Raw genomic sequence first — 144,179 nt, forward strand, 5'->3', positions numbered from 1 at the left:
CCATTCCATTCCATTCCATTCCATTCCATTCCATTCCATTCCATTCCATTCCATTCCATTCCATTCCATTCCATTCTACTCGGGTTTATTCCGTTCCATTCCATTCCTTTCCATTCCTTTCCATTCCATTCCATTCCATTCCATTCCATTCCATTCCATTCCGTTCTACTCGGGTTGATTCCGTTCTATTCCATTCCATTCCATTCCATTCCATTCCATTCCACTGAATTCCATTCCATTCCATTCCATTCCGTTCCATTCCACTCCATTCCATTACGTTGTTCTCGGGTTGATTCCATTCCATTCCATTCCATTCTATTTCATTCCATTCCATTCCAATCCAATCCATTCCATTCCATTCCGTTCTATTCCATTGAATTCCATTCCATTCCATTCCATTCCATTCCATTCCATTCCATTCCATTCCATTCCATTCCACTCCATTTGATTCCATTCGATTCCATTCGATTCCATTCCATTCCACTCCATTCCATTAAATACCAATCCATTCCATTTTACTCGGGTTGATCATTCCGTTCCATTCCATTCCATTCCGTTCCATTCCATTCCATTCCATTCTTTCCGTTCCATTCCATTCCATTCCAGTCGGGTTCATTCCATTCCATTCCATTCCATTCCATTCCATTCCATTCCATTCCGTTCTACTCCGGTTGGTTTCCATTCCATTCCTTTCCATTCCACTCCATTCCATTCCATTCCATTCCATTCCATTCCAATCCATTCCATTCCAATCCATTCCATTCCATTCGATTCCATTCCATTCCATTCCATTCCATTCCATTCCATTCCATTCCATTCCATTCCATTCCATTCCCTTCTACTCGTGTTGATTCCATTGAGTTCCGTTCCGTTCCGTTCCGTCCCGTCCCGTCCTGTCCCGTCCCGTCCCGTCCCGTCCCGTCCCGTGCCGTTGTATTCGGGTTTATTCCATTCCATTCCGTTCCGTTCCCTTCCGTTCCGTTCCATTCCGTTCCACGCGGGTTGATTCAATTCCATTCTATTCTATTCCATTCCATTCCATTCCATTCCATTCTACTCGGTTTGATTCCATGCCGTTCCGTTCTGTTCCATTCCGTCCCATCGCGAACCGTCAAGTCCCGTCCCGTCCCGTCCCATCCCGTTCCGTTCTGCTCGGGTTGATTCCGTTCCATTCCGTTCTTTTCCTTTCTGTTCCGTTTCATTCCGTTCCATGCGGGTTGATTCAATTCCATTCTATTACATTGAATTCCATTCCATTCCATTCCATTCCATTCTACTCGGATTGATTCCATTCCATTCCATTCTATTCCAGCCCAACACAATCCATTCCATTCTACTCGGGTTGATTCCATTCCACTCATTCCATTCCATTCCATTCCATTCCACTCCATTCCATTCCATTCCATTCCATTCCATTCCATTCAATTCCATTCCAATCCATTACATTCTACTCGGGTTGATTCCATTCCATTCCACTACATTCCATTCCATTCCATTCCATTCTATTCCATTCGATTCCATTCCATTCCATTCCATTCCATTCCATTCCACACCATTCTATTCCATTCCATTCCATTCCATTCCATTCCATTCCATTCCATTCCATTCCATTCCATTCCATTACAATCCATTCCATTCTACTCGGGTTGATTCCATTCCATTCCATTCCATTCCATTCCATTCCATTCCATTCCATTCGATTCCATTCTATTCCATTGTATTCCATTCCATTCCATTCCATTCCATTCCATTCCATTCCATTCCATTCCATTCCATTCCATTCCATTACATTACATTCCATTGCATTCCATTCCATTCCATTGTGTTCTACTCGTGTTGATTCCATTCTATTCCATTCCATTCCATTCCATTCCATTCCATTCCATAGAATTCCATTCCATTCCATTCCATTCCATTCCATTCCATTCCATTACGTTGTTCTCGGGTTGATTCCATTCCATTCCATTCCATTCCATTCCAATCGAATCCATTCTACTCGGGTTGATTTCTTTCCATTCCATTCCACTCCATTCCATTCCAATCCATTCCATTCTACGTGGGTTGATTCCATTCCATTCCATTCCATTCAATTTCATTCCATTCCATTCCATTCCATTCCATTCCATTCCATTCCATTCCATTCGATTACATTCCATTCCATGCCATTCCATTCCATTCCATTCCATTGCATTCCATTCCAATCCAATCCATTCTACTCGGATTGATTCCATTCCATTCCATTCCATTCCATTCAGTTCAATTCCATTCCATTCCATTCCATTTCATTCGATTCCATTCCTCTCCATTCCATTCCATTCCATTCCATTCCATTAAATTCCATTCCGTTCTACTCGGGTTGATTCCATTCTCTTCTAGTCCATTCCATTCGATTCCATTCTACTCCATTCGATTCCATTCCATTCCGTTCCATTCCATTCCATTCCATTCCATTCGATTCCATTCCATTCCTTTCCATTCCATTCCATTTCATTCCATTGCATTCCATTCCATTCCATTCCATTCCATTCCATTCCATTCCATTCCATTCCATTCCGTTCTACTCGGGTTGATTCCTTTCCATTCCATTCCATTCCATTCCATTCCATTCCATTCCATTGCATTCCCTTCCATTCCATTCGATTCCATTCAGTTCAATTCCATTCCATTCCTTTCCATTCCATTCCATTCCATTCCATTCCATTCCACTCCATTCCATTCCATTCCATTCCATTCCATTCCATTCCATTCCATTCCATTCCGTTCTACTCGAGTTGATTCCATTCTCTTCCTGTCCATTCCATTCGATTCCATTCGACTCCATTCGATTCCATTCCATTCCTTTCCATTCCATTCCGTTCCATTCCATTCCATTCCAATCCATTCCATTCCATTCCATTCCATTCCATTCCATTCTATTCCATTCCATTCCATTCCATTCCATTCTACTCGGGTTGATTCCATTCCATTCCATTCCATTCCGTTCTACTCGGGTTGATACCATTCCATTCCATTCCATTCCATTCCATTCCATTCCATTCCAATCCATTCCATTCCATTCGATTCCATTCCATTCCATTCCATTCCATTCCATTCCATTCCATTCCATTCCATTCCATTCCATTCCATTCCCTTCTACTCGTGTTGATTCCATTGAGTTCCATTCCGTTCCGTTCCGTCCCGTCCCGTCCTGTCCCGTCCCGTCCCGTCCCGTCCCGTCCCGTGCCGTTGTATTCGGGTTGATTCCATTCCATTCCGTTCCGTTCCCTTCCGTTCCGTTCCATTCCGTTCCACGCGGGTTGATTCAATTCCATTCTATTCTATTCCATTCCATTCCATTCCATTCCATTCCATTTCATTCCATTCTACTCGGTTTGATTCCATGCCGTTCCGTTCTGTTCCATTCCGTCCCATCGCGAACCGTCAAGTCCCGTCCCGTCCCGTCCCATCCCGTTCCGTTCTGCTCGGGTTGATTCCGTTCCATTCCGTTCTTTTCCTTTCTGTTCCGTTCCATTCCGTTCCTTGCGGGTGGATTCAATTCCATTCTATTACATTGAATTCCATTCCATTCCATTCCATTCCATTCTACTCGGATTGATTCCATTCCATTCCATTCTATTCCAGCCCAACACAATCCATTCCATTCTACTCGGGTTGATTCCATTCCACTCATTCCATTCCATTCCATTCCATTCCACTCCATTCCATTCCATTCCATTCCATTCCATTCCATTCCATTCCATTCAATTCCATTCCAATCCATTACATTCTACTCGGGTTGATTCCATTCCATTCCACTACATTCCATTCCATTCCATTCCATTCTATTCCATTCGAATCCATTCCATTCCATTCCATTCCATTCCACACCATTCCATTCCATTCCATTCCATTCCATTCCATTCCATTCCATTCCATTCCATTCCATTCCATTACAATCCATTCCATTCTACTCGGGTTGATTCCATTCCATTCCATTCCATTCCATTCCATTCCATTCCATTCCATTCCATTCTATTCCATTGTATTCCATTCCATTCCATTCCATTCCATTCCATTCCATTCCATTCCATTCCATTCCAATCCATTCGATTCCATTCCATTCCATTCCATTTCATTCCATTCCATTCCATTCCATTCCATTACGTTTTTCTCGGGTTGATTCCATTCCATTCCATTCCATTCCATTCCATTCCAATCGAATCCATTCTACTCGGGTTGATTTCTTTCCATTCCATTCCACTCCATTCCATTCCAATCCATTCCATTCTACTTGGGTTGATTCCATTCCATTCCATTCCATTCAATTTCATTCCATTCCATTCCATTCCATTCCATTCCATTCCATTCCATTCCATTCCATTCGATTACATTCCATTCCATGCCATTCCATTCCATTCCATTCCATTCCATTCCATTCCATTCCAATCCAATCCATTCTACTCGGATTGATTCCATTCCATTCCATTCCATTCCATTCAGTTCAATTCCATTCCATTCCATTCCATTCCATTCCATTCCATTTCATTCGATTCCATTCCTCTCCATTCCATTCCATTCCATTCCATTCCATTCCATTCCATTCCGTTCTACTCGGGTTGATTCCATTCTCTTCTAGTCCATTCCATTCGATTCCATTCTACTCCATTCGATTCCATTCCATTCCGTTCCATTCCATTCCATTCCATTCCATTCCATTCCATTCCATTCGATTCCATTCGATTCCATTCGATTCCATTCCATTCCATTCCATTCCATTCCTTTCCATTCCATTCGATTCCATTCCATTCCATTCCATTCCATTCCATTCCATTCCATTCCATTCTACTCGGGTTGATTCCATTCCATTCCATTCCATTCCATTCCATTCCATTCCATTCCATTTGATTCCATTCGATTCCATTCCATTCCATTCCATTCCATTCCATTCCATTCCATTCCATTCCTTTCTATTCCATTGAATTCCATTCCATTCAATTCCATTCCATTCTACTCGGGTTGATTCCATTCCATTCCATTCCAATCCATTCCATTCCATTCCATTCCATTCGATTCCATTCGATTCCATTCCATTCCATTCCATTCCATTCCATTCCATTCCATTCCATTCCATTCCATTCCATTCCATTCCATTCCATTCCATTCCATTCCATTCCATTCCATTCCTTTCCATTCCATTCAATTCCATTCGATTCCATTCCATTCCATTCCATTCCATTCCATTCCATTCTACTCGGGTTGATTCCATTCCATTCCATTCCATTCCATTCCATTCCATTCCATTCGATTCCATTCGATTCCGTTCGATTCCATTCCATTCCATTCCATTCCATTCCATTCCATTCCATTCCATTCCATTCCTTTCTATTCCATTGAATACCATTCCATTCCATTCCTTTCCATTCTACTCGGGTTGATTCCATTCCATTCCATTCCATTCCATTCCATTCCATTCCATTCCATTCCATTCCATTCCATTCCATTCCTTTCTATTCCATTGAATTCCATTCCATTCAATTCCATTCCATTCCATTCCATTCCATTCCATTCCATTCCATTCCATTCCATTCCGTTCTACTCGGGTTGATTCCATTCCATTCCATTCCATTCCATTCCATTCCATTCCATTCCATTCCATTCCATTCCATTCCATTCCATTCTATTCCATTGTATTCCATTCCATTTCATTCCATTCCATTCCATTCCATTCCATTCCATTCCATTCCATTCCATTCCATTCCATTCGATTCCATTCCATTCCATTCCATTTCATTCCATTCCATTCCATTCCATTCCATTCCATTCCATTCCATTCCATTACGTTGTTCTCGGGTTGATTCCATTCCATTCCATTCCATTCCATTCCATTCCAATCGAACCCATTCTACTCGGGTTGATTTCTTTCCATTCCATTCCACTCCATTCCATTCCAATCCATTCCATTCTACTTGGGTTGATTCCATTCCATTCCATTCCATTCAATTTCATTCCATTCCATTCCATTCCATTCCATTCCATTCCATTCCATTCCATTCCATTCGATTACATTCCATTCCATGCCATTCCATTCCATTCCATTACATTCCATTCCATTCCATTCCAATCCAATCCATTCTACTCGGATTGATTCCATTCCATTCCATTCCATTCCATTCAGTTCAATTCCATTCCATTCCATTCCATTCCATTCCATTTCATTCGATTCCATTCCTCTCCATTCCATTCCATTCCATTCCATTCCATTCCATTCCATTCCATTCCATTCCGTTCTACTCGGGTTGATTCCATTCTCTTCTAGTCCATTCCATTCGATTCCATTCTACTCCATTCGATTCCATTCCATTCCGTTCCATTCCATTCCATTCCATTCCATTCCATTCCATTCCATTCCATTCGATTCCATTCCATTCCATTCCATTCCATTCCATTCCATTCCATTCCATTCCTTTCCATTCCATTCGATTCCATTCGATTCCATTCCATTCCATTCCATTCCATTCCATTCCATTCTACTCGGGTTGATTCCATTCCATTCCATTCCATTCCATTCCATTCCATTCGATTCCATTTGATTCCATTCGATTCCATTCCATTCCATTCCATTCCATTCCATTCCATTCCATTCCATTCCTTTCTATTCCATTGAATTCCATTCCATTCAATTCCATTCCATTCTACTCGGGTTGATTCCATTCCATTCCATTCCAATCTATTCCATTCCATTCGATTCCATTCGATTCCATTCCATTCCATTCCATTCCATTCCATTCTATTCCATTCCATTCCATTCCTTTCCATTCCATTCAATTCCATTCGATTCCATTCCATTCCATTCCATTCCATTCCATTCCATTCCATTCTACTCGGGTTGATTCCATTCCATTCCATTCCATTCCATTCCATTCCATTCGATTCCATTCGATTCCATTCGATTCCATTCGATTCCATTCCATTCCATTCCATTCCATTCCATTCCATTCCATTCCATTCCATTCCATTCCTTTCTATTCCATTGAATTCCATTCCATTCCATTCCTTTCCATTCTACTCGGGTTGATTCCATTCCATTCCATTCCATTCCATTCCATTCCATTCCATTCCATTCCATTCCATTCGATTCCATTCCATTCCATTCCATTCCATTCCATTCCATTCCATTCCTTTCTATTCCATAGAATTCCATTCCATTCAATTCCATTCCATTCCATTCCATTCCACTCCATTCCATTCCATTCCGTTCTACTCGGGTTGATTCCATTCCATTCCATTCCATTCCATTCCATTCCATTCCAATCCATTCCATTCAATTCCATTCCATTCCATTCCATTCAATTCCATTCGAATCCATTCCATTCTACTCGGGTTGATTCCATTCCATTCCATTCCATTCCATTCCATTCCATTCCATTCCGTTCTATTAAATTCCAATCCATTCCTTTCCATTCAATTCTATTCCATTGAATTCCATTCCATTCCATTCTATTCCATTCCATTCCATTCCATTCCATTCCATACCATTCCATTCTACTCGTGTTTATTCCATTCCATTCCATTCCTTTCCATTCCATTCCATTCCATTCCATTCCATTCGATTCCATTCCATTCCATTCCATTCCATTAAATTCCACTCCATTCCATTCCATTCCGTTCTACTCGGGTTTATTCCATTCTATTCCATTCCACTCCATTCCATTCCATTGCATTCCATTGAATTCCGTTCCATTCCTTTCCATTCCATTCCATTCCATTCCACTCCATTCAATTACGTTGTTCTCGGGTTGATTCCATTCCATTCCATTCCATTCCATTCCATTCCATTCCATTCCATTCCATTCCATTCCATTCCATTCCATTCCATTCTACTCGGGTTGATTCCATTCCATTCCATTCCATTCCATTCCATTCCATTCCATTCCATTCCATTCCATTCCATTCCATTCGATTCCATTCGATTCCATTCCATTCCATTCCATTCCATTCTATTCCATTCCATTCCGTTCCATTCCATTCCATTCCTTTCTATTCCATTGAATTCCATTCCATTCCATTCCATTCCATTCCATTCCATTCCATTCCATTCCATTCCATTCCATTCCATTCCATTCCATTCCATTCCATTCCATTCCATTCCGTTCTACTCGGGTTGATTCCATTCCATTCCATTCCATTCCATTCCATTCCATTCCATTCCATTCCATTCCATTCCATTCCATTCCATTCCATTCCAATCCATTCCATTCTACTCTTGTTGATTCCATTCCATTCCATTCCATTCCATTCCATTCGATTCCGTTCTATTAAATTCCATTCCATTCCTTTCCATTCCATTCTATTCCATTGAATTCCATTCCATTCCATTCTATTCCATTCCATTCAATTCCTTTCCATTCCATTCCGTTCTACTCGGGTTTATTCCATTCTATTCCATTCCATTCCATTCCATTCCATTCTACTCGGGTTTATTCCATTCCATTCCATTCCTTTTCATTCCATTCCATTCCATTCCATTCCATTCGATTCCATTCCATTCCATTCCATTCCATTCCATTCCATTCCATTCCATTCCGTTCTACTCGGGTTTATTCCATTCTATTCCATTCCATTCCATTCCATTCCATTCCATTCCATTCCCTTCCATTGAATTCCGTTCCATTCCATTCCATTCCATTCCATTCCATTCCATTCCACTCCATTCCATTACGTTGTTCTCGGGTTGATTCCATTCCATTCCATTCCATTCCATTCCATTCCATTCCATTTCATTCCATTCCATTCCAGTCCAATCCATTCCATTCCATTCCGTTCTATTCCATTGAATTCCATTCCATTCCATTCCATTCTATTCCATTCCATTCCAATCCATTCAATTCCATTCCACTCCATTAGATTCCATTCCTTTCGATTCCATTCGATTCCATTCGATTCCATTCCATTCCACTCCATTCCATTCCATTCCAATCCATTCCATTTTACTCGGGTTGATCATTCCGTTCCATTCCATTCCATTCCGTTCCATTCCATTCCATTCCATTCTTTCCGTTCCATTCCATTCCGTTCCAGTCGGGTTCATTCCATTCCATTCCATTCCATTCCATTCCATTCCATTCCATTCCATTCCATTCCACTCCATTCCATTCCACTCCATTCCATTCCATTCCACTCCATTCCATTCCACTCCATTCCATTCCCTTCTACTCGTGATGATTCCATTGAGTTCCGTTCCGTTCCTTTCCGTCCCGTCCCATCCTGTCCCGTCCCGTCGCGTCCCGTCCCGTGCCGTTGTGTTCGGGTTGATTCCATTCCATTCCGTTCCGTTCCCTTCCGTTCCGTTCCATTCCGTTCCACGCGGGTTGATTCAATTCCATTCTATTCTATTCCATTCCATTCCATTCCATTCCATTCCATTCCACTCGGGTTGATTCCATGCCGTTCCGTTCTGTTCCATTCCGTCCCATCGCGAACCGTCAAGTCCCGTCCCGTCCCATCCCATCCCGTTCCGTTCTGCTCGGGTTAATTCCGTTCCATTCCGTTCTTTTCCTTTCCGTTCCGTTCCATTCCGTTCCATGCGGGTTGATTCAATTCCATTCTATTACATTTAATTCCATTCCATTCCATTCCATTCCATTCTATTCGGATTGATTCCATTCCATTCCATTCTATTCCAGCCCAACACAATCCATTCCATTCTACTCGGGTTGATTCCATTCCATTCATTCCATTCCATTCCATTCCATTCCATTCAATTCCATTCCAATCCATTCCATTCTACTCGGGTTGATTCCATTCCATTCCACTACATTCCATTCCATTCCATTCCATTCTATTCCATTCGATTCCATTCCATTCCATTCCATTCCATTCCATTCCATTCCATTCCATTCCATTCCGTTCTACTCGTTTTGATTCCATTCTATTCCATTCCATTCCATTCCATTCCATGCCACTCCATTCCATTCCATTCCATTCCATTCCATTCCATTCCATTCCATTCCATTCCATTCCATTCCATTCCGTTCTACTCGGGTTGATTCCATTCCATTCCATTCCATTCCATTCCATTCCATTCCATTCCATTCCATTCCATTCCATTCCATTCCATTCCATTCAATTCCATTCCAATCCATTCCATTCTACTCTTGTTGATTCCATTCCATTCCATTCCATTCCATTCCATTCGATTCCGTTCTATTAAATTCCATTCCATTCCTTTCCATTCCATTCTATTCCATTGAATTCCATTCCATTCCATTCTATTCCATTCCATTCAATTCCTTTCCATTCCATTCCGTTCTACTCGGGTTTATTCCATTCTATTCCATTCCATTCCATTCCATTCCATTCTACTCGGGTTTATTCCATTCCATTCCATTCCTTTTCATTCCATTCCATTCCATTCCATTCCATTCGATTCCATTCCATTCCATTCCATTCCATTCCATTCCATTCCATTCCATTCCATTCCATTCCGTTCTACTCGGGTTTATTCCATTCTATTCCATTCCATTCCATTCCATTCCATTCCATTCCATTCCCTTCCATTGAATTCCGTTCCATTCCATTCCATTCCATTCCATTCCATTCCATTCCACTCCATTCCATTACGTTGTTCTCGGGTTGATTCCATTCCATTCCATTCCATTCCATTCCATTCCATTTCATTCCATTCCATTCCAGTCCAATCCATTCCATTCCATTCCGTTCTATTCCATTGAATTCCATTCCATTCCATTCCATTCCATTCCATTCCATTCCAATCCATTCAATTCCATTCCACTCCATTAGATTCCATTCCTTTCGATTCCATTCGATTCCATTCGATTCCATTCCATTCCACTCCATTCCATTCCATTCCAATCCATTCCATTTTACTCGGGTTGATCATTCCGTTCCATTCCATTCCATTCCGTTCCATTCCATTCCATTCCATTCTTTCCGTTCCATTCCATTCCGTTCCAGTCGGGTTCATTCCATTCCATTCCATTCCATTCCATTCCATTCCATTCCATTCCATTCCACTCCATTCCATTCCACTCCATTCCATTCCATTCCACTCCATTCCATTCCACTCCATTCCATTCCCTTCTACTCGTGATGATTCCATTGAGTTCCGTTCCGTTCCTTTCCGTCCCGTCCCATCCTGTCCCGTCCCGTCGCGTCCCGTCCCGTGCCGTTGTGTTCGGGTTGATTCCATTCCATTCCGTTCCGTTCCCTTCCGTTCCGTTCCATTCCGTTCCACGCGGGTTGATTCAATTCCATTCTATTCTATTCCATTCCATTCCATTCCATTCCATTCCATTCCACTCGGGTTGATTCCATGCCGTTCCGTTCTGTTCCATTCCGTCCCATCGCGAACCGTCAAGTCCCGTCCCGTCCCATCCCATCCCGTTCCGTTCTGCTCGGGTTAATTCCGTTCCATTCCGTTCTTTTCCTTTCCGTTCCGTTCCATTCCGTTCCATGCGGGTTGATTCAATTCCATTCTATTACATTTAATTCCATTCCATTCCATTCCATTCCATTCTATTCGGATTGATTCCATTCCATTCCATTCTATTCCAGCCCAACACAATCCATTCCATTCTACTCGGGTTGATTCCATTCCATTCATTCCATTCCATTCCATTCCATTCCATTCAATTCCATTCCAATCCATTCCATTCTACTCGGGTTGATTCCATTCCATTCCACTACATTCCATTCCATTCCATTCCATTCTATTCCATTCGATTCCATTCCATTCCATTCCATTCCATTCCATTCCATTCCATTCCATTCCATTCCGTTCTACTCGTTTTGATTCCATTCTATTCCATTCCATTCCATTCCATTCCATGCCACTCCATTCCATTCCATTCCATTCTATTCCATTCCATTCGATTCCATTCCATTCCATTCCATTACAATCCATTCCATTCTACTAGGGTTGATTCCATTCCATTCCATTCCATTCCATTCCATTCCATTCCATTCCATTCCATTCCATTCGATTCCATTCCATTCCATTGTATTCCATTCCATTCCATTCCATTCCATTCCATTCCATTCCATTCCATTCCATTCCATTCCATTCCACTCCATTCCGTTTTACTCGGGTTGATTCCATTCCATTCCATTCCATTCCATTCCATTCCATTCCATTCCACTCCATTTGATTCCATTCGATTCCATTCGATTCCATTCCATTCCACTCCATTCCATTAAATACCAATCCATTCCATTTTACTCGGGTTGATCATTCCGTTCCATTCCATTCCATTCCGTTCCATTCCATTCCATTCCATTCTTTCCGTTCCATTCCATTCCATTCCAGTCGGGTTCATTCCATTCCATTCCATTCCATTCCATTCCATTCCATTCCATTCCATTCCGTTCTACTCCGGTTGGTTTCCATTCCATTCCTTTCCATTCCACTCCATTCCATTCCATTCCATTCCATTCCATTCCATTCCATTCCATTCCAATCCATTCCATTCCATTCGATTCCATTCCATTCCATTCCATTCCATTCCATTCCATTCCATTCCATTCCATTCCATTCCATTCCCTTCTACTCGTGTTGATTCCATTGAGTTCCGTTCCGTTCCGTTCCGTCCCGTCCCGTCCTGTCCCGTCCCGTCCCGTCCCGTCCCGTCCCGTGCCGTTGTATTCGGGTTTATTCCATTCCATTCCGTTCCGTTCCCTTCCGTTCCGTTCCATTCCGTTCCACGCGGGTTGATTCAATTCCATTCTATTCTATTCCATTCCATTCCATTCCATTCCATTCCATTCCTTTCTATTCCATTGAATTCCATTCCATTCAATTCCATTCCATTCTACTCGGGTTGATTCCATTCCATTCCATTCCAATCCATTCCATTCCATTCGATTCCATTCGATTCCATTCCATTCCATTCCATTCCATTCCATTCCATTCCATTCCATTCCATTCCATTCCTTTCCATTCCATTCAATTCCATTCGATTCCATTCCATTCCATTCCATTCCATTCCATTCCATTCTACTCGGGTTGATTCCATTCCATTTCATTCCATTCCATTCCATTCCATTCCATTCGATTCCATTCGATTCCATTCCATTCCATTCCATTCCATTCCATTCCATTCCATTCCATTCCATTCCTTTCTATTCCATTGAATTCCATTCCATTCCATTCCTTTCCATTCTACTCGGGTTGACTCCATTCCATTCCATTCCATTCCATTCCATTCCATTCCATTCCATTCCATTCCATTCCATTCCATTCCATTCCATTCCATTCCTTTCTATTCCATTGAATTCCATTCCATTCAATTCCATTCCATTCCATTCCATTCCATTCCATTCCATTCCATTCCGTTCTACTCGGGTTGATTCCATTCCATTCCATTCCATTCCATTCCATTCCATTCCAATCCATTCCATTCAATTCCATTCCATTCCATTCCATTCAATTCCATTCGAATCCATTCCATTCTACTCGGGTTGATTCCATTCCATTCCATTCCATTCCATTCCATTCCATTCCATTCCATTCCGTTCTATTAAATTCCAATCCATTCCTTTCCATTCAATTCTATTCCATTGAATTCCATTCCATTCCATTCTATTCCATTCCATTCCATTCCATTCCATTCCATACCATTCCATTCTACTCGGGTTTATTCCATTCCATTCCATTCCTTTCCATTCCATTCCATTCCATTCCATTCCATTCGATTCCATTCCATTCCATTCCATTCCATTCCATTCCATTCCATTCCATTCCATTCCGTTCTACTCGGGTTTATTCCATTCCATTCCATTCCATTCCATTCCATTCCATTCCATTCCATTCCATTCCATTCCATTCCATTCGATTCCATTCGATTCCATTCCATTCCATTCCATTCCATTCTATTCCATTCCATTCCATTCCATTCCATTCCATTCCTTTCTATTCCATTGAATTCCATTCCATTCCATTCCATTCCATTCCATTCCATTCCATTCCATTCCATTCCATTCCGTTCTACTCGGGTTGATTCCATTCCATTGCATTCCATTCCATTCCATTCCATTCCATTCCATTCCATTCCATTCCATTCAATTCCATTCCAATCCATTCCATTCTACTCTTGTTGATTCCATTCCATTCCATTCCATTCCATTCCATTCCATTCCATTCGATTCCGTTCTATTAAATTCCATTCCATTCCTTTCCATTCCATTCTATTCCATTGAATTCCATTCCATTCCATTCTATTCAATTCTTTCAATTCCTTTCCATTCCATTCCGTTCTACTCGGGTTTATTCCATTCTATTCCATTCCATTCCATTCCATTCCATTCTACTCGGGTTTATTCCATTCCATTCCATTCCTTTTCATTCCATTCCATTCCATTCCATTCCATTCGATTCCATTCCATTCCATTCCATTCCATTCCATTCCATTCCATTCCATTCCATTCCATTCCATTCCGTTCTACTCGGGTTTATTCCATTCTATTCCATTCCATTCCATTCCATTCCATTCCATTCCATTCCCTTCCATTGAATTCCGTTCCATTCCATTCCATTCCATTCCATTCCATTCCACTCCATTCCATTACGTTGTTCTCGGGTTGATTCCATTCCATTCCATTCCATTCCATTCCATTCCATTTCATTCCATTCCATTCCAGTCCAATCCATTCCATTCCATTCCGTTCTATTCCATTGAATTCCATTCCATTCCATTCCATTCCATTCCATTCCATTCCATTCCAATCCATTCAATTCCATTCCACTCCATTAGATTCCATTCCTTTCGATTCCATTCGATTCCATTCGATTCCATTCCATTCCACTCCATTCCATTCCATTCCAATCCATTCCATTTTACTCGGGTTGATCATTCCGTTCCATTCCATTCCATTCCGTTCCATTCTTTTCCATTCCATTCTTTCCGTTCCATTCCATTCCATTCCAGTCGGGTTCATTCCATTCCATTCCATTCCATTCCATTCCATTCCATTCCATTCCATTCCATTCCACTCCATTCCATTCCACTCCATTCCATTCCCTTCTACTCGTGATGATTCCATTGAGTTCCGTTCCGTTCCTTTCCGTCCCGTCCCATCCTGTCCCGTCCCGTCGCGTCCCGTCCCGTGCCGTTGTATTCGGGTTGATTCCATTCCATTCCGTTCCGTTCCCTTCCGTTCCGTTCCATTCCGTTCCACGCGGGTTGATTCAATTCCATTCTATTCTATTCCATTCCATTCCATTCCATTCCATTCCATTCCACTCGGGTTGATTCCATGCCGTTCCGTTCTGTTCCATTCCGTCCCATCGCGAACTGTCAAGTCCCGTCCCGTCCCATCCCATCCCGTTCCGTTCTGCTCGGGTTGATTCCGTTCCATTCCGTTCTTTTCCTTTCCGTTCCGTTCCATTCCGTTCCATGCGGGTTGATTCAATTCCATTCTATTACATTTAATTCCATTCCATTCCATTCCATTCCATTCTACTCGGATTGATTCCATTCCATTCCATTCTATTCCAGCCCAACACAATCCATTCCATTCTACTCGGGTTGATTCCATTCCATTCATTCCATTCCATTCCATTCAATTCCATTCCAATCCATTCCATTCTACTCGGGTTGATTCCATTCCATTCCACTACATTCCATTCCATTCCATTCCATTCTATTCCATTCGATTCCATTCCATTCCATTCCATTCCATTCCATTCCATTCCATTCCATTCCGTTCTACTCGTTTTGATTCCATTCTATTCCATTCCATTCCATTCCATTCCATGCCACTCCATTCCATTCCATTCCATTCTATTCCATTCCATTCGATTCCATTCCATTCCATTCCATTACAATCCATTCCATTCTACTAGGGTTGATTCCATTCCATTCCATTCCATTCCATTCCATTCCATTCCATTCCATTCCATTCGATTCCATTCTATTCCATTGTATTCCATTCCATTCCATTCCATTCCATTCCATTCCATTCCATTCCATTCCATTCCACTCCATTCCGTTTTACTCGGGTTGATTCCATTCCATTCCATTCCATTCCATTCCATTCCATTCCATTCCATTCCATTCCATTCCATTCCATTCCATTCCAATCCATTCCATTCTACTCGGGTTGATTCCATTCCATTCCATTCCATTCCATTCCATTCCATTCCATTCGATTCCATTCGATTAAATTCCATTCCATTCCTATCCATTCCGTTCTATTCCATTGAATTCCATTCCATTCCATTCCATTCCATTCCATTCCATTCCATTCCATTCCATTCCATTCCATTCCATTCCATTCTACTCGGGTTTATTCCGTTCCATTCCATTCCTTTCCATTCCTTTCCATTCCATTCCATTCCATTCCATTCCATTCCATTCCATTCCATTCCGTTCTACTCGGGTTGATTCCATTCTATTCCATTCCATTCCATTCCATTCCATTCCATTCCACTGAATTCCATTCCATTCCATTCCATTCCATTCCATTCCACTCCATTCCATTACGTTGTTCTCGGGTTGATTCCATTCCATTCCATTCCATTCTATTTCATTCCATTCCATTCCAATCCAATCCATTCCATTCCATTCCGTTCTATTCCATTGAATTCCATTCCATTCCATTCCATTCCATTCCATTCCATTCCATTCCATTCCATTCCATTCCATTCCATTCCATTCCATTCCATTCCATTCCACTCCATTCGATTCCATTCGATTCCATTCGATTCCATTCCATTCCACTCCATTCCATTAAATACCAATCCATTCCATTTTACTCGGGTTGATCATTCCGTTCCATTCCATTCCATTCCGTTCCATTCCATTCCATTCCATTCTTTCCGTTCCATTCCATTCCATTCCAGTCGGGTTCATTCCATTCCATTCCATTCCATTCCATTCCATTCCATTCCATTCCGTTCTACTCCGGTTGGTTTCCATTCCATTCCTTTCCATTCCACTCCATTCCATTCCATTCCATTCCATTCCATTCCATTCCATTCCATTCCATTCCAATCCATTCCATTCCATTCGATTCCATTCCATTCCATTCCATTCCATTCCATTCCATTCCATTCCATTCCATTCCATTCCCTTCTACTCGTGTTGATTCCATTGAGTTCCGTTCCGTTCCGTTCCGTCCCGTCCCGTCCTGTCCCGTCCCGTCCCGTCCCGTCCCGTCCCGTGCCGTTGTATTCGGGTTTATTCCATTCCATTCCGTTCCGTTCCCTTCCGTTCCGTTCCATTCCGTTCCACGCGGGTTGATTCAATTCCATTCTATTCTATTCCATTCCATTCAATTCCATTCCATTCCATTCTACTCGGTTTGATTCCATGCCGTTCCGTTCTGTTCCATTCCGTCCCATCGCGAACCGTCAAGTCCCGTCCCGTCCCGTCCCATCCCGTTCCGTTCTGCTCGGGTTTATTCCGTTCCATTCCGTTCTTTTCCTTTCTGTTCCGTTTCATTCCGTTCCATGCGGGTTGATTCAATTCCATTCTATTACATTGAATTCCATTCCATTCCATTCCATTCCATTCTACTCGGATTGATTCCATTCCATTCCATTCTATTCCAGCCCAACACAATCCATTCCATTCTACTCGGGTTGATTCCATTCCACTCATTCCATTCCATTCCATTCCATTCCACTCCATTCCATTCCATTCCATTCCATTCCATTCCATTCCATTCAATTCCATTCCAATCCATTACATTCTACTCGGGTTGATTCCATTCCATTCCACTACATTCCATTCCATTCCATTCCATTCTATTCCATTCGATTCCATTCCATTCCATTCCATTCCATTCCACACCATTCTATTCCATTCCATTCCATTCCATTCCATTCCATTCCCTTCCATTCCATTACAATCCATTCCATTCTACTCGGGTTGATTCCATTCCATTCCATTCCATTCCATTCCATTCCATTCCATTCCATTCGATTCCATTCTATTCCATTGTATTCCATTCCATTCCATTCCATTCCATTCCATTCCATTCCATTCCATTCCATTCCATTCCATTCCATTCCATTACATTCCATTGCATTCCATTCCATTCCATTGTGTTCTACTCGTGTTGATTCCATTCTATTCCATTCCATTCCATTCCAATCCATTCCATTCCATAGAATTCCATTCCATTCCATTCCATTCCATTCCATTCCATTACGTTGTTCTCGGGTTGATTCCATTCCATTCCATTCCATTCCATTCCATTCCATTCCAATCGAATCCATTCTACTCGGGTTGATTTCTTTCCATTCCATTCCACTCCATTCCATTCCAATCCATTCCATTCTACTTGGGTTGATTCCATTCCATTCCATTCCATTCCATTCCATTTGATTACATTCCATTCCATGCCATTCCATTCCATTCCATTCGATTGCATTCCATTCCAATCCAATCCATTCTACTCGGATTGATTCCATTCCATTCCATTCCATTCCATTCAGTTCAATTCCATTCCATTCCATTCCATTCCATTCCATTCCATTCCATTCCATTCCATTCCATTCCGTTCTACTCGGGTTGATTCCATTCTCTTCTAGTCCATTCCATTCGATTCCATTCTACTCCATTCGATTCCATTCCATTCCGTTCCATTCCATTCCATTCCATTCCATTCCATTCCATTCCATTTAATTCCATTCGATTCCATTCCATTCCATTCCATTCCATTCCATTCCATTCTACTCGGGTTGATTCCATTCCATTCCATTCCATTCCATTCCATTCCATTCCACTCCATTCGATTCCATTTGATTCCATTCGATTCCATTCCATTCCATTCCATTCCATTCCATTCCTTTCTATTCCATTGAATTCCATTCCATTCAATTCCATTCCATTCTACTCGGGTTGATTCCATTCCATTCCATTCCAATCCATTCCATTCCATTCCATTCCATTCGATTCCATTCGATTCCATTCCATTCCATTCCATTCCATTCCATTCCTTTCCATTCCATTCAATACCATTCGATTCCATTCCATTCCATTACATTCTACTCGGGTTGATTCCATTCCATTCCATTCCATTCCATTCCATTCCATTCCATTCTATTCCATTCGATTCCATTCCATTCCATTCCATTCCATTCCATTCCATTCCATTCCATTCGATTACATTCCATTCCATGCCATTCCATTCCATTCCATTCCATTGCATTCCATTCCAATCCAATCCATTCTACTCGGATTGATTCCATTGCATTTCATTCCATTCCATTCAGTTCAATTCCATTCCATTCCATTCCATTCCATTCCATTTCATTCGATTCCATTCCTCTCCATTCCATTCCATTCCATTCCATTCCATTCCATTCCATTCCGTTCTACTCGGGTTGATTCCATTCTCTTCTAGTCCATTCCATTCGATTCCATTCTACTCCATTCGATTCCATTCCATTCCGTTCCATTCCATTCCATTCCATTCCATTCCATTCCATTCCATTCCAATCCATTCCATTCCATTCCATTCCATTCCATTCCATTCCATTCCATTCCATTCCATTCCATTCCTTTCCATTCCATTTGATTCCATTCGATTCCATTCCATTCCATTCCATTCCATTCCATTCCATTCTACTCGGGTTGATTCCATTCCATTCCATTCCATTCCATTCCATTCCATTCCATTCCATTCCATTCCACTCCATTCGATTCCATTTGATTCCATTCGATTCCATTCCATTCCATTCCATTCCATTCCATTCCATTCCATTCCATTCCATTCCATTCCTTTCTATTCCATTGAATTCCATTCCATTCAATTCCATTCCATTCTACTCGGGTTGATTCCATTCCATTCCATTCCAATCCATTCCATTCCATTCCATTCCATTCGATTCCATTCGATTCCATTCCATTCCATTCCATTCCATTCCATTCCTTTCCATTCCATTCAATACCATTCGATTCCATTCCATTCGATTCCATTCCATTCCATTACATTCTACTCGGGTTGATTCCATTCCATTCCATTCCATTCCATTCCATTCCATTCCATTCGATTCCATTCGATTCCATTCGATTCCATTCCATTCCATTCCATTCTATTCCATTCCATTCCATTCCATTCCATTCCTTTCTATTCCATTGAATTCCATTCCATTCCATTCCTTTCCATTCTACTCGGGTTGATTCCATTCCATTCCATTCCATTCCATTCCATTCCATTCCATTCCATTCCATTCCATTCCATTCGATTCCATTCCATTCCATTCCATTCAATTCCATTCCATTCCATTCCATTCCATTCCTTTCTATTCCATTGAATTCCATTCCATTCCATTCCATTCCATTCCATTCCATTCCATTCCATTCCATTCCATTCCATTCCATTCCATTCCATTCCATTCCGTTCTACTCGGGTTGATTCCATTCCATTCCATTCCATTCCATTCCATTTCATTCCATTCCATTCCAGTCCAATCCATTCCATTCCATTCCGTTCTACTCCATTGAATTCCATTCCATTCCATTCCATTCCATTCCATTCCATTCCATTCCATTCCAATCCATTCAATTCCATTCCACTCCATTAGATTCCATTCCTTTCGATTCCATTCGATTCCATTCCATTCCACTCAATTCCATTCCATTCCAATCCATTCCATTTTACTCGGGTTGATCATTCCGTTCCATTCCATTCCATTCCGTTCCATTCCATTCCATTCCATTCTTTCCGTTCCATTCCATTCCATTCCAGTCGGGTTCATTCCATTCCATTCCATTCCATTCCGTTCCATTCCATTCCACTCCATTCCATTCCATTCCATTCCATTCCCTTCTACTCGTGTTGATTCCATTGAGTTCCGTTCCGTTCCTTTCCGTCCCGTCCCGTCCTGTCCCGTCCCGTCGCGTCCCGTCCCGTGCCGTTGTATTCGGGTTGATTCCATTCCATTCCGTTCCGTTCCCTTCCGTTCCGTTCCATTCCGTTCCACGCGGGTTGATTCAATTCCATTCTATTCTATTCCATTCCATTCCATTCCATTCCATTCCATTCCATTCCATTCCATTCCACTCGGGTTGATTCCATGCCGTTCCGTTCTGTTCCATTCCGTCCCATCGCGAACCGTCAAGTCCCGTCCCGTCCCATCCCTTCCCGTTCCGTTCTGCTCGGGTTGATTCCGTTCCATTCCTTTCTTTTCCTTTCCGTTCTGTACCATTCCGTTCCATGCGGGTTGATTCAATTCCATTCTATTACATTGAATTCCATTCCATTCCATTCCATTCTACTCGGATTGATTCCATTCCATTCCATTCTATTCCAGCCCAACACAATCCATTCCATTCTACTCGGGTTGATTCCATTCCATTCATTCCATTCCATTCCATTCCATTCCATTCAATTCCATTCCAATCCATTCCATTCTACTCGGGTTGATTCCATTCCATTCCACTACATTCCATTCCATTCCATTCCATTCTATTCCATTCGATTCCATTCCATTCCATTCCATTCCATTCCATTCCATTCCATTCCATTCCATTCCGTTCTACTCGTTTTGATTCCATTCTATTCCATTCCATTCCATTCCATTCCATTCCACTCCATTCCATTCCATTCCATTCCATTCCATTCCATTCCATTCGATTCCATTCCATTCCATTCCATTACAATCCATTCCATTCTACTAGGGTTGATTCCATTCCATTCCATTCCATTCCATTCCATTCCATTCCATTCCATTCCATTCCATTCGATTCCATTCCATTCCATTGTATTCCATTCCATTCCATTCCATTCCATTCCATTCCATTCCATTCCATTCCATTCCATTCCATTTTACTCGGGTTGATTCAATTCCGTTCCATTCCATTCCATTCCATTCCATTCCATTCCATTCCATTCCATTCCATTCCATTCCATTCCATTCCATTCTACTCGGGTTTATTCCATTCCATTCCATTCCTTTCCATTCCATTGCATTCCATTCCAATCCAATCCATTCCATTCCATTCCGTTCTATTCCATTGAATTCCATTTCATTCCATTCCATTCCATTCCATTCCATTCCATTCCATTCCATTCCACTCCATTAGATTCCATTCGATTCCATTCGATTCCATTCCATTCCACTCCATTCCATTCCATTCCAATCCATTCCATTTTACTCGGGTTGATCATTCCGTTCCATTCCATTCCATTCCGTTCCATTCCATTCCATTCCATTCCATTCTTTCCGTTCCATTCCATTCTATTCCAGTCGGGTTCATTCCATTCCATTCCATTCCATTCCGTTCTACTAGGTTTGGTTTCCATTCCATTCCTTTCCATTCCACTACATTCCATTCCATTCCATTCCATTCCATTCCATTCCATTCCATTCCATTCCATTCCATTCCATTCCATTCCATTCCATTCCATTCCATTCCATTCCATTCCATTCCCTTCTACTCGTGTTGATTCCATTGAGTTCCGTTCCGTTCCGTTCCGTCCCGTCCCGTCCTGTCCCGTCCCGTCCCGTCCCGTCCCGTCCCGTGCCGTTGTATTCGGGTTGATTCCATTCCATTCCGTTCCGTTCCCTTCCGTTCCGTTCCATTCCGTTCCACGCGGGTTGATTCAATTCCATTCTATTCTATTCCATTCCATTCCATTCCATTCCATTCCATTCTACTCGTTTTGATTCCATGCCGTTCCGTTCTGTTCCATTCCGTCCCATCGCGAACCGTCAAGTCCCGTCCCGTCCCGTCCCATCCCATTCCGTTCTGCTCAGGTTGATTCCGTTCCATTCCGTTCTTTTCCTTTCCGTTCCGTTCCATTCCGTTCCATGCGGGTTGATTCAATTCCATTCTATTACATTGAATTCCATTCCATTCCATTGCATTCCATTCTACTCGGATTGATTCCATTCCATTCCATTCTATTCCAGCCCAACACAATCCATTCCATTCTACTCGGGTTGATTCCATTCCATTCATTCCATTCCATTCCATTCCATTCCACTCCATTCCATTCCATTCCATTCCATTCCATTCCATTCAATTCCATTCCAATCCATTACATTCTACTCGGGTTGATTCCATTCCATTCCACTACATTCCATTCCATTCCATTCCATTCTATTCCATTCGATTCCATTCCATTCCATTCCATTCCATTCCACACCATTCCATTCCATTCCATTCCATTCCATTCCATTCCATTCCATTCCATTCCATTCCATTCCATTCCATTCCATTCCATTACAATCCATTCCATTCTACTCGGGTTGATTCCATTCCATTCCTTTCCATTCCATTCCATTCCATTCCATTCGATTCCATTCTATTCCATTGTATTCCATTGTATTCCATTCCATTCCATTCCATTCCATTCCATTCCATTCCATTCCATTCCATTCCATTCCATTCCATTCCATTCCATTCCATTCCATTCCATTCCATTACATTACATTCCATTGCATTCCATTCCATTCCATTGTGTTCTACTCGTGTTGATTCCATTCTATTCCATTCCATTCCATTCCATTCCATTGAATTCCATTCCATTCCATTCCATTCCATTCCATTCCATTCCATTCCATTACGTTGTTCTCGGGTTGATTCCATTCCATTCCATTCCATTCCATTCCATTCCATTCCATTCCATTCCATTCCAATCGAATCCATTCTACTCGGGTTGATTTCTTTCCATTCCATTCCACTCCATTCCATTCCAATCCATTCCATTCTACTTGGGTTGATTCCATTCCATTCCATTCCATTCAATTTCATTCCATTCCATTCCATTCCATTCCATTCCATTCCATTCCATTCGATTACATTCCATTCCATGCCATTCCATTCCATTCCATTCCATTCCATTCCATTCCATTCCATTCCATTCCAATCCATTCTACTCGGATTGATTCCATTCCATTCCATTCCATTCCATTCCATTCCATTCCATTCCAATCCATTCCATAATACTTGGGTTGATTCCATTCCATTGCATTCCATTCCATTCCATTCCCTTCCATTCCATTCCATTCCTTTCGATTCCTTTCCATTCCATTCCATTCCATTGGAATCCATTCCATTCTACTCGGGTTGATTCCATTCCATTTCATTCCATTGCATTCCATTCCATTCCATTCCATTCCATTCCATTCCATTCCATTCCATTCCATTCCATTCCATTCCGTTCTACTCGGGTTGATTCCATTCCATTCCATTCCATTCCATTCCATTCCATTCCATTCCATTGCATTCCCTTCCATTCCATTCGATTCCATTCAGTTCAATTCCATTCCATTCCATTCCATTCCATTCCATTCCATTCCATTCCATTCCATTTCTCTCCATTCCATTCCATTCCATTCCATTCCATTCCATTCCATTCCATTCCATTCCGTTCTACTCGAGTTGATTCCATTCTCTTCCTGTCCATTCCATTTGATTCCATTCGACTCCATTCGATTCCATTCCATTCCTTTCCATTCCATTCCGTTCCATTCCATTCCATTCCAATCCATTCCATTCCATTCCATTCCATTACATTCCATTCCATTCTATTCCATTCCATTCCATTCCATTCCATTCTACTCGGGTTGATTCCATTCCATTCCATTCCATTCCATTCCATTCCATTCCATTCCATTCCATTCCATTCCATTCAATTCCATTCCATTCCGTTCTACTCGGGTTGATACCATTCCATTCCATTCCATTCCATTCCATTCCATTCCATTCCAATCCATTCCATTCCATTCGATTCCATTCCATTCCATTCCATTCCATTCCATTCCATTCCATTCCATTCCATTCCATTCCATTTCATTCCCTTCTACTCGTGTTGATTCCATTGAGTTCCGTTCCGTTCCTTTCCGTCCCGTCCCGTCCTGTCCCGTCCCGTCCCGTCCCGTCCCGTCCCGTGACGTTGTATTCGGGTTGATTCCATTCCATTCCGTTCCGTTCCCTTCCGTTCCGTTCCGTCCTGTCCCGTCCCGTCCCGTCCCGTCCCGTCCCGTGCCGTTGTATTCGGGTTTATTCCATTCCATTCCGTTCCGTTCCCTTCCGTTCCGTTCCATTCCGTTCCACGCGGGTTGATTCAATTCCATTCTATTCTATTCCATTCAATTCCATTCCATTCCATTCCATTCCATTCCATTCTACTCGGTTTGATTCCATGCCGTTCCGTTCTGTTCCATTCCGTCCCATCGCGAACCGTCAAGTCCCGTCCCGTCCCGTCCCATCCCGTTCCGTTCTGCTCGGGTTGATTCCGTTCCATTCCGTTCTTTTCCTTTCTGTTCCGTTCCATTCCGTTCCTTGCGGGTTGATTCAATTCCATTCTATTACATTGAATTCCATTCCATTCCATTCCATTCCATTCTACTCGGATTGATTCCATTCCATTCCATTCTATTCCAGCCCAACACAATCCATTCCATTCTACTCGGTTTGATTCCATTCCACTCATTCCATTGCATTCCATTCCATTCCATTCCATTCAATTCCATTCCAATCCATTACATTCTACTCGGGTTGATTCCATTCCATTCCACTACATTCCATTCCATTCCATTCCATTCTATTCCATTCGATTCCATTCCATTCCATTCCATTCCATTCCACACCATTCCATTCCATTCCATTCCATTCCATTCCATTCCATTCCATTCCATTCCATTCCATTCCATTACAATCCATTCCATTCTACTCGGGTTGATTCCATTCCATTCCATTCCATTCCATTCCATTCCATTCCATTCGATTCCATTCTATTCCATTGTAATCCATTCCATTTCATTCCATTCCATTCCATTCCATTCCATTCCATTCCATTCCATTCCATTCGATTCCATTCCATTCCATTCCATTCCATTACATTCCATTCCATTGCATTCCATTCCATTCCATTGTGTTCTACTCGTGTTGATTCCATTCTATTCCATTCCATTCCATTCCATTCCATTCCATTGAATTCCATTCCATTCCATTCCATTCCATTCCATTCCATTACGTTGTTCTCGGGTTGATTCCATTCCATTCCATTCCATTCCATTCCATTCCAATCGAATCCATTCTACTCGGGTTGATTTCTTTCCATTCCATTCCACTCCATTCCATTCCAATCCATTCCATTCTACTTGGGTTGATTCCATTCCATTCCATTCCATTCAATTTCATTCCATTCCATTCCATTCCATTCCATTCCATTCCATTCCATTCCATTCCATTCCATTCGATTACATTCCATTCCATGCCATTCCATTCCATTCCATTCCATTCCATTCCATTCCATTCCAATCCAATCCATTCTACTCGGATTGATTCCATTCCATTCCATTCCATTCCATTCAGTTCAATTCCATTCCATTCCATTTCATTCCATTCCATTCCATTCCATTCCATTCCATTCCGTTCTACTCGGGTTGATTCCATTCTCTTCTAGTCCATTCCATTCGATTCCATTCTACTCCATTCGATTCCATTCCATTCCGTTCCATTCCATTCCATTCCATTCCATTCCATTCCATTCCATTCCATTCGATTCCATTCGATTCCATTCCATTCCATTCCATTCCATTCCATTCCATTCCATTCCTTTCCATTCCATTCGATTCCATTCGATTCCATTCCATTCCATTCCATTCCATTCCATTCCATTCCATTCTACTCGGGTTAATTCCATTCCATTCCATTCCATTCCATTCCATTCCATTCGATTCCATTTGATTCCATTCGATTCCATTCCATTCCGTTCCATTCCATTCCATTCCATTCCATTCCATTCCTTTCTATTCCATTGAATTCCATTCCATTCAATTCCATTCCATTCTACTCGGGTTGATTCCATTCCATTCCATTCCAATCCATTCCATTCCATTCCATTCCATTCGATTCCATTCGATTCCATTCCATTCCATTCCATTCCATTCCATTCCATTCCATTCCATTCCATTCGATTCCATTCCATTCCATTCCATTCCATTCCATTCCATTCTACTCGGGTTGATTCCATTCCATTCCATTCCATTCCATTCCATTCCATTCCATTCGATTCCATTCGATTCCATTCGATTCCATTCCATTCCATTCCATTCCATTCCATTCCATTCCATTCCATTCCTTTCTATTCCATTGAATTCCATTCCATTCCATTCCTTTCCATTCTACTCGGGTTGATTCCATTCCATTCCATTGCATTCCATTCCATTCCATTCCATTCCATTCCATTCCATTCCATTCCATTCCTTTCTATTCCATTGAATTCCATTCCATTCAATTCCATTGCATTCCATTCCATTCCATTCCATTCCATTCCATTCCATTCCGTTCTACTCGGGTTGATTCCATTCCATTCCATTCCATTCCATTCCATTCCATTCCAATCCATTCCATTCCATTCCATTCCATTCCATTCCATTCCATTCCATTCCATTCAATTCCATTCAATTCCATTCGAATCCATTCCATTCTACTCGGGTTGATTCCATTCCATTCCATTCCATTCCATTCCATTCGATTCCGTTCTATTAAATTCCAATCCATTCCTTTCCATTCCATTCTATTCCATTGAATTCCATTCCATTCCATTCTATTCCATTCCATTCCATTCCATTCCATTCCATACCATTCCATTCTACTCGGGTTTATTCCATTCCATTCCATTCCTTTCCATTCCATTCCATTCCATTCCATTCCATTCGATTCCATTCCATTCCATTCCATTCCATTCCATTCCATTCCATTCCATTCCATTCCATTCCATTCCATTCCGTTCTACTCGGGTTTATTCCATTCTATTCCATTCCACTCCATTCCATTCCATTCCATTCCATTGAATTCCGTTCCATTCCATTCCATTCCATTCCATTCCATTCCACTCCATTCCATTACGTTGTTCTCGGGTTGATTCCATTCAATTCCATTCCATTCCATTCCATTCCATTCCATTCCATTCCATTCCATTCCATTCCATTCCATTCCATTCCATTCTACTCGGGTTGATTCCATTCCATTCCATTCCATTCCATTCCATTCCATTCCATTCCATTCCATTCCATTCCATTCCATTCCATTCTATTCCATTCCATTCCATTCCATTCCATTCCATTCCTTTCTATTCCATTGAATTCCATTCCATTCCATTCCATTCCATTCCATTCCATTCCATTCCATTCCGTTCTACTCGGGTTGATTCCATTCCATTCCATTCCATTCCATTCCATTCCATTCCATTCCATTCCATTCCATTCCATTCCATTCCATTCCATTCAATTCCATTCCAATCCATTCCATTCTACTCGGGTTGATTCCATTCCATTCCATTCCATTCCATTCCATTCCATTCCATTCGATTCCGTTCTATTAAATTCCATTCCATTCCTTTCCATTCCATTCTATTCCATTGAATTCCATTCCATTCCATTCTATTCCATTCCATTCCATTCCATTCCATTCCATTCCATTCCATTCCGTTCTACTCGGGTTTATTCCATTCTATTCCATTCCATTCCATTCCATTCCATTCCATTCCATTCTACTCGGGTTTATTCCATTCCATTCCATTCCTTTTCATTCCATTCCATTCCATTCCATTCGATTCCATTCCATTCCATTCCATTCCATTCCCTTCCATTCCATTCCATTCCATTACGTTGTTCTCGGGTTGATTCCATTCAATTCCATTCCTTTCCATTCCATTCCATTCCATTCCATTCCATTCCATTCCAATCCATTCAATTCCATTCCACTCCATTAGATTCCATTCCTTTCGATTCCATTCGATTCCATTCGATTCCATTCCATTCCACTCCATTCCATTCCATTCCAATCCATTCCATTTTACTCGGGTTGATCATTCCGTTCCATTCCATTCCATTCCCTTCCATTCCATTCCATTCCATTCTTTCCGTTCCATTCCATTCCATTCCAGTCGGGTTCATTCCATTCCATTCCATTCCATTCCATTCCATTCCATTCCATTCCATTCCATTCCATTCCACTCCATTCCATTCCACTCCATTCCATTCCCTTCTACTCGTGATGATTCCATTGAGTTCCGTTCCGTTCCTTTCCGTCCCGTCCCATCCTGTCCCGTCCCGTCGCGTCCCGTCCCGTGCCGTTGTATTCGGGTTGATTCCATTCCATTCCGTTCCGTTCCCTTCCGTTCCGTTCCATTCCGTTCCACGCGGGTTGATTCAATTCCATTCTATTCTATTCCATTCCATTCCATTCCATTCCATTCCATTCCATTCCATTCCATTCCATTCCATTCCACTCGGGTTGATTCCATGCCGTTCCGTTCTGTTCCATTCCGTCCCATCGCGAACCGTCAAGTCCCATCCCGTCCCATCCCATCCCGTTCGGTTCTGCTCGGGTTGATTCCGTTCCATTCCGTTCTTTTCCTTTCCGTTCCGTTCCATTCCGTTCCATGCGGGTTGATTCAATTCCATTCTATTACATTTAATTCCATTCCATTCCATTCCATTCCATTCTACTCGGATTGATTCCATTCCATTCCATTCTATTCCAGCCCAACACAATCCATTCCATTCTACTCGGGTTGATTCCATTCCATTCATTCCATTCAATTCCATTCCATTCCATTCAATTCCATTCCAATCCATTCCATTCTACTCGGGTTGATTCCATTCCATTCCACTACATTCCATTCCATTCCATTCCATTCTATTCCATTCGATTCCATTCCATTCCATTCCATTCCATTCCATTCCATTCCATTCCATTCCATTCCGTTCTACTCGTTTTGATTCCATTCTATTCCATTCCATTCCATTCCATTCCATGCCACTCCATTCCATTCCATTCCATTCTATTCCATTCCATTCGATTCCATTCCATTCCATTCCATTACAATCCATTCCATTCTACTAGGGTTGATTCCATTCCATTCCATTCCATTCCATTCCATTCCATTCCATTCCATTCGATTCCATTCTATTCCATTGTATTCCATTCCATTCCATTCCATTCCATTCCATTCCATTCCATTACATTCCATTCCATTGCATTCCATTCCATTCCATTCCATTCCATTCCATTCCGTTTTACTCGGGTTGATTCCATTCCATTCCATTCCATTCCATTCCATTCCATTCCATTCCATTCCATTCCATTCCATTCCATTCCATTCCATTCAATTCCATTCCAATCCATTCCATTCTACTCGGGTTGATTCCATTCCATTCCATTCCATTCCATTCCATTCCATTCCATTCGATTCCATTCGATTAAATTCCATTCCATTCCTATCCATTCCGTTCTATTCCATTGAATTCCATTCCATTCCATTCCATTCCATTCCATTCCATTCCATTCCATTCCATTCCATTCCATTCCATTCCATTCCATTCTACTCGGGTTTATTCCGTTCCATTCCATTCCTTTCCATTCCTTTCCATTCCATTCCATTCCATTCCATTCCATTCGATTCCATTCCATTCCATTCCATTCCATTCCATTCCATTCCATTCCATTCCATTCCATTCCATTCCGTTCTACTCGGGTTTATTCCATTCTATTCCATTCCACTCCATTCCATTCCATTCCATTCCATTGAATTCCGTTCCATTCCATTCCATTCCATTCCATTCCATTCCACTCCATTCCATTACGTTGTTCTCGGGTTGATTCCATTCAATTCCATTCCATTCCATTCCATTCCATTCCATTCCATTCCATTCCATTCCATTCCATTCCATTCCATTCACTCGGGTTGATTCCATTCCATTCCATTCCATTCCATTCCATTCCATTCCATTCCATTCCATTCCATTCCATTCCATTCCATTCCATTCCATTCCATTCGATTCCATTCCATTCCATTCCATTCCATTCTATTCCATTCCATTCCATTCCATTCCATTCCATTCCTTTCTATTCCATTGAATTCCATTCCATTCCATTCCATTCCATTCCATTCCATTCCATTCCATTCCGTTCTACTCGGGTTGATTCCATTCCATTCCGTTCCATTCCATTCCATTCCATTCCATTCCATTCCATTCCATTCCATTCCATTCCATTCAATTCCATTCCAATCCATTCCATTCTACTCGGGTTGATTCCATTCCATTCCATTCCATTCCATTCCATTCCATTCCATTCAATTCCGTTCTATTAAATTCCATTCCATTCCTTTCCATTCCATTCTATTCCATTGAATTCCATTCCATTCCATTCTATTCCATTCCATTCCATTCCATTCCATTCCATTCCATTCCGTTCTACTCGGGTTTATTCCATTCTATTCCATTCCATTCCATTCCATTCCATTCCATTCCATTCTACTCGGGTTTATTCCATTCCATTCCATTCCTTTTCATTCCATTCCATTCCATTCCATTCCATTCGATTCCATTCCATTCCATTCCATTCCATTCCCTTCCATTCCATTCCATTCCATTACGTTGTTCTCGGGTTGATTCCATTCAATTCCATTCCATTCCATTCCATTCCATTCCATTCCATTCCATTCCAATCCATTCAATTCCATTCCACTCCATTAGATTCCATTCCTTTCGATTCCATTCGATTCCATTCGATTCCATTCCATTCCACTCCATTCCATTCCATTCCAATCCATTCCATTTTACTCGGGTTGATCATTCCGTTCCATTCCATTCCATTCCGTTCCATTCCATTCCATTCCATTCTTTCCGTTCCATTCCATTCCATTCCAGTCGGGTTCATTCCATTCCATTCCATTCCATTCCATTCCATTCCATTCCATTCCATTCCATTCCATTCCACTCCATTCCATTCCACTCCATTCCATTCCCTTCTACTCGTGATGATTCCATTGAGTTCCGTTCTGTTCCTTTCCGTCCCGTCCCATCCTGTCCCGTCCCGTCGCGTCCCGTCCCGTGCCGTTGTATTCGGGTTGATTCCATTCCATTCCGTTTCGTTCCCTTCCGTTCCGTTCCATTCCGTTCCACGCGGGTTGATTCAATTCCATTCTATTCTATTCCATTCCATTCCATTCCATTCCATTCCATTCCATTCCATTCCATTCCACTCGGGTTGATTCCATGCCGTTCCGTTCTGTTCCATTCCGTCCCATCGCGAACCGTCAAGTCCCGTCCCGTCCCATCCCATCCCGTTCGGTTCTGCTCGGGTTGATTCCGTTCCATTCCGTTCTTTTCCTTTCCGTTCCGTTCCATTCCGTTCCATGCGGGTTGATTCAATTCCATTCTATTACATTTAATTCCATTCCATTCCATTCCATTCCATTCTACTCGGATTGATTCCATTCCATTCCATTCTATTCCAGCCCAACACAATCCATTCCATTCTACTCGGGTTTATTCCATTCCATTCATTCCATTCAATTCCATTCCATTCCATTCAATTCCATTCCAATCCATTCCATTCTACTCGGGTTGATTCCATTCCATTCCACTACATTCCATTCCATTCCATTCCATTCTATTCCATTCGATTCCATTCCATTCCATTCCATTCCATTCCATTCCATTCCATTCCATTCCATTCCGTTCTACTCGTTTTGATTCCATTCTATTCCATTCCATTCCATTCCATTCCATGCCACTCCATTCCATTCCATTCCATTCTATTCCATTCCATTCGATTCCATTCCATTCCATTCCATTACAATCCATTCCATTCTACTAGGGTTGATTCCATTCCATTCCATTCCATTCCATTCCATTCCATTCCATTCCATTCGATTCCATTCTATTCCATTGTATTCCATTCCATTCCATTCCATTCCATTCCATTCCATTCCATTCCATTCCATTCCGTTTTACTCGGGTTGATTCCATTCCATTCCATTCCATTCCATTCCATTCCATTCCATTCCATTCCATTCCATTCCATTCCATTCTACTCGGGTTGATTCCATTCCATTCCATTCCATTCCATTCCATTCCATTCCATTCGATTCCATTCGATTAAATTCCATTCCATTCCTATCCATTCCGTTCTATTCCATTGAATTCCATTCCATTCCATTCCATTCCATTCCATTCCATTCCATTCCATTCCATTCCATTCCATTCCATTCCATTCCATTCCATTCTACTCGGGTTTATTCCTTTCCATTCCATTCCTTTCCATTCCTTTCCATTCTATTCCATTCCATTCCATTCCATTCCATTCCATTCCATTCCGTTCTACTCGGGTTGATTCCATTCTATTCCATTCCATTCCATTCCATTCCATTCCATTCCACTGAATTCCATTCCATTCCATTCCATTCCATTCCATTCCATTCCACTCCATTCCATTACGTTGTTCTCGGGTTGATTCCATTCCATTCCATTCCATTCCATTTCATTCCATTCCATTCCAATCCAATCCATTCCATTCCATTCCGTTCTATTCCATTGAATTCCATTCCATTCCATTCCATTCCATTCCATTCCATTCCATTCCACTCCATTAGATTCCATTCGATTCCATTCGATTCCATTCCATTCCACTCCATTCCATTAAATACAAATCCATTCCATTTTACTCGGGTTGATCATTCCGTTCCATTCCATTCCATTCCGTTCCATTCCATTCCATTCCATTCTTTCCGTTCCATTCCATTCCATTCCAGTCGGGTTCATTCCATTCCATTCCATTCCATTCCATTCCATTCCATTCCATTCCATTCCGTTCTACTCTGGTTGGTTTCCATTCCATTCCTTTCCATTCCACTCCATTCCATTCCATTCCATTCCATTCCATTCCATTCCATTCTATTCCATTCCATTCCATTCCATTCCATTCCATTCCATTCCATTCCATTCCATTCCTTTCTATTCCATTGAATTCCATTCCATTCAATTCCATTCCATTCTACTCGGGTTGATTCCATTCCATTCCATTCCAATCCATTCCATTCCATTCCATTCCATTCGATTCCATTCGATTCCATTCCATTCCATTCCATTCCATTCCATTCCTTTCCATTCCATTCAATACCATTCGATTCCATTCCATTCGATTCCATTCCATTCCATTACATTCTACTCGGGTTGATTCCATTCCATTCCATTCCATTCCATTCCATTCCATTCCATTCCATTCTATTCCATTCTATTCCATTCGATTCCATTCCATTCCATTCCATTCCATTCCATTCCATTCCATTCCATTCCATTCCATTCCATTCTTTTCTATTCCATTGAATTCCATTCCATTCCATTCCTTTCCATTCTACTCGGGTTGATTCCATTCCATTCCATTCCATTCCATTCCATTCCATTCCATTCCATTCCATTCCATTCCATTCGATTCCATTCCATTCCATTCCATTCCATTCCATTCCATTCCATTCCATTCCTTTCTATTCCATTGAATTCCATTCCATTCCATTCCATTCCATTCCATTCCATTCCATTCCATTCCATTCCATTCCGTTCTACTCGGGTTGATTCCATTCCATTCCATTCCATTCCATTCCATTTCATTCCATTCCATTCCAGTCCAATCCATTCCATTCCATTCCGTTCTACTCCATTGAATTCCATTCCATTCCATTCCATTCCATTCCATTCCATTCCATTCCATTCCAATCCATTCAATTCCATTCCACTCCATTAGATTCCATTCCTTTCGATTCCATTCGATTCCATTCCATTCCACTCAATTCCATTCCATTCCAATCCATTCCATTTTACTCGGGTTGATCATTCCGTTCCATTCCATTCCATTCCGTTCCATTCCATTCCATTCCATTCTTTCCGTTCCATTCCATTCCATTCCAGTCGGGTTCATTCCATTCCATTCCATTCCATTCCATTCCATTCCATTCCACTCCATTCCATTCCATTCCATTCCATTCCCTTCTTCTCGTGTTGATTCCATTGAGTTCCGTTCCGTTCCTTTCCGTCCCGTCCCGTCCTGTCCCGTCCCGTCGCGTCCCGTCCCGTGCCATTGTATTTGGGTTGATTTCATTCCATTCCGTTCCGTTCCCTTCCGTTCCGTTCCACTCCGTTCCACGCGGGTTGATTCAGTTCCATTCTATTCTATTCCATTCCATTCCATTCCATTCCATTCCATTCCATTCCATTCCATTCCACTCGGGTTGATTCCATGCCGTTCCGTTCTGTTCCATTCCGTCCCATCGCGAACCGTCAAGTCCCGTCCCGTCCCATCCCATCCCGTTCCGTTCTGCTCGGGTTGATTCCGTTCCATTCCGTTCTTTTCCTTTCCGTTCTGTACCATTCCGTTCCATGCGGGGTGATTCAATTCCATTCTATTACATTTAATTCCATTCCATTCCATTCCATTCCATTCTACTCGGATTGATTCCATTCCATTCCATTCTATTCCAGCCCAACACAATCCATTCCATTCTACTCGGGTTGATTCCATTCCATTCATTCCATTCCATTCCATTCCATTCCATTCAATTCCATTCCAATCCATTCCATTCTACTCGGGTTGATTCCATTCCATTCCACTACATTCCATTCCATTCCATTCCATTCTATTCCATTCGATTCCATTCCATTCCATTCCATTCCATTCCATTCCATTCCATTCCATTCCATTCCGTTCCGTTCTACTCGTTTTGATTCCATTCTATTCCATTCCATTCCACTCCATTCGATTCCATTCCATTCCATTCCATTCCATTCGATTCCATTCCATTCCATTCCATTCCATTCCATTCCATTCCATTCCATTCGATTCCATTCTATTCCATTGTATTCCATTCCATTCCATTCCATTCCATTCCATTCCATTCCGTTTTACTCGGGTTGATTCCATTCCATTCCATTCCATTCCATTCCATTCCATTCCATTCCATTCCATTCCATTCCATTCCATTCAATTCCATTCCAATCCATTCCATTCTACTCGGGTTGATTCCATTCCATTCCGTTCCGTTCCCTTCCGTTCCGTTCTATTCCGTTCCACGCGGGTTGATTCCATTCCACTCATTCCATTCCATTCCATTCCATTCCACTCCATTCCATTCCATTCTATTCCATTCCATTCCATTCAATTCCATTCCAATCCATTACATTCTACTCGGGTTGATTCCATTCCATTCCACTACATTCCATTCCATTCCATTCCATTCTATTCCATTCGATTCCATTCCATTCCATTCCATTCCATTCCACACCATTCTATTCCATTCCATTCCATTCCATTCCATTCCATTCCATTCCATTACAATCCATTCCATTCTACTCGGGTTGATTCCATTCCATTCCATTCCATTCCATTCCATTCCATTCCATTCCATTCCATTCTATTCCATTGTATTCCATTCCATTCCATTCCATTCCATTCCATTCCATTCCATTCCATTCCATTCCATTCCATTACATTCCATTGCATTCCATTCCATTCCATTGTGTTCTACTCGTGTTGATTCCATTCTATTCCATTCCATTCCATTCCATTCCATTCCATTCCATTGAATTCCATTCCATTCCATTCCATTCCATTCCATTCCATTACGTTGTTCTCGGGTTGATTCCATTCCATTCCATTCCATTCCATTCCATTCCAATCGAATCCATTCTACTCGGGTTGATTTCTTTCCATTCCATTCCACTCCATTCCATTCCAATCCATTCCATTCTACTTGGGTTGATTCCATTCCATTCCATTCCATTCAATTTCATTCCATTCCATTCCATTCCATTCCATTGCATTCCATTCCATTCCATTCGATTACATTCCATTCCATGCCATTCCATTCCATTCCATTCCATTCCATTCCATTCCATTCCATTCCATTCCAATCCAATCCATTCTACTCGGATTGATTCCATTCCATTCCATTCCATTCCATTCAGTTCAATTCCATTCCATTCCATTCCATTCCATTCCATTTCATTCGATTCCATTCCTCTCCATTCCATTCCATTCCATTCCATTCCATTCCATTCCATTCCGTTCTACTTGGGTTGATTCCATTCTCTTCTAGTCCATTCCATTCGATTCCATTCTACTCCATTCGATTCCATTCCATTCCGTTCCATTCCATTCCATTCCATTCCATTCCATTCCATTCCATTCCATTCGATTCCATTCTATTCCATTGTATTCCATTGTATTCCATTCCATTCCATTCCATTCCATTCCATTCCATTCCATTCCATTCCATTACATTACATTACATTGCATTCCATTCCATTCCATTGTGTTCTACTCGTGTTGATTCCATTCTATTCCATTCCATTCCATTCCATTCCATTCCATTCCATTGAATTCCATTCCATTCCATTCCATTCCATTACGTTGTTCTCGGGTTGATTCCATTCCATTCCATTCCATTCCATTCCATTCCATTCCATTCCACTCCATTCCAATCGAATCCATTCTACTCGGGTTGATTTCTTTCCATTCCATTCCACTCCATTCCATTCCAATCCATTCCATTCTGCTTGGGTTGATTCCATTCCATTCCATTCCATTCAATTTCATTCCATTCCATTCCATTCCATTCCATTCCATTCCATTCCATTCCATTCCATTCCATTCGATTACATTCCATTCCATGCCATTCCATTCCATTCCATTCCATTCCATTCCATTCCATTCCATTCCAATCCAATCCATTCTACTCGGATTGATTCCATTCCATTCCATTCCATTCCATTCCATTCCATTCCAATCCATTCCATAATACTTGGGTTGATTCCATTCCATTGCATTCCATTCCATTCCATTCCCTTCCATTCCATTCCATTCCTTTCGATTCCTTTCCATTCCATTCCATTCCATTGGAATCCATTCCATTCTACTCGGGTTGATTCCATTCCATTTCATTCCATTGCATTCCATTCCATTCCATTCCATTCCATTCCATTCCATTCCATTCCATTCCATTCCGTTCTACTCGGGTTGATTCCATTCCATTCCATTCCATTCCATTCCATTCCATTCCATTCCATTCCATTGCATTCCCTTCCATTCCATTCGATTCCATTCAGTTCAATTCCATTCCATTCCATTCCATTCCATTCCATTCCATTCCATTCCATTCCACTCCACTCCATTCCATTCCATTCCATTCCATTCCATTCCATTCCATTCCATTCCATTCCATTCCATTCCATTCCGTTCTACTCGAGTTGATTCCATTCTCTTCCTGTCCATTCCATTCGATTCCATTCGACTCCATTCGATTCCATTCCATTCCTTTCCATTCCATTCCGTTCCATTCCATTCCATTCCAATCCATTCCATTCCATTCCATTCCATTCCATTCTATTCTATTCCATTCCATTCCATTCCATTCTATTCTATTCCATTCCATTCCATTCCATTCCATTCTACTCGGGTTGATTCCATTCCATTCCATTCCATTCCATTCCATTCCATTCCATTCCATTCCATTCCATTCCATTCCATTCCGTTCTACTCGGGTTGATACCATTCCATTCCATTCCATTCCATTCCATTCCATTCCATTCCATTCCATTCCATTCCAATCCATTCCATTCCATTCGATTCCATTCCATTCCATTCCATTCCATTCCCTTCTACTCGTGTTGATACCATTGAGTTCCGTTCCGTTCCGTTCCGTCCCGTCCCGTCCTGTCCCGTCCCGTCCCGTCCCGTCCCGTCCCGTGCCGTTGTATTCGGGTTGATTCCATTCCATTCCGTTCCGTTCCCTTCCGTTCCGTTCCATTCAGTTCCACGCGGGTTGATTCAATTCCATTCTATTCTATTCCATTCCATTCCATTCCATTCCATTCCATTCCATTCCATTCCATTCTACTCGGTTTGATTCCATGCCGTTCCGTTCTGTTCCATTCCGTCCCATCACGAACCGTCAAGTCCCGTCCCGTCCCGTCCCATCCCGTTCCGTTCTGCTCGGGTTGATTCCGTTCCATTCCGTTCTTTTCCTTTCTGTTCCGTTCCATTCCGTTCCTTGCGGGTTGATTCAATTCCATTCTATTACATTGAATTCCATTCCATTCCATTCCATTCCATTCTACTCGGATTGATTCCATTCCATTCCATTCTATTCCAGCCCAACACAATCCATTCCATTCTACTCGGGTTGATTCCATTCCACTCATTCCATTCCGTTCCATTCCATTCCACTCCATTCCATTCCATTCCATTCCATTCCATTCCATTCAATTCCATTCCAATCCATTACATTCTACTCGGGTTGATTCCATTCCATTCCACTACATTCCATTCCATTCCATTCCATTCTATTCCATTTGATTCCATTCCATTCCATTCCATTCCATTCCACACCATTCCATTCCATTCCATTCCATTCCATTCCATTCCATTCCATTCCATTCCATTACATTACAATCCATTCCATTCTACTCGGGTTGATTCCATTCCATTCCATTCCATTCCATTCCATTCCATTCCATTCCATTCCATTCTATTCCATTGTATTCCATTCCATTTCATTCCATTCCATTCCATTCCATTCCATTCCATTCCATTCCATTCAATTCCATTCCATTCCATTCCATTCCATTACATTCCATTCCATTGCATTCCAATCCATTCCATTGTGTTCTACTCGTGTGGATTCCATTCTATTCCATTCCATTCCATTCCATTCCATTCCATTCCATTGAATTCCATTCCATTCCATTCCATTCCATTCCATTCCATTACGTTGTTCTCGGGTTGATTCCATTCCATTCCATTCCATTCCATTCCATTCCAATCGAATCCATTCTACTCGGGTTGATTTCTTTCCATTCCATTCCACTCCATTCCATTCCCATCCATTCCATTCTACTTGGGTTGATTCCATTCCATTCCATTCCATTCAATTTCATTCCATTCCATTCCATTCCATTCCATTCCATTCCATTCCATTCCATTCCATTCGATTACATTCCATTCCATGCCATTCCATTCCATTCCATTCCATTCCATTCCATTCCATTCCATTCCATTCCATTCCAATCCAATCCATTCTACTCGGATTGATTCCATTCCATTCCATTCCATTCCATTCAGTTCAATTCCATTCCATTCCATTCCATTCCATTCCATTTCATTCGATTCCATTCCTCTCCATTCCATTCCATTCCATTCCATTCCATTCCATTCCATTCCATTCCATTCCATTCCGTTCTACTCGGGTTGATTCCATTCTCTTCTAGTCCATTCCATTCGATTCCATTCTACTCCATTCGATTCCATTCCATTCCGTTCCATTCCATTCCATTCCATTCCATTCCATTCCATTCCATTCCATTCCATTCGATTCCATTCCATTCCATTCCATTCCATTCCATTCCATTCCATTCCATTCCTTTCCATTCCATTCGATTCCATTCGATTCCATTCCATTCCATTCCATTTAATTCCATTCCATTCTACTCGGGTTGATTCCATTCCATTCCATTCCATTCCATTCCATTCCATTCCATTCCATTCGATTCCATTTGATTCCATTCGATTCCATTCCATTCCATTCCATTCCATTCCATTCCATTCCATTCCATTCCTTTCTATTCCATTGAATTCCATTCTATTCAATTCCATTCCATTCTACTCGGGTTGATTCCATTCCATTCCATTCCAATCCATTCCATTCCATTCCATTCCATTCGATTCCATTCGATTCCATTCCATTCCATTCCATTCCATTCCATTCCATTCCATTCCTTTCCATTCCATTCAATTCCATTCGATTCCATTCCATTCCATTCCATTCCATTCCATTCCATTCCATTCTACTCGGGTTGATTCCATTCCATTCCATTCCATTCCATTCCATTCCATTCCATTCCATTCCATTCCATTCGATTCCATTCCATTCCATTCCATTCCATTCCATTCCATTCCATTCCATTCCATTCCTTTCTATTCCATTGAATTCCATTCCATTCCATTCCTTTCCATTCTACTCGGGTTGATTCCATTCCATTCCATTCCATTCCATTCCATAACTTTCCATTCCATTCCATTCCATTCCATTCGATTCCATTCCATTCCATTCCATTCCATTCCATTCCATTCCATTCCATTCCATTCCATTCCATTCCTTTCTATTCCATTGAATTCCATTCCATTCAATTCCATTCCATTCCATTCCATTCCATTCCATTCCATTCCATTCCATTCCATTCCATTCCGTTCTACTCGGGTTGATTCCATTCCATTCCATTCCATTCCATTCCATTCCATTCCATTCCAATCCATTCCATTCCATTCCATTCCATTCCATTCCATTCCATTCCATTCAATTCCATTCGAATCCATTCCATTCTACTCGGGTTGATTCCATTCCATTCCATTCCATTCCATTCCATTCCATTCCATTCGATTCCGTTCTATTAAATTCCAATCCATTCCTTTCCATTCCATTCTATTCCATTGAATTCCATTCCATTCCATTCTATTCCATTCCATTCCATTCCATTCCATTCCATACCATTCCATTCTACTCGGGTTTATTCCATTCCATTCCATTCCTTTCCATTCCATTCCATTCCATTCCATTCCATTCGATTCCATTCCATTCCATTCCATTCCATTCCATTCCATTCCATTCCATTCCATTCCGTTCTACTCGGGTTTATTCCATTCTATTCCATTCCACTCCATTCCATTCCATTCCATTCCATTGAATTCCGTTCCATTCCATTCCATTCCATTCCATTCCATTCCACTCCATTCCATTACGTTGTTCTCGGGTTGATTCCATTCCATTCCATTCCATTCCATTCCATTCCATTCCATTCCATTCCATTCCATTCCATTCCATTCTACTCGGGTTGATTCCATTCCATTCCATTCCATTCCATTCCATTCGATTCCATTCCATTCCATTCGATTCCATTCGATTCCATTCCATTCCATTCCATTCCATTCTATTCCATTCCATTCCATTCCATTCCATTCCATTCCTTTCTATTCCATTGAATTCCATTCCATTCCATTCCATTCCATTCCATTCCATTCCATTCCATTCCATTCCATTCCATTCCGTTCTACTCGGGTTGATTCCATTCCATTCCATTCCATTCCATTCCATTCCATTCCATTCCATTCCATTCCATTCCATTCAATTCAATTCCAATCCATTCCATTCTACTCTTGTTGATTCCATTCCATTCCATTCCATTCCATTCCATTCCATTCCATTCCATTCCATTCCATTCCATTCCATTCCGTTCTACTCGGGTTGATTCCATTCCATTCCATTCCATTCCATTTCATTCCATTCCATTCCAGTCGAATCCATTCCATTCCATTCCGTTCTACTCCATTGAATTCCATTCCATTCCATTCCATTCCATTCCATTCCATTCCATTCCAATCCATTCAATTCCATTCCACTCCATTAGATTCCATTCCTTTCGATTCCATTCGATTCCATTCCATTCCACTCCATTCCATTCCATTCCAATCCATTCCATTTTACTCGGGTTGATCATTCCGTTCCATTCCATTCCATTCCGTTCCATTCCATTCCATTCCATTCTTTCCGTTCCATTCCATTCCATTCCAGTCGGGTTCATTCCATTCCATTCCATTCCATTCCATTCCATTCCATTCCATTCCACTCCATTCCATTCCATTCCATTCCATTCCCTTCTTCTCGTGTTGATTCCATTGAGTTCCGTTCCGTTCCTTTCCGTCCCGTCCCGTCCTGTCCCGTCCCGTCGCGTCCCGTCCCGTGCCGTTGTATTTGGGTTGATTTCATTCCATTCCGTTCCGTTCCCTTCCGTTCCGTTCCACTCCGTTCCACGCGGGTTGATTCAATTCCATTCTATTCTATTCCATTCCATTCCATTCCATTCCATTCCATTCCATTCCATTCCACTCGGGTTGATTCCATGCCGTTGCGTTCTGTTCCATTCCGTCCCATCGCGAACCGTCAAGTCCCGTCCCGTCCCATCCCATCCCGTTCCGTTCTGCTCGGGATGATTCCGTTCCATTCCGTTCTTTTCCTTTCCGTTCTGTACCATTCCGTTCCACGCGGGGTGATTCAATTCCATTCTATTACATTGAATTCCATTCCATTCCATTCCATTCCATTCTACTCGGATTGATTCCATTCCATTCCATTCTATTCCAGCCCAACACAATCCATTCCATTCTACTCGGGTTGATTCCATTCCATTCATTCCATTCCATTCCATTCCATTCCATTCAATTCCATTCCAATCCATTCCATTCTACTCGGGTTGATTCCATTCCATTCCACTACATTCCATTCCATTCCATTCCATTCTATTCCATTCGATTCCATTCCATTCCATTCCATTCCATTCCATTCCATTCCGTTCCGTTCTACTCGTTTTGATTCCATTCTATTCCATTCCATTCCATTCCATTCCACTCCATTCGATTCCATTCCATTCCATTCCATTCCATTCGATTCCATTCCATTCCATTCCATTACAATCCATTCCATTCTACTAGGGTTGATTCCATTCCATTCCATTCCATTCCATTCCATTCCATTCCATTCAATTCCATTCCATTCCATTCCATTCCATTCCATTCCATTCCATTCGATTCCATTCTATTCCATTGTATTCCATTCCATTCCATTCCATTCCATTCCATTCCATTCCATTCCATTCCATTCCATTCCATTCCGTTTTACTCGGGTTGATTCCATTCCATTCCATTCCATTCCATTCCATTCCATTCCATTCCATTCCATTCCATTCCATTCCATTCCATTCCATTCCATTCCATTCCATTCCAATCCATTCCATTCTACTCGGGTTGATTCCATTCCATTCCGTTCCGTTCCCTTCCGTTCCGTTCTATTCCGTTCCACGCGGGTTGATTCCATTCCACTCATTCCATTCCATTCCATTCCATTCCACTCCATTCCATTCCATTCCACTCCATTCCATTCCATTCTATTCCATTCCATTCCATTCAATTCCATTCCAATCCATTACATTCTACTCGGGTTGATTCCATTCCATTCCACTACATTCCATTCCATTCCATTCCATTCTATTCCATTCGATTCCATTCCATTCCATTCCATTCCATTCCACACCATTCTATTCCATTCCATTCCATTTCATTCCATTCCATTCCATTCCATTACAATCCATTCCATTCTACTCGGGTTGATTCCATTCCATTCCATTCCATTCCATTCCATTCCATTCCATTCTATTCCATTGTATTCCATTCCATTCCATTCCATTCCATTCCATTCCATTCCATTCCATTCCATTCCATTACATTACATTACATTACATTGCATTCCATTCCATTCCATTGTGTTCTACTCGTGTTGATTCCATTCTTTCCATTCCATTCCATTCCATTCCATTCCATTCCATTCCATTGAATTCCATTCCATTCCATTCCATTCCATTCCATTCCATTACGTTGTTCTCGGGTTGATTCCATTCCATTCCATTCCATTCCATTCCATTCCAATCGAATCCATTCTACTCGGGTTGATTTCTTTCCATTCCATTCCACTCCATTCCATTCCAATCCATTCCATTCTACTTGGGTTGATTCCATTCCATTCCATTCCATTCAATTTCATTCCATTCCATTCCATTCCATTCCATTGCATTCCATTCCATTCCATTCGATTACATTCCATTCCATGCCATTCCATTCCATTCCATTCCATTCCATTCCATTCCATTCCATTCCAATCCAATCCATTCTACTCGGATTGATTCCATTCCATTCCATTCCATTCCATTCAGTTCAATTCCATTCCATTCCATTCCATTCCATTCCATTTCATTCGATTCCATTCCTCTCCATTCCATTCCATTCCATTCCATTCCATTCCATTCCATTCCATTCCGTTCTACTCGGGTTGATTCCATTCTCTTCTAGTCCATTCCATTCGATTCCATTCTACTCCATTCGATTCCATTCCATTCCGTTCCATTCCATTCCATTCCATTCCATTCCATTCCATTCCATTCCATTCGATTCCATTCTATTCCATTGTATTCCATTGTATTCCATTCCATTCCATTCCATTCCATTCCATTCCATTCCATTCCATTCCATTCCATTACATTACATTACATTACATTACATTCCATTGCATTCCATTCCATTCCATTGTGTTCTACTCGTGTTGATTCCATTCTATTCCATTCCATTCCATTCCATTCCATTCCATTCCATTGAATTCCATTCCATTCCATTCCATTCCATTACGTTGTTCTCGGGTTGATTCCATTCCATTCCATTCCATTCCATTCCATTCCATTCCATTCCATTCCAATCGAATCCATTCTACTCGGGTTGATTTCTTTCCATTCCATTCCACTCCATTCCATTCCAATCCATTCCATTCTGCTTGGGTTGATTCCATTCCATTCCATTCCATTCAATTTCATTCCACTCCATTCCATTCCATTCCATTCCATTCCATTCCATTCCATTCGATTACATTCCATTCCATGCCATTCCATTCCATTCCATTCCATTCCATTCCATTCCATTCCATTCCAATCCATTCCATAATACTTGGGTTGATTCCATTCCATTGCATTCCATTCCATTCCATTCCCTTCCATTCCATTCCATTCCTTTCGATTCCTTTCCATTCCATTCCATTCCATTGGAATCCATTCCATTCTACTCGGGTTGATTCCATTCCATTCCATTCCATTCCATTCCATTCCGTTCTACTCGGGTTGATTCCATTCCATTCCATTCCATTCCATTCCATTCCATTCCATTCCATTCCATTCCATTGCATTCCCTTCCATTCCATTCGATTCCATTCAGTTCAATTCCATTCCATTCCATTCCATTCCATTCCATTCCATTCCATTCCATTCCACTCCATTCCATTCCATTCCATTCCATTCCATTCCATTCCATTCCATTCCATTCCATTCCATTCCATTCCGTTCTACTCGAGTTGATTCCATTCTCTTCCTTTCCATTCCATTCGATTCCATTCGACTCCATTCGATTCCATTCCATTCCTTTCCATTCCATTCCGTTCCATTCCATTCCATTCCAATCCATTCCATTCCATTCCATTCCATTCCATTCTATTCTATTCCATTCCATTCCATTCCATTCTATTCTATTCTATTCCATTCCATTCCATTCCATTCTACTCGGGTTGATTCCATTCCATTCCATTCCATTCCATTCCATTCCATTCCATTCCATTCCATTCCATTCCATTCCATTCCATTCCATTCCATTCTACTCGGGTTGATACCATTCCATTCCATTCCATTCCATTCCATTCCATTCCATTCCATTCCATTCCATTCCATTCCATTCCGTTCCGTTCCGTTCCGTTCCATTCCATTCCTTTCCATTCCTTTCCATTCCATTCCATTCCATTCCATTACATTCCATTGCATTCCATTCCATTCCATTGTGTTCTACTCGTGTTGATTCCATTCTATTCCATTCCATTCCATTCCATTCCATTCCATTCCATAGAATTCCATTCCATTCCATTCCATTCCATTCCATTCCATTCCATTCCATTCCATTCCATTCCATTCAATTCCATTCCATTCCATTCCATTCCATTACATTCCATTGCATTCCATTCCATTCCATTGTGTTCTACTCGTGTTGATTCCATTCTATTCCATTCCATTCCATTCCACTCCATTCCATTCCAATCCATTCCATTCTACTTGGGTTGATTCCATTCCATTCCATTCCATTCAATTTCATTCCATTCCATTCCATTCCATTCCATTCCATTCCATTCCATTCCATTCGATTACATTCCATTCCATGCCATTCCATTCCATTCCATTCCAATCCATTCCATTCCATTCCATTCCAATCCAATCCATTCTACTCGGATTGGTTCCATTCCAGTCCATTCCATTCCATTCAGTTCAATTCCATTCCACTCCATTCCATTCCATTCCATTTCATTCGATTCCATTCCTCTCCATTCCATTCCATTCCATTCCATTCCATTCCATTCCGTTCTACTCGGGTTGATTCCATTCTCTTCTAGTCCATTCCATTCGATTCCATTTTACTCCATTCGATTCCATTCCATTCCGTTCCATTCCATTCCATTCCATTCCATTCCATTCCATTCCATTCCAATCCATTCCATTCCATTCCATTCCATTCCATTCCATTCCATTCCATTCCATTCCATTCCATTCCATTCCATTCTACTCGGGTTGATTCCATTCCATTCCATTCCATTCCATTCCATTCGATTCCATTTGATTCCATTCGATTCCATTCCATTCCATTCCATTCCATTCCATTCCATTCCATTCCATTCCATTCCATTCCTTTCTATTCGATTGAATTCCATTCCATTCAATTCCATTCCATTCTACTCGGGTTGATTCCATTCCATTCCATTCCAATCCATTCCATTCCATTCCATTCCATTCGATTCCATTCGATTCCATTCCATTCCATTCCATTCCATTCCATTCCTTTCCATTCCATTCAATACCATTCGATTCCATTCCATTCGATTCCATTCCATTCCATTACATTCTACTCGGGTTGATTCCATTCCATTCCATTCCATTCCATTCCATTCCATTCTATTCCATTCGATTCCGTTCGATTCCATTCCATTCCATTCCATTCCATTCTATTCCATTCCATTCCATTCCATTCCATTCCATTCCTTTCTATTCCATTGAATTCCATTCCATTCCATTCCTTTCCATTCTACTCGGGTTGATTCCATTCCATTCCATTCCATTCCATTCCATTCCATTCCAATCCAATCCATTCTACTCGGATTGATTCCATTCCAATTCTTTCCATTCCATTCAGTTCAATTCCATTCCATTCCATTCCATTCCATTCCATTTCATTCGATTCCATTCCTCTCCATTCCATTCCATTCCATTCCATTCCATTCCATTCCATTCCATTCCGTTCTACTCGGGTTGATTCCATTCTCTTCTAGTCCATTCCATTCGATTCCATTCTACTCCATTCGATTCCATTCCATTCCGTTCCATTCCATTCCATTCCATTCCATTCCATTCCATTCCATTCCATTCCATTCCATTCTATTCCATTGTATTCCATTGTATTCCATTCCATTCCATTCCATTCCATTCCATTCCATTCCATTCCATTCCATTCCATTCCATTACATTACATTACATTCCATTGCATTCCATTCCATTCCATTGTGTTCTACTCGTGTTGATTCCATTCTATTCCATTCCATTCCATTCCATTCCATTCCATTCCATTGAATTCCATTCCATTCCATTCCATTCCATTACGTTGTTCTCGGGTTGATTCCATTCCATTCCATTCCATTCCATTCCATTCCATTCCATTCCATTCCAATCGAATCCATTCTACTCGGGTTGATTTCTTTCCATTCCATTCCACTCCATTCCATTCCAATCCATTCCATTCTGCTTGGGTTGATTCCATTCCATTCCATTCCATTCAATTTCATTCCACTCCATTCCATTCCATTCCATTCCATTCCATTCCATTCCATTCCATTCGATTACATTCCATTCCATGCCATTCCATTCCATTCCATTCCATTCCATTCCATTCCATTCCATTCCATTCCATTCCAATCCATTCCATAATACTTGGGTTGATTCCATTCCATTGCATTCCATTCCATTCCATTCCCTTCCATTCCATTCCATTCCTTTCGATTCCTTTCCATTCCATTCCATTCCATTGGAATCCATTCCATTCTACTCGGGTTGATTCCATTCCATTCCATTCCATTCCATTCCATTCCGTTCTACTCGGGTTGATTCCATTCCATTCCATTCCATTCCATTCCATTCCATTCCATTCCATTCCATTCCATTCCATTCCATTGCATTCCCTTCCATTCCATTCGATTCCATTCAGTTCAATTCCATTCCATTCCATTCCATTCCATTCCATTCCATTCCATTCCATTCCATTCCATTCCATTCCACTCCATTCCATTCCATTCCATTCCATTCCATTCCATTCCATTCCATTCCATTCCATTCCATTCCATTCCATTCCGTTCTACTCGAGTTGATTCCATTCTCTTCCTTTCCATTCCATTCGATTCCATTCGACTCCATTCGATTCCATTCCATTCCTTTCCATTCCATTCCGTTCCATTCCATTCCATTCCAATCCATTCCATTCCATTCCATTCCATTCCATTCTATTCTATTCCATTCCATTCCATTCCATTCTATTCTATTCCATTCCATTCCATTCCATTCCATTCTACTCGGGTTGATTCCATTCCATTCCATTCCATTCCATTCCATTCCATTCCATTCCATTCCATTCCATTCCATTCTACTCGGGTTGATACCATTCCATTCCATTCCATTCCATTCCATTCCATTCCATTCCATTCCATTCCATTCCATTCCATTCCATTCCGTTCCATTCCATTCCTTTCCATTCCTTTCCATTCCATTCCATTCCATTCCATTACATTCCATTGCATTCCATTCCATTCCATTGTGTTCTACTCGTGTTGATTCCATTCTATTCCATTCCATTCCATTCCATTCCATTCCATTCCATAGAATTCCATTCCATTCCATTCCATTCCATTCCATTCCATTCCATTCCATTCCATTCCATTCCATTCCATTCAATTCCATTCCATTCCATTCCATTCCATTACATTCCATTGCATTCCATTCCATTCCATTGTGTTCTACTCGTGTTGATTCCATTCTATTCCATTCCATTCCATTCCACTCCATTCCATTCCAATCCATTCCATTCTACTTGGGTTGATTCCATTCCATTCCATTCCATTCAATTTCATTCCATTCCATTCCATTCCATTCCATTCCATTCCATTCCATTCCATTCCATTCCATTCCATTCCATTCGATTACATTCCATTCCATGCCATTCCATTCCATTCCATTCCAATCCATTCCATTCCAATCCAATCCATTCTACTCGGATTGGTTCCATTCCATTCCATTCCATTCCATTCAGTTCAATTCCATTCCACTCCATTCCATTCCATTCCATTTCATTCGATTCCATTCCTCTCCATTCCATTCCATTCCATTCCATTCCATTCCATTCCGTTCTACTCGGGTTGATTCCATTCTCTTCTAGTCCATTCCATTCGATTCCATTTTACTCCATTCGATTCCATTCCATTCCGTTCCATTCCATTCCATTCCATTCCATTCCATTCCATTCCATTCCAATCCATTCTACTCGGATTGGTTCCATTCCATTCCATTCCATTCCATTCAGTTCAATTCCATTCCACTCCATTCCATTCCATTCCATTCCATTCCATTCCATTACATTCCGTTCCACTCGGGTTGATTCCATTCCATTCCATTCCATTCCATTCAGTTCAATTCCATTCCACTCCATTCCATTCCATTCCATTCCATTCCATTCCATTCCATTCCATTCCATTACATTCTACTCGGGTTGATTCCATTCCATTCCATTCCATTCCATTCCATTCCATTCGATTCCATTTTATTCCATTCGATTACATTCCATTCCATGCCATTCCATTCCATTCCATTCCAATCCATTCCATTCCAATCCAATCCATTCTACTCGGATTGGTTCCATTCCATTCCATTCCATTCCATTCAGTTCAATTCCATTCCACTCCATTCCATTCCATTCCATTCCATTCCATTCCATTCCATTCCATTCGATTCCATTTGATTCCATTCGATTCCATTCCATTCCATTCCATTCCATTCCATTCCATTCCATTCCATTCCATTCCATTCCATTCCTTTCTATTCCATTGAATTCCATTCCATTCAATTCCATTCCATTCTACTCGGGTTGATTCCATTCCATTCCATTCCAATCCATTCCATTCCATTCCATTCCATTCGATTCCATTCGATTCCATTCTATTCCATTCCATTCCATTCCATTCCTTTCCATTCCATTCAATACCATTCGATTCCATTCCATTCGATTCCATTCCATTCCATTACATTCTACTCGGGTTGATTCCATTCCATTCCATTCCATTCCATTCCATTCCATTCTATTCCATTCGATTCCATTCGATTCCATTCCATTCCATTCCATTCCATTCTATTCCATTCCATTCCATTCCATTCCATTCCATTCCTTTCTATTCCATTGAATTCCATTCCATTCCATTCCTTTCCATTCTACTCGGGTTGATTCCATTCCATTCCATTCCATTCCATTCCATTCCATTCCATTCCATTCCATTCCATTCCATTCCATTCCATTCGATTCCATTCCATTCCATTCCATTCCATTCCATTCCATTCCATTCCATTCCTTTCTATTCCATTGAATTGCATTCCATTCCATTCCATTCCATTCCATTCCATTCCATTCCATTCCATTCCATTCCGTTCTACTCGGGTTGATTCCATTCCATTCCATTCCATTCCATTCCATTTCATTCCATTCCATTCCAGTCCAATCCATTCCATTCCATTCCGTTCTACTCCATTGAATTCCATTCCATTCCATTCCATTCCATTCCATTCCATTCCATTCCATTCCATTCCAATCCATTCAATTCCATTCCACTCCATTAGATTCCACTCCTTTCGATTCCATTCGATTCCATTCCATTCCACTCCATTCCATTCCATTCCAATCCATTCCATTTTACTCGGGTTGATCATTCCGTTCCATTCCATTCCATTCCGTTCCATTCCATTCCATTCCATTCTTTCCGTTCCATTCCATTCCATTCCAGTCGGGTGCATTCCATTCCATTCCATTCCATTCCATTCCATTCCATTCCACTCCATTCCATTCCATTCCATTCCATTCCCTTCTACTCTTGTTGATTCCATTGAGTTCCGTTCCGTTCCTTTCCGTCCCGTCCCGTCCTGTCCCGTCCCGTCCCGTCCCGTCCCGTCCCGTGCCGTTGTATTCGGGTTTATTCCATTCCATTCCGTTCCGTTCCCTTCCGTTCCGTTCCATTCCGTTCCACGCGGGTTGATTCAATTCCATTCTATTCTATTCCATTCCATTCCATTCCATTCCATTCCATTCCATTCCATTCCATTCCATTCTACTCGGTTTGATTCCATGCCGTTCCGTTCTGTTCCATTCCGTCCCATCGCGAACCGTCAAGTCCCGTCCCGTCCCGTCCCATCCCGTTCCGTTCTGCTCGGGTTGATTCCGTTCCATTCCGTTCTTTTCCTTTCTGTTCCGTTCCATTCCGTTCCTTGCGGGTTGATTCAATTCCATTCTATTACATTGAATTCCATTCCATTCCATTCCATTCCATTCTACTCGGATTGATTCCATTCCATTCCATTCTATTCCAGCCCAACACAATCCATTCCATTCTACTCGGGTTGATTCCATTCCATTCCATTCCATTCCATTCCATTCCATTCCATTCCATTCTATTCCATTCGATTCCATTCCATTCCATTCCATTCCATTCCACACCATTCCATTCCATTCCATTCCATTCCATTCCATTCCATTCCATTCCATTCCATTACAATCCATTCCATTCTACTCGGGTTGATTCCATTCCATTCCATTCCATTCCATTCCATTCCATTCCATTCCATTCCATTCCATTCTATTCCATTGTATTCCATTCCATTTCATTCCATTCCATTCCATTCCATTCCATTCCATTCCATTCCATTCCATTCCATTCCATTCCATTCCATTGCATTCCATTCCATTCCATTGTGTTCTACTCGTGTTGATTCCATTCTATTCCATTCCATTCCATTCCATTCCATTCCATTGAATCCCATTCCATTCCATTCCATTCCATTCCATTCCATTACGTTGTTCTCGGGTTGATTCCATTCCATTCCATTCCATTCCATTCCATTCCAATCGAATCCATTCTACTCGGGTTGATTTCTTTCCATTCCATTCCACTCCATTCCATTCCAATCCATTCCATTCTACTTGGGTTGATTCCATTCCATTCCATTCCATTCAATTTCATTCCATTCCATTCCATTCCATTCCATTCCATTCCATTCCATTCCATTCGATTACATTCCATTCCATGCCATTCCATTCCATTCCATTCCATTCCATTCCATTCCATTCCATTCCAATCCAATCCATTCTACTCGGATTGATTCCATTCCATTCCATTCCATTCCATTCAGTTCAATTCCATTCCATTCCATTCCATTCCATTCCATTTCATTCGATTCCATTCCTCTCCATTCCATTCCATTCCATTCCATTCCATTCCATTCCATTCCATTCCATTCCGTTCTACTCGGGTTGATTCCATTCTCTTCTAGTCCATTCCATTCGATTCCATTCTACTCCATTCGATTCCATTCCATTCCGTTCCATTCCATTCCATTCCATTCCATTCCATTCCATTCCATTCCATTCCATTCGATTCCATTCCATTCCATTCCATTCCATTCCATTCCATTCCATTCCATTCCATTCCTTTCCATTCCATTCGATTCCATTCGATTCCATTCCATTCCATTCCATTTAATTCCATTCCATTCTACTCGGGTTGATTCCATTCCATTCCATTCCATTCCATTCCATTCCATTCCATTCCATTCGATTCCATTTGATTCCATTCCATTCCATTCCATTCCATTCCATTGCATTCCATTCCATTCCATTCCATTCCATTCCATTCCATTCCTTTCTATTCCATTGAATTCCATTCTATTCAATTCCATTCCATTCTACTCGGGTTGATTCCATTCCATTCCATTCCAATCCATTCCATTCCATTCCATTCCATTCGATTCCATTCGATTCCATTCCATTCCATTCCATTCCATTCCATTCCATTCCATTCCATTCCATTCCATTCCATTCCTTTCCATTCCATTCAATTCCATTCGATTCCATTCCATTCCATTCCATTCCATTCCATTCCATTCTACTCGGGTTGATTCCATTCCATTCCATTCCATTCCATTCCATTCCATTCCATTCAATTCCATTCGATTCCATTCCATTCCATTCCATTCCATTCCATTCCATTCCATTCCATTCCATTCCATTCCTTTCTATTCCATTGAATTCCATTCCATTCCATTCCTTTCCATTCTACTCGGGTTGATTCCATTCCATTCCATTCCATTCCATTCCATAACTTTCCATTCCATTCCATTCCATTCCATTCGATTCCATTCCATTCCATTCCATTCCATTCCATTCCATTCCATTCCTTTCTATTCCATTGAATTCCATTCCATTCAATTCCATTCCATTCCATTCCATTCCATTCCATTCCATTCCATTCCGTTCTACTGGGGTTGATTCCATTCCATTCCATTCCATTCCATTCCATTCCATTCCATTCCAATCCATTCCATTCCATTCCATTCCATTCCATTCCATTCCATTCCATTCAATTCCATTCGAATCCATTCCATTCTACTCGGGTTGATTCCATTCCATTCCATTCCATTCCATTCCATTCCATTCCATTCGATTCCGTTCTATTAAATTCCAATCCATTCCTTTCCATTCCATTCTATTCCATTGAATTCCATTCCATTCCATTCTATTCCATTCCATTCCATTCCATTCCATTCCATACCATTCCATTCTACTCGGGTTTATTCCATTCCATTCCATTCCTTTCCATTCCATTCCATTCCATTCCATTCGATTCCATTCCATTCCATTCCATTCCATTCCATTCCATTCCATTCCATTCCATTCCGTTCTACTCGGGTTTATTCCATTCTATTCCATTCCACTCCATTCCATTCCATTCCATTCCGTTGAATTCCGTTCCATTCCATTCCATTCCATTCCATTCCATTCCACTCCATTCCATTACGTTGTTCTCGGGTTGATTCCATTCCATTCCATTCCATTCCATTCCATTCCATTCCATTCCATTCCATTCCATTCCATTCCATTCCATTCCATTCCATTCTACTCGGGTTGATTCCATTCCATTCCATTCCATTCCATTCCATTCCATTCCATTCCATTCCATTCCATTCGATTCCATTCGATTCCATTCCATTCCATTCCATTCCATTCTATTCCATTCCATTCCATTCCATTCCATTCCATTCCATTCCATTCCATTCCTTTCTATTCCATTGAATTCCATTCCATTCCATTCCATTCCATTCCATTCCATTCCATTCCATTCCATTCCATTCCTTTCCATTCCATTCAATTCCATTCGATTCCATTCCATTCCATTCCATTCCATTCCATTCCATTCTACTCGGGTTGATTCCATTCCATTCCATTCCATTCCATTCCATTCCATTCCATTCAATTCCATTCGATTCCATTCCATTCCATTCCATTCCATTCCATTCCATTCCATTCCATTCCATTCCATTCCTTTCTATTCCATTGAATTCCATTCCATTCCATTCCTTTCCATTCTACTCGGGTTGATTCCATTCCATTCCATTCCATTCCATTCCATAACTTTCCATTCCATTCCATTCCATTCCATTCGATTCCATTCCATTCCATTCCATTCCATTCCATTCCATTCCATTCCATTCCATTCCATTCCATTCCATTCCATTCCATTCCATTCCATTCCATTCCATTCCATTCCATTCCATTCCATTCCATTCCATTCCATTCCATTCCATTCCATTCCGTTCTACTCGGGTTGATTCCATTCCATTCCATTCCATTCCATTCCATTCCATTCCATTCCATTCCAATCCATTCCATTCCATTCCATTCCATTCCATTCCATTCCATTCCATTCCATTCAATTCCATTCGAATCCATTCCATTCCATTCCATTCCATTCCATTCCGTTCTATTAAATTCCAATCCATTCCTTTCCATTCCATTCTATTCCATTGAATTCCATTCCATTCCATTCTATTCCATTCCATTCCATTCCATTCCATTCCATACCATTCCATTCTACTCGGGTTTATTCCATTCCATTCCATTCCTTTCCATTCCATTCCATTCCATTCCATTCCATTCGATTCCATTCCATTCCATTCCATTCCATTCCATTCCATTCCATTCCATTCCATTCCATTCCGTTCTACTCGGGTTTATTCCATTCTATTCCATTCCACTCCATTCCATTCCATTCCATTCCATTGAATTCCGTTCCATTCCATTCCATTCCATTCCATTCCATTCCACTCCATTCCATTACGTTGTTCTCGGGTTGATTCCATTCCATTCCATTCCATTCCATTCCATTCCATTCCATTCCATTCCATTCCATTCCATTCCATTCCATTCCATTCTACTCGGGTTGATTCCATTCCATTCCATTCCATTCCATTCCATTCCATTCCATTCCATTCCATTCGATTCCATTCGATTCCATTCCATTCCATTCCATTCCATTCTATTCCATTCCATTCCATTCCATTCCATTCCATTCCATTCCTTTCTATTCCATTGAATTCCATTCCATTCCATTCCATTCCATTCCATTCCATTCCATTCCATTCCATTCCATTCCATTCCATTCCGTTCTACTCGGGTTGATTCCATTCCATTCCATTCCATTCCATTCCATTCCATTCCATTCCATTCCATTCCATTCCATTCCATTCAATTCCATTCCAATCCATTCCATTCTACTCTTGTTGATTCCATTCCATTCCATTCCATTCCATTCCATTCCATTCGATTCCGTTCTATTAAATTCCATTCCATTCCTTTCCATTCCATTCTATTCCATGGAATTCCATTCCATTCCATTCTATTCCATTCCATTCCATTCCATTCCATTCCATTCCGTTCTACTCGGGTTTATTCCATTCTATTCCATTCCATTCCATTCCATTCCATTCCATTCCATTCCATTCTACTCGGGTTTATTCCATTCCATTCCATTCCTTTTCATTCCATTCCATTCCATTCCATTCCATTCGATTCCATTCCATTCCATTCCATTCCATTCCATTCCATTCCATTCCATTCCATTCCATTGAATTCCGTTCCATTCCATTCCATTCCATTCCATTCCATTCCACTCCATTCCATTACGTTGTTCTCGGGTTGATTCCATTCCATTCCATTCCATTCCATTCCATTCCATTTCATTCCATTCCATTCCAGTCCAATCCATTCCATTCCATTCCGTTCTATTCCATTGAATTCCATTCCATTCCATTCCATTCCATTCCATTCCATTCCATTCCAATCCATTCAATTCCATTCCACTCCATTAGATTCCATTCCTTTCGATTCCATTCGATTCCATTCGATTCCATTCCATTCCACTCCATTCCATTCCATTCCAATCCATTCCATTTTACTCGGGTTGATCATTCCGTTCCATTCCATTCCATTCCGTTCCATTCCATTCCATTCCATTCTTTCCGTTCCATTCCATTCCATTCCAGTCGGGTTCATTCCATTCCATTCCATTCCATTCCATTCCATTCCATTCCATTCCATTCCATTCCACTCCATTCCATTCCACTCCATTCCATTCCCTTCTACTCGTGATGATTCCATTGAGTTCCGTTCCGTTCCTTTCCGTCCCGTCCCATCCTGTCCCGTCCCGCCGCGTCCCATCCCGTGCCGTTGTATTCGGGTTGATTCCATTCCATTCCGTTCCGTTCCCTTCCGTTCCGTTCCATTCCGTTCCACGCGGGTTGATTCAATTCCATTCTATTCTATTCCATTCCATTCCATTCCATTCCATTCCATTCCATTCCACTCGGGTTGATTCCATGCCGTTCCGTTCTGTTCCATTCCGTCCCATCGCGAACCGTCAAGTCCCGTCCCGTCCCATCCCATCCCGTTCCGTTCTGCTCGGGTTGATTCCGTTCCATTCCGTTCTTTTCCTTTCCGTTCCGTTCCATTCCGTTCCATGCGGGTTGATTCAATTCCATTCTATTACATTTAATTCCATTCCATTCCATTCCATTCCATTCTACTCGGATTGATTCCATTCCATTCCATTCTATTCCAGCCCAACACAATCCATTCCATTCTACTCGTGTTGATTCCATTCCATTCATTCCATTCCATTCCATTCCATTCCATTCAATTCCGTTCCAATCCATTCCATTCTACTCGGGTTGATTCCATTCCATTCCACTACATTCCATTCCATTCCATTCCATTCTATTCCATTCGATTCCATTCCATTCCATTCCATTCCATTCCATTCCATTCCATTCCATTCCATTCCGTTCTACTCGTTTTGATTCCATTCTATTCCATTCCATTCCATTCCATTCCATGCCACTCCATTCCATTCCATTCCATTCTATTCCATTCCATTCGATTCAATTCCATTCCATTCCATTACAATCCATTCCATTCTACTAGGGTTGATTCCATTCCATTCCATTCCATTCCATTCCATTCCATTCCATTCCATTCCATTCGATTCCATTCTATTCCATTGTATTCCATTCCATTCCATTCCATTCCATTCCATTCCATTCCATTCCATTCCATTCCGTTTTACTCGGGTTGATTCCATTCCATTCCATTCCATTCCATTCCATTCCATTCCATTCCATTCCATTCCATTCCATTCCATTCCATTCCATTCCATTCCATTCCATTCAATTCCATTCCAATCCATTCCATTCTACTCGGGTTGATTCCATTCCATTCCATTCCATTCCATTCCATTCCATTCCATTCCATTCGATTCCATTCGATTAAATTCCATTCCATTCCTATCCATTCCGTTCTATTCCATTGAATTCCATTCCATTCCATTCCATTCCATTCCATTCCATTCCATTCCATTCCATTCCATTCCATTCCATTCCATTCTACTCGGGTTTATTCCGTTCCATTCCATTCCTTTCCATTCCATTCCATTCCATTCCATTCCATTCCATTCCATTCCATTCCATTCCGTTCTACTCGGGTTGATTCCATTCTATTCCATTCCATTCCATTCCATTCCATTCCATTCCATTCCACTGAATTCCATTCCATTCCATTCCATTCCATTCCATTCCACTCCATTCCATTACGTTGTTCTCGGGTTGATTCCATTCCATTCCATTCCATTCCATTTCATTCCATTCCATTCCAATCCAATCCATTCCATTCCATTCCGTTGTATTCCATTGAATTCCATTCCATTCCATTCCATTCCATTCGATTCCATTCTATTCCATTGTATTCCATTCCATTCCATTCCATTCAATTCCATTCCATTCCATTCCATTCCATTCCATTCCATTCCATTCCATTCCATTACATTCCATTGCATTCCATTCCATTCCATTGTGTTCTACTCGTGTTGATTCCATTCTATTCCATTCCATTCCATTCCATTCCATTCCATTCCATAGAATTCCATTCCATTCCATTCCATTCCATTCCATTCCATTCCATTCCATTCCATTCAATTCCATTCCATTCCATTCCATTCCATTACATTCCATTGCATTCCATTCCATTCCATTGTGTTCTACTCGTGTTGATTCCATTCTATTCCATTCCATTCCATTCCACTCCATTCCATTCCAATCCATTCCATTCTACTTGGGTTGATTCCATTCCATTCCATTCCATTCAATTTCATTCCATTCCATTCCATTCCATTCCATTCCATTCCATTCCATTCCATTCCATTCCATTCGATTACATTCCATTCCATGCCATTCCATTCCATTCCATTCCATTCCATTCCATTCCATTCCAATCCAATCCATTCTACTCGGATTGGTTCCATTCCATTCCATTCCATTCCATTCAGTTCAATTCCATTCCATTCCATTCCATTCCATTCCATTTCATTCGATTCCATTCCTCTCCATTCCATTCCATTCCATTCCATTCCATTCCATTCCATTCCGTTCTACTCGGGTTGATTCCATTCTCTTCTAGTCCATTCCATTCGATTCCATTTTACTCCATTCGATTCCATTCCATTCCGTTCCATTCCATTCCATTCCATTCCATTCCATTCCATTCCAATCCATTCCATTCCATTCCATTCCATTCCATTCCATTCCATTCCATTCCATTCCATTCCATTCCATTCTACTCGGGTTGATTCCATTCCATTCCATTCCATTCCATTCCATTCCATTCCATTCCATTCCATTCCATTCGATTCCATTTGATTCCATTCGATTCCATTCCATTCCATTCCATTCCATTCCATTCCATTCCATTCCATTCCATTCCATTCCTTTCTATTCCATTGAATTCCATTCCATTCAATTCCATTCCATTCTACTCGGGTTGATTCCATTCCATTCCATTCCAATCCATTCCGTTCCATTCCATTCCATTCGATTCCATTCGATTCCATTCCATTCCATTCCATTCCATTCCATTCCTTTCCATTCCATTCAATACCATTCGATTCCATTCCATTCGATTCCATTCCATTCCATTACATTCTACTCGGGTTGATTCCATTCCATTCCATTCCATTCCATTCCATTCCATTCCATTCTATTCCATTCGATTCCATTCGATTCCATTCCATTCCATTCCATTCCATTCAATTCCATTCCATTCCATTCCATTCCATTCCATTCCTTTCTATTCCATTGAATTCCATTCCATTCCATTCCTTTCCATTCTACTCGGGTTGATTCCATTCCATTCCATTCCATTCCATTCCATTCCATTCCATTCCATTCCATTCGATTCCATTCGATTCCATTCCATTCCATTCCATTCCATTCCATTCCATTCCATTCCATTCCATTCCTTTCTATTCCATTGAATTCCATTGAATTCCATTCCATTCCATTCCATTCCATTCCATTCCATTCCATTCCATTCCATTCCGTTCTACTCGGGTTGATTCCATTCCATTCCATTCCCTTCCATTCCATTTCATTCCATTCCATTCCAGTCCAATCCATTCCATTCCATTCCGTTCTACTCCATTGAATTCCATTCCATTCCATTCCATTCCATTCCATTCCATTCCAATCCATTCAATTCCATTCCACTCCATTAGATTCCATTCCTTTCGATTCCATTCGATTCCATTCCATTCCACTCCATTCCATTCCATTCCAATCCATTCCATTTTACTCGGGTTGATCATTCCGTTCCATTCCATTCCATTCCGTTCCATTCCATTCCATTCCATTCTTTCCGTTCCATTCCATTCCATTCCAGTCGGGTGCATTCCATTCCATTCCATTCCATTCCATTCCATTCCATTCCATTCCACTCCATTCCATTCCATTCCATTCCATTCCCTTCTACTCGTGTTGATTCCATTGAGTTCCGTTCCGTTCCTTTCCGTCCCGTCCCGTCCTGTCCCGTCCCGTCGCGTCCCGTCCCGTGCCGTTGTATTCGGGTTGATTCCATTCCATTCCGTTCCGTTCCCTTCCGTTCCGTTCCACTCCGTTCCACGCGGGTTGATTCAATTCCATTCTATTCTATTCCATTCCATTCCATTCCATTCCATTCCATTCCATTCCATTCCATTCCACTCGGGTTGATTCCATGCCGTTCCGTTCTGTTCCATTCCATCCCATCGCGAACCGTCAAGTCCCGTCCCGTCCCATCCCATCCCGTTCGGTTCTGCTTGGGTTGATTCCGTTCCATTCCGTTCTTTTCCTTTCCGTTCTGTACCATTCCGTTCCATGCGGGTTGATTCAATTCCATTCTATTACATTGAATTCCATTCCATTCCATTCCATTCCATTCTACTCGGATTGATTCCATTCCATTCCATTCTATTCCAGCCCAACACAATCCATTCCATTCTACTCGGGTTGATTCCATTCCATTCATTCCATTCCATTCCATTCCATTCCATTCAATTCCATTCCAATCCATTCCATTCTACTCGGGTTGATTCCATTCCATTCCACTACATTCCATTCCATTCCATTCCATTCTATTCCATTCGATTCCATTCCATTCCATTCCATTCCATTCCATTCCATTCCATTCCATTCCATTCCATTCCATTCCGTTCTACTCGTTTTGATTCCATTCTATTCCATTCCATTCCATTCCATGCCACTCCATTCGATTCCATTCCATTCCATTCCATTCCATTCGATTCCATTCCATTCCATTCCATTACAATCCATTCCATTCTACTAGGGTTGATTCCATTCCATTCCATTCCATTCCATTCCATTCCATTCCATTCCATTCCATTCCATTCGATTCCATTCTATTCCATTGTATTCCATTCCATTCCATTCCATTCCATTCCATTCCATTCCATTCCATTCCATTCCATTCCATTCCATTCCATTCCGTTTTACTCGGGTTGATTCCATTCCATTCCATTCCATTCCATTCCATTCCATTCCATTCCATTCCATTCCATTCCATTCAATTCCATTCCAATCCATTCCATTCTACTCGGGTTGATTCCATTCCATTCCATTCCGTTCCCTTCCGTTCCGTTCCATTCCGTTCCACGCGGGTTGATTCCATTCCACTCATTCCATTCCATTCCATTCCATTCCACTCCATTCCATTCCATTCTATTCCATTCCATTCCATTCAATTCCATTCCAATCCATTACATTCTACTCGGGTTGATTCCATTCCATTCCACTACATTCCATTCCATTCCATTCCATTCTATTCCATTCGATTCCATTCCATTCCATTCCATTCCATTCCACACCATTCTATTCCATTCCATTCCATTCCATTCCATTCCATTCCATTCCATTCCATTCCATTCCATTCCATTACAATCCATTCCATTCTACTCGGGTTGATTCCATTCCATTCCATTCCATTCCATTCCATTCCATTCCATTCCATTCCATTCCATTCTATTCCATTGTATTCCAATCCATTCCATTCCATTCCACTCCATTCCATTCCATTCCATTCCATTCCATTCCATTACATTACAATCCATTGCATTCCATTCCATTCCATTGTGTTCTACTCGTGTTGATTCCATTCTATTCCATTCCATTCCATTCCATTCCATTCCATTCCATTGAATTCCATTCCATTCCATTCCATTCCATTGAATTCCATTCCATTCCATTCCATTCCATTCCATTCCATTCCATTACGTTGTTCTCGGGTTGATTCCATTCCATTCCATTCCATTCCATTCCATTCTAATCGAATCCATTCTACTCGGGTTGATTTCTTTCCATTCCATTCCACTCCATTCCATTCCAATCCATTCCATTCTATTTCATTGCATTCCATTCCATTCCATTCCATTCAATTTCATTCCATTCCATTCCATTCCATTCCATTGCATTCCATTCCATTCCATTCGATTACATTCCATTCCATTCCATTCCATTCCATTCCATTCCATTCCATTCCAATCCAATCCATTCTACTCGGATTGATTCCATTCCATTCCATTCCATTCCATTCAGTTCAATTCCATTCCATTCCATTCCATTCCATTCCATTCCATTTCATTCGATTCCATTCCTCTCCATTCCATTCCATTCCATTCCATTCCATTCCATTCCATTCCGTTCTACTCGGGTTGATTCCATTCTCTTCTAGTCCATTCCATTCGATTCCATTCTACTCCATTCGATTCCATTCCATTCCGTTCCATTCCATTCCATTCCATTCCATTCCATTCCATTCCATTCCATTCCATTCGATTCCATTCTATTCCATTGTATTCCATTGTATTCCATTCCATTCCATTCCATTCCATTCCATTCCATTCCATTCCATTCCATTCCATTACATTACATTACATTCCATTGCATTCCATTCCATTCCATTGTGTTCTACTCGTGTTGATTCCATTCTATTCCATTCCATTCCATTCCATTCCATTCCATTCCATTCCAATCGAATCCATTCTACTCGGGTTGATTTCTTTCCATTCCATTCCACTCCATTCCATTCCAATCCATTCCATTCTGCTTGGGTTGATTCCATTCCATTCCATTCCATTCAATTTCATTCCATTCCATTCCATTCCATTCCATTCCATTCCATTCCATTCCATTCGATTACATTCCATTCCATGCCATTCCATTCCATTCCATTCCATTCCATTCCATTCCATTCCAATCCAATCCATTCTACTCGGATTGATTCCATTCCATTCCATTCCATTCCATTCCATTCCATTCCATTCCATTCTACTCGGTTTGATTCCATGCCGTTCCGTTCTGTTCCATTCCGTCCCATCACGAACCTTCAAGTCCCGTCCCGTCCCGTCTCATCCCGTTCCGTTCTGCTCGGGTTGATTCCGTTCCATTCCGTTCTTTTCCTTTCTGTTCCGTTCCATTCCGTTCCTTGCGGGTTGATTCAATTCCATTCTATTACATTGAATTCCATTCCATTCCATTCCATTCCATTCTACTCGGATTGATTCCATTCCATTCCATTCTATTCCAGCCCAACACAATCCATTCCATTCTACTCGGGTTGATTCCATTCCATTCCATTCCATTCAATTCCATTCCATTCCATTCCATTCCATTACATTCCATTCCATTGCATTCCAATCCATTCCATTGTGTTCTACTCGTGTTGATTCCATTCTATTCCATTCCATTCCATTCCATTCCATTCCATTGAATTCCATTCCATTCCATTCCATTCCATTCCATTCCATTACGTTGTTCTCGGGTTGATTCCATTCCATTCCATTCCATTCCATTCCATTCCAATCGAATCCATTCTACTCGGGTTGATTTCTTTCCATTCCATTCCACTCCATTCCATTCCAATCCATTCCATTCTACTTGGGTTGATTCCATTCCATTCCATTCCATTCAATTTCATTCCATTCCATTCCATTCCATTCCATTCCATTCCATTCCATTCCATTCCATTCCATTCGATTACATTCCATTCCATGCCATTCCATTCCATTCCATTCCATTCCATTCCATTCCATTCCATTCCAATCCAATCCATTCTACTCGGATTGATTCCATTCCATTCCATTCCATTCCATTCAGTTCAATTCCATTCCATTCCATTCCATTCCATTCCATTTCATTCGATTCCATTCCTCTCCATTCCATTCCATTCCATTCCATTCCATTCCATTCCATTCCATTCCATTCCGTTCTACTCGGGTTGATTCCATTCTCTTCTAGTCCATTCCATTCGATTCCATTCTACTCCATTCGATTCCATTCCATTCCGTTCCATTCCATTCCATTCCATTCCATTCCATTCCATTCCATTCGATTCCATTCGATTCCATTCCATTCCATTCCATTCCATTCCATTCCATTCCATTCCATTCGATTCCATTTGATTCCATTCCATTCCATTCCATTCCATTCCATTCCATTCCATTCCATTCCATTCCATTCCTTTCTATTCCATTGAATTCCATTCTATTCAATTCCATTCCATTCTACTCGGGTTGATTCCATTCCATTCCATTCCAATCCATTCCATTCCATTCCATTCCATTCGATTCCATTCGATTCCATTCCATTCCATTCCATTCCATTCCATTCCATTCCATTCCATTCCTTTCCATTCCATTCAATTCCATTCGATTCCATTCCATTCCATTCCATTCCATTCCATTCCATTCCATTCTACTCGGGTTGATTCCATTCCATTCCATTCCATTCCATTCCATTCCATTCCATTCAATTCCATTCGATTCCATTCCATTCCATTCCATTCCATTCCATTCCATTCCATTCCATTCCTTTCTATTCCATTGAATTCCATTCCATTCCATTCCTTTCCATTCTACTCGGGTTGATTCCATTCCATTCCATTCCATTCCATTCCATAACTTTCCATTCCATTCCATTCCATTCCATTCGATTCCATTCCATTCCATTCCATTCCATTCCATTCCATTCCATTCCTTTCTATTCCATTGAATTCCATTCCATTCAATTCCATTCCATTCCATTCCATTCCATTCCATTCCATTCCATTCCATTCCATTCCGTTCTACTCGGGTTGATTCCATTCCATTCCATTCCATTCCATTCCATTCCATTCCATTCCAATCCATTCCATTCCATTCCATTCCATTCCATTCCATTCCATTCCATTCAATTCCATTCGAATCCATTCCATTCTACTCGGGTTGATTCCATTCCATTCCATTCCATTCCATTCCATTCCATTCCATTCCATTCGATTCCGTTCTATTAAATTCCAATCCATTCCTTTCCATTCCATTCCATTCCATTGAATTCCATTCCATTCCATTCTATTCCATTCCATTCCATTCCATTCCATTCCATACCATTCCATTCTACTCGGGTTTATTCCATTCCATTCCATTCCTTTCCATTCCATTCCATTCCATTCCATTCCATTCGATTCCATTCCATTCCATTCCATTCCATTCCATTCCATTCCATTCCATTCCGTTCTACTCGGGTTTATTCCATTCTATTCCATTCCACTCCATTCCATTCCATTCCATTCCATTCCATTCCATTCCATTCCATTCAATTCCATTCCAATCCATTCCATTCTACTCTTGTTGATTCCATTCCATTCCATTCCATTCCATTCCATTCCATTCCATTCCATTCCATTCCATTCCATTCCATTCCATTCTACTCGGGTTGATTCCATTCCATTCCATTCCATTCCATTCCATTCCATTCCATTCCATTCAATTCCATTCGATTCCATTCGATTCCATTCCATTCCATTCCATTCCATTCTATTCCATTCCATTCCATTCCATTCCATTCCATTCCTTTCTATTCCATTGAATTCCATTCCATTCCATTCCATTCCATTCCATTCCATTCCATTCCATTCCATTCCATTCCATTCCATTCCGTTCTACTCGGGTTGATTCCATTCCATTCCATTCCATTCCATTCCATTCCATTCCATTCCATTCCATTCCATTCCAATCCATTCCATTCTACTCTTGTTGATTCCATTCCATTCCATTCCATTCCATTCCATTCCATTCGATTCCGTTCTATTAAATTCCATTCCATTCCTTTCCATTCCATTCTATTCCATTGAATTCCATTCCATTCCATTCTATTCCATCCCATTCCATTCCATTCCATTCCATTCCGTTCTACTCGGGTTTATTCCATTCTATTCCATTCCATTCCATTCCATTCCATTCCATTCCATTCCATTCCATTCTACTCGGGTTTATTCCATTCCATTCCATTCCTTTTCATTCCATTCCATTCCATTCCATTCCATTCGATTCCATTCCATTCCATTCCATTCCATTCCATTCCATTCCATTCCATTCCATTCCATTCCATTCCGTTCTACTCGGGTTTATTCCATTCTATTCCATTCCATTCCATTCCATTCCATTCCATTCCATTCCATTCCATTCCATTGAATTCCGTTCCATTCCGTTCCATTCCATTCCATTCCATTCCACTCCATTCCATTACGTTGTTCTCGGGTTGATTCCATTCCATTCCATTCCATTCCATTCCATTCCATTTCATTCCATTCCATTCCAGTCCAATCCATTCCATTCCATTCCGTTCTATTCCATTGAATTCCATTCCATTCCATTCCATTCCATTCCATTCCATTCCATTCCATTCCATTCCAATCCATTCAATTCCATTCCACTCCATTAGATTCCATTCCTTTCGATTCCATTCGATTCCATTCGATTCCATTCCATTCCACTCCATTCCATTCCATTCCAATCCATTCCATTTTACTCGGGTTGATCATTCCGTTCCATTCCATTCCATTCCGTTCCATTCCATTCCATTCCATTCTTTCCGTTCCATTCCATTCCATTCCAGTCGGGTTCATTCCATTCCATTCCATTCCATTCCATTCCATTCCATTCCATTCCATTCCATTCCACTCCATTCCATTCCACTCCATTCCATTCCCTTCTACTCGTGATGATTCCATTGAGTTCCGTTCCGTTCCTTTCCGTCCCGTCCCATCCTGTCCCGTCCCGTCGCGTCCCGTCCCGTGCCGTTGTATTCGGGTTGATTCCATTCCATTCCGTTCCGTTCCCTTCCGTTCCGTTCCATTCCGTTCCACGCGGGTTGATTCAATTCCATTCTATTCTATTCCATTCCATTCCATTCCATTCCATTCCATTCCATTCCATTCCATTCCATTCCATTCCATTCCATTCCACTCGGGTTGATTCCATGCCGTTCCGTTCTGTTCCATTCCGTCCCATCGCGAACCGTCAAGTCCCGTCCCGTCCCATCCCATCCCGTTCCGTTCTGCTCGGGTTGATTCCGTTCCATTCCGTTCTTTTCCTTTCCGTTCCGTTCCATTCCGTTCCATGCGGGTTGATTCAATTCCATTCTATTACATTTAATTCCATTCCATTCCATTCCATTCCATTCTACTCGGATTGATTCCATTCCATTCCATTCTATTCCAGCCCAACACAATCCATTCCATTCTACTCGTGTTGATTCCATTCCATTCATTCCATTCCATTCCATTCCATTCCATTCAATTCCGTTCCAATCCATTCCATTCTACTCGGGTTGATTCCATTCCATTCCACTACATTCCATTCCATTCCATTCCATTCTATTCCATTCGATTCCATTCCATTCCATTCCATTCCATTCCATTCCATTCCATTCCATTCCATTCCATTCCGTTCTACTCGTTTTGATTCCATTCTATTCCATTCCATTCCATTCCATTCCATGCCACTCCATTCCATTCCATTCCATTCTACTCCATTCCATTCGATTCCATTCCATTCCATTCCATTACAATCCATTCCATTCTACTAGGGTTGATTCCATTCCATTCCATTCCATTCCATTCCATTCCATTCCATTCCATTCCATTCGATTCCATTCTATTCCATTGTATTCCATTCCATTCCATTCCATTCCATTCCATTCCATTCCATTCCATTCCATTCCATTCCGTTTTACTCGGGTTGATTCCATTCCATTCCATTCCATTCCATTCCATTCCATTCCATTCCATTCCATTCCATTCCATTCCATTCCATTCCATTCCATTCCATTCCATTCCATTCTACTCGGGTTGATTCCATTCCATTCCATTCCATTCCATTCCATTCCATTCCATTCGATTCCATTCGATTAAATTCCATTCCATTCCTATCCATTCCGTTCTATTCCATTGAATTCCATTCCATTCCATTCCATTCCATTCCATTCCATTCCATTCCATTCCATTCCATTCCATTCCATTCCATTCTACTCGGGTTTATTCCGTTCCATTCCATTCCTTTCCATTCCTTTCCATTCCATTCCATTCCATTCCATTCCATTCCATTCCATTCCATTCCATTCCATTCCGTTCTACTCGGGTTGATTCCATTCTATTCCATTCCATTCCATTCCATTCCATTCCATTCCATTCCACTGAATTCCATTCCATTCCATTCCATTCCATTCCATTCCACTCCATTCCATTACGTTGTTCTCGGGTTGATTCCATTCCATTCCATTCCATTCCACTTCATTCCATTCCATTCCAATCCAATCCATTCCATTCCATTCCGTTGTATTCCATTGAATTCCATTCCATTCCATTCCATTCCATTCGATTCCATTCTATTCCATTGTATTCCATTCCATTCCATTCCATTCAATTCCATTCCATTCCATTCCATTCCATTCCATTCCATTCCATTCCATTACATTCCATTGCATTCCATTCCATTCCATTGTGTTCTAATCGTGTTGATTCCATTCTATTCCATTCCATTCCATTCCATTCCATTCCATTCCATTCCATTCCATTCCATAGAATTCCATTCCATTCCATTCCATTCCATTCCATTCCATTCCATTCCATTCCATTCCATTCAATTCCATTCCATTCCATTCCATTCCATTACATTCCATTGCATTCCATTCCATTCCATTGTGTTCTACTCGTGTTGATTCCATTCTATTCCATTCCATTCCATTCCACTCCATTCCATTCCAATCCATTCCATTCTACTTGGGTTGATTCCATTCCATTCCATTCCATTCAATTTCATTCCATTCCATTCCATTCCATTCCATTCCATTCCATTCCATTCCATTCCATTCCATTCCATTCCAATCCAATCCATTCTACTCGGATTGGTTCCATTCCATTCCATTCCATTCCATTCAGTTCAATTCCATTCCATTCCATTCCATTCCATTCCATTTCATTCGATTCCATTCCTCTCCATTCCATTCCATTCCATTCCATTCCATTCCGTTCTACTCGGGTTGATTCCATTCTCTTCTAGTCCATTCCATTCGATTCCATTTTACTCCATTCGATTCCTTTCCATTCCGTTCCATTCCATTCCATTCCATTCCATTCCATTCCATTCCAATCCATTCCATTCCGTTCCATTCCATTCCATTCCATTCCATTCCATTCCATTCCATTCCATTCTACTCGGGTTGATTCCATTCCATTCCATTCCATTCCATTCCATTCCATTCCATTCCATTCGATTCCATTTGATTCCATTCGATTCCATTCCATTCCATTCCATTCCATTCCATTCCATTCCATTCCATTCCATTCCATTCCTTTCTATTCCATTGAATTCCATTCCATTCAATTCCATTCCATTCTATTCGGGTTGATTCCATTCCATTCCATTCCAATCCATTCCGTTCCATTCCATTCCATTCGATTCCATTCGATTCCATTCCATTCCATTCCATTCCATTCCATTCCTTTCCATTCCATTCAATACCATTCGATTCCATTCCATTCGATTCCATTCCATTCCATTACATTCTACTCGGGTTGATTCCATTCCATTCCATTCCATTCCATTCCATTCCATTCTATTCCATTCGATTCCATTCGATTCCATTCCATTCCATTCCATTCCATTCCATTCCATTCCATTCCATTCCATTCCATTCCATTCCTTTCTATTCCATTGAATTCCATTCCATTCCATTCCTTTCCATTCTACTCGGGTTGATTCCATTCCATTCCATTCCATTCCATTCCATTCCATTCCATTCCATTCCATTCGATTCCATTCGATTCCATTCCATTCCATTCCATTCCATTCCATTCCATTCCATTCCATTCCTTTCTATTCCATTGAATTCCATTCCATTCCATTCCATTCCATTCCATTCCATTCCATTCCATTCCATTCCATTCCATTCCGTTCTACTCGGGTTGATTCCATTCCATTCCATTCCCTTCCATTCCATTTCATTCCATTCCATTCCAGTCCAATCCATTCCATTCCATTCCGTTCTACTCCATTGAATTCCATTCCATTCCATTCCATTCCATTCCATTCCATTCCATTCCATTCCAATCCATTCAATTCCATTCCACTCCATTAGATTCCATTCCTTTCGATTCCATTCGATTCCATTCCATTCCACTCCATTCCATTCCATTCCAATCCATTCCATTTTACTCGGGTTGATCATTCCGTTCCATTCCATTCCATTCCGTTCCATTCCATTCCATTCCATTCTTTCCGTTCCATTCCATTCCATTCCAGTCGGGTGCATTCCATTCCATTCCATTCCATTCCATTCCATTCCATTCCACTCCATTCCATTCCATTCCATTCCATTCCCTTCTACTCGTGTTGATTCCATTGAGTTCCGTTCCGTTCCTTTCCGTCCCGTCCCGTCCTGTCCCGTCCCGTCGCGTCCCGTCCCGTGCCGTTGTATTCGGGTTGATTCCATTCCATTCCGTTCCGTTCCCTTCCGTTCCGTTCCACTCCGTTCCACGCGGGTTGATTCAATTCCATTCTATTCTATTCCATTCCATTCCATTCCATTCCATTCCATTCCATTCCATTCCATTCCATTCCACTCGGGTTGATTCCATGCCGTTCCGTTCTGTTCCATTCCGTCCCATCGCGAACCGTCAAGTCCCGTCCCGTCCCATCCCATCCCGTTCCGTTCTGCTCGGGTTGATTCCGTTCCATTCCGTTCTTTTCCTTTCCGTTCTGTACCATTCCGTTCCATGCGGGTTGATTCAATTCCATTCTATTACATTGAATTCCATTCCATTCCATTCCATTCCATTCTACTCGGATTGATTCCATTCCATTCCATTCTATTCCAGCCCAACACAATCCATTCCATTCTACTCGGGTTGATTCCATTCCATTCATTCCATTCCATTCCATTCCATTCCATTCAATTCCATTCCAATCCATTCCATTCTACCCGGGTTGATTCCATTCCATTCCACTACATTCCATTCCATTCCATTCCATTCTATTCCATTCGATTCCATTCCATTCCATTCCATTCCATTCCATTCCATTCCATTCCATTCCATTCCGTTCTACTCGTTTTGATTCCATTCTATTCCATTCCATTCCATTCCATGCCACTCCATTCGATTCCATTCCATTCCATTCCATTCCATTCGATTCCATTCCATTCCATTCCATTACAATCCATTCCATTCTACTAGGGTTGATTCCATTCCATTCCATTCCATTCCATTCCATTCCATTCCATTCCATTCCATTCGATTCCATTCTATTCCATTGTATTCCATTCCATTCCATTCCATTCCATTCCATTCCATTCCATTCCATTCCATTCCATTCCATTCCATTCCGTTTTACTCGGGTTGATTCCATTCCATTCCATTCCATTCCATTCCATTCCATTCCATTCCATTCCATTCCATTCCATTCCATTCCATTCAATTCCATTCCAATCCATTCCATTCTACTCGGGTTGATTCCATTCCATTCCGTTCCGTTCCCTTCCGTTCCGTTCCATTCCGTTCCACGCGGGTTGATTCCATTCCACTCATTCCATTCCATTCCATTCCATTCCACTCCATTCCATTCCATTCTATTCCATTCCATTCCATTCAATTCCATTCCAATCCATTACATTCTACTCGGGTTGATTCCATTCCATTCCACTACATTCCATTCCATTCCATTCCATTCTATTCCATTCGATTCCATTCCATTCCATTCCATTCCATTCCACACCATTCTATTCCATTCCATTCCATTCCATTCCATTCGATTCCATTCCATTCCATTCCATTACAATCCATTCCATTCTACTCGGGTTGATTCCATTCCATTCCATTCCATTCCATTCCATTCCATTCCATTCCATTCCATTCCATTCTATTCCATTGTATTCCAATCCATTCCATTCCATTCCAGTCGGGTTCATTCCATTCCATTCCATTCCATTCCATTCCATTCCATTCCATTCCATTCCATTCCATTCCACTCCATTCCATTCCACTCCATTCCATTCCCTTCTACTCGTGATGATTCCATTGAGTTCCGTTCCGTTCCTTTCCGTCCCGTCCCATCCTGTCCCGTCCCGTCGCGTCCCATCCCGTGCCGTTGTATTCGGGTTGATTCCATTCCATTCCGTTCCGTTCCCTTCCGTTCCGTTCCATTCCGTTCCACGCGGGTTGATTCAATTCCATTCTATTCTATTCCATTCCATTCCATTCCATTCCATTCCATTCCATTCCACTCGGGTTGATTCCATGCCGTTCCGTTCTGTTCCATTCCGTCCCATCGCGAACCGTCAAGTCCCGTCCCGTCCCATCCCATCCCGTTCCGTTCTGCTCGGGTTGATTCCGTTCCATTCCGTTCTTTTCCTTTCCGTTCCGTTCCATTCCGTTCCATGCGGGTTGATTCAATTCCATTCTATTACATTTAATTCCATTCCATTCCATTACATTCCATTCTACTCGGATTGATTCCATTCCATTCCATTCTATTCCAGCCCAACACAATCCATTCCATTCTACTCGTGTTGATTCCATTCCATTCATTCCATTCCATTCCATTCCATTCCATTCAATTCCGTTCCAATCCATTCCATTCTACTCGGGTTGATTCCATTCCATTCCACTACATTCCATTCCATTCCATTCCATTCTATTCCATTCGATTCCATTCCATTCCATTCCATTCCATTCCATTCCATTCCATTCCATTCCATTCCATTCCATTCCATTCCGTTCTACTCGTTTTGATTCCATTCTATTCCATTCCATTCCATTCCATTCCATGCCACTCCATTCCATTCCATTCCATTCTATTCCATTCCATTCGATTCCATTCCATTCCATTCCATTACAATCCATTCCATTCTACTAGGGTTGATTCCATTCCATTCCATTCCATTCCATTCCATTCCATTCCATTCCATTCCATTCCATTCGATTCCATTCTATTCCATTGTATTCCATTCCATTCCATTCCATTCCATTCCATTCCATTCCATTCCATTCCGTTTTACTCGGGTTGATTCCATTCCATTCCATTCCATTCCATTCCATTCCATTCCATTCCATTCCATTCCATTCCATTCCATTCCATTCCATTCCATTCCATTCCATTCCATTCCATTCCATTCCATTCTACTCGGGTTGATTCCATTCCATTCCATTCCATTCCATTCCATTCCATTCGATTCCATTCGATTAAATTCCATTCCATTCCTATCCATTCCGTTCTATTCCATTGAATTCCATTCCATTCCATTCCATTCCATTCCATTCCATTCCATTCCATTCCATTCCATTCCATTCCATTCCATTCTACTCGGGTTTATTCCGTTCCATTCCATTCCTTTCCATTCCTTTCCATTCCATTCCATTCCATTCCATTCCATTCCATTCCATTCCATTCCATTCCGTTCTACTCGGGTTGATTCCATTCTATTCCATTCCATTCCATTCCATTCCATTCCATTCCATTCCACTGAATTCCATTCCATTCCATTCCATTCCATTCCATTCCACTCCATTCCATTACGTTGTTCTCGGGTTGATTCCATTCCATTCCATTCCATTCCATTTCATTCCATTCCATTCCAATCCAATCCATTCCATTCCATTCCGTTGTATTCCATTGAATTCCATTCCATTCCATTCCATTCCATTCGATTCCATTCTATTCCATTGTATTCCATTCCATTCCATTCCATTCAATTCCATTCCATTCCATTCCATTCCATTCCATTCCATTCCATTACATTACATTCCATTGCATTCCATTCCATTCCATTGTGTTCTACTCGTGTTGATTCCATTCTATTCCATTCCATTCCATTCCATTCCATTCCATTCCATTCCATTCCATTCCATAGAATTCCATTCCATTCCATTCCATTCCATTCCATTCCATTCCATTCCATTCCATTCCATTCAATTCCATTCCATTCCATTCCATTCCATTACATTCCATTGCATTCCATTCCATTCCATTGTGTTCTACTCGTGTTGATTCCATTCTATTCCATTCCATTCCATTCCACTCCATTCCATTCCAATCCATTCCATTCTACTTGGGTTGATTCCATTCCATTCCATTCCATTCAATTTCATTCCATTCCATTCCATTCCATTCCATTCCATTCCATTCCATTCCATTCCATTCGATTACATTCCATTCCATGCCATTCCATTCCATTCCATTCCATTCCATTCCATTCCATTCCATTCCAATCCAATCCATTCTACTCGGATTGGTTCCATTCCATTCCATTCCATTCCATTCAGTTCAATTCCATTCCATTCCATTCCATTCCATTCCATTTCATTCGATTCCATTCCTCTCCATTCCATTCCATTCCATTCCATTCCATTCCGTTCTACTCGGGTTGATTCCATTCTCTTCTAGTCCATTCCATTCGATTCCATTTTACTCCATTCGATTCCTTTCCATTCCGTTCCATTCCATTCCATTCCATTCCATTCCATTCCATTCCAATCCATTCCATTCCATTCCATTCCATTCCATTCCATTCCATTCCATTCCATTCCATTCCATTCCATTCCATTCCATTCCATTCTACTCGGGTTGATTCCATTCCATTCCATTCCATTCCATTCCATTCCATTCCATTCCATTCCATTCCATTTGATTCCATTCGATTCCATTCCATTCCATTCCATTCCATTCCATTCCATTCCATTCCATTCCTTTCTATTCCATTGAATTCCATTCCATTCAATTCCATTCCATTCTATTCGGGTTGATTCCATTCCATTCCATTCCAATCCATTCCGTTCCATTCCATTCCATTCGATTCCATTCGATTCCATTCCATTCCATTCCATTCCATTCCATTCCTTTCCATTCCATTCAATACCATTCGATTCCATTCCATTCGATTCCATTCCATTCCATTACATTCTACTCGGGTTGATTCCATTCCATTCCATTCCATTCCATTCCATTCCATTCTATTCCATTCGATTCCATTCGATGCCATTCCATTCCATTCCATTCCATTCCATTCCATTCCATTCCATTCCATTCCATTCCATTCCATTCCTTTCTATTCCATTGAATTCCATTCCATTCCATTCCTTTCCATTCTACTCGGGTTGATTCCATTCCATTCCATTCCATTCCATTCCATTCCATTCCATTCCATTCCATTCGATTCCATTCGATTCCATTCCATTCCATTCCATTCCATTCCATTCCATTCCATTCCATTCCATTCCATTCCTTTCTATTCCATTGAATTCCATTCCATTCCATTCCATTCCATTCCATTCCATTCCATTCCATTCCATTCCATTCCATTCCGTTCTACTCGGGTTGATTCCATTCCATTCCATTCCCTTCCATTCCATTTCATTCCATTCCATTCCAGTCCAATCCATTCCATTCCATTCCGTTCTACTCCATTGAATTCCATTCCATTCCATTCCATTCCATTCCATTCCATTCCATTCCATTCCAATCCATTCAATTCCATTCCACTCCATTAGATTCCATTCCTTTCGATTCCATTCGATTCCATTCCATTCCACTCCATTCCATTCCATTCCAATCCATTCCATTTTACTCGGGTTGATCATTCCGTTCCATTCCATTCCATTCCGTTCCATTCCATTCCATTCCATTCTTTCCGTTCCATTCCATTCCATTCCAGTCGGGTGCATTCCATTCCATTCCATTCCATTCCATTCCATTCCATTCCACTCCATTCCATTCCATTCCATTCCATTCCCTTCTACTCGTGTTGATTCCATTGAGTTCCGTTCCGTTCCTTTCCGTCCCGTCCCGTCCTGTCCCGTCCCGTCGCGTCCCGTCCCGTGCCGTTGTATTCGGGTTGATTCCATTCCATTCCGTTCCGATCCCTTCCGTTCCGTTCCACTCCGTTCCACGCGGGTTGATTCAATTCCATTCTATTCTATTCCATTCCATTCCATTCCATTCCATTCCATTCCATTCCATTCCATTCCACTCGGGTTGATTCCATGCCGTTCCGTTCTGTTCCATTCCGTCCCATCGCGAACCGTCAAGTCCCGTCCCGTCCCATCCCATCCCGTTCCGTTCTGCTCGGGTTGATTCCGTTCCATTCCGTTCTTTTCCTTTCCGTTCTGTACCATTCCGTTCCATGCGGGTTGATTCAATTCCATTCTATTACATTGAATTCCATTCCATTCCATTCCATTCCATTCTACTCGGATTGATTCCATTCCATTCCATTCTATTCGAGCCCAACACAATCCATTCCATTCTACTCGGGTTGATTCCATTCCATTCATTCCATTCCATTCCATTCCATTCCATTCAATTCCATTCCAATCCATTCCATTCTACCCGGGTTGATTCCATTCCATTCCACTACATTCCATTCCATTCCATTCCATTCTATTCCATTCGATTCCATTCCATTCCATTCCATTCCATTCCATTCCATTCCATTCCATTCCATTCCGTTCTACACGTTTTGATTCCATTCTATTCCATTCCATTCCATTCCATGCCACTCCATTCGATTCCATTCCATTCCATTCCATTCCATTCGATTCCATTCCATTCCATTCCATTACAATCCATTCCATTCTACTAGGGTTGATTCCATTCCATTCCATTCCATTCCATTCCATTCCATTCCATTCCATTCCATTCGATTCCATTCTATTCCATTGTATTCCATTCCATTCCATTCCATTCCATTCCATTCCATTCCATTCCATTCCATTCCATTCCATTCCATTCCATTCCGTTTTACTCGGGTTGATTCCATTCCATTCCATTCCATTCCATTCCATTCCATTCCATTCCATTCCATTCCATTCCATTCCATTCCATTCAATTCCATTCCAATCCATTCCATTCTACTCGGGTTGATTCCATTCCATTCCGTTCCGTTCCCTTCCGTTCCGTTCCATTCCGTTCCACGCGGGTTGATTCCATTCCACTCATTCCATTCCATTCCATTCCATTCCACTCCATTCCATTCCATTCTATTCCATTCCATTCCATTCAATTCCATTCCAATCCATTACATTCTACTCGGGTTGATTCCATTCCATTCCACTACATTCCATTCCATTCCATTCCATTCTATTCCATTCGATTCCATTCCATTCCATTCCATTCCATTCCACACCACTCTATTCCATTCCATTCCATTCCATTCCATTCGATTCCATTCCATTCCATTCCATTACAATCCATTCCATTCTACTCGGGTTGATTCCATTCCATTCCATTCCATTCCATTCCATTCCATTCCATTCCATTCCATTCCATTCTATTCCATTGTATTCCAATCCATTCCATTCCATTCCACTCCATTCCATTCCATTCCATTCCATTCCATTACATTACATTCCATTGCATTCCATTCCATTCCATTGTGTTCTACTCGTGTTGATTCCATTCTATTCCATTCCATTCCATTCCATTCCATTCCATTCCATTCCATTGAATTCCATTCCATTCCATTCCATTCCATTGAATTCCATTCCATTCCATTCCATTCCATTCCATTCCATTCCATTACGTTGTTCTCGGGTTGATTCCATTCCATTCCATTCCATTCCATTCCATTCTAATCGAATCCATTCTACTCGGGTTGATTTCTTTCCATTCCATTCCACTCCATTCCATTCCAATCCATTCCATTCTACTTGGGTTGATTCCATTCCATTCCATTCCATTCAATTTCATTCCATTCCAATCCATTCCATTCCATTCCATTCCATTCCATTCGATTACATTCCATTCCATGCCATTCCATTCCATTCCATTCCATTCCATTCCATTCCATTCCAATCCAATCCATTCTACTCGGATTGATTCCATTCCATTCCATTCCATTCCATTCAGTTCAATTCCATTCCATTCCATTCCATTCCATTCCATTCCATTTCATTCGATTCCATTACTCTCCATTCCATTCCATTCCATTCCATTCCATTCCATTCCATTCCATTCCATTCCGTTCTACTCGGGTTGATTCCATTCTCTTCTAGTCCATTCCATTCGATTCCATTCTACTCCATTCGATTCCATTCCATTCCGTTCCATTCCATTCCATTCCATTCCATTCCATTCCATTCCATTCCAATCCATTCCATTCCATTCCATTCCATTCGATTCCATTCGATTCCATTCCATTCCATTCCATTCCATTCCATTCCATTCCATTCCATTCCATTCCATTCCTTTCCATTCCATTCGATTCCATTCGATTCCATTCCATTCCATTCCATTCCATTCCATTCCATTCCATTCTACTCGGGTTGATTCCATTCCATTCCATTCCATTCCATTCCATTCCATTCCATTCCATTCCATTCCATTCGATTCCATTTGATTCCATTCGATTCCATTCCATTCCATTCCATTCCATTCCATTCCATTCCAATCCATTCCTTTCTATTCCATTCCATTCCATTCCTTTCTATTCCATTGAATTCCATTCCATTCAATTCCATTCCATTCTACTCGGGTTCATTCCATTCCATTCCATTCCAATCCATTCCATTCCATTCCATTCCATTCGATTCCATTCGATTCCATTCCATTCCATTCCATTCCATTCGATTCCATTCCATTCCATTCCATTCCATTCCATTCCTTTCCATTCCATTCAATTCCATTCTATTCCATTCCATTCCATTCCATTCCATTCCATTCCATTCTACTCGGGTTGATTCCATTCCATTCCATTCCATTCCATTCCATTCGATTCCATTCGATTCCATTCGATTCCATTCCATTCCATTCCATTCCATTCCATTCCATTCCATTCCATTCCATTCTTTTCTATTCCATTGAATTCCATTCCATTCCATTCCTTTCCATTCTACTCGGGTTGATTCCATTCCATTCCATTCCATTCCATTCCATTCCATTCCATTCCATTCCATTCCATTCCATTCGATTCCATTCGATTCCATTCCATTCCATTCCATTCCATTCCATTCCTTTCTATTCCATTGAATTCCATTCCATTCCATTCCATTCCATTCCATTCCATTCCATTCCATTCCATTCCATTCCATTCCATTCCATTCCATTCAATTCCATTCCAATCCATTCCATTCTACTCGGGTTGATTCCATTCCATTCCATTCCATTCCATTCCATTCCATTCCATTCGATTCCATTCGATTAAATTCCATTCCATTCCTATCCATTCCGTTCTATTCCATTGAATTCCATTCCATTCCATTCCATTCCATTCCATTCCATTCCATTCCATTCCATTCCATTCCATTCCATTCTACTAGGGTTTATTCCGTTCCATTCCATTCCTTTCCATTCCTTTCCATTCCATTCCATTCCATTCCATTCCATTCCATTCCATTCCGTTCTACTCGGGTTGATTCCATTCTATTCCATTCCATTCCATTCCATTCCATTCCATTCCACTGAATTCCATTCCATTCCATTCCATTCCATTCCATTCCACTCCATTCCATTACGTTGTTCTCAGGTTGATTCCATTCCATTCCATTCCATTCCATTTCATTCCATTCCATTCCAATCCAATCCATTCCATTCCATTCCGTTGTATTCCATTGAATTCCATTCCATTCCATTCCATTCCATTCGATTCCATTCTATTCCATTGTATTCCATTCCATTCCATTCCATTCCATTCCATTCCATTCCATTCCATTCCATTCCATTACATTCCATTGCATTCCATTCCATTCCATTGTGTTCTACTCGTGTTGATTCCATTCTATTCCATTCCATTCCATTCCATTCCATTCCATTCCATAGAATTCCATTCCATTCCATTCCATTCCATTCCATTCCATTCCATTCCATTCCATTCCATTCAATTCCATTCCATTCCATTCCATTCCATTACATTCCATTGCATTCCATTCCATTCCATTGTGTTCTACTCGTGTTGATTCCATTCTATTCCATTCCATTCCATTCCACTCCATTCCATTCCAATCCATTCCATTCTACTTGGGTTGATTCCATTCCATTCCATTCCATTCAATTTCATTCCATTCCATTCCATTCCATTCCATTCCATTCCATTCCATTCCATTCCATTCCATTCGATTACATTCCATTCCATGCCATTCCATTCCATTCCATTCCATTCCATTCCATTCCATTCCATTCCATTCCAATCCAATCCATTCTACTCGGATTGGTTCCATTCCATTCCATTCCATTCCATTCAGTTCAATTCCATTCCATTCCATTCCATTCCATTCCATTTCATTCGATTCCATTCCTCTCCATTCCATTCCATTCCATTCCATTCCATTCCATTCCGTTCTACTCGGGTTGATTCCATTCTCTTCTAGTCCATTCCATTCGATTCCATTTTACTCCATTCGATTCCATTCCATTCCGTTCCATTCCATTCCATTCCATTCCATTCCATTCCATTCCAATCCATTCCATTCCATTCCATTCCATTCCATTCCATTCCATTCCATTCCATTCCATTCCATTCCATTCCATTCTACTCGGGTTGATTCCATTCCATTCCATTCCATTCCATTCCATTCCATTCCATTCCATTCCATTCGATTCCATTTGATTCCATTCGATTCCATTCCATTCCATTCCATTCCATTCCATTCCATTCCATTCCATTCCATTCCTTTCTATTCCATTGAATTCCATTCCATTCAATTCCATTCCATTCTACTCGGGTTGATTCCATTCCATTCCATTCCAATCCATTCCGTTCCATTCCATTCCTTTCGATTCCATTCGATTCCATTCCATTCCATTCCATTCCATTCCATTCCTTTCCATTCCATTCAATACCATTCGATTCCATTCCATTCGATTCCATTCCATTCCATTACATTCTACTCGGGTTGATTCCATTCCATTCCATTCCATTCCATTCCATTCCATTCTATTCCATTCGATTCCATTCGATTCCATTCCATTCCATTCCATTCCATTCAATTCCATTCCATTCCATTCCATTCCATTCCATTCCTTTCTATTCCATTGAATTCCATTCCATTCCATTCCTTTCCATTCTGCTCGGGTTGATTCCATTCCATTCCATTCCATTCCATTCCATTCCATTCCATTCCATTCCATTCGATTCCATTCGATTCCATTCCATTCCATTCCATTCCATTCCATTCCATTCCATTCCATTCCTTTCTATTCCATTGAATTCCATTCCATTCCATTCCATTCCATTCCATTCCATTCCATTCCATTCCATTCCATTCCGTTCTACTCGGGTTGATTCCATTCCATTCCATTCCCTTCCATTCCATTTCATTCCATTCCATTCCAGTCCAATCCATTCCATTCCATTCCGTTCTACTCCATTGAATTCCATTCCATTCCATTCCATTCCATTCCATTCCATTCCATTCCATTCCAATCCATTCAATTCCATTCCACTCCATTAGATTCCATTCCTTTCGATTCCATTCGATTCCATTCCATTCCACTCCATTCCATTCCATTCCAATCCATTCCATTTTACTCGGGTTGATCATTCCGTTCCATTCCATTCCATTCCGTTCCATTCCATTCCATTCCATTCTTTCCGTTCCATTCCATTCCATTCCAGTCGGGTGCATTCCATTCCATTCCATTCCATTCCATTCCATTCCATTCCATTCCACTCCATTCCATTACATTCCATTCCATTCCCTTCTACTCGTGTTGATTCCATTGAGTTCCGTTCCGTTCCTTTCCGTCCCGTCCCGTCCTGTCCCGTCCCGTCGCGTCCCGTCCCGTGCCGTTGTATTCGGGTTGATTCCATTCCATTCCGTTCCGTTCCCTTCCGTTCCGTTCCACTCCGTTCCACGCGGGTTGATTCAATTCCATTCTATTCTATTCCATTCCATTCCATTCCATTCCATTCCATTCCATTCCATTCCATTCCACTCGGGTTGATTCCATGCCGTTCCGTTCTGTTCCATTCCGTCCCATCGCGAACCGTCAAGTCCCGTCCCGTCCCATCCCATCCCGTTCGGTTCTGCTCGGGTTGATTCCGTTCCATTCCGTTCTTTTCCTTTCCGTTCTGTACCATTCCGTTCCATGCGGGTTGATTCAATTCCATTCTATTACATTGAATTCCATTCCATTCCATTCCATTCCATTCTACTCGGATTGATTCCATTCCATTCCATTCTATTCCAGCCCAACACAATCCATTCCATTCTACTCGGGTTGATTCCATTCCATTCATTCCATTCCATTCCATTCCATTCAATTCAATTCCATTCCAATCCATTCCATTCTACTCGGGTTGATTCCATTCCATTCCACTACATTCCATTCCATTCCATTCCATTCTATTCCATTCGATTCCATTCCATTCCATTCCATTCCATTCCATTCCATTCCATTCCATTCCATTCCATTCCGTTCTACTCGTTTTGATTCCATTCTATTCCATTCCATTCCATTCCATGCCACTCCATTCGATTCCATTCCATTCCATTCCATTCCATTCGATTCCATTCCATTCCATTCCATTACAATCCATTCCATTCTACTAGGGTTGATTCCATTCCATTCCATTCCATTCCATTCCATTCCATTCCATTCCATTCCATTCGATTCCATTCTATTCCATTGTATTCCATTCCATTCCATTCCATTCCATTCCATTCCATTCCATTCCATTCCATTCCATTCCATTCCATTCCATTCCGTTTTACTCGGGTTGATTCCATTCCATTCCATTCCATTCCATTCCATTCCATTCCATTCCATTCCATTCCATTCCATTCCATTCAATTCCATTCCAATCCATTCCATTCTACTCGGGTTGATTCCATTCCATTCCGTTCCGTTCCCTTCCGTTCCGTTCCATTCCGTTCCACGCGGGTTGATTCCATTCCACTCATTCCATTCCATTCCATTCCATTCCACTCCATTCCATTCCATTCTATTCCATTCCATTCCATTCAATTCCATTCCAATCCATTACATTCTACTCGGGTTGATTCCATTCCATTCCACTACATTCCATTCCATTCCATTCCATTCTATTCCATTCGATTCCATTCCATTCCATACCATTCCATTCCACACCATTCTATTCCATTCCATTCCATTCCATTCCATTCCATTCCATTCCATTCCATTCCATTACAATCCATTCCATTCTACTCGGGTTGATTCCATTCCATTCCATTCCATTCCATTCCATTCCATTCCATTCCATTCCATTCCATTCTATTCCATTGTATTCCAATCCATTCCATTCCATTCCACTCCATTCCATTCCATTCCATTCCATTACATTACATTCCATTGCATTCCATTCCATTCCATTGTGTTCTACTCGTGTTGATTCCATTCTATTCCATTCCATTCCATTCCATTCCATTCCATTGAATTCCATTCCATTCCATTCCATTCCATTCCATTCCATTACGTTGTTCTCGGGTTGATTCCATTCCATTCCATTCCATTCCATTCCATTCTAATCGAATCCATTCTACTCGGGTAGATTTCTTTCCATTCCATTCCACTCCATTCCATTCCAATCCATTCCATTCTACTTGGGTTGATTCCATTCCATTCCATTCCATTCAATTTCATTCCATTCCATTCCATTCCATTCCATTCCATTCCATTCCATTCGATTACATTCCATTCCATGCCATTCCATTCCATTCCATTCCATTCCATTCCATTCCATTCCATTCCATTCCAATCCAATCCATTCTACTCGGATTGATTCCATTCCATTCCATTCCAATCCATTCAGTTCAATTCCATTCCATTCCATTCCATTCCATTCCATTCCATTTCATTCGATTCCATTCCTCTCCATTCCATTCCATTCCATTCCATTCCATTCCATTCCATTCCATTCCGTTCTACTCGGGTTGATTCCATTCTCTTCTAGTCCATTCCATTCGATTCCATTCTACTCCATTCGATTCCATTCCATTCCGTTCCATTCCATTCCATTCCATTCCATTCCATTCCATTCCATTCCATTCCAATCCATTCCATTCCATTCCATTCCATTCGATTCCATTCCATTCCATTCCATTCCATTCCATTCCATTCTACTCGGGTTGATTCCATTCCATTCCATTCCATTCCATTCCATTCCATTCCATTCCATTCGATTCCATTTGATTCCATTCGATTCCATTCCATTCCATTCCATTCCATTCCATTCCATTCCAATCCATTCCTTTCTATTCCATTCCATTCCATTCCTTTCTATTCCATTGAATTCCATTCCATTCAATTCCATTCCATTCTACTCGGGTTCATTCCATTCCATTCCATTCCAATCCATTCCATTCCATTCCATTCCATTCGATTCCATTCGATTCCATTCCATTCCATTCCATTCCATTCGATTCCATTCCATTCCATTCCATTCCATTCCATTCCTTTCCATTCCATTCAATTCCATTCTACTCCATTCCATTCCATTCCATTCCATTCCATTCCATTCTACTCGGGTTGATTCCATTCCATTCCATTCCATTCCATTCCATTCGATTCCATTCAATTCCATTCGATTCCATTCCATTCCATTCCATTCCATTCCATTCCATTCCATTCCATTCCATTCCATTCCATTCTTTTCTATTCCATTGAATTCCATTCCATTCCATTCCTTTCCATTCTACTCGGGTTGATTCCATTCCATTCCATTCCATTCCATTCCATTCCATTCCATTCCATTCCATTCCATTCCATTCGATTCCATTCCATTCCATTCCATTCCATTCCTTTCTATTCCATTGAATTCCATTCCATTCCATTCCATTCCATTCCATTCCATTCCATTCCATTCCATTCCATTCCATTCCGTTCCGTTCTACTCGGGTTGATTCCATTCCATTCCATTCCATTCCATTCCATTTCATTCCATTCCAGTCCAGTCCAATCCATTCCATTCCATTCCGTTCTACTCCATTGAATTCCATTCCATTCCATTCCATTCCATTCCATTCCATTCCATTCCATTCTAATCCATTCAATTCCATTCCACTCCATTAGATTCCATTCCTTTCGATTCCATTCGATTCCATTCCATTCCACTCCATTCCATTCCATTCCAATCCATTCCATTTTACTCGGGTTGATCATTCCGTTCCATTTCATTCCATTCCGTTCCATTCCATTCCATTCCATTCTTTCCGTTCCATTCCATTCCATTCCAGTCGGGTTCATTCCATTCCATTCCATTCCATTCCATTCCATTCCATTCCATTCCATTCCATTCCATTCCATTCCACTCCATTCCATTCCATTCCATTCCATTCACTTCTACTCGTGTTGATTCCATTGAGTTCCGTTCCGTTCCTTTCCGTCCCGTCCCGTCCTGTCCCGTCCCGTCGCGTCCCGTCCCGTGCCGTTGTATTCGGGTTGATTCCATTCCATTCCGTTCCGTTCCCTTCCGTTCCGTTCCATTCCGTTCCAAGCGGGTTGATTCAATTCCATTCTATTCTATTCCATTCCATTCCATTCCATTCCATTCCATTCCATTCCATTCCACTCGGGTTGATTCCATGCCGTTCCGTTCTGTTCCATTCCGTCCCATCGCGAACCGTCAAGTCCCGTCCCGTCCCATCCCATCCCGTTCCGTTCTGCTCGGGTTGATTCCGTTCCATTCCGTTCTTTTCCTTTCCGTTCTGTTCCATTCCGTTCCATGCGGGTTGATTCAATTCCATTCTATTACATTGAATTCCATTCCATTCCATTCCATTCCATTCTACTCGGATTGATTCCATTCCATTCCATTCTATTCCAGCCCAACACAATCCATTCCATTCTACTCGGGTTGATTCCATTCCATTCATTCCATTCCATTCCATTCAATTCCATTCAATTCCATTCCAATCCATTCCATTCTACTCGGGTTGATTCCATTCCATTCCACTACATTCCATTCCATTCCATTCCATTCTATTCCATTCGATTCCATTCCATTCCATTCCATTCCATTCCATTCCATTCCATTCCATTCCAATCCATTCCATTCTACTTGGGTTGATTCCATTCCATTGCATTCCATTCCATTCCATTCCCTTCCATTCCATTCCATTCCTTTCGATTCCTTTCCATTCCATTCCATTCCATTCGAATCCATTCCATTCTACTCGGGTTGATTCCATTCCATTCCATTCCATTGCATTCCATTCCATTCCATTCCATTCTATTCCATTCCATTCCATTCCGTTCCACTCGGGTTGATTCCATTCTCTTCCATTCCATTCCATACCATCCCATTCGATTCCATTCGGTTCCATTCCATTCCATTCCATTCCACTCCAATAGATTCCATTCCATTTGATTCCATTCGATTCCTTTCGATTCCATTCCATTCCACTTCATTCCATTCCATTCCAATCCATTCCATTCTACTCGGGTTCATCATTCCATTCCATTCCATTCCATTCCGTTCCATTCCATTCTTTCCATTCCATTCTATTCCATTCCACTCGGGTTCATTCCATTCCATTCCATTCCATTCCATTCCATTCCATTCGATTCCATTCCATTCGATTCCATTCCATTCCATTCCAACCCATTTCATTCTACTCGGGTTGATTCCATTCCATTCCATTCGATTCAGTTCCATTCCATTCCATTCCATTCGATTCCATTCGATTCGATTCCATTCCATTCCATTCCATTCCAATCCATTCCATTCTACTCGGGTTGATTCCATTCCATTCCATTCCATTAGATTCCATTCCAATTCGTTCCATTCCATTCGATTCCATTCGATTCCATCCGATTCCATTCCATTCCTTTCCATTCCATTCCATTCCATTCCATTCCATTCCGTTCTACTCGGGTTGATTCCATTCCATTCCATTCCATTCCATTCCATTCCATTCCATTCCGTTCCATTCCATTCCCTTCCATTACATTCGATTGCATTCATTTCAATTCCATTCCATTCCATTCCATTCCATTCCATTCCATTCCATTCCATTCCACTCCATTCCATTCCATTCCATTCCATTCCATTCCAGTCCATTCCGTTCTACTCGAGTTGATTCCATTCTCTTCCTGTCCATTCCATTCGATTCCATTCGACTCCATTCGATTCCATTCCATTCCGTTCCATTCCGTTCCATTACATTCCATTCCATTCCAATCCATTCCATTCCATTCCATTCCATTCCATTCCATTCCATTCCATTCTATTCCATTCCATTCCATTCCATTCCATTCTACTCGGGTTGATTCCATTCCATTCCATTCCATTCCATTCCATTCCATTCCATTCCCTTCTACTCGGGTTGATTCCATTCCATTCATTCCATTCCATTCCATTCCATTCCACTCCATTCCATTCCATTCCATTCCATTACATTCCATTCAATTCCATTCCAATCCATTACATTCTACTCGGGTTGATTCCATTCCATTCCACTACATTCCATTCCATTCCATTCCATTCTATTCCATTCAATTCCATTCCATTCCATTCCATTCCATTCCACACCATTCCATTCCATTCCATTCCATTCCATTCCATTCGATTCCATTCCATTCCATTCCATTACAATCCATTCCATTCTACTCGGGTTGATTCCATTCCATTCCATTCCATTCCATTCCATTCCATTCCATTCCATTCGATTCCATTCTATTCCATTGTATTCCATTCCATTCCATTCCATTCCATTCCATTCCATTACAATCCATTCCATTCCATTCGATTCCATTCCATTCCATTCCATTCCATTACATTACATTCCATTGCATTCCATTCCATTCCATTGTGTTCTACTCGTGTTGATTCCATTCTATTCCATTCCATTCCATTCCATTCCATTCCGTTCCATTGAATTCCATTCCATTCCATTCCATTCCATTCCATTCCATTAAGTTGTTCTCGGGTTGATTCCATTGCATTCCATTCCATTCCATTCCATTCCATTCCATTCCATTCCAATCGAATCCATTGTACTCGGGTTGATTTCTTTCCATTCCATTCCACTCCATTCCATTCCAATCCATTCCATTCTACTTGGGTTGATTCCATTCCATTCCATTCCATTCGATTTCATTCCATTCCATTCCATTCCATTACATTCCATTCCATTTCATTCCATTCCATTCCATTCGATTCCATTCCATTCCATGCCATTCCATTCCATTCCATTCCATTCCATTCCATTCCATTCCATTCCATTCCATTCCAATCCAATCCCTTCTACTCGGATTGATTCCATTCCATTCCATTCCATTCCATTCCATTCCATTCCAATCCATTCCATTCCATTCCATTCCATTCCATTCCATTCCATTCCATTCCATTCCATTCCATTCTATTCCATTCCATTCCATTCCATTCCATTCTACTCGGATTGATTCCATTCCATTCCATTCTATTCCAGCCCAACACAATCCATTCCATTCTACTCGGGTTGATTCCATTCCATTCCATTCCATTCCATTACATTACATTCCATTCCATTCCATTTCATTCCATTCCATTACGTTGTTCTCGGGTTGATTCCATTCCATTCCATTCCATTCCATTCCATTCCATTCCATTCCATTCCCTTCTACTCGGGTTGATTCCATTCCATTCCATTCCATTCCATTCCATTCCATTCCATTCCATTCCATTCCATTCGATTCCATTCCATTCCATTTCAACCCATTTCATTCTACTCGTGTTGATTCCATTCCATTCCATTCCATTCCATTCCATTCCATTCCATTCCATTCCATTCGATTCCATTCCATTCCATTTCAACCCATTTCATTCTACTCGTGTTGATTCCATTCCATTCCATTCGATTCCATTCCATTCCATTCGATTCCATTCGATTCGATTCCATTCCATTCCATTCCATTCCAATCCATTCCATTCTACTCGGGTTGATTCCATTCCATTCCATTCCATTAGATTCCATTCCATTCCATTCCATTCCATTCGATTCCATTCGATTCCATCCGATTCCATTCCATTCCATTCCATTCCATTCCATTCCGTTCTACTCGGGTTGATTCCATTCCATTCCATTCCATTCCATTCCATTCCATTCCATTCCATTCCATTCCATTCCATTGCATTGCCTTCCATTCCATTCGATTCCATTCAGTTCAATTCCATTCCATTCCATTCCATTCCATTCCATTCCATTCCATTCCATTCCACTCCACTCCATTCCATTCCATTCCATTCCATTCCATTCCATTCCGTTCTACTCGAGTTGATTCCATTCTCTTCCTGTCCATTCCATTCGATTCCATTCGACTCCATTCGATTCCATTCCATTCCGTTCCATTCCATTCCATTCCATTCCATTCCATTCCAATCCATTCCATTCCATTCCTTTCCATTCCATTCCATTCCATTGTATTCCATTCCATTCCATTCCATTCCATTCTACTCGGGTTGATTCCATTCCATTCCATTCCATTCCATTCCATTCCATTCCATTCCATTCCATTCCGTTCTACTCGGGTTGATTCCATTCCATTCCATTCCATTCCATTCCATTCCATTCCATTCTACTCGGTTTGATTCCATGCCGTTCCGTTCTGTTCCATTCCGTCCCATCGCGAACCGTCAAGTCCCGTCCCGTCCCGTCCTATCCCGTTCCGTTCTGCTCGGGTTGATTCCGTTCCATTCCTTTTTTTTCTTTCCGTTCCGTTCTATTCCGTTCCATGCGGGTTGATTCAATTCCATTCTATTACATTGAATTCCATTCCATTCCATTCCATTCCATTCTACTCGGATTGATTCCATTCCATTCCATTCTATTCCAGCCCAACACAATCCATTACATTCTACTCGGGTTGATTCCATTCCACTCATTCCATTCCATTCCATTCCATTCCACTCCATTCCATTCCATTAAATTCCATTCAATTCCATTCAATTCCATTCCAATCCATTACATTCTACTCGGGTTGATTCCATTCCATTCCACTACATTCCATTCCATTCCATTCCATTCTATTCCATTCGATTCCATTCCATTCCATTCCATTCCATTCCACACCATTCCATTCCATTCCATTCCATTCCATTCCATTCGATTCCATGCCATTCCATTCCATTACAATCCATTCCATTCTACTCGGGTTGATTCCATTCCATTCCATTCCATTCCATTCCATTCCATTCCATTCCATTCCATTCCATTCCATTCCATTCCATTCTATTCCATTGTATTCCATTCCATTCCATTCCATTCCATTCCATTCCATTCCATTCCATTCCATTCCATTCCATTACATTCCATTGCATTCCATTCCATTCCATTGTGTTCTACTCGTGTTGATTCCATTCTATTCCATTCCATTCCATTCCATTCCATTCCATTCCATTGAATTCCATTCCATTCCATTCCATTCCATTCCATTCCATTACGTTGTTCTCGGGTTGATTCCATTCCACTCCATTCCATTCCATTCCATTCCATTCCATTCCAATCGAATCCATTCTACTCGGGTTGATTTCTTTCCATTCCACTCCACTCCATTCCATTCCAATCCATTCCATTCTACTTGGGTTGATTCCATTCCATTCCTTTCGATTCAATTTCATTCCATTCCATTCCATTCCATTCCATTCCATTCCATTCCATTCCATTCCATTCGATTACATTCCATTCCATGCCATTCCATTCCATTCCATTCCATTCCATTCCATTCCATTCCATTCCATTCCATTCCATTCCAATCCAATCCATTCTACTCGGGTTGATTCCATTCCATTCCATTCCATTGCATTCCATTCCATTCCATTCCATTCTATTCCATTCCATTCCATTCCGTTCCACTCGAGTTGATTCCATTCTCTTCCTGTCCATTCCATTCGATTCCATTCGACTCCATTCGATTCCATTCCATTCCGTTCCATTCCATTCCATTCCATTCCATTCCATTCCAATCCATTCCATTCCATTCCATTCCATTCCATTCCATTCCATTCCATTGTATTCCATTCCATTCCATTCCATTCCATTCTACTCGGGTTGATTCCATTCCATTCCATTCTATTCCATTCCATTCCATTCCATTCCATTCCATTCCATTCCATTCCATTCTACTCGGGTTGATTCCATTCCATTCCATTCCATTCCATTCCATTCCATTCCATTCCATTCCATTCCATTCCATTCCATTCTACTCGGTTTGATTCCATGCCGTTCCGTTCTGTTCCATTCCGTCCCATCGCGAACCGTCAAGTCCCGTCCCGTCCCGTCCCATCCCGTTCCGTTCTGCTCGGGTTGATTCCGTTCCATTCCGTTCTTTTCCTTTCCGTTCCGTTCTTTTCCGTTCCATGCGGGTTGATTCAATTCCATTCTATTACATTGAATTCCATTCCATTCCATTCCATTCCATTCTACTCGGATTGATTCCATTCCATTCCATTCTATTCCAGCCCAACACAATCCATTCCATTCTACTCGGGTTGATTCCATTCCATTCATTCCATTCCATTCCATTCCATTCCACTCCATTCCATTCCATTAAATTCCATTCCATTCCATTCAATTCCATTCCAATCCATTACATTCTACTCGGGTTGATTCCATTCCATTCCACTACATTCCATTCCATTCCATTCCATTCTATTCCATTCGATTCCATTCCATTCCATTCCATTCCATTCCACACCATTCCATTCCATTCCATTCCATTCCATTCCATTCCATTCCATTCCATTCCGTTCTACTCGAGTTGATTCCATTCTCTTCCTGTCCATTCCATTCGATTCCATTCGACTCCATTCGATTCCATTCCATTCCGTTCCATTCCATTCCATTCCATTCCATTCCATTCCATTCTATTCCATTCCATTCCTTTCCATTCCATTCTACTCGGGTTGATTCCATTCCATTCCGTTCCATTCCATTCCATTCCATTCCATTCCATTCCATTCCATTCCGTTCTACTCGGGTTGATTCCATTCCATTCCATTCCATTCCATTCCATTCCATTCCATTCCATTCCATTCTATTCCATTCCATTCCCTTGTACTCGGGTTGATTCCGTTGAGTTCCTTTCCGTTCCGTTCCGTCCCGTCCCGTCCCGTGCCGTTGTACTCGGGTTGATTCCTTTCCATTCCGTTCCGTTCCTTTCCGTTCCGTTCCATTCCGTTCCACGCGGGTTGTTTCAATTCCATACTATTCTATTCCATTCCTTTCCATTCCATTCCATTCCATTCCATTCCATTCCATTCCATTCCATTCCATTCCGTTCTACTCGGGTTGATTCCATTCTATTCCATTCCATTCCATTCCATTCCATTCCATTCCATTCCATTCCATTCCATTCCTTTCCATTACGTTGTTCTCGGGTTGATTCCATTCCATTCCATTCCTTTCTATTCCATTCCATTCCATTCCATTCCAATCCAATCCATTCTACTCCGGTTGATTTCTTTCCATTCCATTCCATTCCATTCCTTTCCAATCCATTCCATTCTACTTGGGTTGATTCCATTCCATTCCACTCCATTAGATTCCATTCCATTCGATTCCATTCGATTCCATTCGATTGCATTCCATTCCACTCCATTCCATTCCATTCCAATCCACTCCATTCTACTCGTGTTGATCATTCCATTCCATTCCGTACCATTCCATTCCATTCCATTCTTTCCATTCCATTCTATTCCATTCCAGTCGGGTTCATTCCATTCCATTCCATTCCATTCCATTCCATTCCATTCCATTCCATTCCATTCCGTTCTACTCGGGTTGCTTTCCATTCCATTCCTTTCCATTCCACTCCATTCCATTCCATTCCATTCCATTCCATTCCATTCCATTCCATTCCATTCCATTCCATTCCATTCCATTCCATTCCATTCCATTCCATTCTACTCGGGTTGATTCCATTGAGTTCCGTTCCGTTCCGTTCCGTCCCGTCCCGTCCTGTCCCGTCCCGTCCCGTCCCGTCCAGTGCCGTTGTACTCGGGTTGATTCCATTCCATTCCGTTCCGTTCCTTTCCGTTCCGTTCCATTCCGTTCCACGCGGGTTGATTCAGTTCCATTCTATTCTATTCTATTCCATTCCATTCCATTCCATTCCATTCCATTCCATTCCATTCTACTCGGGTTGATTCCATGACGTTCCGTTCTTTTCCATTCCGTCCCATCCCGAACCGTCCCGTCCCGTCCCGTCCCGTCCCATCCCGTTCCATTCTGCTCGGGTTGATTCCGTTCCATTCCGTTCCGTTCCTTTCCGTTCCGTTCCATTCCGTTCCATGTGGGTTGATTCAATTCCATTCAATTACATTGAATTCCATTCCATTCCATTCCATTTCATTCTACTCGGATTGATTCCATTCCATTCCATTCCATTCCAGCCCATCCCAATCCATTCCATTCTACTCTGGTTGTTTCCATTCCATTCATTCCATTCCATTCCATTCCATTCCACTCCATTGCATTCCATTCCATTCCATTCCACTCCATTCCATTCCATTCCATTCCATTCCATTCCATTCCATTCCATTCCATTCTACTCGAGTTGATTCCATTCCATTCCACTCCATTCCATTCCATTCCATTCCATCCCATTCCATTCCATTCCATTCCATTCCATTCCATTCCATTCCATTCCATTCCATTCCGTTCTACTCGTTTTGATTCCATTCTATTCCATTCCATTCCATTCCATTCCATTCCATTCCATTCCATTCCATTCCATTCCATTCCGTTCTACTCGGGCTGAGTCCATTCTATTCCATTCCATTGCATTTGATTCCATTCGATTCCATTCCTTTCCATTCCATTCCATTCCATTCCATTCCATTCCATTCCATTCCATTCCATTCCATTCCATTCTATTCCATTGAATTCCATTCCATTCCATTCCATTCCATTCCATTCCATTCCATTCCGTTCTACTCGGGTTGATTCCATTCCATTCCATTCCATTCCATTCCGTTCCATTCCATTCCATTCGATTCCACTCCATTCCATTCGATTCCATTCGATTCCATTCCATTCTATTCCATTCCAATCCATTCCATTCTACTCGGGTTGATCATTCCATTCAATTCCATTCCTTTCCGTTCCATTCCATTCCATTCCATTCCATTCCATTCGATTCCAATCCATTCCATTCCATTCAATTCCATTCCCTTCCATTCCATTCCATTCCATTCCATTCCATTCCATTCCGTTCTACTAGTTTTCATTCCATTCTATTCCATTCCATTCCATTCCATTCCATTCCATTCCATTCCATTCCATTCCATTCCATTCCATTCCGTTCTACTCGGGTTGATTCCATTCCTTTCCATTCCATTCCAATCCATTCCATTCCATTCATTCCATTCGATTCCATTCCATTCCATTCCATTCCACTCCAATAGATTCCATTCCATTTGATTCCATTCGATTCCATTCGATTCCATTCCATTCCACTGCATTCCATGCCATTCCAATCCATTCCATTCTACTCGGGTTCATCATTCCATTCCATTCCATTCCATTCCGTTCAATTCCATTCTTTCCATTCCATTATATTCCATTCCACTCGGGTTCATTCCATTCCATTCCATTCCATTCCATTCCATTCCATTCCATTCCATTCCAACCCATTTCATTCTACTCAGGTTGATTCCATTCCACTCCATTCGATTCCATTCCATTCCATTCCATTCCATTCGATTCCATTCGATTCGATTCCATTCCATTCCATTCCATTCCAATCCATTCCATTCTACTCGGGTTGATTCCATTCCATTCCATTCCATAAGATTCCATTCCATTCCATTCCATTCCATTCGATTCCATTCGATTCCATCCGATTCCATTCCATTCCATTCCATTCGATTCCATTCCATTCCATTCCATTCCATTCCATTCCATTCCATTCCGTTCTACCCGGGTTGATTCCACTCCATTCCATTCCATTCCATTCCATTCCATTCCATTCCATTCCATTCCATTCCATTCCATTCCATTCGATTGCATTCAGTTCAATTCCATTCCATTCCATTCCATTCCATTCCATTCCAGTCCATTCCATTCCGTTCCACTCCATTCCATTCCATTCCATTCCATTCCGTTCTACTCGAGTTGATTCCATTCTCTTACTGTCCATTCCATTCGATTCCATTCGACTCCATTCGATTCCATTCCATTCCGTTCCATTCCATTCCATTCCATTCCATTCCATTCCAATCCATTCCATTCCATTCCATTCCATTCAATTCCATTCCATTCTATTCCATTCCATTCCATTCCATTCCGTTCTACTCGGGTTGATTCCAATCCATTCCATTCCATTCCATTCCATTCCATTCCATTCCATACCATTCCATTCCATTCCATTCCATTCCATTCCATTCCATTCCCTTCTACTCGGGTTGATTCCATTGAGTTCCGTTCCGTTCCGTTCCGTCCCGTCCCGTCCCGTGCCGTTGTACTCGGGTTGATTCCTTTCCATTCCGTTCCGTTCCTTTCCGTTCCGTTCCATTCCGTTCCACGCGGGTTGTTTCAATTCCATACTATTCTATTCCATTCCTTTCCATTCCATTCCATTCCATTCCATTCCATTCTTCTCGGGTTGATTTCATGCCGTTCCGTTCTGTTCCATTCCGTCCCATCGCGAACCGTCCCGTCCCGTCCCGTCCCGACCCATCCCGTTCCGTTCTGCTCGGGTTGATTCCGTTCCATTTTGTTCTTTTCCTTTCAGTTCCGTTCCATTCCGTTCCATGCGGGTTGATTCAATTCCATTCTATTACATTGAATTCCATTCCATTCCATTCCATTCCATTCTACTCGGATTGATTCCATTCCATTCCATTATATTCCATTCGATTCCATTCCATTCCATTCCATTCCATTACTTTCTTCTCGGGTTGATTCCATTCTATTCCATTCCATTCCATTCCATTCCATTCCATTCCATTCCATTCCGTTCCGTTCTACTCGTTTTGATTCCATTCTATTCCATTCCATTCCATTCCATTCCATTCCACTCCATTCCATTCCATTCCATTCCATTCCATTCCATTCGATTCCATTCCATTCCATTCCATTCCATTCCATTCCATTCCATTCCATTCCATTCCATTCCATTCTACTCCATTGTATTCCATTCCATTCCATTCCATTCCATTCCATTCCATTCCATTCCATTCCATTCCATTCCGTTTTAATCGGGTTGATTCAATTCCATTCCATTCCATTCCATTCCATTCCATTCCATTCCATTCCATTCCATTCCATTCCCTTGTACTCGGGTTGATCCCATTGAGTTCCGTTCCGTTCCGTTCCGTCCCGTCCCGTCCCGTGCCGTTGTACTCGGGTTGATTCCTTTCCATTCCGTTCCGTTCCTTTCCATTCCATTCCATTCCATTCCATTCCATTCTACTCCATTGTATTCCATTCCATTCCATTCCATTCCATTCCATTCCATTCCATTCCATTCCATTCCATTCCATTCCATTCCGTTCTACTCGGGTTGATTCCATTCTATTCCATTCCATTCCATTCCATTCCATTCCATTCCATTCCATTCCATTCCATTCCATTCCTTTCCATTACGTTGTTCTCGGGTTGATTCCATTCCATTCCATTCCTTTCTATTCCATTCCATTCCATTCCATTCCAATCCAATCCATTCTACTCCGGTTGATTTCTTTCCATTCCATTCCATTCCATTCCTTTCCAATCCATTCCATTCTACTTGGGTTGATTCCATTCCATTCCATTCCATTCAATTCCATTCCATTCCATTCCTTTCCATTGCATTCCATTCCATTCCATTCCATTCCATTCCATTCCATTCCAATCCATTCCATTCTACTCGGGTTGATCATTCCGTTCCATTCCATTCCATTCCGTTCCATTCCATTCCATTCCATTAAATTCCATTCCATTCCACTCCATTAGATTCCATTCCATTCGATTCCATTCGATTCCATTCGATTGCATTCCATTCCACTCCATTCCATTCCATTCCAATCCACTCCATTCTACTCGTGTTGATCATTCCATTCCATTCCGTACCATTCCATTCCATTCCATTCTTTCCATTCCATTCTATTCCATTCCAGTCGGGTTCATTCCATTCCATTCCATTCCATTCCATTCCATTCCATTCCATTCCATTCCATTCCGTTCTACTCGGGTTGCTTTCCATTCCATTCCTTTCCATTCCACTCCATTCCATTCCATTCCATTCCATTCCATTCCATTCCATTCCATTCCATTCCATTCCATTCCATTCCATTCCATTCCGTTCTACTCGGGTTGATTCCATTCTATTCCATTCCATTCCATTCCATTCCATTCCATTCCATTCCATTCCATTCCATTCCATTCCTTTCCATTACGTTGTTCTCGGGTTGATTCCATTCCATTCCATTCCTTTCTATTCCATTCCATTCCATTCCATTCCAATCCAATCCATTCTACTCCGGTTGATTTCTTTCCATTCCATTCCATTCCATTCCTTTCCAATCCATTCCATTCTACTTGGGTTGATTCCATTCCATTCCATTCCATTCAATTCCATTCCATTCCATTCCATTCCATTGCATTCCATTCCATTCCATTCCATTCCATTCCATTCCATTCCAATCCATTCCATTCTACTCGGGTTGATCATTCCGTTCCATTCCATTCCATTCCGTTCCATTCCATTCCATTCCATTAAATTCCATTCCATTCCACTCCATTAGATTCCATTCCATTCGATTCCATTCGATTCCATTCGATTGCATTCCATTCCACTCCATTCCATTCCATTCCAATCCACTCCATTCTACTCGTGTTGATCATTCCATTCCATTCCGTACCATTCCATTCCATTCCATTCTTTCCATTCCATTCTATTCCATTCCAGTCGGGTTCATTCCATTCCATTCCATTCCATTCCATTCCATTCCATTCCATTCCATTCCATTCCGTTCTACTCGGGTTGCTTTCCATTCCATTCCTTTCCATTCCACTCCATTCCATTCCATTCCATTCCATTCCATTCCATTCCATTCCATTCCATTCCATTCCATTCCATTCCATTCCATTCCATTCCATTCCATTCTACTCGGGTTGATTCCATTGAGTTCCGTTCCGTTCCGTTCCGTCCCGTCCCGTCCTGTCCCGTCCCGTCCCGTCCCGTCCAGTGCCGTTGTACTCGGGTTGATTCCATTCCATTCCATTCCGTTCCTTTCCGTTCCGTTCCATTCCGTTCCACGCGGGTTGATTCAGTTCCATTCTATTCTATTCTATTCCATTCCATTCCATTCCATTCCATTCCATTCCATTCTACTCGGGTTGATTCCATGACGTTCCGTTCTTTTCCATTCCGTCCCATTCCGAACCGTCCCGTCCCGTCCCGTCCCGTCCCATCCCGTTCCATTCTGCTCGGGTTGATTCCGTTCCATTCCTTTCCGTTCCTTTCCGTTCCGTTCCATTCCGTTCCATGTGGGTTGATTTAATTCCATTCAATTACATTGAATTCCATTCCATTCCATTCCATTTCATTCTACTCGGATTGATTCCATTCCATTCCATTCCATTCCAGCCCATCCCAATCCATTCCATTCTACTCTGGTTGTTTCCATTCCATTCATTCCATTCCATTCCATTCCATTCCACTCCATTGCATTCCATTCCATTCCATTCCACTCCATTCCATTCCATTCCATTCCATTCCATTCCATTCCATTCCATTCTACTCGAGTTGATTCCATTCCATTCCACTCCATTCCATTCCATTCCATTCCATTCCATTCCATTCCATTCCATTCCGTTCTACTCGTTTTGATTCCATTCTATTCCATTCCATTCCATTCCATTCCATTCCATTCCATTCCATTCCATTCCATTCCATTCCATTCCATTCCATTCCGTTCTACTCTGGCTGAGTCCATTCTATTCCATTCCATTGCATTTGATTCCATTCGATTCCATTCCTTTCCATTCCATTCCATTCCATTCCATTCCATTCCATTCCATTCCATTCCATTCAATTCCATTCTATTCCATTGAATTCCATTCCATTCCATTCCATTCCATTCCATTCCATTCCATTCCATTCCATTCCATTCCGTTCTACTCGGGTTGATTCCATTCCATTCCATTCCATTCCATTCCGTTCCATTCCATTCCATTCGATTCCACTCCATTCAATTCGATTCCATTCGATTCCATTCCATTCCATTCCATTCCAATCCATTCCATTGTACTCGGGTTGATCATTCCATTCAATTCCATTCCTTTCCGTTCCATTCCATTCCATTCCATTCCATTCCATTCGATTCCAATCCATTCCATTCCATTCAATTCCGTTCCCTTCCATTCCATTCCATTCCATTCCATTCCATTCCATTCCATTCCGTTCTACTAGTTTTCATTCCATTCTATTCCATTCCATTCCATTCCCTTCCATTCCATTCCATTCCATTCCATTCCATTCCATTCCATTCCGTTCTACTCGGGTTGATTCCATTCCTTTCCATTCCATTCCAATCCATTCCATTCCATTCATTCCATTCGATTCCATTCCATTCCATTCCATTCCACTCCAATAGATTCCATTCCATTTGATTCCATTCGATTCCATTCGATTCCATTCCATTCCACTGCATTCCATTCCATTCCAATCCATTCCATTCTACTCGGGTTCATCATTCCATTCCATTCCATTCCATTCCGTTCAATTCCATTCTTTCCATTCCATTCTATTCCATTCCACTCGGGTTCATTCCATTCCATTCCATTCCATTCCATTCCATTCCATTCCATTCCATTCCATTCCATTCGATTCCATTCCATTCCATTCCAACCCATTTCATTCTACTCAGGTTGATTCCATTCCATTCCATTCGATTCCGTTCCATTCCATTCCATTCCATTCGATTCCATTCGATTCGATTCCATTCCATTCCATTCCATTCCAATCCATTCCATTCTACTCGGTTTGATTCCATTCCATTCCATTCCATTAGATTCCATTCCATTCCGTTCCATTCCATTCGATTCCATTCGATTCCATCCGATTCCATTCCATTCCATTCCATTCCATTCCATTCCATTCCATTCCATTCCATTCCATTCCATTCCATTCCATTCTACCCGGGTTGATTCCATTCCATTCCATTCCATTCCATTCCATTCCATTCCATTCCATTCCATTCCATTCCATTCCATTCCATTCCATTGCATTCAGTTCAATTCCATTACATTCCATTCCACTCCATTCCATTCCAGTCCATTCCATTCCGTTCCACTCCATTCCATTCCATTCCATTCCATTCCGTTTTACTCGAGTTGATTCCATTCTCTTCCTGTCCATTCCATTCGATTCCATTCGACTCCATTCGATTCCATTCCATTCCGTTCCATTCCATTCCATTCCATTCCATTCCAATCCAATCCATTCCATTCCATTCCATTCCATTCAATTCCATTCCATTCTATTCCATTCCATTCCATTCCATTCCGTTCTACTCGGGTTGATTCCAATCCATTCCATTCCATTCCATTCCATTCCATTCCATTCCATACCATTCCATTCCATTCCATTCCATTCCATTCCATTCCATTCCATTCCCTTCTACTCGGGTTGATTCCATTGAGTTCCGTTCCGTTCCGTTCCGTCCCGTCCCCTCCCGTGCCGTTGTACTCGGGTTGATTCCTTTCCATTCCGTTCCGTTCCTTTCCGTTCCGTTCCATTCCGTTCCACGCGGGTTGTTTCAATTCCATACTATTCTATTCCATTCCTTTCCATTCCATTCCATTCCATTCCATTCCATTCTTCTCGGGTGGATTTCATGCCGTTCCGTTCTGTTCCATTCCGTCCCATCGCGAACCGTCCCGTCCCGTCCCGTCCCGACCCATCCCGTTCCGTTCTGCTCGGGTTGATTCCGTTCCATTTTGTTCTTTTCCTTTCAGTTCCGTTCCATTCCGTTCCATGCGGGTTGATTCAATTCCATTCTATTACATTGAATTCCATTCCATTCCATTCCATTCCATTCTACTCGGATTGATTCCATTCCATTCCATTCTATTCCATTCGATTCCATTCCATTCCATTCCATTCCATTACATTCTTCTCGGGTTGATTCCATTCTATTCCATTCCATTACATTCCATTCCATTCCATTCCATTCCATTCCGTTCCGTTCTACTCGTTTTGATTCCATTCTATTCCATTCCATTCCATTCCATTCCATTCCACTCCATTCCATTCCATTCCATTCCATTCCATTCCATTCGATTCCATTCCATTCCATTCCATTACAATCCATTCCATTCTACTAGGGTTGATTCCATTCCATTCCATTCCATTCCATTCCATTCCATTCCATTCCATTCCATTCCATTCGATTCCATTCTACTCCATTGTATTCCATTCCATTCCATTCCATTGCATTCCATTCCATTCCATTCCATTCCATTCCATTCCGTTTTAATCGGGTTGATTCAATTCCATTCCATTCCATTCCATTCCATTCCATTCCATTCCATTCCATTCAATTCCATTCCAATCCATTCCATTCTACTCGGGTTGATTCCATTCCATTCCATTCCAATCCATTCCATTCCATTCCATTCCAATCCATTCCATTCTACTCGGGTTGATTCCATTCCATTCCACTCCATGCCATTCCATTCCATTCCATTCTGTTCCATTCTATTCCATTCCATTCCACTCCATGCCATTCCATTCCATTCCATTCTGTTCCATTCTATTCCATTCCATTCCATTCCATTCCATTCCATTCCATTCCATTCCATTCCATTCCATTCCATTCCATTCGACTCGGGTTGATTCCATTCCATTCCATTCCATTCCATTCCATTCCATTCCATTCCATTCCATTACAATCCATTCCATTCTACTAGGGTTGATTCCATTCCATTCCATTCCATTCCATTCCATTCCATTCCATTCCATTCCATTCGATTCCATTCTACTCCATTGTATTCCATTCCATTCCATTCCATTGCATTCCATTCCATTCCATTCCAATCCATTCCATTCCATTCCATTCCATTCAATTCCATTCCATTCCATTCCATTCCATTCCGTTCTACTCGGGTTGATTTCATTCCATTCCATTCCATTCCATTCGATTCCATTCCATTCCATTCCATTCCATTCCATTCTACTCGGGTTGATTCCATTCCAATCCATTCCATTCCATTCCATTCCATTCCATTCCATTCCATTCCATTCCATTCCATTCCATTCCATTCCATTCCATTCTTCTCGGGTTGATTCCATGCCATTCCGTTCTGTTCCATTCCGTCCCATCGCGAACCGTCCCGTCCCGTCCCGTCCCGACCCATCCCGTTCCGTTCTGCTCGGGTTGATTCCGTTCCATTTTGTTCTTTTCCTTTCAGTTCCGTTCCATTCCGTTCCATGCGGGTTGATTCAATTCCATTCTATTACATTGAATTCCATTCCATTCCATTCCATTCCATTCTACTCGGATTGATTCCATTCCATTCCATTCTATTCCAGCCCATCCCAATCCATTCCATTCTACTCGGGTTGATTCCATTCCATTCGATTCCATTCCATTCCATTCCGTTCTACTCGTTTTGATTCCATTCCATTCCATTCCATTCCATTCCTTACCATTCCATTCCATTCCATTCCATTCCATTCCATTACAATCCATTCCATTCGACTCGGGTTGATTCCATTCCATTCCATTCCATTCCATTCCATTCCATTCCACTCCATTCCATTCGATTCCATTCCATTCCATTCCATTCCATTCCATTCTACTCGGGTTGATTCCATTCCATTCGATTCCATTGCATTCCATTCCATTCCATTCCATTCTATTCCATTCCATTCCATTCCGTTCTACTCGAGTTGATTCCATTCTCTTCCTGTCCATTCCATTCGATTCCATTCGACTCCATTCGATTCCATTCCATTCCGTTCCATTCCATTCCATTCCATTCCATTCCATTCCAATCCATTCCATTCCATTCCATTCCATTCAATTCCATTCCATTCCATTCCATTCCATTCCGTTCTACTCGGGTTGATTCCATTCCATTCCATTCCATTCCATTCCATTCCATTCCATTCCATTCCATTCCATTCCATTCCATTCCCTTCTACTCGGGTTGATTCCATTGAGTTCCGTTCCGTTCCGTTCCGTCCCGTCCCGTCCCGTGCCGTTGTACTCGGGTTGATTCCTTTCCATTCCGTTCCGTTCCTTTCCGTTCCGTTCCATTCCGTTCCACGCGGGTTGTTTCAATTCCATACTATTCTATTCCATTCCTTTCCATTCCATTCCATTCCATTCCATTCCATTCTTCTCGGGTTGATTCCATGCCGTTCCGTTCTGTTCCATTCCGTCCCATCGCGAACCGTCCCGTCCCGTCCCGTCCCGACCCATCCCGTTCCGTTCTGCTCGGGTTGATTCCGTTCCATTTTGTTCTTTTCCTTTCAGTTCCGTGCCATTCCGTTCCATGCGGGTTGATTCAATTCCATTCTATTACATTGAATTCCATTCCATTCCATTCCATTCCATTCTACTCGGATTGATTCCATTCCATTCCATTCTATTCCAGCCCATCCCAATCCATTCCATTCTACTCGGGTTGATTCCATTCCATTCGATTCCATTCCATTCCATTCCGTTCTACTCGTTTTGATTCCATTCAATTCCATTCCATTCCATTCCATTCCATTCCATTCCATTCCATTCCATTCCATTCCATTCCATTCCATTCCGTTCTACTCGGGTTGATTCCATTCTATTCCATTCCATTCCATTCCATTCCATTCCATTCCATTCCATTCCATTCCATTCCATTCCATTCCATTCCATTGAATTCCATTCCATTGAATTCCATTCCATTCCATTCCATTCCATTACGTTGTTCTCGGGTTGATTCCATTCCATTCCATTCCATTCCATTCCATTCCATTCCAATCCAATCCATTCTACTCGGGTTGATTTCTTTGCATTCCATTCCACTCCATTCCATTGCAATCCATTCCATTCTACTTGTGTTGATTCCATTCCATTCCATTCCATTCCTATCCATTCCATTCCATTCCATTCCATTCCATTCCTTTAAATTCCATTCCATTCCATTCCATTCCATTCCAATCCATTCCATTCTACTCGGGTTGATTCCATTCCATTCCATTCCATTCCATTCCATTCCATTCCATTCCATTCCATTCCATTCGATTCCATTCGATTCCATTCCATTCCATTCCTTTCCATTCCATTCTATTCCATTGAATTCCATTTCATTCCATTCCATTCCATTCCATTCCATTCCATTCCATTCCTTTCGATTCCATTCCATTCCATTCCATTCCATTCCAATCCATTCCATTCTACTCGGGTTGATTCCATTCCATTCCATTCCGTTCCATTCCATTCCATTCCATTCCATTCCATTCCATTCCATTCCATTCCATTCCATTCCATTCCATTCCGTTCCACTCGGGTTGATTCCATTCTCTTCCATTCCAATCCATACCATCCTATTCGATTCCTTTAGGTTCCATTCCATTCCATTCCATTCCATTCCATTCCATTCCATTCCGTTGTATTCCATTGAATTCCATTCCATTCCATTCCATTCCATTCCTTTCCATTCCATTCCATTCCATTCCAGTCCACTCCATTAGGTTCCATTCCATTCGATTCCATTCGATTCCATTCGATTCCATTCCATTCCACTCCATTCCATTCCATTTCTATCCATTCCATTTTACTCGGGTTGATCATTCCGTTCCATTCCATTCCATTCCGGTACATTCCATTCCATTCCATTCTTTCCATTCCATTCCATTCCATTCCTGTCGGGTTCATTCTATTCCATTCCATTCCATTCCATTCCATTCCATTCCATTCCATTCCGTTCTACTCGGGTTGGTTTCCGTTCCATTCCTTTCCATTCCACTCCGTTCCATTCCATTCCATTCCATTCCATTCCATTCCATTCCATTCCATTCCATTCTATTCCATTCCGTTCTACTCGGGTTGTTTCCATTGAGTTCCATTCCGTTCCGTTCCGTCCCGTCCCGTCCCGTCCTATCCCGTCCCGTGCCGTTGTGCTCGGTTGGTTCCATTCCATTCCATTCCATTCCTTTCCATTCCTTTCCATTCCATTCCTTGCGAGTTGATTCAATTCCATTCTATTCTATTCCATTCCATTCCATTCCATTCCATTCTATTCCATTCCATTCCATTCTACTCGGGTTGATTCCATGCCATTCCGTTCCGTTCCATTTCCTCCCATCCGGACCCGTCCCTTCCCGTCCCGTCCCGTCCCGTCCCATCCCGTTCCGTTCTGCTCGGGTTGATTCCGTTCCATTCCGCTCCGTTCCTTTCCGTTCCGTTCCATTCCGTTCCACGCGGGTTGATTCAATTCCATTCTAATACATTGAATTCCATTCAATTCCATTCCATTCCATTCTACTCGGATTGATTCCATTCCATTCCATTCCATTCCAGTCCATTCCAATCCTTTCCATTCTACTCGGGTTGATTCCATTTCATTCCATTCCATTCCATTCCATTCCATTCCATTCCATTCCATTCCATTCCATTCCGTTCTATTCCATTGAATTCCATGCCATTTCATTCCATTCCATTCCATTGCATTCCATTCTATTCCTTTGAATTCCATTCCATTCCATTCCATTCCATTCCATTCCATTCCATTCCATTCCATTCCAATCCATTCCATTCTACTCGGGTTGATCATTCCATTCCATTCCATTCCTTTCCATTCCAATCCATTCCATTCCATTCCATTCCATTGCATTCCACTCCATTCCACTCGGTTTCATTCCATTCCATTCCATTCCATTCCATTCCATTCCATTCCATTCCAATCCATTCCATTCTACTCGGGTTGATACCATTCCATTCCATTCAATTCTATTCCATTCCATTCCATTAGATTCCATTCGATTCCATTCCATTACAATCCATTCCATTCTTCTCGGGTTGATTCCATTCCATTCCATTCCATTCCATTCCATTCCATTCCATTCCATTCCATTCCACTCCATTCCATTCCATTCCATTCCATTCGGTTCCATTCCATTCAAATCCATTCCATTCTACCCGGGTTGATTCCATTCCATTCCATTCCATTCCATTTCATTCCATTCCATTCCATTCCATTCGATTCCATTCCATTCCATTCCATTCCATTCCTTCGATTCCATTCTATTCCATTGAATTCCATTCCAATCCATTCCATTCCATTCCATTCCATTGCATTCCATTCCATTCCATTCCATTCCATTCTACTCGGGTTCATTCCATTCCATTCCATTCCATTCCATTCCATTCCATTCCATTCCATTCCTTTCGATTCCATTCGATTCCATTCCATACCATTGCATTCCATTCCATTCCTTTCCATTCCATTCCTTTCCATTCCTTTCCATTCCATTCCGTTCTACTCGGGTTGATTCCATTCTATTCCATTCCATTCCATTCCATTCCATTCCATTCCATTCCATTCCATTCCATTCCATTCCATTTCATTCCATTCCATTCCATTCCATTCCATTCCATTCCATTGAACTCCATTCCATTCCATTCCATTCCATTCCATTCCATTCCATTCCATTCCATTCCATTCCATTCCGTTCTACTCGGGTTGATTCCATTCCATTCCATTCCATTCGATTCCATTCCATTCCATTCCATTGCATTCCAATCCATTTCATTCTACTCGGGTTGATTTCATTCCATTCCATTCCATTCCATTCCATTCCATTCCATTCCATTCCATTCCATTGCAATCGATTCCATTCCATTCCATTCCATTCCAATCCATTCCATTCTACTCGGGTTGATTCCATTCCGTTCCATTCCATTCCATTCCATTCCATTCCATTCGATTCCTTCCGATTCCGTTCCATTCCATTCCATTCCATTCCATTCCATTCCATTCCATTCCATTCCGTTCTACTCGGGTTGATTCCATTCCATTCCATTCCATTCCATTCCATTCCATTCCATTCCATTCAGTTCAATTCCATTCCTTTCCATTCCATTCCATTTCGTTGAATTCCATTCCACTCCATTCCATTCCATTCCATTCCATTCCATTCCGTTCTACTCGGGTTGATTCCATTCTATTCCATTCCATTCCATTCCATTCCATTCCATTCCATTCCATTCCAATACGTTGTTCTCGGGTTGATTCCATTCCATTCCATTCCTTCATATTCCATTCCATTCCAATCCAATCCATTCTACTCCGGTTGATTTCTTTCCATTCCATTCCATTCCATTCCACTCCATTCCAATCCATTCCATTCTACTTGGGTTGATTCCATTCCATTACATTCCATTCAATTCCATTCCATTCCATTCCATTCCATTACATTCCATTCCATTCCTTTCGATTCCATTCCATTCCAATCCATTCCATTCCAATCCATTCCATTCTACTCGGGTTGATTCCATTCAATTCCATTCCATTTCATTCCATTCCATTCCATTCATTTCCATTCCATTCCATTCCATTCCATTCCATTCAATTCCATTCCATTCCATTCCATTCCGTTCCACTCGGGTTAATTCCATTCTCTTCCATTCCATTCCATACCACCCCATTCGATTCCATTCGGTTCCATTCCATTCCATTCCATTCCATTCCATTCCATTCCATTCCGTTCTATTCCATTGAATTCCATTCCATTCCAGTCCATTCAATTCCATTCCATTCCACTCCATTAGATTTAATTCCATTCGATTCCATTCGATTCCATTCGATTGCATTCCATTCCATTCCATTCCATTCCATTCCATTCCGTTCTACTCGGGTGGATTCCTTTCTATTCCATTCCATTCCTTTCCAATCCATTCCATTCTACTCGGGTTGATTCCATTCCATTCCATTCCATTCCATTCCATTCCATTCCATTCCATTCCATTCCATTACAATCCATTCCATTACTTTTTTCTCGGGTTGATTCCATTCCATTCCATTCCTTTCTATTCCATTCCATTCCATTCCATTCCATTCAATTCCATTTCATTCCACTCCATTAGATTCCATTCCATTCGATTCCATTCGATTCCATTCGATTGCATTCCATTCCACTCAATTCCATTCCATTCCAATCCATTCCATTCTACTCGGGTTGATCATTCCATTCCATTCCGTTCCATTCCATTCCATTCCATTCTTTCCATTCCATTCCATTCCATTCCAGTCGGGTTCATTCCGTTCCATTCCATTCCATTCCATTCCATTCCATTCCATTCCATTCCGTTCCATTCCATTCCATTCCGTACTACTCGGGTTGGTTTCCATTCCATTCCTTTCCATTCCACTCCATTCCATTCCATTCCATTCCATTCCATTCCATTCCATTCCATTCCATTCCATTCCATTCCATTCCATTCCAATCCATTCCCTTCTACTCGTGTTGATTCCACTGAGTTCCGTTCCGTTCCGTTCTGTCCCGTCCCGTCCTGTCCCGTCCCGTCCCGTCCCGTCCCGTGCCGTTGTATTCGGGTTGATTCCATTCCATTCCGTTCCGTTCCCTTCCGTTACGTTCCATTCCGTTCCACGCGGGTTGATTCAATTCCATTCTATTCTATTCTATTCTAATCCATTCCATTCCATTCCATTCCATTCCATTCCATTCCATTCCATTCTACTCGGATTGATTCCATTCCATTCCATTCTATTCCAGCCCAACCCAATCCATTCCATTCTTCTCGGGTTGATTCCATTCCATTCATTCCATTCCATTCCATTCCATTACACTACATTCCATTCCATTCCATTCCATTCCATTCCATTCCATTCCATTCCAATCCATTCCATTCTACTCCGGTTGATTCCATTCCATTCCACTCCATTCCATTCCATTCCATTCTATTCCATTCGATTCCATTCCATTCCATTCCATTCCATTCCATTCCATTCCATTCCTTTCCATTCCATTCCATTCCGTTCTACTCGTTTTTATTCCATTCGATTCCATTCGATTCCATTCCATTCCATTCCATTCCATTCCATTCCATTCCATTCCGTTCTACTCGTTTTTATTCCATTCGATTCCATTCGATTCTATTCCATTCCATTCCATTCCATTCCATTCCATTCCATTCGATTCCATTCCATTCCATTCCATTACAATCCATTCCATTCTACTCGGGTTGATTCCATTCCATTCCATTCCATTCCATTCCATTCCTTTCGAATCCATTCCATTCCATTCCTTTCCATTCCATTCTATTCCATTGAATACCATTCCATTCCATTCCATTCCATTCCATTCCATTCCATTCCATTCCATTGCATTCCATTCTACTCGGGTTTATTGCATTCCATTCCATTCCATTCCATTCCATTCCATTCCATTCCATTCCATTCCATTCCATTCCATTCCTTTCCATTCCATTCCATTCCATTCCATTGAATTCCATTCCATTCCATTCCATTCCATTCCAATCCATTCCATTCCATTACGTTGTTCTCGGGTTGATTCCATTCCATTCCATTCCATTCCATTCCATTCCATTCCATTCCATTCCATTCCATTCCATTCCAATCCAATCCATTCTACTCGGGTTGATTTCTTTCCATTCCATTCCACTCCATTCCATTCCAATCCATTCCATTCTACTTGGGTTGATTCCATTCCATTCCATTCCATTCAATTCCATTCCATTCCACTCCATTCCATTCCATTCCATTCCTTTCGATTCCATTCCATTCCATTCCATTCCATTCCAATCCATTCCATTCTTCTCGGGTTGATTCCAATCCATTCCATTCCATTCCATTCCATTCCATTCCATTCCATTCCATTCCATTCCATTCCATTCCATTCCATTCCATTCAAATCCATTACATTCTACTCGGGTTGATTCCATTCCATTCCATTCCATTCCATTCCATTCCATTCGATTCCATTCCATTCCGTTCCTTTCCATTCCGTTCTATTCCATTGAATTCCATTCCATTCCATTCCATTCCATTCCATTCCATTCCATTCCATTCCATTCTACTCGGTTTTATTCCATTCCATTCCATTCCATTCCATTCCATTCCATTCCATTCCATTCCATTACGTTGTTCTCGGGTTGATTCCATTCCATTCCATTCCATTCCATTCAATTCCATTCCATTCCATTCCATTCCATTCCAATCCAATCCATTCTACTCGGGTTGATTTCTTTCCATTCCATTCCACTCCATTCCATTCCAATCCATTCCATTCTACTTGGGTCGATTCCATTCCATTCCATTCCATTCAATTCTATTCCATTCCATTCCATTCCATTCCATTCCTTTCGACTCCATTCCATTCGATTCCATTCCATTCCAATTCATTCCATTCTTCTCGGGTTAATTCCATTCCATTCCATTTCATTCCATTCCATTCCATTCCATTCCATTCCATTCCATTCCATTCCATTCCATTCCATTCCATTCCGTTCCTCTCGGGTTGATTCCATTCTCTTCCATTAAAATCCATACCATCCAATTCGATTTCATTAGGTTCCATTCCATTCCATTCCATTCCATTCCATTCCATTCCATTCCGTTCTATTCCATTGAATTCCATTCCATTCCATTCCATTCCATTCCATTCCATTCCATTCCATTCCATTCCACTCCATTAGATTCCATTCCATTCGATTCCATTCGATTCCATTCGATTCCATTCGATTCCACTCCATTCCATTCCATTCCAATCCATTCCATTTTACTCGGGTTGATCACTCCGTTCCATTCCATTCCATTCCGTTCCACTCCATTCCATTCCATTCTTTCCATTCCATTCCATTCCATTCCAGTCGGGTTCATTCCATTCCATTCCATTCCATTCCATTCCATTCCATTCCATTCCATTCCGTTCTACTCGGGTTGGTTTCCATTCCATTCCTTTCCATTCCACTCCATTCCATTCCATTCCATTCCATTCCATTCCATTCCATTCCTTCCATTCCATTCCATTCGATTCCTTTCGATTCCACTGCATTCCATTCCATTCCATTCCATTGCAATCCATTCCATTCTACTCGGGTTGATTCCATTCCATTCCATTCCATTCCCTTCTACACGGGTTGATTCCATTGAGTTCCGTTCCTTTCCGTTCCGTCCCGTCCCGTCGTGTCCCATCCCGTCCCGTCCAGTCCCGTGCCGTTGTATTCGGGGTGATTCCATTCCATTCCGTTCCGTTCCCTTCCGTTCCGTTCCATTCCGTTCCACGCGGGTTGATTCAATTCCATTCTATTCTAGTCCATTCCATTCCATTCCATTCCATTCCATTCCATTCCATTCTACTCGGGTTTATTCCATTCCATTCCATTCGATTCCATTCGATTCCATTCGATTCCATTCCATTCCATTCGATTCCATTCGATTCCATTCCATACCATTCCATTCCATTTCATTCCATTCCATTCCATTCCATTCCATTCCGTTCTACTCGGGTTGATTCCATTCTATTCCATTCCATTCCATTCCATTCCATTCCATTCCATTCGATTCCATTCCATTCCATTGTATTCCTTTCCATTCCATTCCATTACGTTGTTCTCGGGTTGATTCCATTCCATTCCATTCCATTCCATTCCATTCCATTCCATTCCATTTCATTCCAATCCAATCCATTCTACTCGGGTTGATTTCTTTGCATTCCATTCCACTCCATTCCATTGCAATCCATTCCATTCTACTTGGGTTGATTCCATTTCATTCCATTCCATTCCATTCCATTCAATTCCATTCCGTTCCACTCCATTAGATTGCATTCCATTCGATTCCATTCGATTCCATTCGATTGCATTCCATTCCACTCCATTCCATTCCATTCCAATCCACTCCATTCTACTCGTGTTGATCATTCCATTCCATTCCGTACCATTCCATTCCATTCCATTCTTTCCATTCCATTCCATTCCATTCCAGTCGGGTTCATTCCATTCCATTCCATTCCATTCCATTCCATTCCATTCCATTCCGTTTTACTCGGGTTGGTTTCCATTCCATTCCTTTCCATTCCTTTCCATTCCATTCCATTCCATTCCATTCCATTCCATTCCATTCCATTCCATTCCATTCCATTCCATTCCATTCCATTCTACTCGGGTTGATTCCATTGAGTTCCGTTCCGTTCCGTTCCGTCCCATCCCGTCCTGTCCCGTCCCGTCCCGTCCCGTCCCGTGCCGTTGTACTCGGGTTGATTCCATTCCATTCCGTTCCGTTCCTTTCCGTTCAGTTCCATTCCGTTCCACGCGGGTTGATTCAATTCCATTCTATTCTATTCCATTCCATTCCATTCCATTCCATTCCATTCCATTCCATTCCATTGCATTTCATTCTACTCGGATTGATTCCATTCCATTCCATTCCATTCCAGCCCATCCCAATCCATTCCATTCTACTCGGGTTGTTTCCATTCCATTCATTCCATTCCATTCCATTCCATTCCACTCCATTCCATTCCATTCCATTCCATTCCACTCCATTCCATTCCATTCCATTCCATTCCATTCCATTCCATTCCATTCTACTCGAGTTGATTCCATTCCATTCCACTCCATTCCATTCCATTCCATTCCATTCTATTCCATTCCATTCCATTCCATTCCATTCTATTCCATTCCATTGCATTCCATTCCATTCCATTCCATTCCATTCCATTCCATTCCATTCCATTCCATTCTACTCCTTTTGATTCCATTCTATTCCATTCCATTCCATTCCATTCCATTCCATTCCTTTCCATTCCATTCCATTCCTTTCCATTCCGTTCTACTCGGGCTGAGTCCATTCCTTTCCATTCCATTCCATTCCATTCCATTCCATTCCATTCCATTCCATTCCATTCCATTCCGTTCTATTCCATTGAATTCCATTCCATTCCATTCCATTCCATTCCATTCCATTCCATTCCATTCCCTTCTACTCGGGTTGATTCCATTCCATTCCATTCCATTCCATTCCGTTCCATTCCATTCCATTCCATTCCATTCCATTCCATTCCACTCCATTCCATTCGATTCCATTCGATTCCATTCCATTCCATTCCATTCCAATCCAGTCCATTCTACTCGGGTTGATCATTCCATTCAATTCCATTCCTTTCCGTTCCATTCCATTCCATTCCATTCCATTCCATTCCATTCCGTTCTACTCGGGTTGATTCCATTCCACTCCATTCCATTCCATTCCATTCCATTCCATCCCATTCCATTCCATTCCATTCCATTCCATTCCATTCCATTCCATTCAGTTCAATTCCATTCCATTCCATTCCATTCCATTCCATTTCATTCGATTCCATTCCACTCCATTCCATTCCATTCCATTCCATTCCATTCCATTCCATTCCATTCCATTCCATTCCGTTCTACTCGGGTTGATTCCATTCTCTTCTAGTCCATTCCATTCGATTCCATTCTACTCCATTCGATTCCATTCAATTCCGTTCCATTCCATTCCATTCCATTACATTCCATTCCAATCCATTCCATTCCATTCCATTCCATTCGATTCCATTCGATTCCATTCCATTCCATTCCATTCCATTCCATTCCATTCCATTCCATTCCATTCCATTCCTTTCCTTTCCATTCAATTCCATTCGATTCCATTCCATTCCATTCCATTCCATTCCATTCCATTCTACTCGGGTTGATTCCATTCCATTCCATTCCATTCCATTCCTTTCCATTCCATTCCATTCGATTCCATTCGATTCCATTCGATTCCATTCCATTCCATTCCATTCCATTCCATTCCATTCCATTCCTTTCTATTCCATTGAATTCCATTCCATTCCATTCCATTCCATTCTACTCGGGTTGATTCCATTCCATTCCATTCCATTCCATTCCATTCCATTCCATTCCATTCCATTCCATTAGATTCCATTCGATTCCATTCCATTCCATTCCATTCCATTCCATTCCATTCCATTCCATTCCATTCCATTCCTTTCTATTCCATTGAATTCCATTCCATTCCATTCCATTCCATTCCATTCCATTCCGTTCTACTCGGGTTGATTCCATTCCATTCCATTCCATTCCATTCCATTCCATTCCATTCCATTCCATTCCATTCCATTCCATTCCATTCCATTCCATTCAATTCCATTCCAATCCATTCCATTCTACTCGGGTTGATTCCATTCCATTCCATTCCATTCCATTCCATTCCATTCCATTCGATTCCATTCTATTAAAATCCATTCCATTCCTTTCCATTCCATTCTATTCCATTGAATTCCATTCCATTCCATTCCATTCCATTCCATTAAATTCCATTCCATTCCTTTCCATTCAATTCCATTCCAATCCATTTCATTCTACTCGGGTTGATTCCATTCCATTCCACTACATTCCATTCCATTCCATTCCATTCTATTCCATTCGATTCCATTCCATTCCATTCCATTCCATTCCATTCCATTCCACACCATTCCATTCCATTCCATTCCATTCGATTCCATTCCATTCCATTCCATTACAATCCATTACATTCCACTCGGGTTAATTCCATTCCATTCCATTCCATTCCATTCCATTCCATTCCATTCCATTCCATTCCATTCCATTCCATTCGATTCCATTGTATTCCATTCCATTCCCTTCCATTCCATTCCATTCCCTTCCATTCCATTCCATTCCATTCCATTACATTACATTCCATTGCATTCCATTCAATTCCATTGTGTTCTACTCGTGTTGATTCCATTCTATTCCATTCCATTCCATTCCATTCCATTCCATTCCATTCCATTGAATTCCATTCCATTCCATTCCATTCCATTCCATTCCATTCCATTCCATTCCATTACGTTGTTCTCGGGTTGATTCCATTCCATTCCATTCCATTCCGTTCCATTCCATTCCAATCCAATCCATTCTACTCGGGTTGATTTCTTTCCATTCCATTCCACTCCATTCCATTCCAATCCATTCCATTCTACTTGGGTTGATTCCATTCCATTCCATTCCATTCAATTTCATTCCGTTCCATTCCATTCCATTCCATTCCATTCCATTCCATTCCATTCCATTCCATTCCATTCCATTCCATTCGATTCCATTCCATTCCATGCCATTCCATTCCATTCCATTCCATTCCATTCCATTCCATTCCATTCCAATCCATTCCATTCTACTCGGATTGATTCCTTTCCATTCCATTCCATTCTATTCCATTCCATTCCAATCCATTCCATTCTACTTGTGTTGATTCCATTCCATTGCATTCCATTCCATTCCATTCCCTTCCATTCCATTCCATTCCTTTCGATTCCTTTCCATTCAATTCCATTCTATTCGAATCCATTCCATTCTACTCGGGTTGATTCCATTCCATTCCATTCCATTGCATTCCATTCCATTACATTCCATTACATTCCATTCCATTCCATTCCATTCTATTCCATTCCATTCCATTCCGTTCCACTCGGGTTGATTCCATTCTCTTCCATTCCATTCCATACCATCCCATTCGATTCCATTCGGTTCCATTCCATTCCACTCCATTCCATTCCATTCCATTCTATTCCATTGAATTCCATTCCATTCCATTCCATTCCATTCCATTCCATTCAACTCCAATAGATTCCATTCCATTTGATTCCATTCTATTCCATTCGATTCCATTCCATTCCACTGCATTCCATTCCATTCCAATCCATTCCATTCTACTCGGGTTGATCATTCCATTCCATTCCATTCCATTCCGTTCCATTCCATTCTTTCCATTCCATTCTATTCCATTCCACTTGGGTTCATTCCATTCCATTCCATTCCATTCCATTCCATTCCATTCCATTCCATTCCATTCTATTCCATTCCGTTCTACTCTGGTTGATTCCATTGAGTTCCGTTCCGTTCCGTTCCGTCCCGTCCCGTCCCGTCCCGTCCCGTGCCGTTGTACTCGGGTTGATTCCATTCCATTCCGTTCTGTTCCTTTCCATTTCGTTCCATTCCGTTCCTCGCGGGTTGATTCAATTCCATTCTATTCTATTCCATTCCATTCCATTCCATTCCATTCCATTCCATTCCATTCCATTCCATTCCATTCCATTCCATTCCATTCTACTCGGGTTCATTCCATGCCCTTCCGTTCCATTCTTTTCGTCCCATCCCGACCCGTCAGGTCCCGTCCCATCCCGTCCCATCCCGTTCCGCTCTGCTCGGGTTGATTCCGTTCCATTCCGCTCCGTTCCTTTCCGTTCCGTTCCATTCCGTTTTACGCGGGTTGATTCAATTCCTTTCTATTACATTGAATTCCATTCCATTCCATTCCATTCCGTTCTACTCGGGCTGAGTCCATTCTATTCCATTCCATTCCATTCCATTCCATTCAATTCCATTCCATTCCATTCCATTCCATTCCATTCCATTCCATTCCATTTAATTCCATTCCATTCCATTCCATTCCATTCCATTCCGTTCTACTCGGGTTGATTCCATTCCATTCCATTCCATTCCATTCCATTCCATTCCATTCCATTCCATTCCATTACATTCCATTCCATTCGATTCCATTCCATTCCATTTCCACCCATTTCATTCTACTCGGGTTGATTCCATTCCATTCCATTCGATTCCATTCCATTCCATTCCATTCCATTCGATTCCATTCGATTTGATTCCATTCCATTCCATTCCATTCCAATCCATTCCATTCCACTCGGGTTGATTCCATTCCATTCCATTCCATTAGATTCCATTCCATTCCATTCCATTCCATTCGATTCCATTTGATTCCATCCGATTCCATTCCATTCCATTCCATTCCATTCCATTCCATTCCATTCCATTCCGTTCTACTCGTGTTGATTCCATTCCATTCCATTCCATTCCATTCCATTCCATTCCATTCCATTCCATTCCATTCCATTCCATTCCATTCCATTCCATTCCATTCCATTCCATTGCATTCCCTTCCATTCCATTCGATTCCATTCAGTTCCATTCCATTCCATTCCATTCCATTCCATTCCATTCCATTCCATTCCATTCCATTCCATTCAATTCCATTCCACTCCATTCCATTCCATTCCATTCCATTCCATTCCATTCCATTCCATTCCGTTCTACTCGGGTTGATTCCATTCCATTCCATTCCATTCCATTCCATTCCATTCCATTCCATTCCATTCCATTCCATTCCATTAAATTCCATTCCATTCCATTCCATTCCCTTCTACTCGGGTTGATTCCATTGAGTTCTGTTCCGTTCCGTTCCGTCCCGTCCCGTCCCGTGCCGTTGTACTCGGGTTAATTCCTTTCCACTCCGTTCCGTTCCTTTCCCTTCCGTTCCATTCCGTTCCACGCGGGTTGTTTCAATTCTATACTATTCTATTCCATTCCTTTCCATTCCATTCCATTCCATTCCATTCCATTCCATTCCATTCCATTCCATTCCATTCTTCTCGGGTTGATTCCATGCCGTTCTGTTCTGTTCCATTCCGTCCCATCGCGAACCGTCCCGTCCCGTCCCGACCCATCCCGTTTCGTTCTGCTCGGGTTGATTCCGTTCCATTCCGTTCCGTTCCTTTCCGTTCCATTCCATTCCGTTCCATGCGGGTTGATTCAATTCCATTCTATTACATTGAATTCCATTCCATTCCATTCCATTCCATTCTACACGGATTGATTCCATTCCATTCCATTCCATTCCAGCCCATCCCAATCCATTCCATCCTACTCGGGTTGATTCCATTCCATTCATTCCATTCCATTCCATTCCATTCCACTCAATTCCATTCCATTCCAATCCATTCCAATCCATTCCATTCCAATCCATTCCATTCTACTCGGGTTGATTCCATTCCATTCCACTCCATGCCATTCCATTCCATTCCATTCTGTTCCATTCTATTCCATTCCATTCCATTCCATTCCATACCATTCCATTCCATTCGACTCGGGTTGATTCCATTCCATTCCATTCCATTCCATTCCATTCCATTCCATTCCATTCCATTCCATTCCATTCCATTCCATTCCATTCCATTCTACTCGGGTTGATTCCATTCCAATCCATTCCATTCCATTCCATTCCATTCCATTCCATTCCATTCCATTCCATTCCATTCCATTCCATTCCATTGCATTGAATTCCATTCCATTCCATTCCATTCCATTCCATTCCATTCCATTCCATTCCATTCCATTACGTTCTTCTCGGGTTGATTCCATTCCATTCCATTCCATTCCATTCCATTCCATTCCATTCCATTCCATTCCATTCCATTCCATTCCATTCCTTGCCATTCCATTCCATTCCATTCCATTCCATTCCATTCCATTCCATTCCAATCAAATCCATTCTACTCGGATTGATTCCATTCCATTCCATTCCATTCCATTCCATTCCATTCCAATCCATTCCATTCTACTTGGGTTGATTCCATTCCATTGCATTCCATTCCATTCCATTCCCTTCCATTCCATTCCATTCCTTTCGATTCCTGTCCATTCCATTCCATTCCATTCGAATCCATTCCATTCTACTCGGGTTGATTCCATTCCATTCCATTCCATTGCATTCCATTCCATTCCATTCCATTCTCTTCCATTCAATTCCATTCCGTTCCACTCGGGTTGATTCCATTCTCTTCCATTCCTTTCCATACCATCCCATTCGATTCCATTCGGTTCCATTCCATTCCATTCCATTCCATTCCATTCTATTCCATTGAATTCCATTCCATTCCATTCCATTCCATTCCATTCCATTCCATTCCATTCCATTCCATTCCACTCCAATAGATTCCATTCCATTTCATTCCATTCGATTCCCTTCGATTCCATTCCATTCCACTGCATTCCATTCCATTCCAATCCATTCCATTCTACTCGGGTTCATCATTCCATTCCATTCCATTCCATTCCGTTCCATTCCGTTCTTTCCATTCCATTCTATTCCATTCCACTCGGGTTCATTCCATTCCATTCCATTCCATTCCATTCCATTCCATTCCATTCCATTCCATTCCATTCCATTCCATTCCATTCCATTCAATTCCAACCCATTTCATTCTACTCGGGTTGATTCCATTCCATTCCATTCGATTCCATTCCATTCCATTCCATTCCATTCGATTCCATTCGATTCGATTCCATTCCATTCCATTCCATTCCATTCCATTCCATTCTACTCGGGTTGATTCCATTCCATTCCATTCCATTAGATTCCATTCCATTCCATTCCATTCCATTCGATTCCATTCGATTCCATCCGATTCCATTCCATTCCATTCCATTCCATTCCATTCCATTCCATTCCATTCCATTCCATTCCATTCCATTCCATTCCGTTCTACCCGGGTTGATTCCATTCCATTCCATTCAATTCCATTCCATTCCATTCCATTCCATTCCATTCCCTTCCATTCCATTCGATTGCATTCAGTTCAATTCCATTCCATTCCATTCCATTCCATTCCATTCCATTCCATTCCATTCCATTCCATTCCATTCCACTCCATTCCATTCCATTCCATTCCATTCCATTCCATTCCGTTCTACTCGAGTTGATTCCATTCTCTTCCTGTCCATTCCATTCCATTCCATTCCATTCCATTCCATTCCAATCCATTCCATTCCATTCCATTCCATTCCATTCCATTCCATTCCATTCCATTCCATTCCATTCCATTCCATTCCATTCCATTCCATTCCATTCCATTCCATTCTACTCGGGTTTATTCCATTCCATTCCATTCGATTCCATTCGATTCCATTCGATTCCATTCCATTCCATTCGATTCCATTCGATTCCATTCCTTTCCATTCCATTCCATTCCATTCCATTCCATTCCATTCCATTCCATTCCATTCCGTTCTACTCGGGTTGATTCCATTCTATTCCATTCCATTCCATTCCATTCCATTCCATTCCATTCCATTCCATTCCATTCCATTTAATTCCATTCCATTGAATTCCATTCCATTCCATTCCATTCCATTCCATTCCATACCATTACGTTGTTCTCGGGTTGATTCCATTCCAATCCATTCCATTCCATTCCATTCCATTCCATTCCATTCCATTCCATTCCATTCCATTCCAATCCAGTCCATTCTACTCGGGTTGATTTCTTTGCATTCCATTCCACTCCATTCCATTGCAATCCATTCCATTCTACTTGTGTTGATTCCATTCCATTCCATTCCATTCCTATCCATTCCATTCCATTCCATTCAATTCCATTCCTTTCAATTCCATTCCATTCCATTCCATTCCATTCCAATCCATTCCATTCTACTCGGGTTGATTTCATTCCATTCCATTCCATTCCATTCCATTCCATTCCATTCCATTCCATTCGATTCCATTCCATTCCATTCCTTTCCATTCCATTCTATTCCATTGAATTCCATTTCATTCCATTCCATTCCATTCCATTCCATTCCATTCCATTCCATTCCTTTCGATTCCATTCCATTCCATTCCATTCCATTCCAATCCATTCCATTCTACTCGGGTTGATTCCATTCCATTCCATTCCGTTCCATTCCATTCCATTCCATTCCATACCATTCCATTCCATTCCATTCCGTTCCATTCCATTCCATTCCATTCCGTTCCACTCGGGTTGATTCCATTCTCTTCCATTCCAATCCATACCATCCTATTCGATTCCTTTAGGTTCCATTCCATTCCATTCCATTCCATTCCATTCCATTCCGTTCCGTTCTATTCCATTGAATTCCATTCCATTCCATTCCATTCCATTCCTTTCCATTCCATTCCTTTCCATTCCAGTCAACTCCATTAGGTTCCATTCCATTCGATTCCATTCGATTCCATTCGATTCCATTCCATTCCACTCCATTCCATTCCATTTCAATCCATTCCATTTTACTCGGGTTGATCATTCCGTTCCATTCCATTCCATTCCATTCCATTCCATTCGATTCCATTCCATTCAAATCCATTCCATTCTACCCGGGTTGATTCCATTCCATTCCATTCCATTCCATTTCATTCCATTCCATTCCATTCCATTCCATTCCATTCCATTCCATTCCATTCCATTCCTTCGATTCCATTCTATTCCATTGAATTCCATTCCAATCCATTCCATTCCATTCCATTCCATTGCATTCCATTCCATTCCATTCCATTCCATTCTACTCGGGTTCATTCCATTCCATTCCATTCCATTCCATTCCATTCCTTTCCTTTCGATTCCATTCGATTCCATTCCATACCATTCCATTCCACTCCATTCCTTTCCATTCCATTCCTTTCCATTCCTTTCCATTCCATTCCGTTCTACTCGGGTTGATTCCATTCTATTCCATTCCATTCGATTCCATTCCATTCGATTCCATTCCATTCCCTTCCATTCCATTCCATTCCATTCCAATCCATTCCATTCTACTTGGGCTGATTCCATTCCATTGCATTCCATTCCATTCCATTCCATTCCATTCCATTCCATTCCATTCCATTCCATTCCATTCCATTCCATTCCATTCCATTCCATTCCCTTCTACTCGGGTTGAATCCATTCTATTCCATTCCATTCCATTCCATTCCATTCCATTCCATTCCATTTCATTCCATTCCATTCCATTCCATTCCATTCCATTCCATTTCATTCCATTCCATTCCATTCCTTTCCATTCCATTGAACTCCATTCCATTCCATTCCATTCCATTCCATTCCATTCCATTCCATTCCATTCCATTCCGTTCTAAACGGGTTGAATCCATTCCATTCCATTCCATTCCATTCGATTCCATTCCATTCCAATCCATTCCATTCCAATCCATTCCATTCTACTCGGGTTGATTCCATTCCATTCCATTCCATTCCATTCCATTCCAATCCATTCCATTCTACTCGGGTTGATTCCATTCCATTCCATTCCGTTCCATTCCATTCCATTCCATTCCATACCATTCCATTCCATTCCATTCCGTTCCATTCCATTCCATTCCATTCCGTTCCACTCGGGTTGATTCCATTCTCTTCCATTCCAATCCATACCATCCTATTCGATTCCTTTAGGTTCCATTCCATTCCATTCCATTCCATTCCATTCCTTTCCATTCCATTCCTTTCCATTCCAGTCAACTCCATTAGGTTCCATTCCATTCGATTCCATTCGATTCCATTCGATTCCATTCCATTCCACTCCATTCCATTCCATTTCAATCCATTCCATTTTACTCGGGTTGATCATTCCGTTCCATTCCATTCCATTCCATTCCATTCCATTCGATTCCATTCCATTCAAATCCATTCCATTCTACCCGGGTTGATTCCATTCCATTCCATTCCATTCCATTTCATTCCATTCCATTCCATTCCATTCCATTCCATTCCATTCCATTCCGTTCCTTCGATTCCATTCTATTCCATTGAATTCCATTCCAATCCATTCCATTCCATTCCATTCCATTGCATTCCATTCCATTCCATTCCATTCCATTCTACTCGGGTTCATTCCATTCCATTCCATTCCATTCCATTCCATTCCTTTCCTTTCGATTCCATTCGATTCCATTCCATACCATTCCATTCCACTCCATTCCTTTCCATTCCATTCTTTTCCATTCCTTTCCATTCCATTCCGTTCTACTCAGGTTGATTCCATTCTATTCCATTCCATTCCATTCCATTCCATTCCATTCCATTCCATTCCATTCCATTCCATTCCATTCCATTGAAATCCATTCCATTCCATTCCATTCCATTCCATTCGATTCCATTCCATTCGATTCCATTCCATTCCCTTCCATTCCATTCCATTCCATTCCATTCCATTCCAATCCATTCCATTCTACTTGGGTTGATTCCATTCCATTGCATTCCATTCCATTGCATTCCATTCCATTCCATTCCATTCCATTCCATTCCATTCCATTCCATTCCATTCCCTTCTACTCGGGTTGAATCCATTCTATTCCATTCCATTCCATTCCATTCCATTCCATTCCATTCCATTTCATTCCATTCCATTCCATTCCATTCCATTCCATTCCATTTCATTCCATTCCATTCCATTCCTTTCCATTCCATTGAACTCCATTCCATTCCATTCCATTCCATTCCATTCCATTCCATTCCATTCCATTCCATTCCATTCCGTTCTAAACGGGTTGAATCCATTCCATTCCATTCCATTCCATTCGATTCCATTCCATTCCAATCCATTCCATTCCAATCCATTCCATTCTACTCGGGTTGATTCCATTCCATTCCATTCCATTCCATTCCATTCCATTCCATTCCATTCCATTCCATTCCATTCCATTCCATTCCATTCCGTTCTACTCGGGTTGATTCCATTCCATTCCATTCCATTCCATTCCATTAAATTCCATTCCATTCCATTCCATTCCCTTCTACTCGGGTTGATTCCATTGAGTTCCGTTCCTTTCCGTTCCGTCCCGTCCCGTCCCGTGCCGTAGTACTCGGGTTGATTCCTTTCCATTCCGTTCCGTTCCTTTCCGTTCCGTTCCATTCCGTTCCACGCGGGTTGTTTCAATTCCATACTATTCTATTCCATTCCTTTCCATTCCATTCCCTTCCATTCCATTCCATTCCATTCCATTCCATTCTTCTCGGGTTGATTCCATGCCGTTCCGTTCTGTTCCATTCCGTCCCATCGCGAACCGTCCCGTCCCGTCCCGTCCCGACCCATCCCGTTCCGTTCTGCTCGGGTTGATTCCGTTCCATTCCGTTCCGTTCCTTTCCGTTCCATTCCATTCCGTTCCATGCGGGTTGATTCAATTCCATTCTATTACATTGAATTCCATTCCATTCCATTCCATTCCATTCTACACGGATTGATTCCATTCCATTCCATTCCATTCCAGCCCATCCCAATCCATTCCACTCTACTCGGGTTGATTCCATTCCATTCATTCCATTCCATTCCATTCCATTCCATTCCATTCCATTCCATTCGACTCGGGTTGATTCCATTCCATTCCATTCCATTCCATTCCATTCCATTCCATTCCATTCCATTCCATTCCATTCCATTCTACTCGGGTTGATTCCATTCCAATCCATTCCAATCCATTCCATTCCATTCCATTCCATTCCATTCCATTCCATTCCATTCCATTCCATTGAATTCCATTCCATTCCATTCCATTCCATTCCATTCCATTGAATTCCATTCCATTCCATTCCATTCCATTCCATTCCATTCCATTCCATTCCATTGCATTCCATTACGTTCTTCTCGGGTTGATTCCATTCCATTCCATTCCATTCCATTCCATTCCATTCCATTCCATTCCATTCCATTCGATTCCATTCCATTCCATGCCATTCCATTCCATTCCATTCCGTTCCATTCCATTCCATTCCATTCCAATCAAATCCATTCTACTCGGATTGATTCCATTCCATTCCATTCCATTCCATTCCATTCCATTCCAATCCATTCCATTCTACTTGGGTTGATTCCATTCCATTGCATTCCATTCCATTCCATTCCATTCCATTCCATTCCATTCCATTCCTTTCTATTCCTTTCCATTCCATTCCATTCCATTCGAATCCATTCCATTCTACTCGGGTAGATTCCATACCATGCCATTCCATTGCATTCCATTCCATTCCATTCCATTCCATTCTATTCCATTCCATTCCATTCCGTTCCACTCGGGTTGATTCCATTCTCTTCCATTCCATTCCATACCATCCCATTCGATTCCATTCGGTTCCATTCCATTCCATTCCATTCCATTCCATTCCATTCTATTCCATTGAATTCCATTCCATTCCATTCCATTCCATTCCATTCCATTCCATTCCATTCCACTCCAATAGATTCCATTCCATTTGGTTCCATTCGATTCCATTCGATTCCATTCCATTCCACTGCATTCCATTCCATTCCAATCCATTCCATTCTACTCGGGTTCATCATTCCATTCCATTCCATTCCATTCCGTTCCATTCCATTCTTTCCATTCCATTCTATTCCATTCCACTCGGGTTCATTCCATTCCATTCCATTCCATTCCATTCCATTCCATTCCATTCCAACCCATTTCATTCTACTCGGGTTGATTCCATTCCATTCCATTCGATTCCATTCCATTCCATTCCATTCCATTCGATTCCATTCGATTCGATTCCATTCCATTCCATTCCATTCCAATCCATTCCATTCTACTCGGGTTGATTCCATTCCATTCCATTCCATTAGATTCCAGTCCATTCCATTCCATTCCATTCGATTCCATTCGATTCCATCCGATTCCATTCCATTCCATTCCATTCCATTCCATTCCATTCCGTTCTACCCGGGTTGATTCCATTCCATTCCATTCCATTCCATTCCATTCCATTCCATTCCATTCCGTTCTACTCGAGTTGATTCCATTCTCTTCCTGTCCATTCCATTCGATTCCATTCGACTCCATTCGATTCCATTCCATTCCGTTCCATTCCATTCAATTCCATTCCATTCCATTCCAATCCATTCCATTCCATTCCATTCCATTCCATTCCATTCCATTCCATTCCATTCCATTCCATTCTATTCCATTCCTTTCCATTCCATTCCATTCTACTCGGGTTGATTCCATTCCATTCCATTCCATACCATTCCATTCCATTCCATTCCATTCCATTCCATTCCATTCCATTCCATTCCATTCCATTCCATTCCATTCCGTTCTACTCGGGTTGATTCCATTCCATTCCATTCCATTCCATTCCCTTCTACTCGGGTTGATTCCATTGAGTTCCGTTCCGTTCCGTTCCGTCCCGTCCCGTCCCATGCCGTTGTACTCTGGTTGATTCCTTTCCATTCCGTTCCGTTCCTTTCCGTTCCGTTCCATTCCGTTCCACGCGGGTTGTTTCAATTCCATACTATTCTATTCCATTCCTTTCCATTCCATTCCATTCCATTCCATTCCATTCTTCTCTGGTTGATTCCATGCCGTTCCGTTCTGTTCCATTCCGTCCCATCGCGAACCGTCCCGTCCCGTCCCGACCCATCCCGTTCCGTTCTGCTCGGGTTGATTCCGTTCCATTTTGTTCTTTTCCTTTCAGTTCCGTTCCATTCCGTTCCATGCGGGTTGATTCAATTCCATTCTATTACACTGAATTCCATTCCATTCCATTCTATTCCATTCTACTCGGATTGATTCCATTCCATTCCATTCTATTCCATCCCAACCCAATCCATTCCATTCTACTCGGGTTGATTCCACTCCATTCGATTCCATTCCATTCCATTCCGTTCTACTCGTTTTGATTCCATTCCATTCCATTCCATTCCATTCCATTCCATTCCATTCCATTCCATTCCATTCCACTTCATTCGATTCCATTCCACTCCATTCCATTACAATCCATTCCATTCTACTCGGGTTGATTCCATTCCATTCCATTCCATTCCATTCTATTCCATTCCATTCCATTCCATTCCATTCCATTCCATTCCATTCCATTCTACTCGGGTTTATTCCATTCCATTCCATTCGATTCCATTCGATTCCATTCGATTCCATTCCATTCCATTCGATTCCATTCGATTCCATTCCTTTCCATTCCATTCCATTCCATTCCGTTCCATTCCATTCCATTCCATTCCATTCCATTCCATTCCGTTCTACTCGGGTTGATTCCATTCTATTCCATTCCATTCCATTCCATTCCATTCCATTCCATTCCATTCCATTCCATTCAATTCCATTTAATTCCATTCCATAGAATTACATTCCATTCCATTCCATTCCATTCCATTCCATTACGTTGTTCTCGGGTTGATTCCATTCCATTCCATTCCATTCCATTCCATTCCATTCCATTCCATTCCATTCCATTCCAATCCAATCCATTCTACTCGGGTTGATTTCTTTGCATTCCATTCCACTCCATTCCATTGCAATCTATTCCATTCTACTTGTGTTGATTCCATTCCATTCCATTCCATTCCTATCCATTCCATTCCATTCCATTCCATTCCATTCCATTCCATTCCTTTCAATTCCATTCCTTTCCATTCCATTCCATTCCAATCCATTCCATTCTACTCGGGTTGATTCCATTCCATTCCATTCCATTCCATTCCATTCCATTCCATTCCATTCCATTCGATTCCATTCCATTCCATTCCTTTCCATTCCATTCTATTCCATTGAATTCCATTTCATTCCTTTCCATTCCATTCCATTCCATTCCATTCCATTCCTTTCGATTCCATTCCATTCCATTCCATTCCATTCCAATCCATTCCATTCTAATCGGGTTGATTCCATTCCATTCCATTCCGTTCCATTCCATTCCATTCCATTCCATTCCATTCCATTCCATTCCATTCCATTCCATTCCATTCCATTCCGTTCCACTCGGGTTGATTCCATTCTCTTCCATTCCAATCCATACCATCCTATTCGATTCCTTTAGGTTCCATTCCATTGCATTCCATTCCATTCCATTCCATTCCATTCCGTTCTATTCCATTGAATTCCATTCCATTCCATTCCATTCCATTCCTTTCCATTCCATTCCATTCCATTCCAGTCCACTCCATTAGGTTCCATTCCATTCGATTCCATTCGATTCCATTCCATTCCACTCCATTCCATTCCATTTCAATCCATTCCATTTTACTCCGGTTGATCATTCCGTTCCATTCCATTCCATTCCGTTCCATTCCTTTCCATTCCATTCTTTCCATTCCATTCCATTCCATTCCTGTCGGGTTCATTCTATTCCATTCCATTCCATTCCAATCCATTCCGTTCTACTCGGGTTGGTTTCCATTCCATTCCTTTCCATTCCACTCCATTCCATTCCATTCCATTCCATTCCATTCCATTCCATTCCATTCCATTCCATTCCATTCCATTCCATTCCATTCCATTCTATTCCACTCCGTTCTACTCGGGTTGTTTCCATTGAGTTCCGTTCCGTTCCGTTCCATCCCGTCCCGTCCCGTCCTATCCCGTCCCGTGCCGTTGTGCTCGGTTGGTTCCATTCCATTCCATTCCATTCCTTTCCATTCCGTTCCATTCCATTCCTTGCGAGTTTATTCAATTCCATTCTATTCTATTCCATTCCATTCCATTCCATTCCATTCTATTCCATTCCATTCCATTCTACTCGGGTTGATTCCATGCCATTCCGTTCCGTTCCATTTCGTCCCATCCGGACCCGTCCCTTCCCGTCCCTTCCCGTCCCGTCCCATCCCGTTCCGTTCTGCTCGGGTTGATTCCGTTCCATTCCGCTCCGTTCCTTTCCGTTCCGTTCCATTCCATTCCACGCGGGTTGGTTCAATTCCATTCTATTACATTGAATTCCATTCAATTCCATTCCATTCCATTCTACTCGGATTGAATCCATTCCATTCCATTCCATTCCAGTCCTTTCCAGTCCATTCCATTCTACTCGGGTTGATTCCATTTCATTCCATTCCATTCCATTCAATTCCATTCCATTCCATTCCATTCCATTCTATTCCATTGAATTCCATTCCATTTCATTCCATTCCATTCCATTCCATTCCATTCCATTCCATTCCATTCCAATCCATTCCATTCTACTCGGGTTGATCATTCCATTCCATTCCATTCCTTTCCATTCCAATCCATTCCATTCCATTCCATTCCATTGCATTCCACTCCATTCCACTCGGGTTCATTCCATTCCATTCCATTCCATTCCATTCCATTCCATTCCATTCCATTCCATTCCAATCCATTCCTTTCTACTCGGGTTGATTCCATTCCATTCCATTCAATTCTATTCCATTCCATTCCATTCGATTCCATTCGATTCCATTCCATTACAATCCATTCCATTCTTCTCGGGTTGATTCCATTCCATTCCATTCCATTCCATTCCATTCCATTCGATTCCATTCCATTCCATTCCATTCCATTCCATTCCATTCGATTCCATTCCATTCAAATCTATTCCATTCTACCCGGGTTGATTCCATTCCATTCCATTCCATTCCATTTCAATCCATTCCATTCCATTCCATTCCATTCCATTCCATTCCATTCCATTCCATTCCATTCCATTCCTTCGATTCCATTCTATTCCATTGAATTCCATTCCAATCCATTCCATTCCATTCCATTCCATTGCATTCCATTCCATTCCATTCCATTCCATTCTACTCGGGTTCATTCCATTCCATTCCATTCCATTCCATTCCTTTCGATTCCATTCGATTCCATTCCATACCATTCCATTCCATTCCATTCCTTTCCATTCCATTCCATTCCTTTCCATTCCATTCCATTCCATTCCATTACGTTGTTCTCGGGTTGATTCCATTCCAATCCATTCCATTCCATTCCATTCCATTCCATTCCATTCCATTCCATTCCATTCCATTCCAATCCAGTCCATTCTACTCGGGTTGATTTCTTTGCATTCCATTCCACTCCATTCCATTGCAATCCATTCCATTCTACTTGTGTTGATTCCATTCCATTCCATTCCATTCCTATCCATTCCATTCCATTCCATTCCATTCCATTCCTTTCAATTCCATTCCATTCCATTCCATTCCATTCCAATCCATTCCATTCTACTCGGGTTGATTTCATTCCATTCCATTCCATTCCATTCCATTCCATTCCATTCGATTCCATTCGATTCCATTCCATTCCATTCCTTTCCATTCCATTCTATTCCATTGAATTCCATTTCATTCCATTCCATTCCATTCCATTCCATTCCATTCCATTCCATTCCTTTCGATTCCATTCCATTCCATTCCATTCCATTCCAATCCATTCCATTCTACTCGGGTTGATTCCATTCCATTCCATTCCGTTCCATTCCATTCCATTCCATTCCTTTCCATTGCATTCCATTCCATTCCATTCCATTCCATTCCGTTCCACTCGGGTTGATTCCATTCTCTTCCATTCCAATCCATACCATCCTATTCGATTCCTTTAGGTTCCATTCCATTCCATTCCATTCCATTCCATTCCATTCCATTCCATTCCATTCCGTTCTACTCGAGTTGATTCCATTCTCTTCCTGTCCATTCCATTCGATTCCATTCGACTCCATTCGATTCCATTCCATTCCGTTCCATTCCATTCAATTCCATTCCATTCCATTCCAATCCATTCCATTCCATTCCATTCCATTCCATTCCATTCCATTCCATTCCATTCCATTCCATTCCATTCTATTCCATTCCTTTCCATTCCATTCCATTCTACTCGCGTTGATTCCATTCCATTCCATTCCATTCCATTCCATTCCATTCCATTCCATTCCATTCCATTCCATTCCATTCCATTCCATTCCGTTCTACTCGGGTTGATTCCATTCCATTCCATTCCATTCCATTCCATTCCCTTCTACTCGGGTTGATTCCATTGAGTTCCGTTCCGTTCCGTTCCGTCCCGTCCCGTCCCATGCCGTTGTACTCTGGTTGATTCCTTTCCATTCCGTTCCGTTCCTTTCCGTTCCGTTCCATTCCGTTCCACGCGGGTTGTTTCAATTCCATACTATTCTATTCCATTCCTTTCCATTCCATTCCATTCCATTCCATTCCATTCTTCTCGGGTTGATTCCATGCCGTTCCGTTCTGTTCCATTCCGTCCCGTCGCGAACCGTCCCGTCCCGTCCCGTCCCGACCCATCCCGTTCCGTTCTGCTCGGGTTGATTCCGTTCCATTTTGTTCTTTTCCTTTCAGTTCCGTTCCATTCCGTTCCATGCGGGTTGATTCAATTCCATTCTATTACACTGAATTCCATTCCATTCCATTCTATTCCATTCTACTCGGATTGATTCCATTCCATTCCATTCTATTCCAGCCCAACCCAATCCATTCCATTCTACTCGGGTTGATTCCACTCCATTCGATTCCATTCCATTCCATTCCGTTCTACTCGTTTTGATTCCATTCCATTCCATTCCATTCCATTCCATTCCATTCCATTCCATTCCATTCCATTCCATTCCATTCCATTTCATTCGATTCCATTCCACTCCATTCCATTACAATCCATTCCATTCTACTCGGGTTGATTCCATTCCATTCCATTCCATTCTATTCCATTCCATTCCATTCCATTCCATTCCATTCCATTCCATTCCATTCTACTCGGGTTTATTCCATTGCATTCCATTCGATTCCATTCGATTCCATTCGATTCCATTCCATTCCATTCGATTCCATTCGATTCCATTCCTTTCCATTCCATTCCATTCCATTCCGTTCCATTCCATTCCATTCCATTCCATTCCATTCCATTCCGTTCTACTCGGGTTGATTCCATTCTATTCCATTCCATTCCATTCCATTCCATTCCATTCCATTCCATTCCATTCAATTCCATTTAATTCCATTCCATAGAATTACATTCCATTCCATTCCATTCCATTCCATTCCATTACGTTGTTCTCGGGTTGATTCCATTCCATTCCATTCCATTCCATTCCATTCCATTCCATTCCATTCCATTCCAATCCAATCCATTCTACTCGGGTTGATTTCTTTGCATTCCATTCCACTCCATTCCATTGCAATCTATTCCATTCTACTTGTGTTGATTCCATTCCATTCCATTCCATTCCTATCCATTCCATTCCATTCCATTCCATTCCATTCCATTCCATTCCCTTCAATTCCATTCCATTCCATTCCATTCCATTCCAATCCATTCCATTCTACTCGGGTTGATTCCATTCCATTCCATTCCATTCCATTCCATTCCATTCCATTCCATTCCATTCGATTCCATTCCATTCCATTCCTTTCCATTCCATTCTATTCCATTGAATTCCATTTCATTCCTTTCCATTCCATTCCATTCCATTCCATTCCATTCCATTCCTTTCGATTCCATTCCATTCCATTCCATTCCATTCCAATCCATTCCATTCTACTCGGGTTGATTCCATTCCATTCCATTCCGTTCCATTCCATTCCATTCCATTCCATTCCATTCCATTCCATTCCATTCCATTCCATTCCGTTCCACTCGGGTTGATTCCATTCTCTTCCATTCCAATCCATACCATCCTATTCGATTCCTTTAGGTTCCATTCCATTCCATTCCATTCCATTCCATTCCGTTCTATTCCATTGAATTCCATTCCATTCCATTCCATTCCATTCCTTTCCATTCCATTCCATTCCATTCCAGTCCACTCCATTAGGTTCCATTCCATTCGATTCCATTCGATTCCATTCGATTCCATTCCATTCCACTCCATTCCATTCCATTTCAATCCATTCCATTTTACTCCGGTTGATCATTCCGTTCCATTCCATTCCATTCCGTTCCATTCCATTCCATTCCATTCTTTCCATTCCATTCCATTCCATTCCTGTCGGGTTCATTCTATTCCATTCCATTCCATTCCATTCCATTCCGTTCTACTCGGGTTGGTTTCCATTCCATTCCTTTCCATTCCACTCCATTCCATTCCATTCCATTCCATTCCATTCCATTCCATTCCATTCCATTCCATTCCATTCCATTCCATTCCATTCCATTCCATTCCATTCCATTCCATTCCATTCCATTCCATTCTATTCCATTCCGTTCTACTCGGGTTGTTTCCATTGAGTTCCGTTCCGTTCCGTTCCGTCCCGTCCCGTCCCGTCCTATCCCGTCCCGTGCCGTTGTGCTCGATTGGTTCCATTCCATTCCATTCCATTCCTTTCCATTCCGTTCCATTCCATTCCTTGCGAGTTTATCCAATTCCATTCTATTCTATTCCATTCCATTCCATTCCATTCCATTCTATTCCATTCCATTCCATTCTACTCGGGTTGATTCCATGCCATTCCGTTCCGTTCCATTTCGTCCCATCCGGACCCGTCCCTTCCCATCCCGTCCCGTCCCGTCCCATCCCGTTCCGTTCTGCTCGGGTTGATTCCGTTCCATTCCGCTCCGTTCCTTTCCGTTCCGTTCCATTCCATTCCACACGGGTTGGTTCAATTCCATTCTATTACATTGAATTCCATTCAATTCCATTCCATTCCATTCTACTCGGATTGAATCCATTCCATTCCATTCCATTCCAGTCCTTTCCAGTCCATTCCATTCTACTCGGGTTGATTCCATTTCATTCCATTCCATTCCATTCAATTGCATTCCATTCCATTCCATTCCATTCTATTCCATTGAATTCCATTCCATTCCATTCCATTCCATTCCATTGCATTCCACTCCATTCCACTCGGGTTCATTCCATTCCATTCCATTCCATTCCATTCCATTCCATTCCATTCCATTCCATTCCAATCCATTCCTTTCTACTCGGGTTGATTCCATTCCATTCCATTCAATTCTATTCCATTCCATTCCATTCGATTCCATTCGATTCCATTCCATTACAATCCATTCCATTCTTCTCGGGTTGATTCCATTCCATTCCATTCCATTCCATTCCATTCCATTGGATTCCATTCCATTCCATTCCATTCCATTCCATTCCATTCGATTCCATTCCATTCAAATCCATTCCATTCTACCCGGGTTGATTCCATTCCATTCCATTCCATTCCATTTCATTCCATTCCATTCCATTCCATTCCATTCCATTCCATTCCTTCGATTCCATTCTATTCCATTGAATTCCATTCCAATCCATTCCATTCCATTCCATTCCATTGCATTCCATTCCATTCCATTCCATTCCATTCTACTCGGGTTCATTCCATTCCATTCCATTCCATTCCATTCCATTCCATTCCATTCCTTTCGATTCCATTCGATTCCATTCCATACCATTCCATTCCATTCCATTCCTTTCCATTCCATTCCATTCCATTCCATTCCATTCCATTCTACTCGGGTTTATTCCATTCCATTCCATTCGATTCCATTCGATTCCATTCGATTCCATTCCATTCCATTCGATTCCATTCGATTCCATTCCTTTCCATTCCATTCCATTCCATTCCATTCCATTCCATTCCATTCCATTCCATTCCGTTCTACTCGGGTTGATTCCATTCTATTCCATTCCATTCCATTCCATTCCATTCCATTCCATTCCATTCCATTCCATTTAATTCCATTCCATTGAATTCCATTCCATTCCATTCCATTCCATTCCATTCCATTACGTTGTTCTCGGGTTGATTCCATTCCAATCCATTCCATTCCATTCCATTCCATTCCATTCCGTTCCATTCCATTCCAATCCAGTCCATTCTACTCGGGTTGATTTCTTTGCATTCCATTCCACTCCATTCCATTGCAATCCATTCCATTCTACTTGTGTTGATTCCTTTCCATTCCATTCCATTCCATTCCTATCCATTCCATTCCATTCCATTCCATTCCATTCCTTTCAATTCCATTCCATTCCATTCCATGCCATTCCAATCCATTCCATTCTACTCGGGTTGATTTCATTCCATTCCATTCCATTCCATTCCATTCCATTCCATTCCATTCCATTCGATTCCATTCCATTCCATTCCTTTCCATTCCATTCTATTCCATTGAATTCCATTTCATTCCATTCCATTCCATTCCATTCCATTCCATTCCATTCCTTTCGATTCCATTCCATTCCATTCCATTCCATTCCAATCCATTCCATTCTACTCGGGTTGATTCCATTCCATTCCATTCCGTTCCATTCCGTTCCATTCCATTCCATTCCATTCCATTCCATTCCATTCCATTCCATTCCATTCCATTCCGTTCCACTCGGGTTGATTCCATTCTCTTCCATTCCAATCCATACCATCCTATTCGATTCCTTTAGGTTCCATTCCATTCCATTCCATTCCATTCCATTCCATTCCATTCCATTCCTTTCCATTCCATTCCTTTCCATTCCAGTCCACTCCATTAGGTTCCATTCCATTCGATTCCATTCGATTCCATTCGATTCCATTCCATTCCACTCCATTCCATTCCATTTCAATCCATTCCATTTTACTCGGGTTGATCATTCCATTCCATTCCATTCCATTCCATTCCATTCCTTTCAATTCCATTCCATTCCATTCCATTCCATTCCAATCCATTCCATTCTACTCGGGTTGATTTCATTCCATTCCATTCCATTCCATTCCATTCCATTCCATTCGATTCCATTCGATTCCATTCCATTCCATTCCTTTCCATTCCATTCTATTCCATTGAATTCCATTTCATTCCACTCCATTCCATTCCATTCCATTCCATTCCATTCCATTCCATTCCATTCCATTCCATTCCATTCCTTCGATTCCATTCTATTCCATTGAATTCCATTCCAATCCATTCCATCCCATTCCATTCCATTGCATTCCATTCCATTCCATTCCATTCCATTCTACTCGGGTTCATTCCATTCCATTCCATTCCATTCCATTCCATTCCATTCCATTCCTTTCGATTCCATTCGATTCCATTACATACCATTCCATTCCATTCCATTCCTTTCCATTCCATTCCATTCCATTCCATTCCATTCCATTCTACTCGGGTTTATTCCATTCCATTCCATTCGATTCCATTCGATTCCATTCGATTCCATTCCATTCCATTCGATTCCATTCGATTCCATTCCTTTCCATTCCATTCCATTCCATTCCATTCCATTCCATTCCATTCCATTCCATTCCATTCCGTTCTACTCGGGTTGATTCCATTCTATTCCATTCCATTCCATTCCATTCCATTCCATTCCATTCCATTCCATTCCATTCCATTCCATTTAATTCCATTCCATTGAATTCCATTCCATTCCATTCCATTCCATTCCATTCCATTGCGTTGTTCTCGGGTTGATTCCATTCCAATCCATTCCATTCCATTCCATTCCATTCCATTCCATTCCATTCCAATCCAGTCCATTCTACTCGGGTTGATTTCTTTGCATTCCATTCCACTCCATTCCATTGCAATCCATTCCATTCTACTTGTGTTGATTCCATTCCATTCCATTCCATTCCTATCCATTCCATTCCATTCCATTCCATTCCATTCCTTTCAATTCCATTCCATTCCATTCCATTCCATTCCAATCCATTCCATTCTACTCGGGTTGATTTCATTCCATTCCATTCCATTCCATTCCATTCCATTCCATTCCATTCCATTCGATTCCATTCCATTCCATTCCTTTCCATTCCATTCTATTCCATTGAATTCCATTTCATTCCATTCCATTCCATTCCATTCCATTCCATTCCATTCCATTCCTTTCGATTCCATTCCATTCCATTCCATTCCATTCCAATCCATTCCATTCTACTCGGGTTGATTCCATTCCATTCCATTCCGTTCCATTCCATTCCATTCCATTCCATACCATTCCATTCCATTCCATTCCATTCCGTTCCATTCCATTCCATTCCATTCCGTTCCACTCGGGTTGATTCCATTCTCTTCCATTCCAATCCATACCATCCTATTCGATTCCTTTAGGTTCCATTCCATTCCATTCCATTCCATTCCATTCCATTCCGTTCCGTTCTATTCCATTGAATTCCATTCCATTCCATTCCATTCCATTCCTTTCCATTCCATTCCTTTCCATTCCAGTCAACTCCATTAGGTTCCATTCCATTCGATTCCATTCGATTCCATTCGATTCCATTCCATTCCACTCCATTCCATTCCATTTCAATCCATTCCATTTTACTCGGGTTGATCATTCCGTTCCATTCCATTCCATTCCATTCCATTCCATTCCATTCGATTCCATTCCATTCAAATCCATTCCATTCTACCCGGGTTGATTCCATTCCATTCCATTCCATTCCATTTCATTCCATTCCATTCCATTCCATTCCATTCCATTCCATTCCATTCCATTCCTTCGATTCCATTCTATTCCATTGAATTCCATTCCAATCCATTCCATTCCATTCCATTCCATTGCATTCCATTCCATTCCATTCCATTCCATTCTACTCGGGTTCATTCCATTCCATTCCATTCCATTCCATTCCATTCTACTCGGGTTCATTCCATTCCATTCCATTCGATTCCATTCCATTCGATTCCATTCCATTCCCTTCCATTCCATTCCATTCCATTCCAATCCATTCCATTCTACTTGGGTTGATTCCATTCCATTGCATTCCATTCCATTCCATTCCATTCCATTCCATTCCATTCCATTCCATTCCATTCCATTCCATTCCATTCCATTCCATTCCATTCCCTTCTACTCGGGTTGAATCCATTCTATTCCATTCCATTCCATTCCATTCCATTCCATTCCATTCCATTTCATTCCATTCCATTCCATTCCATTCCATTCCATTCCATTTCATTCCATTCCATTCCATTCCTTTCCATTCCATTGAACTCCATTCCATTCCATTCCATTCCATTCCATTCCATTCCATTCCATTCCATTCCATTCCATTCCATTCCATTCCATTCCATTCCATTCCGTTCTAAACGGGTTGAATCCATTCCATTCCATTCCATTCCATTCGATTCCATTCCATTCCAATCCATTCCATTCCAATCCATTCCATTCTACTCGGGTTGATTCCATTCCATTCCATTCCATTCCATTCCATTCCAATCCATTCCATTCTACTCGGGTTGATTCCATTCCATTCCATTCCGTTCCATTCCATTCCATTCCATTCCATACCATTCCATTCCATTCCATTCCGTTCCATTCCATTCCATTCCATTCCGTTCCACTCGGGTTGATTCCATTCTCTTCCATTCCAATCCATACCATCCTATTCGATTCCTTTAGGTTCCATTCCATTCCATTCCATTCCATTCCATTCCATTCCATTCCGTTCTATTCCATTGAATTCCATTCCATTCCATTCCATTCCATTCCTTTCCATTCCATTCCTTTCCATTCCAGTCAACTCCATTAGGTTCCATTCCATTCGATTCCATTCGATTCCATTCGATTCCATTCCATTCCACTCCATTCCATTCCATTTCAATCCATTCCATTTTACTCGGGTTGATCATTCCGTTCCATTCCATTCCATTCCATTCCATTCCATTCGATTCCATTCCATTCAAATCCATTCCATTCTACCCGGGTTGATTCCATTCCATTCCATTCCATTCCATTTCATTCCATTCCATTCCATTCCATTCCATTCCATTCCATTCCATTCCATTCCTTCGATTCCATTCTATTCCATTGAATTCCATTCCAATCCATTCCATTCCATTCCATTCCATTGCATTCCATTCCATTCCATTCCATTCCATTCTACTCGGGTTCATTCCATTCCATTCCATTCCATTCCATTCCATTCCATTCCATTCCTTTCCTTTCGATTCCATTCGATTCCATTCCATACCATTCCATTCCACTCCATTCCTTTCCATTCCATTCCTTTCCATTCCTTTCCATTCCATTCCGTTCTACTCAGGTTGATTCCATTCTATTCCATTCCATTCCATTCCATTCCATTCCATTCCATTCCATTCCATTCCATTCCATTCCATTGAAATCCATTCCATTCCATTCCATTCCATTCCATTCGATTCCATTCCATTCGATTCCATTCCATTCCCTTCCATTCCATTCCATTCCATTCCATTCCATTCCAATCCATTCCATTCTACTTGGGTTGATTCCATTCCATTGCATTCCATTCCATTCCATTCCATTCCATTCCATTCCATTCCATTCCATTCCATTCCATTCCATTCCCTTCTACTCGGGTTGAATCCATTCTATTCCATTCCATTCCATTCCATTCCATTCCATTCCATTCCATTTCATTCCATTCCATTCCATTCCATTCCATTCCATTCCATTTCATTCCATTCCATTCCATTCCTTTCCATTCCATTGAACTCCATTCCATTCCATTCCATTCCATTCCATTCCATTCCATTCCATTCCATTCCATTCCGTTCTAAACGGGTTGAATCCATTCCATTCCATTCCATTCCATTCGATTCCATTCCATTCCAATCCATTCCATTCCAATCCATTCCATTCTACTCGGGTTGATTCCATTCCATTCCATTCCATTCCATTCCATTCCATTCCATTCCATTCCATTCCATTCCATTCCATTCCATTCCTTGCGATTCCATTCCATTCCATTCCATTCCATTCCATTCCATTCCATTCCATTCCGTTCTACTCGGGTTCATTCCATTCCATTCCATTCCATTCCATTCCATTCCATTCCATTCCATTCCATTCCATTCCGTTCTACTCGGGTCCATTCCATTCCATTCCATTCCATTCCATTCCATTCCATTCCATTGCATTCGATTCCATTCCATTCCATTCCAATCCATTCCATTCTACTCGGGTTGATTCCATTCCATTCCATTCCATTCCATTCCATTCCATTCCATTCCATTCCAGTCCATTCCATTCGATTCCATTCCTTTCCATTCCATTTCATTGCATTCCATTCCATTCCATTCCATTCCATTCCATTCCGTTCTACTCGGGTTCATTCCATTCCATTCCATTCCATTCCATTCCATTCCATTCCATTCCATTCCATTCCATTCCATTCCGTTCTACTCGGGTCCATTCCATTCCATTCCATTCCATTCCATTCCATTGCATTCGATTCCATTCCATTCCATTCCAATCCATTCCATTCTACTCGGGTTGATTCCATTCCATTCCATTCCATTCCATTCCATTCCATTCCATTCCATTCCATTCCAGTCCATTCCATTCGATTCCATTCCTTTCCATTCCATTTCATTGCATTCCATTCCATTCCATTCCATTCCATTCCATTCCGTTCTACTCGGGTTCATTCCATTCCATTCCATTCCATTCCATTCCATTCCATTCCATTCCATTCCATTCCGTTCTACTCGCGTCCATTCCATTCCTTTCCATTCCATTCGATTCCATTCCATTCCATTCGATTCCATTCCATTCCATTCCATTCCAATCCATTCAGTTCTACTCGGGTTGATTCCATTCCATTCCATTCCATTCCATTCCATTCCATTTCATTCCAGTCCATTCCTTTCGATTCCTTTCCATTCCATTCTATTTCATTGCATTCCATTCCATTCCATTCCATTCAATTCCATTCCATTCCATTCCATTCTTTCTACTCGGGTTGATTCCATTCCATTCCATTCCATTCCATTCTATTCCATTGAATTCCATTCCATTCCATTCCATTCCATTCCATTCCACTCCACTCCACTCCATTCCATTCCATTCCATTCCATTCCATTCCATTCCATTCCATTCCATTCCATACCATTCCGTTCTACTCGGGTTGATTCCATTCCATTCCATTCCATTCCATTCCATTCCATTCCATTCCATTCCATTCCATTGAATTCCATTCCATTCCATTCCTTTCCATTCCATTCCATTCCATTCCATTCCTTTCCATTCCATTCCATTCCGTTCTACTCGGGTTGTTTCCATTCCATTCCATTCCATTCCATTCCATTCCATTCCATTCCATTTGATTCCATTCGATTCCATTCGATTCCATTCCATTCCATTACATTATATTCCATTCCATTCCAATCCATTCAATTCTACTCTGGTTGATTCCATTCCATTCCATTCCATTCCATTCCATTCCCTTCCATTCCATTCCATTCGATTCCATTCGATTCCATTCGATTCCATTACATTCCATTCCAATCCATTCCATTCTACTCGGGTTGATTCCATTCCATTCCATTCCAGTCCATTCCATTCCTTTCCATTTCATTTCAGTCCATTCCATTCGATTCCATTCCATTCCTTTCCATTTCATTGCATTCCATTCCATTCCATTCCATTCCATTCCATTCCATTCCATTCCTTTCTACTCGGGTTGATTCCATTCTATTCCATTCCATTCCATTCGATTCCATTCGATTCCATTCGATTCCATTCCATTCCATTCCATTCCATTCCATTCCATTCCATTCCATTCCTTTCCGTTCTACTCGGGTTGATTCCATTCCATTCCATTCCATTCCACTCCATTCCATTCCATTCCTTTCCGTTCTACTCGGGTTGATTCCATTCCATTCCATTCCATTCCATTCCATTCCATTCGATTCCATTCCATTCCATTCCATTCCATTCCATTCCATTCCATTCCAATCCATTCCATTCTACTCGGGTTGATTCCATTCCATTCCATTCCATTCAATTCCATTCCACTCCCTTCAATTCCATTCCATTCGGTTCATTTCTATTCCATTCGATTCCATTCCATTTCACTCCATTCCATTCCGTTCTGTTCCGTTCCGTTCCGTTCCGTTCCGTTCTATTCGTGTTGATTCCATTCTATTCCACTCCATTCCATTCGATTCCATTCGATTCCATTCGATTCCATTCCATTCCATTACGTTCCATTCTATTCCATTCCATTCCATTAAATACCATTCTATTCTATTGAATTCCATTCCATTCCATTCCATTCCATTCCATTCCAATCCATTCCATTCTACTCGGGTTAATTCCATTCCATTCCATTCCATTCCATTCCATTCCATTCCATTCCCATCCATTCCATTCTACTCGGGTTGATTCCATTCCATTCCATTCCATTCCATTCCATTCCCTTCCATTCCATTCCATTCGGTTCCATTCGATTCCATTCGATTCCATTCCATTTCACTCCTTTCCATTCCGTTCCGTTCCGTTCCGTTCTGTTCCATTCCGTTCCATTCCATTCCATTCTACTAGGGTTGATTCCATTCCATTCCATTCCATTCCATTCCATTCCCTTCCATTCCATTCCATTCGGTTCCATTCGATTCCATTCCATTCCATTCCATTCCATTCCATTCCATTCCATTCCATTCCATTCCGTTCTTCTCGGGTTGATTCCATTCCATTCCATTCCATTCCATTCCATTCCATTCCATTCCATTCCATTATATTCCATTCCTTTCCAATCCATTCCATTCTACTCGGGTTGATTCCATTCCATTCCATTCCATTCCATTCCATTCCATTCCATTCCATTCCATTCCAATCCATTCCATTCTACTCGGGTTGATTGCATTCCATTCAATTCCATTCCATTAAATTCCCTTCCATTCCATTCCATTCCATTCGAATCCATTCCATTCCATTAAATTCCGTTCCATTCCATTCCATTCGATTCCATTCGATTCCATTCCATTCCACTCAATTCCATTCCATTCCATTCCATTCCATTCCATTCCATTCCATTCCATTCCATTCCATTCCGTTCTACTCGGGTTGATTACATTCTATTCCATTCCATTCCATTCGATTCTGTTCAATTCCATTCGATTCCATTCCATTCCATTCCATTCCATTCCATTCCATTGAATTCCATTCCATTCCATTCCATTCCATTCCATTCCATTCCATTCCATTCCATTCCATTCCGTTCTACTCGGGTTGATTCCATTCCATTCTATTCCATTCCATTCCATTCCATTCGATTCCATTCGATTCCATTCGATTCCATTCCATTCCATTCCATTCCATTCCATTCCATTCCAATCCATTACACTCTACTCGGGTTGATTCCATTCCATTCCAGTACATTCCATTCCATTCCGTTCCATTCCATTCCAATCGGTTCCATTCGATTCCATTCGATTCCATTCCATTTCACTCCATTCCATTCCGTTCCGTTCCATACCTTTCCGTTCTGTTCCATTCCGTTCCATTCCATTCCGTTCTACTCGAGTTGATTCCATTCTATTCCACTCCATTCCATTCGATTCCATTCGATTCCGTTCGATTCCATTCCATTCCATTCCATTCCATTCCATTCCATTCCATTCCATTCCATTCCATTTCATACTATTCCATTGAATTCCATTGAATTCCATTCCATTCCATTCCAATCCATTCCATTCTACTCGGGTTGATTCCATTCCATTCCATTCCATTCCATTCCATTCCATTCCATTCCAATCCATTCTATTCCATTCCATTCCATTCGATTCCATTCCATTCCATTCCATTCCATTCCGTTCCATTCCATTCCATTCCGTTCCATTCCATTCCATTCCATTCGATTCCATTCGATTCCATTCCATTCCATTCCATTCCATTCCATTCCATTCCATTCCATTCCATTCCATTCCGTTCTACTCGGGTTGATTCCATTCCATTCCATTCCATTCCATTCCATTCCATTCCATTCCATTCCATTCCATTCCATTTGATTCCATTCGATTCCATTCCATTCCATTCCATTCCATTCCATTCCAATCCATTACATTCTACTCGGGTTGATTCCATTCCATTCCAGTACATTCCATTCCATTCCGTTCCATTCCATTCCATTCCGTTCCATTCCATTCCGTTCTACTCGAGTTGATTCCATTCTATTCCACTCCATTCCATTCGATTCCATTCGATTCCGTTCGATTCCATTCCATTCCATTCCATTCCATTCCATTCCATTCCATTCCATTCCATTCCATTTCATTCTATTCCATTGAATTCCATTCCATTCCATTCCATTCCATTCCAATCCATTCCATTCTACTCGGGTTGATACCATTCCATTCCATTCCATTCCATTCCATTCCATTCCATTCCATTCCAATCCATTCGATTCCATTCCATTCCATTCGATTCCATTCCATTCCATTCCATTCCATTCCGTTCAATTCCATTCCATTCCGTTCCAT

Source organism: Gorilla gorilla, chromosome 15 (assembly GCF_029281585.2).
Source record: "Gorilla gorilla gorilla isolate KB3781 chromosome 15, NHGRI_mGorGor1-v2.1_pri, whole genome shotgun sequence".
Taxonomy (NCBI): domain Eukaryota; kingdom Metazoa; phylum Chordata; class Mammalia; order Primates; family Hominidae; genus Gorilla; species Gorilla gorilla.